Genomic DNA, 117562 nt, shown 5'->3' on the forward strand with positions numbered 1-117562 from the left:
AAAATCCTTTGCATATTCCAGATTTTTAGGAATAGTGTCAATGGTGTTGAACACTATCCACAGAACCAGTGTTCTTATTGTGTTCTGTCAAAAACAACAACAGCAGTTTATTCATCCATCTAACATTCTGAGCTCTTTTTAACAAGTCTTTAAAAACTGCCATGTCATCTATTTGCTGAAATGCTCCACCAAGTTTGTTATTATGCTTGAGATGTTTCATGGACATGAAACGACCATAATGTCTTGTGAAGCGTGACATTGTTTTCAAAACACATCAGCTCTAACAAACTTTTCTGGAGCGCCTGGATTAATACACGGTGGACTGGAGGTCATGCCAAGTGCAGGGCCTACATCCCTCAGCCAGATAGCCTTTCATACTGGCAGCAATTTCTCTGCCACTCCCGGAAATGCCAGCCTGAGCAAACCGCACCTGCATTAATTATTTAGCTGGCCAGAGTGCTCTGCTGAAGCTCTTGTGACCTCTCTTAGTCCTTGGGACAGGCTGGAGGGAGATGTTATTGGGGGGGGGGGGCGGAGTTGCAGGAACTGCCTTGTTAGCTTGGTAAACATTTTTGGTCTATTTTATGATAGGCCTGCCATTGGCATCTCTCCTTCGCCAGATTATGGAGCAATCTGAACTAAATGAGTGTTTTCATAGTGTAACCCAAAATTCTTGGCCTGTACAGTTCTCTCCCAGCTGATTCAGCTTTCCTCTTAAGGGGGGGAGGGGCAGAATTATTACTGTTGTAAATTCCTCTCAGCTTGGATGACAATGACCTTCAAGCCTCTGTTTCAGGGTTGCTCCATATCTGAGGTGGCCTTCTTCTGGTTACAACACTTATTTTATGCATGAATGGCTGCCTGGCAAGTCCTAGCTGCAGTATGTCAAAATAAAAGGGCTCAGATTCTGAATCACACATCCAGGAAGGGAACTCCGGAAGGAGTTGGGCGGCCTATACGTTTAATTACTAATAAATAAATAAACTCATATTTAACACTCCTTTTTCTGGCTCCACCCCTTTAATCAGGAGGCTCTTACTTGGAAAGGTATAATAAGTAGTGGTGGGGAGGGGAAAAAAGCTTTTCTTGGCTTTGTGGGCACAATATGCTTACTCATTGTTAACTACTGTTTATTAAATTAACACAGTTCTCTGGGTTTGCCCTGAACTGTACATTTGGCACAATCTCAACAGTCACACAAATGGACTAGCTTAAAAAAGTGGTTGACTAATTTATAGCTCATAAAATGCATTCCAAAAGGGAGGCTTTGAAAGAAATGAGTAGTTTTTAGTAAGTCAACAGTTACCACTTATGGTAACTGCTCCTAGTTGCTAGGATAGTTCAGTAAAGCTACTTCTTTATTCAAGGCCTAAAGTTGAGGACAAATAGTAAAGGAATGCTTTTCCCCCTGCCCTCTATTTATTCAATTCCCAGAAATGTTTGGTTTAACTACTGGTGAAAAGATGAGAGATGTGCTCAAAATTACAATATGAATAGGAGGTATAGATAGAAGTCTTCAGCATTCTTCTCAGCAGTAGGAACATCACAGCTGGAGAGACTGAGAGCTTCCCTGGAACCATTTTGATTATGCATCTGTGTCCTGGTTTTTTTAATTGTCTCCAAAAATAGTGGGTTTGGTGCCAGGTTTTATAGGAACTTTTCAGGTTTTTAATTGCATCTAATTTGGAAGAGTGAGTCATTCCTACCAACAATATATCTCAAGAAAGTGACGTGACTCCCTGAAAAGCTACATGACTTCCTTGCTACCGTAAATGTTTCATAAAATATTGAATGACTGACAAAGGCTTCCCTACTTTTGAGGGAAACAATACAAAATTGTTGAAGCACCTAGGAAGCAAGCATACCCCTTTCAAAACTTGATTGGCCATTGTTAAGAGTTATCTAAAGATGCCTTAGCTTGAAAGAAACAAAACCAAAAGTACTATAAGCCATGTGATGACTTCACAAACACAAGGGAAAACTAACCAAAGCTGCTGGGTTTTCATTATAGCAAATATGTCAGCCATCTTAAATATGCAATAGTTGTAATGAAAAGTCTGTTTATGGGAAGAACAGACCAAAGAATGTGGGGAGGACAATCTATTGTGGAGAGCAGGACTGGATGCGGAAAAATAATAACCAGCTTGGTATTGGTATGTGTCCTTCTAACAAGAGTAAAAAATACTTGCCCCTGGCAAATCTCTCTCTGCAGGATTCCTTGCTGTGGAATACTACCTTTAAGCCATTACTTCAATTGGTGCATAATCAACAGAACTTTGAAAACAATGGAGATTTCTGAAACTACTGGATGGATTTTAGTAGTACGTATTTAACTTCTTCTCTGCAGTAGGCCACACCAAGTTACCAAAGTGACAAACACTACCTTAGGGGGATCTGGGGCTTATCCTGGCTCTTTATAGCCAACACATTCTCAAGGCTTCATGGGATTTATTTCAGTGGTGAAATCCAATTTTTTTTTTACTACCAGTTCTGTGGGCGTGGCTTGGTGGGCGTGGCTTGATGGGCGTTGCAGGGGAAAGATACTACAAAATCTCAATTCCCATTCCAGGGGAAGGATACTGCAAAATCTCCACTCCTGCCCCACTCTGGGGCCAGCCATAGGTGGTATTTTCTGGTTCTCCAATCTACTCAAAATTTCGACAACCGGTTCTTCAGAACCTATTGGATTTCACCTCTGGTTTATTTGCTATTAAATTCAGCATTATATCCAGACTGTCTATGGGTCGAGGAGTGTTTTATCAGCCCAGCCTCCCTTCGACTGGTGTCTACTTCCAAGTCGGTAACTATACCATTTGAGGAATCATAGGGGTTAACCGAGGATCAGCACATTTGGATTGCAAAATCACAGAACTGGAAAGAAATGTGGAGGTCATTTAGTGCAACATCTTGCTTTGGTTTAATTTTTGTTATTACATTCTTTCCATTGTCCTTGTCCTTGTCTCTCCCTCCCCCATTTGGAGACCATACCCAGCAATTCTACTTTCATGAAGAAGTAAGAGTTTTTCTAAGTGTTGGATGAGAAAAACACTACCGTGGACCTTGGACATTTATACACTAGAACTCTAAAAATCTGGAACATTTCTGAACACACAGTTCCTTCAAATGTAGTAACAAGCTTCAAATGTGGAAACAGTAGTGGGTTGCTATCAGCACGGTAAAGGACGCCGCACCAGTAGCAAAAATTGATCTGTGTGTGCCGCTTTGCTTTGCCTGCGAGGGCGCGTTCTAGTGTGTTTTTGCTTCTGCGCATGCACAGGAAGCAAAATCTCACAAGGGGACATGCATGAAATTTTGGCAATATTTTTGCTTCTGCGCATGTGCAGAAGCAAAAAAATTGCTGAAATCTCTCTCTTGCACGCGTCCCCTAATGAGATTTTGCTTCCTGCGCATGTGTAAGAGCAAAACCACACTGGGACATGGGCGCACACCTGCAGGTGAAACAAAGCTGTGTGCTCAGCGCATCATTAGCATCAGGAATAGGAATCCGCTAAGTTAAGTAATCAATAACTAGCACATAAATATTTGAAGTTGCTAGATACTTTTGTGATAGAAGAGTTTTCAAACTGAGACATTTTTCACATTTTCTATCCACAACGATCCCTAAGGATTTAGGGAACTAAATAATCTATGTCATCCTTTGTCTTGTGTTTGGTGTTAAACATTATCCTGATTCCTGGACTCTCTGGAAATATTTAACTAGTTAGGCTATTGTCAAGCCAAACAGAATCCAAGCCAAGCCTTGTTTAATCATTATTTTTTAGAAGCTTGTTGGAGCCCTAAGCAAAATTAGGTGAACTGGGAATTGTTCATTTATCTTGGCAGTTTTTTTTCCTTTAGATTAGGAGCCTTATCTAGAAGAATGACAGAATGACTTATCTAGAAGAATTAGGAGCCTTATCTAGAAGAATGACTAATAGGGAAATTGTTTTAACTATACAGTGGTACCTCGAGATACGAGTTTAATTCGTTCCGGACCTGGGCTCTTAAGTCGAGCAGCTCTTATCTCGAACGACTTTTCCCCATAGGAATTAATGTAAATAATTTTAACTGGTTCCAGCCCTCAAAAAACTCACAAAGTTAGTCTAAATTATGCAGAAAGACATGTTTTTAATGAAGAAATGTACATGTACATATAAATGAATAATGAAGTTTCTTTCACTTAACTTGTAAACTTTCTTAAACTTTTAAATTTACATATGTTCAACTTCTCTGCCACCCAATCCTGTAGGACAGAGGTCCCCAACCCTTTTTGCACCAGGGACCGGCTTTAAGCGATCAAGAGAGGAATGGGTGAATGAATGGACGGAGGGTGGGAAGGAAGGAAGGAAAGAGGGAAGGGACAGGAACAGAGGAAGGAAGCAAGGAAACTTATGAAAGGGGAGAGTAAGAGAGGAATGAGTGAAGGGAGGGAGGGAGGGAAGAAGGTGGGAAGGAGAAAGAAAAGAAGAAATAGAGGAAGGGAAGGTAAAAGAGAGAAAGAAAAAGAGCAAGAAAGAAAGCTGCAAGCACTCCCCCGAGCCCCCCAGGCCGGCTGCAACCTTTTAAAACACGCGCGCCGCTTCGCAGCTGTCTCCTGAAGCCGAACGCGGAAGTTAGCGTTTGGCTTCAGGAGACAGCTCCTTGGCGCTTGTATCTCAAATTTGGGCTTGTAAGTAGAACAAAAATATCTCTCCCCTCCCAGCTCTTATCTCGAGTTGCTCTTAAGTAGAGCAGCTCTTATGTCGGGGTTCCACTGTACTGATTCTCTTTTTTGGGTTTTGCTTGTTGAAACCAAGTGTTGATTAAGAACAATAATCCTAGCGAACATCCAGTATCACTGTCCTCTTTCTCAAGATCTGTTTACAACTGTTCTGTGAAATTCAGGACATTCCCAGTGGTGGGCTGTAGTTGAATTCAGCTCTGACCTGTTGGATGCCATGAAATTAGTTATATTTCATAGATACTATGTTTTTTTTACTGGATCTGTTGCACTTTAGCCAACAAATCTAATTAATTAGATAGATAGATAGATAGATAGATAGATAGATAGATAGATAAATACCATCTCTCTCTCAGTCCAACCCACTTTACATGGTGATTGTTATGAGGAAAATAGGAGGAGGGAGGAGAACTGGATAGGTTTGGCACCTTAAGTGCCAAATAATTAAACAAAGAAACAAACAAATAAAAAATAAAATAACCACAATAAGGGTGGAATATAAATAATAATGAACATAAAATAAAAAATGCTATACCAAGAGCTACACATTCTAAGAAACATCTTTTTTTCCAGAGTGATATGAATATGTGTGCAAATATGATTTTATTGCTTATTTGTACCCGGATTATCATTAGGTGTTGTACCTTATGATTCTTGATGAACTTACCTTTTTCTTTTATGTACACTGAGAGCATATGCACCAAGATAAATTCATTGTGTGTCCAATCACACTTGGCCAATAAAAAAAATTATATTCTATTTTAAATAACTAAGGGGAAGTGTATTTGTTTCATTCTCAGACCTTTATTCTTATATTTAGTGCATACACAAAAAGACAGGTCAGCTGTAGGAATGGAAAGAATAATTGGCACAACAAAGCCCATTTTGACTCTTCACTGCTAGATGGTTTGCCCAATGGAAAACAACAAGGCTGCCATTTTCCTGTCACAGCTGAGGTGGCCCACTAACCATTTCTTGAAAAGTTCTCCTGGGCAGGCTGAAACGGGTTCCAAATGATCCATCCACACCAGCAAATGTTAACATGTCCTCCTGCAAATATTCTGATTCTGACCATTTAGGAGATTCTAAATCAGTGTTTTTCCCACCTTGGCCATTTTAAGATGTGTGAACTTCAACTCCCAGATTGGTTGGTTGATTGATTTATTGATTGATTTATTGATTTATTCGACTTCTATGCCGCCCATTCCCAAAGGACTCGTGGTGGCTTACAATAATAATATAAATAGAAATACAAATAGATACAGAGCAATAAAAAGAAGTTGAATATAATCTAAACTGTATAAAACCCCGTATTAAAAGAAACCCAGTTAATATAAAACAATCATGATCCCATACATATATACCATTCATACAGTGTGGCCCTGTCACTTGTTAGTTCATAGCTCCCCAGGTCTGCCGGCAAAGCCAGGCTTTCTTGGCCTTACAAAAGGCCAGTAGGGTGGGAGCAATATGGACATCGGGTGTGTGTGTGGGGGGGGGGGGGGGGGGTAGTTGGTTCCATACAGCCATAGAATTCCTTAGCAAGCATAGGGAATCCTGAGAGTAGGTCTACATTTCTTAAAGGCTCCAGAGACTGAGAAACATTGCCCTAGCAGGTTGACAAACTATACAATTTCAAGTTGGCCCTTTGTTCCTTTTTCCAGTCCTTTGCTGTCGCATGGATATTCTCTCCTTCGTAGTCAAAGTTCCTGAACTAATAGAAGTGCTCAGCACCATTTTTCCTACTTCCCTGTACTTGCCTAGCGCTTGGCTAATCATTTAGTTAAGAGTTATTATTATACATATCTTGAACAAATATTTTCCTGATCAAATAATAACTCAGGATTTCTAGACTGGGTAATCCATAAGCATTCTATTGCATAAATTACCTTGGTGAACTATAACACCCTGCTTACTAAGAATTCTGAAGTTTGCATAACTAAAGATAACAGCTGCTTGGTTCTTGGTCACTCTGTCTCCTTCCACCAGTCCCTTTCCTGGCAGGAAATCATTTCCCCCCCTCCAGCTAGCCACTTCTTTTTCTCTCTGAAGAGAGAGCCAGCAAATCAGTCTATGCCTACTTTAGAGTAAGGACCTGAACTCTGTTCCTAGACCCCAAAGAAAATGTTGGGGGGGGGAATCTAAGTATTACCCACAAGATCATATGTTGCAATGTCCTCCCTGTCAACGACTACTTCAGCTTCAACCACAACAACACAAGAGCAAACAACAGATTCAAACTTAATACTAACTGCTCCAAACTCGACTGTAAAAAATACGACTTTAGCAATCGTGTTGTTGAAGCGTGGAACTCATTACCGGACTCCATAATGTCATCCCCTAACCCCCAACATTTTACCCCTAGACTATCCACGGTTGACCTCTCCAGATTCCTAAGAGGTCAGCAAGGGTCGTGCATAAGTGCACTAGCGTGCCTCCTGTCCCCTGTCCTATTGTCTCTCCTATATCTCCTATATCATTTCTTCTATTCCTATAACTTCTGTTCTCTTCTTTCATTGATATATCCTACTACGAGTATATTCTCTGTAACCCTCATTGTGTTTTGGACAAAATAAATAAATAAATAAAAATTTAAAGGAAAGTCAGGCAGTGAGACATCACAATGCGCAACTGCTTTTTTCCCCTCCTAGCTCAGGGAAGCCAACTTCTACCCTGACAGTAATTGGGATGAATCTCTGTGAGAGCAGCAACCCCACCAGCAAGCTCATTTTAGATGCTACTGCTCCTTTGCGGCGGGGAAGGAACAGTAGAATCTAAAACGACAGACTTTCTTCCTGGGTCAAGGCTGGGAGAAAAGCATACAATTGTGAGGGTGCAGCTGAGCCTTAGACCAGAAAGATTTAAATATCCATCACTGTCTGTCTCTCATTCCAATCCTGGGTGATCCCGGTGTTATCATGGTGGAGGATGGAGCTCTTTTCTAAACCACATGCAGTCAAGGGTCAAAAATTCTAGGTATTTTAAAACTGCTATTCCTATCTTGCTGTTCTCCTTCACAAATCAGGAAGGAGAGCCACAGCCTGGACACATTTTCACAATCTGGCTCTGGGTTTATTTGTTGAAACCTGAATCACCCTGCTTGCTAAAACCCCTTCAAGATCTAAACCAGTGGTGCCTTATGCACTTTGTGAAGGTAGTTCCTAGGGTTTACATACTAATATGGTAATTGTATTGTGCAAACAGGGCAGTGTGTCAGGTATACAATGTCGTTTGGCGGTCCCCAGGGGAAGAGCCTTCTCTGTGGCGGCCCCGGGCCATCTGGAACCAACTCCCCCCGGAGATTTATTTATTTATTTATTTATTTATTTATTAATCAATCAGATTTGTATGCCGCTCCTCTCCGCAGACTCGGGGCAGTTCACAGCAATCGCCATACAATGTAAACAAATCCAATATTTAAATTAATTTTAAAACACCACAAGTTAAAACCAATCATACACACTAGCATACCATACATAAATTTTATAAGCCTAGGGGGAAGGAACATGTCAATTCCCCCATGCCTGACGACAGAGGTGGGTTTTAAGGAGCTTACGAAAGGCTAGGAGGGTGGGGGCAACTCTGATATCTGGGGGGAGTTGATTCCAAAGGGTCGGGGCCGCCACAGAGAAGGCTCTTCCCCTGGGTCCCGCCAAACGACATTGTTTAGTTGACGGGACCCGGAGAAGGCCAACTCTGTGGGACCTAACTGGTCGCTGGGATTCGTGCGGCAGAAGGCGGTCCCGGAGATATTCTGGTCCGGTGCCATGAAGGGCTTTATAGGTCATAACCAACACTTTGAATTGTGACCGGAAACTGATCGGCAACCAATGCAGACTGCGGAGTGTTGGTGTGACATGGGCAAATTTAGGAAAGCCCATGATAGCTCTCGCAGCTGCATTCTGCACGATCTGAAGTTTCTGAACACTTTTCAAAGGTAGCCCCATGTAGAGAGCATTACAGTAGTCGAGCCTCGAGGTGATGAGGGCATGAGTGACTGTGAGCAGTGACTCCCGGTCCAAATATGGCCGCAACTGGTGCACCAGGCGAACCTGGGCAAACGCCCCCCTCGCCACAGCTGAAAGATGTTTCTCTAATGTGAGCTGTGGATCGAGGAGGACGCCCAACTTGTGAACCCTCTCTTAGGGGGTTAGTGACTCCCCCCCCAGGGTGATGGACGGACAGATGGAATTGTCCTTGGGAGGCAAAACCCACAGCCACTCCGTCTTATCCGGGTTGAGTTTGAGTCTGTTGACACCCATCCAGACCCCAACAGCCTCCAGGCACCGGCACATCACTTCCACTGCTTCGCCGACTGGACACGGGGTGGAGATGTAAAGCTGGGTATCATCTGCATACTGATGATACCTCACCCCATGACCTTGGATGATCTCACCCAGCGGTTTCATGTAGATATTAAATAGTAGGGGGGAGAGGACCGACCCCTGAGGCACCCCACAAGGGAGTAACCTAGAGGTCGACCTCTGACCCCCCACTAACACCGACTGCGACCGACCAGAGAGGTAGGAAGAGAACCACTGAAGGACAGTGCCTCCCACTCCCAACCCCTCCAGCCGGTGCAGAAGGATACCATGGTCGATGGTATCGAAAGCCGCTGAGAGGTCAAGAAGCACCAGGACAGAGGATAAACCCCTGTCCCGGGCCTGCCAGAGATCATCCATCAGCGCGACCAAAGCAGTTTCCGTGCTGTAGCCGGGCCTGAATCCTGACTGCTGAGGACCTAGAACTGCCCCCACCCTCCCTGTCTTTCATAAACTACTCAAGACTCATTTATACCGCCAGGCATGGGGGAGTTGAGATAGCCCTTCCCCCTAGGCCACTACAAGTTATGCACGGTATGTTTGTGTGTATGTTTGGTTTTATAATAGGGGTTTTAGTTGTTTTTTTAATTATTGGATTGTACATGTTGTTTTCATTATTGTTGTTAGCCGCCCCGAGTCTACGGAGAGGGGCGGCATACAAATCCAATACATTATTATTATTATTATTATTATTATTATTATTATTATTATTATTCCTCAAGAGAAACAACAAGGAGACTGATCTAGTAAGGCCACCAATAAAGAAGAAGAAAAAATAATTCTCCTTCCCACAAGTTTCTTTTGGTGTATTTTCCAATTCCTGGGACCTGCAAAAGGCACTGAGAGGGTCTAGTGGGAAATAACTAATCCTAAAATTTTCAATGTCCCTCCAACTCAGCCTTGAGGTGATCGAGCTGTTTATTCATTCAATTAAACAAACAATGAACCACTATTTTTGCCCTTCAATGGAACTATTTCTCTTCGTAAGTGACAAGCCAGGACTGGCCAGGTATTTATTTGTTCTCCTTGATGCCGGGCTGTGGCAAAGCAGGTGGCGTGCAGGTGCATCAGAAGAAGAGTGCAAAATTACCATTCTCCTTTCTTCTTTGAAACAAGGGGAATGTGGATTATTCTTTCGGGTGAAATGGCCCCTTTCTCTGAGCTTCATGGGCCATGGAAGTAGCGGTAGTTAGTGGTTAGTGAAGAGTGACATCAACAGAAGGCTGTGCAAAAGAGACTCGAGAGGGTCATGCTTGAGCTCACGCGATAAATGATGGAGGAAGAAACGCAGTTCTACTTGCTTACCGCTTTGCTGCAGGCTGCCAAAGCAGCCGTAGATCTGTCAAAAGAAGCTAAAATAGGGTAATTCAAGCAAAGGATTTGTGCCTGCATTCTCTGGGCAGCTTAGCCCAAGCCAGATCAGCGTGCCTATTTATTCATGAACAATGAATTAAAGGATGGCCAAACGTTGGAGAGTCGACTGTGAGAAACTGTTATTGCCTTGAGGGAAAGAAGCACTATAACACTATAACCAGAGGGCCTTTCCAGCTTGCTCGGTGGAAACAGAGGGGGTTGCATGCCTCTACAACTTCAGAACATGGTGGGAGGAGACTTCCTTTTATACGCTTCCATAAAAAATAATTTTCCTCTTTGCGGTAAACTAAGCCATCTGCTAGAGAGCTATGCCAGCTTCTGTTTGTGCTTCCCTACCCAATGTAGGACGTTACAAAAATATTATTTAAGACCATGAAAATAATCTTCACCTGCAGTTTGCCCTGTCCTGCTTGGGAATATGTGTTAAATTTCTTGTTTATCCTATTTTAAAAAGGGTTATCCTGAGAGTAGCATTTTTCAGCAAGTGTCATCCATGCTGGCTTGAACTGCACTGGACACATGAGGACCTTAAATCTGAAAGTCCCCAGTTGGGAAGGCCTCCTTGTTTCATCCTAGCTGTGCAGGTCAGAAACTAGCTATAAATATAGCTTCTTCCTTGGCCATAAAGAAAGGCAAGGAGCTGTAGCAGTGATGGCGAACCTATGGCACAGGTGCCACAGGTGGCACGTGGAGCCATATCTGCTGGCACGCGAGCCGTTGCCGTAGCTCAGCTCCAGTGTGCCTGTGTGTGCTGGCCAGCTGATTTTTGACTCAGACAGAGGCTCTGGGAGGGGTTTTTTGGCTTTCAGAGAGCCTCCAGGGGGATGGGGAAAGGCATTTTTACCCTTCCCTGGCTCTAGGGAAGCCTTTGGAGCCTGGGGAGGGTGAAACACGAGCCTACTGGGCCCACCAGAAATTAAGAAACAGGCAGTTTCCGGCCTCCAGAAGGCCTCGCGGGGGTGGGGGGTCAGAAGAAGCTTTTTTCGTCCTATCCCAGGCACTGAATTATGGATGTGGGCACTCCCGCATGTGCAATAGCATGTGCCCACGCTCTTTCGGCACCTGGAGGAAAACAGATTCACCATCACTGAGCTATAGCATTGATGAAAGTAACTGTGACAGTCCAGAAGTCTTGGACTATAGAGAGGAGAAAACACCCAGTTTGTAGACATGTCCATGAAAACACCTGGAGTCAAGTTCTATTTGAATAGGTTATGAACACCCTTGCCCCATTTGCTCGAACTTATATTATATACAACAATCTCTGCCTTTTCTCAATATTTGATGTTGGTCAGAAACTCAGTGTAAAAATATTTTATTGATTTGCCCTTGTTCAATTGTCTTTGCTATTGAGATATTGTCTTTGCAAGTTTGGCAAGGCATTCATACAGGTACAATGGTACCTCGTCTTACAAACGCCTCTTCATATGTACTTTTCGAGATGCGAAGCCGGTGTTTAAGATTTTTTTGCCTCTTCTTCCGAACTATTTTCACCTTATGAACCCGAGCCACCACTGCTGGAATGCCCCACCCCCTGACTTCGGTTGCTACCAAAGCGCTGGGATGCCCCTGAGGCTCCCCTCGCTGGGATTCAAAGCAGCGCCTGCAAAAATGAAGGGATTCCCTTCATTTTTGCTGCCGCTGCTTTGAATCCCAGCGAGGGGAGCCTCCGGGGAATCCCAGTGCTTTGGCTGGCAACGGAAATCTGGAGGTCGGGTTTCCCAGCGAGGGGACCTCAGGGGAGTCCCAGTGCTTCGGCTGGCAACGGAAGTCCTGAGGTGGGGTTTCCCAGCAAGGGGACCTCAGGGGAGTCCCAGCGCTTCGGCTGGCAACGGAAGTCCAGAGGCGGGGATTCCCAGTGACGCAAGGCAAAAGGGGTGACTTTTGGGATGGGATTGCATGCATTATTTGCTTTTACATTGATTCCTATGGGGAAAATTGCTTTGTCTTACGAACTTTTCATCTTACGAACCTGGTCACGGAACGAATTAAATTCATAAGACGAGGTATCACTGTACTTGAATAAGGCCACAATAACCTTCATTAATTGTCATGGCTTATGGATTAAACATATCTTAACAACATTCAACTTTCTTCTATCACTGTTACTCTTTTTTTTTTTTTGCACATGTTCCAGCTTTTCTGAAACCTTATTAAAACCTAGGATGACACAATACATGATGGGATTTAATAATTATAGAATTCAGTGAAGATATAAATCCTTGTGCCTTGGGAATTATACTTCTATTGATATAGTCAGATCTCACTGCTGTTCCATATCCATTTGGGAACTATAAATCCTAGACGGTTTCACACATATACTTTCCAAACTAGTTATCTCCTGCCTATCCCCTACCTGTACACTTGATTTGTTTTCTACAATAATAACGTTGCATTTTTATTATTAGAAAGCATGACATTAAGCCTCTTTCTCTAGCTTAAGATCATTCTGGATCTTATATGTGCAAATTTCACTCATTTTTATCTTGTATAAAAATTTGGAAATTATTCTCTTTAACTTTTCATCCAAGCTGTTAATGCTGAAAAATATTGCACATCATACTTTATCAATATCAATGTCATACTATAAGGCAATGATGGTGAACCTTTTTTTCCTCAAGTGCCGAGAGAGTGTGTGTGTGCATGCTATCGCACATGTGTGAGTGCCCATGCCCAAATTCAATGCCTGGGGAGGACGAAAATAGCTTTCCCACCCTTCAGAGGCCCTCTGGAGGCCAGAAATGGCCTCTTTCCCAACTTCTGGTTGGCCCAGTAGGCTTGTGTTTTACCCTCCCCAGTCTCCAAAGGCTTCCCTGAAGCTGTGGGAAAGTAAAACCCCTCCAGCAGTCCCCCAGAGGCTTTCTGGAAACCAAAAATGCCCTCCCAGAGCCTCTGTGCAAGCCAAAAATCAGCTGGCCAGCACACACATGCACATTGGAGCTGAGCTATGGCAACGGCTTGCGTGCCAGCAGATGTGGCTCTGCGTACCACCTATGGCACCCATGCCATGGGTTCGCTATCACTGCTATAAGGTAAAGGTTCGCACATATATGCTAATTGTTTCTGCCTCTAGGGGGCGGTGCTCATCTCCGTTTCAAAGCTGAAGAGCCAGCGCTGTCTGATGACGATTCCATGGTCATGTGGCCGGCATGACTAAATGCCAAAGGCTCATGGAGCGCTGTTACCTTCCTACTAAAGGTGGTCCCTATTTTTCTACTTGCATTTTTTATGTGTTTTCGAACTGCTAGGTTGACAGAAGCTGGGGCAAGTAACGGGAGCTCACTCCATTACGCGCTGCTAGGGATTCAAACTACCGAACTGTCGACCTTTCTGATTGACTGAGCCACCGCATCCCCTACTATACTATGCAGATACTATACATATTTAAATGTTTTTATTCTGTCTCTATTATTTTCATAAATAACTGAACATACCTCCTTCAACAACCCTATGAGGTGGATTGGGCTGAGAGAGAAAGCCAACTTTCGTGCCTAAAGCGGGTCTATAACTCACCATCTCCTGGTTCTAGCCTGGTGCATTAATACTATTATGACCGTAACAACTGGCATCCCTAATATTGACTAAAAAATTGCCTGAACAGAAAGGAAATTGGCTGATCACAAAAAATTGAGAGAAATCGTTCTGCTTTTGAATCCCTCAAATTACGGTACTTTAAATATGTGCGAATTTTAATCAAAAAGCTTCAAACCCCCTTTGTTGATGGTGGGTGATTTCCCCCCCCCCCAAGTTAAGCACAATTAAATTGTATTGCTTTGTCTTTGAGCCTTTTGGTTGCCCTTTTATCCAACTTCTCCAACTATGTGAATAGGTCGGTTAATAGACAGAATTTCAAGTATTAACACAACCTCCGTTAATAGGAATTCAGTAACCACAAAAGTGAAGCAGACTTGCAGATTTTCTTATCTATACAGAAACAAAGATAAGCATTCTCCATTTACTTGTGGAATTCATAACACTGATCCTTGTCGACAGTTTGACATGGTACACAGCCTAAACATAGTTTTCCCACATGAATGATAAGAAGTTCATTCAGGACAAATGGTAAAGAGGACTCAGTAACTCAGGTTCGCCTGGTGCACCAGTTGAGGCCCTACTTGGACAGGGAGTCATTGCTCACAGTCGCTCATGCCCTCATCACCTTGAGGCTCGGCTACTGTAATGCTCTCTACATGGGGCTACCTTTGAAAAGTGTTCGGAAACTTCAGATCGTGCAGAATGCGGCCGCGAGAGCTATTGTGGGGCTTCCCAGATTCGCCCACGTTTCTACAACACTCTGTGGTCTGCACTTGCTGCCAATCAGTTTACGGTCACAATTCAAAGTGTTGATAATGACCTTTAAAGCCCTACATGGCATTGGACCAGAATACCTCTGGAACCGCCTTCTACCACACGAATCCCAGCGGCCGATAAGGTCCCACAGAGTTGACCTTCTCCGGGTCCCATCGACCAAATAATGTCGTTTGGCGGGCCCCAGGGGAAGAGCCTTCTCTGTGGCGGCCCCGGCCCTCTGGAACCAACTCCCCCCGGAGATTAGAACTGACCCCACCCTCCTTGTCTTTCGCAAATTACTCAAGACCCACCTGAATCGCCAGGTATGGGGGAACTAAGACATCTCCCCCAGGCTTTTTATATTTCATGTTTGGTATATATGTGCTTTATGGCTTTTAATTGTTGGGGTTTTATATATTTTTTATTATTAGATTTGTCCCATTGTTACACTGTTCCTTATTACTGTTGTGAGCCGCCCCGAGTCTTTGGAGAGGGGCGGCATACAAATCTAATAAATAATAATAATCATAATAATAACTCTTATTAATTTCACACAAATTTGGCTGAATCATACAGAAACTTGGTTTGTTAAATATATTTAAATTATCTGGGACTAAGCCACAAACCATGGCTTATAAATCTTTATAGGTACCTTCACACAACACGTTAGAGCCCACCAAACCCACCAATGATTACTTAATGTTGTACATGAATGTTGGGTTGGGTTGTCTTATCTATCAAAAAGCCTCAACTCACAGAAGAAGTCTGCTTCCCATTTCCCTGCACAGACATTCCAATTGACAAAATTGAACGGGTCCAAAGACGGGCTACAAGAATGGTGGAAGGTCTTAAGCATAAAACTTATCAGGAAAGACTGAATGAACTCCATCTGTATAGTCTGGAGGACAGAAGGAAAAGGGGGGACATGATCGAAACATTTAAATATGTTAAAGGGTTAAATAAGGTCCAAGAGGGAAGTGTTTTTAATAGGAAAGTGAACACAAAAACAAAGGGCACAATCTGAAGTTAGTTGGGGGAAAGATCAAAAGCAACATGAGAAAATATTATTTTACTGAAAGAGTAGTAGATCCTTGGAACAAACTTCCAGCAGACGTGGTAGATAAATCCACAGTAACTGAATTTAAACAAGCCTGGGATAAACATATATCCATCCTAAGATAAAATACAGAAAATAAGGGCAGACTAGATGGACCATGAAGTCTTTTTCTGCTGTCAGACTTCTATGTTTCTATGTTTCTACATGGCTATGAGAATGTCCCATGAGAATGTCCCAACAGGCCTATGTCCAGTGTTTGAAGCTGAACTATATGCCTCTGTCTGTGCCACTGGGAGAAAGCATGAGTTGATGCTTGGCGAGACATAGCTGGCTTTCCTCCCAGGCAGTGGTGCTTGGAGCTATTTGGGAAGAGGCCAGATGGGACAGGCCTCCAAAAGGGTGTGAAAGAAGCTTTTCAAAGGAGGAGGAGAGAGAGAGGGGGGGAAAAAAACTCAGAGAAACCCACCTAAAGGCAAATATTTATGGGAGTGGAAAGTTAAGGGTGAGGAGTGAAGAATGTTGGAATTTTGAAAGTGTGGAATGGATTATCTGGCTCACAGACTTTTACCACACAAAGGGCTGGCTTGCTCGAAACAATTCTGCCAGTTCCACTCTTCTAAACACACACATGCGTATTATTACGGTACTACTTCTCTCTCTCTCATTTCTAGGGCTTGGCTTCTTCAAGACCTCCTTGTATTTTGCCTTTGGTCATAGGGAAATCAATGCACACAAACATCCCTTCTTGCTTTCTTTAAATACTCTATATACCAGTGAACCTTTTTTTACTTGTGTGCCAAAAGAGTGCGTGTGTGCTATATCACACATGTATGAATGCCCACGCCCATAATTCAATGCCTGGGAGGGCAAAAACATTTCCCTCCCTTAGGCCCTCTGGAGGCCAGAAATGGACTGTGTCCTAACTTGTGGTGGGCCCAGTAGGCTCATGTTTCGCCCTCCCCAGGCTCCAAAGGCTTGCCTGGAGCCGGGAAAGGGTAAATATGCCCTCCCACATCCCCTCCGGAGGCTCTCTGGAAGCCAAAAACACCTTCCCAGAGCCTCTGTGTGAGCCAAAAATCAGCTAGTCATCACAGACATGCAAGTTGGAGCTGAGCTAGGGCAACAATTCACGTGCCAACAGATATGGCTCAGCGAGCCATAGGTTCACCATCACTGCTCTATACACTGCCCTGGCTATGGAAGAATCAGAATCGGAAGAAATATTGTGAATAAGAGCTGGGGAATAAACCAGGCATTTGTCTTTCTGCCATATACTAAAGACAATGCCACTGAGGTGGAACAGATCTCAAAATGGCAGTGAGGTCTGCCCTTGCTCTTGAGGGATGGCTCAGCTCACTGAACAAGGATGAGAGTTGTAAGGCCATAAAACAAAAGGAGAAGGAAGGCTTCCCTCCTGTCTCCCTCCCTTCTCCAAACAATGCATTCCTTAAAAATAGAATAAAGAATGAAAAGAAAGCATTTCTCAATGAAGTTACTTTACTACCTCCTCTCTTTTTCTCCTGAAGGAGCTCAGGGCCACAAAGGAGGTCCTTATTCTCCGTCATCTTAGTGCACCAAAAGGCCCGCGGAATCCACATTCAGCGAAAGATGATAACCCCCCTAAACTGAAGTCCCAGCCCAGACCCCTAGGGGTTTCAGAGTCAATTCCAAAGCAGTGTCCTTCCTTGATGGTTGGCTACACTGGAATCTGTAAGAGACTAGCACTTCGCGGACGGTACGCCGGAAAGTCTTGCTGACAAAGCAGTAAAGGAAGAAGTTGATGGAGGTATTGAGCATGGCCACCATGTTGGCAACATCCAAGGCCAGGTGTACTCGCCAGTCCTGATTGACTGATGCCACGTAAAGGTGGTAGATCATGACAAATGTCCGTGGAGCCCAGAGGACAATGAAGACAGTGGTGATGGCCAACAAGATGGCGGTGGTTCTGCTGAGGCGGCGGTTGGGATTTCCTGATCGCTTGAGCTTGCAGATGATAACAGAGTTTGTCATCAGAAAGACAGTGCAAGGAATGAAGTAGATGATGAAGCAATGAAGCCACTTCAGGACTTTGTCCATAGTGCTGGGCGGGTTGACATCATGCCAGACATCTAGCCACCAGTAGAAAGGAACTCCAGTAGCCAGTGAGACTACAAATGTGGCACCAATGATCTTCTGGGTGCGTTCTGGGTAGGAGACAGCCCTGTACTGCAGGGGATGGCAAAGGGCCACGTAACGGTCCATAGTCAAGAGTACCGTCACCCAGATGGAGGCGTGATTGGCCGTGAACTGTAAGATGTTGATTGCATGGGCAAAGGCGCCTGGCACTTTGCGGTCCAAGATGGCTGCCTGCACAATGAAACCAGCAAAGACCACAAAGACTTGAGTCAGGATGTCGGAAGCGGTGAGGGCCAAGAGGTAGCAGTACGAGGACTTCTGGGTACGAGCAGCAAGACGGGAAAGTGCAGCGGCAGTCAAAACATTAACTTGAACAAGGAAGAAAAGATAACAAATAGTAAAAAAAATTGGTAGATAAGGAATTTAAAATTACCGTAGGATGAATTAGTATTTGTATGTATAGCTGTGACTAAAATTTGATTTCTGCAAAATGGACCCAAATGGCTTCCCTTTAGCTTCTTTGTCCTTGACAAGGCTATTGTTGAGGTAAGATAAGGCTGGGAAAGATAACAAGCAGGTATGGATGTCAGCCATGGCTCTTCCCCCTCCTTCTGTATGTCTCTCTCCCCCTCTCTCCTTCTCTCTGTATCTCTGTCTCTCTCTCTCTTCCCTCTGACAGATAACATTGGTCTTTCTGGAGCCTGCAGTTCATATATGAAATGCGTCACAAAGCAGTTTTGAGGTGTGTTTTGTTTATTCAGTAATACAGTGATCCCCCGGTTATTGCGTCCCCAACCATTGCGAACAGGGTAATTTGCGAATTTTGAACCCGGAAGTCAAAATACCATCTACGCATGCGTGCCCTTTTTTCTATGGGCACGCATGCGTAGATGGCGCCCGGCAGATCAGCGGCTGGGCGGCTTCCCTGGGTCTTCCCCCTCTTGCTGGCATCAGCGAGGAGTTTCCCCACCGCCCACGCAAACTCCTCGCTGCCGCTCGCCCGCCCTTCGCCCGCCCACGCCGTTCGCTCCCCCTCTTGCTGGCGGGAGGGCGAGAAGCCCTCCCCAGCACCCGCTCGCCCGCCCTTCGCCGCTCGCCCGCCCTTCGCCCTGGCCGCTTCTTCCCAGCGGAGAAATTCCAGCCCCCACCTGGTCCCGCCCGATCCTCCTCCCTGAGGCAGCTCGCCCTCCCATGGCCGCTTCCTCCACCCTCCATCGCAAGCCCTCGCCACCGCAGCCAACACGCGCTGCGATCTTCAAGCCCGGCTCCTTTCGGCCCAGCATCCCGGGCCAAGCAGCTGCCTTCCGTGACTGAGCCTGGTTGGCCTGGAAGATCGTAGCGCGCGTTGGCTGCAGCGGCGAGGGAAGCCAAGCTGGCAGCAATGTCGCCGCCGCTGCAGCCAATGCGCGCTATGATCTTCCAGGCGAGCCAGGCTCAGTGACGGAAGGCAGCCGCTTGGCCCGGGATGCTGGGCCGAGAGGAGCCGGGCTTGATCCGCTGAGCCTGGCTGGCCCGGAAGATCGTAGCGCGCGTTGGCTGCAGCGGCGGCGACATTGCTGCCGGCTTGGCTTCCCTCGCCGCTCCAGCCAACGCGCGCTACGATCTTCCGGGCCAGCCAGGCTCAGCGGATCAAGCCCGGCTCCTCTCGGCCCAGCATCCCGGGCCAAGCAGCTGCCTTCCGTCACTGAGCCTGGCTCGCCCGGAAGATCGTAGCGCACGTTGGCTGCGCTGGCGAGGGAAGCCAAGCAGGCGTGCCGTTCTCCGCTGACTCCTAAAGCGGGGAAGTTCGCCAGGAGTCAGCGGAGAACGGCGCAACTGTTTTAAAACGATCGGAGCTTTCCAATGAGTCCCGAAGACAAACGGCAAACTTCCGCGTTTGTCTTCGGGACTCATTGGAAAGCCGCGCGGGTGTTTTAAAACATCCCCGCCGACATGGGGGGCTTGCTAGCACCCCCCCAAACCCGGGTTGGGGGTTCGGGGGGGTGCTAGCGAGCCCCCCATGTTGGCGGCCGCGCCGCCCCCCAATCTTCGGCTCCTCGCTAGCGCTGCGGAAAACACCATCTGCACATGCGCAGATGGTGTTTTTACTTCCGCAGCGCTACTTCGCGAAAACCCGCTCGTTGCGGGGGGTCCTGGAACGGAACCCTCGCAACGAGCGGGGGATCACTGTATTGTAATGTATTGAAACTGGTGTTTCAATTTGGAAAATCCACTGTAGTTAATGAAACAAATATCCAACCCCACCTCCACCTCCCCAAAAACAAATCATTTTCAGTATTGCCGGCATTGTAGATGCAAACACTAATAGAGTTATGGAGAAAGCAGATTTCATATTTTTCTCTCTGAGCCAACTATCTCAGTTTCCCTTGATAGGGACTCATGAAACTGCCTAGGTAGAGAGGCCCATCAATGTTCTCCACATCTATGTGAGATGATAGCTCCCTCTGGTGCTCGTCTTGAAATTAACACTATAATGGGCACATAAGAGTAAAGTGTACCTAATAAACGTTTCCTCTCTCCTTCCTGTAGACATGCTTTTTTAGAAGAATACACAAGATGTGGACAGAAGTTGTGATGATTGTCGCACAGTAATTAAAATGTTGGACCACGTTCCAGAGAGATCTAGAATCTAGACTATCTTTGAGCACAGCTCCCTAGTGAGTTTAGGCTGATGACTGTCTTGTTCTTTTATGGGGAGAAATGCTGTAAAGGTCCGAAGCAGCGGTGGGTCGTTCCTGATTTGGCCCAGTTTGGGAAACTGGTGGCGGTAGTGGCAGGAAACTCCGCCCACCCACCTGGGGTGTTTCTGTGTATGTGCAGAAGCTTCTGCACATATGTAGAAGCATTGAGCCGCCCCAAGTCTATGGAGAGGGGTGACATACAAATAAAATAAAATAAAATAAATAAATAAATAAATAAATAAATAAATAAATAAATAAATAAATAAAATTGTGTGTGCGTGCACAAGCAACAGGATTTAAAACCCACTACAGGTCCGAAGCTCTATGTACTTGGCAATCTCCAGGTTAAAAACAACTGACTAACAACTGAACAACTGATAAAAACAACGAACAATTCTTCCTTGAGCTAAAGAACTGCTGAAGCTGGAGAAGGCATGGTCATCCACCAAGAACTGCTGAAGCCGAGTAATGTTTTCATGAACCACTGAAACTGTGCAAATACTGTAATGTGTTTTCAATGGTTCATGGAAATATTGTGTGGCTTCGGGCGTTGGCTGGCTTGAGGAAGGAGCATGTTGTCTGCCAGTTTTAATAATAAACCATCCACAGGGGCAGGTTCTAACTTACCTTGCCACGGATTCACTTCCTCCCGCACCGCATGGCTGCATGCACATTATATACCGCGTGGCCATTTCATGCAGTGTGAGGCCCACTTCATGCAGGTGCTTTGCCCACTTCATGGAGGCGTGTGTGTGCTTCGCTTGGGCGTGTGCACATGCGCAGTGCAGAAAACCTGGCTTCTGCACATGCGCAGAAGCAAAAACCAGATGGTGGTGCAGGCACAGTGCCAAAAACTCTGCTTCTGAGCATGTGCAGAAACTAAAACCAGTTAAAAATATATATATATTTTTAAAAAGATAGTGGCATCCATGGACTGGCTCTGTGATGTCACCACCGGTTTACTACCGGTTCTATAGAACTGATGAGAACCGGGAGAAACTCTGGCAGTCCATTTGTAAGTACAAGTTCTGATTTAAATGCAAATTCGAATTAAACACAGGAACGGAACTTGCTCCTAACCTGGGGAGTACCTGCACTGCTTTGAGCTCTTGAGCAAAAAGCAGCATATAAATCTAACCACAAAATAAAACAAGTTTAGTAATATACACTTTATTAAGGGATTTTACGATGATTTATTATAATTTCTATATAATGCATTTTGAACATTCCTCAAAAAATACCCCCAATCCTTAATACTTTGTTCACAGTATTGCTTTATATATCAATTCTATGGGAATTCTGCAGTCCTTTTTTTGGGGGGGGGGCATAGTCTAATATCTTTCCTTCTCTAAGGACAAACATTTTCTACTTGTCACTTACAATATAACACGTGAATGCTGGTAAGAGACAAGTGCTGTGTAATAATCAGTGAATCCCACTGCTGCTACATGTGAAGAAAAACATTAAACACTTCTGATTTTTAAAATGAAGGGCTCAGTTAATTTCCTTCCAGTTATAATCCTTGCCTGAAAATATTTGGCTGCATATAATTTATTTTTCTTGCTTTTCAGCCGCTGTTCACCTGGGTTTGTCACCCCTTGTTTGTATTTCACCTCTGAGGGTTTATATATCAAGGCCAAGATTTCCAATTCCATCTCCTCTTCTCTCTGATGGCCTTTGGCTCCTATTTCCAACTGTTTTTCTCCACTAAAGATAGATCCTTCTCAATGGAATCCATTTTTTTCTTGCCAGTCTCTCCCACAAATGAGTCCCACCTTTTGGAGGTTTTTAAAATGTGATTTGGTGTCTGTACTGTATTCGTTTGAGTTCTCAGATACAGATTAACAGAGTTGGAGGCAACCTTGTAGGTAATCCAGTCCAACCTTTGCCCAAGTAGACGCTACACCATTTTTGACAGATGGCACTCCAGGTTTTTCTTAAAAGTTTCCAGTGATGAAATCAACTATGAATTGTTGCTGCTGCTGCTTCTCCTCCAACCTACTGGAAGTACACATGAACACGACACACTGACACACTTGTGGAGCTGTCGTATTTCTTGATTTTTGTCTTACCTGGCAAGCCCACACAAAGCAGGATGCAGTAGTAGAGGAGGGCCCCTATGCTGACCATGCAAGGCGATATCTCCTTCTCATCTGGGTCCTTGGCATTGTTTCCCCAGACCGGATCACTTTTGTTCATCTTCTCTTAGCACCTTCCAGCTATGAGAAGACCAAGGGCATTGGGGTTAAAAAAAGTACGATAGAATCTCTGCTTACAGTAACAGAAATCTCACTGACCCTGGACCATTGGCTTCAGGAAATTGTTCTATGTTTGTTTTGTTTTTATTTTAAAACATGGATAGCAAAACAGCGGTGCCACAGAATGAGTCAATATAGCTATAGGCAATGATTGATTTCATTTGACCCACATATTTCCCCACAGTTGTCATTATCCTGGCAATTCTATAGCTTTCCAATTGAGAAAAGTTTCCCTGTAAGTGTATATGCTGGTCTACAATCAAGCTTCTAAAGGGAAGATATCTTTGTCTACTTTCCACTGCTCCTCTTCTGTTGAGTCATTTAGTTGTGGGAAACAAGAACACCTAGAGATGTAAAGCTAAAGGACAGAATTATAATGCCCTCTACAAAATTCAGGTTAGAGAGTCATCATTAAGGGATTAGTAAATGTTCGGTTATCTGTCAGGCATTTAGCAAGCTGCCCAAGGATGTAAACAGAGGCTAATATGGTGGGCATGGTGGAAATAAATGACTACATTTTTAAATACAAGAAGCATTCAACCCTATTCCATTTTACTACTTCCTTCCTTCCTTCCTTCCCTCCCTCCCTCCTTCCTTCCTTCTCTCCCTCCCTCCTTCCTTCCTTCCTTCCTTCCTTCCTTCCTTCCTGTAATTATTTTATTAGCTATGAAGCTACAATGGGTTCTCTGCATTAACAGAAGAGTTGGACTAGATAGCCTCTGAGTTTCCTCCAGGTAGAATTATTCCATTTCTCTATCTGCATTGACACACAGTGAGACCTAGAAGGATTTCTAGAGGCTTTTGGGGTGCATAATTCCCCTCTATGGACTTTAATCCCCTGATTTACTCTTTCCTAGCAAGTAGCAACTTCTATCCCTATCCCTCTGGCTCCTGAGGGTGGTCGAACTAAACAATGTAACCACATGCAGTTCTCCTTCCTCTTGCTAAATCAGTCCAGTTCTCTGGGTGTCGTCCCCTTGCAGATGCAATCTGGTGTAAACTTACCTTGATGTTTGGATTGCAGAGATTGTTGTCCTGTATTCGCCAGCTCTGTAAGTGGTCCCTGCTGCTTCTCCCCAGTAGATGATGTCTGAAGGTCCCCCTCCTCCTCCTCCTCCTCCTCCTCCTCCTCCTCCTCCTCCTCCTCCTCCTCTCTGCAAGGCTGTTATAGGGACCCAGAGAGAAAAGAAAAGCCCAGAGGGAGAAATGGGAAGGAGACTGAGCAAGCTGCTTGATTCAAACTCTTGCAAAAGAAGGGGGAGGAGGAAGAGCAGTGGCAGGTGAGCACTTGGCTGAGACAGACCTTGGAGGGAGTGGAGAAGCCGGCTGGTCTGGCTCAGCAGAGATGGAGGCAGAAGGGAGGGGAGGAAACTATCTCAGAGCACTGCCAGCCAGTTACTTCTGTTTATGCTGCATGGGTGCAGAAATAGTTATTTTAATTTGTTTGTTTGTTTGTTTGCTTGCTTGCTTGCTTGCTTGCTTGCTTGCTTGCTTGCTTGCTTGCTTGCTTGCTTGCTTGCTTGCTTGCTTGCTTGCTTGCTTGCTTGCTTGCTTGCTTATTTATTTATTTATTTATTTATTTATTTATTTATTTATTTATTTATTTATTTATTTATTTATTTATTTATTTATTTATTTAAATGCAAACCAGCAAGTTAAAGCTACAACTCCCTCCTCCCCGCCCCCCAGGTATTACAAAGGACAAGGGAACAATATATCTAATGTTGCATATTCTAACAGAAGCAAGAATGGAAAAATGGAAAAATAAAGATACCCCCTCAGAAGAGGAGGTATTAAACAAGATATTGTCTTGTGCTGAAATGGACAGGTTGACTCTGGAACTCAACGATAAGAGTGAAACGGAAGATAATGAAATCTGGAATAAAATGGACCACTGGTTGGAGAGGAGGAGGAATGTTGGGATAAAGGATTATCGATAAGTTGAAACTTTAGAAATGTTTATGTTAGTACTCTGTGACAAGTAGGAATGGTATTGATGTAATCTTGATGTAATCTTCACCAGGCGAAAGAATTTATGTGTGTGAATAGTGATAGATTGTACATACTTATATAGCGAAAAGGAACTGTATTTGTTGTAAGGTCAACAGACTCAAGCTCAACCCGGATAAGACGGAGTGGCTGTGGGTTTTGCCTCCCAAGGACAACTCCATCTGTCCGTCCATCACCCTGGGGGGGGGAATTATTGACCCCCTCAGAGAGGGTCCGCAACTTGGGCGTCCTCCTCGATCCACAGCTCACATTAGAAAAATATCTCTCAGCTATGGCGAGGGGGGCGTTTGCTCAGGTTCGCCTGGTGCACCAGTTGCGGCCCTATCTGAACCGGGACTCATTGCTCACAGTCACTCATGCCCTCATCACCTCGAGGTTCGACTACTGTAATGCTCTCTACATGGGGCTACCTTTGAAAAGTGTTCGGAAACTTCAGATCGTGCAGAATGCAGCTGCGAGAGCAGTCATTGGCTTACCTAGGTATGCCCATGTTTCACCAACACTCCGCAGTCTGCATTGGCTGCCGATCAGTTTCCGGTCACAATTCAAAGTGTTGGTTATGACCTTTAAAGCCCTTCATGGCATTGGACCAGAATATCCCCGAGACCGCCTCCTGCCGCACGAATCCCAGCGACCGATTAGGTCCCACAGAGTGGGCCTTCTCCGGGTCCCGTCAACTAAACAATGTCGGTTGGCGGGCCCCAGGGGAAGAGCCTTCTCTGTGGCAGCACCGGCCCTCTGGAACCAACTCCCCCCGGAGATTAGAACTGCCCCTACTCTTCCTGCCTTCCGTAAACTCCTTAAAACCCACCTTTGTCGTCAGGCATGGGGGAACTGAAACATCTTCCCCTGGGCATGTTTAATTTATATATGGTATGTTTGTGTGTATGTCTGTTAGTATATGGGGTCTTTTTAAAATCTTTAATATTTTAAATTGTCAGATTATTTATGATTTGTTTCCACGTGTTGTGAGCCGCCCCGAGTCTTCGGAGAGGGGCGGCATACAAATCTAAGTAATAAATAAATAAAATAAATAAGGTAAAACTTGATGGAAATGTTCAAACCAGAAAAGTGACACCATGTTCAATGTTTTTAATTGTATTACTAATAAAACCCTTTTTAAAAAAGCTGCCATCATGACTTTTTGGGGGCTCCTCTGGCATCTCTGATGTCAATTCTTACTCTTCCTCCTAGCAGACAGCTTTGCATGCATGTCTGTAAATCATAATCTTCTTTAACATCGCCTCTTTTTTCCTCTCCCAAAGCTAAATGCACGTTTTCTGATGCATCTGCTTGGAGATGGAGAGGAGAATTTGAGAATCTTCAGGCAGGGGAATGTATGGCAGAGAGGATGTTCCATCAGGAACCCTCCCCAAACCAATCAGTGCTTCAAAAGTAAGCATCAATAGCTTGATTTGGATCTGGAAAGAGACAACAACTAATGCAGATGGTCAAGCTCAAGCCTAATGCGTTTGGATGGGCAGGCCACACACAGCGCTTAGCTAGTTCTGGTTCTCATTAACTGAAACTTTTGGACGATGTTCAAAAAGCAGCCCCAGATATACTACAGATCATTCACCCAAGCAGGTGGTTACTAGAATGTGAATAATTGTTGCAAAGCTTTTTTTGTCCAAGAACATCAGCCGACCCATTGATCAAACATGCTTTGAGCCACAGGTTTTTCTAGTAAACACGAGCGATCTGAGAGGAGGCCCATACTGCATGCTTCCCTGTTTAGATTAGATCAGGGGAAGGCAATCCTTCTAGGCCTACTGCATTTCTCCCTCTAATTTTTTTCAGTCGTGAGAAGTTTAATAATTCAAATATATTTCATTATGTATACTGTTTCCATCTTCCCTTAAAATATCAACAGAATCCACAGTGGTTTGAGAATCAATGTCTCCACTAGATAATTGACAGTCATGCTGAACTCAACAATAATTAGCAACTCCCTCAAACCCTTAAATAAGTTACCCAGACCTAATCCACATATCAAAGCATAAGGGCGGCAAACACGGAGTTAATTATATTAACTCTATATTAAGGGGTTTTAATTTGCTTTTAGTATTGGATTATTATTGTATATTGTCTATGATTGCTGTTAGCCGCCCCGAGTTTTCGGAGAGGGGTGGCATATAAATCCAATAAAACTTGAAACTGGAAACTTAATTAAGAGGAAGGGGAGGACCAGAGGAAGACCTCACAAGAATAAACATATTCCCCCCCCTCTCTCACACACACCTCAAATGTCACCCTAGATTCAGCACATAGACATTTCACCCAGGACAAGCTCCCCCTATAAAAATCTACCATTGTACCCCATTTCTCTGCAGCCTTCACCTAAAGAAAAACTGTTTCGCTTTAGGAATAAATATTTCTTCTTTCCCCACAGTTGTCCGAATCCCATTTTTATTTATTATTCTGCAATCTTGGCTCGAATTGGAACCCCAAACCATTCTTCTGACACAATGATTGAGGAATATGGCAATGATGCAATGACAGTAGAAGGGGAAAAGGAGAGATTTTAACCATTTACTTCTACAAGACTTTTTTTAAAAGGAGGTATGCATCGAACTTAGTGGAATCCAGCTGTTACTGGTGCACACCAGTGATGGGTTGCTCCCATTTTGATCTCTTTCTTCAAACCAGTACCAGCGGGTTTTAGAACCCACTACTGGTGCAAACCCAGGGATGGGCTGCTGCCCGGATGTGGGGGGGGGCATGCAGTGGGGTAGAGAAAATGGAGCTCCACCCCAGAGCACCCAAGTTGCACTGAAAGATGTTGAAAGAAAATGCAGGGCATCCTGCATAAGCCACGCTCACATTTTGGTTACCCTTCACTGTGCAAATATTTTCTCTCCACTTCCAAACAAATAAAAAAAATCTCTGTCACGCCTATGCACACAACCAAACATGACCCTTGTCAAAGGAGACAATGTTAGCAAGTGACCAGTTTGGTTCCTCCTTGAATCATTGGGGCATTGGTGTGTCACAGGTGTGGGATCCACTTACCTTTACCACCTGTTCGCATCACTATGTTTCACGTTTGCACGCTCATGTTCCCTTGTGCAATTTTGCTTCCACACATACTCAGTAGCAGGATTCAGCCCAAAACACAGCTAAGGAGCTGATCAGCTGTGCTTCGGGTGAAGAAATAAAGGTCAATATTAACCCGGCGCAGGTGGGAGGGCCCTTTTTTGAGCAGCAGAAGAGAAGAAGCCATCCAAACAGAGGAAAATTTGCTAAAAATTTCAAAAAGAAAATGACGGTGGCCACAGAACAGCTCCGACTTGATACACCCATGCAATTTTCTTCCGGGAGTTGGGAAAGCAATTTGCCAATTTTTTTCACACAGTTGAGATACGGGAAAAAGACTGGACCATATATTATTTGCATCCATATGTTCTGATGACAATTTTAAAGAAAACAACAAAAAGGTGTTTGCATAAATTGAAGAAGTATTTCCTAGGTTGTGATTGAGAGTTATGTTGGGGGAATGGGGCAATGACAACTTCCTCAAGATTAGTTCAAAAAGGTTAAGAACCACTGATCTAAAGGTTAGTTTCACTGTAGCAGGGCTTAACACAATATTTTAAATACATAACACTCTGCACCCCAAAAATAGCAAACCAAGATGTGGTAGCAATATTGTCCTCTCATCAGAACTAGTATTCCAAGAGAGACACCAATCTTAAAGAGAAAAAAAAAATCTGTTCTGTTAATAGTCAATCTAGTAAGACTGGGAAGACTTCATGTTAGCTAAGAATCCATAAATGGAGCCCTGGGAATTTAGAGAGCCAGTCAGAGCAACCTTAGTCCTAGGGATAGTACCAAGATTGGGTCTTGAGAGGTCCTCCACAAGCAACATTTTTAGCACAACCCAGCTTCTGGCCTCTCTTTTGAAGGCCATTTTACAAGTGCACTAGAGTGCCTTCCGTCCCCTGTCCTATTGCTCTCCTATATCTCCTATACCTTTCTTCTATTCCTATATCTCTTCTTCTATTCTGTCATTGATATGTTCTATTACTATATCTTCTTTTCTATTCTTTCATAGATATATTTTACTATGAGTATCTCCTCTATAACCTTCATCATGTATTTTACTATAGATATATACCCACTAAAACCCTCATTGTGTATTGGACAAAATAAATAAATAAGTAAATAAAATAAATCTGCCTTTTCTCTTTGCTTGATCAGAGAGCCACGTTGCAGGCTGGAATGAATCATCATGTGATATTATCAGTTAATGCTGTTGTTATTATCGGCTAATTCCTCTATTTTACAGATGGCTGCATTTAACAATGTACTCACCTAGACATCTGAAGCATCCTTTGGCTGCTGAACTTTTTCTTCTTATCAGCTGGGCAGAGAACAACAACATGAAAGGGACCTAGCGGCTTTATGTGTCCTACAACCAGAACATCCAACCACACCAAGGCAGGAGAAAACTCTTAGCTTCAGGCATTTCCCTTTGCTATTCACCTAATACAAATCTACTATATTTAATTTATTCACCAGGTTTCCATTATACCACTAATTAAAGAGGTGGGTGAGGCACATGGATGACATTGGGTGAAAAAAATATGTGCATAGCCACTGCTTGCCAAACCCAAGGTATGTCCCTGAATTCCTTTCCTCTTATTGATTTCAGCAAGAGGGGACTCTATGTTTCCCTTTTATCTACCTGTCCAAAGCTGATTTTTCTTCTCTTATTTTTCTCTCTACATCGCTGTTTTTTTCCTCTTATAGGCTGTGTGCCTTTTCTCATCAAGCTGTTGTTTTTCGCACCAGTGGCTAAATGAGCCCATCAAGCAGATGGACTGCCAGGCGATTAATCTACAAATGGCAGGCAGCACAGAGCACGGTTGCCACTAGTAATATAAGAATCCGTATTTGCCTGGTTATGGCACACTCACTTAGTGGCAGGTAGAGATAGGTGTAAGGTGACAAATGGAGCTGTGCTTGATATCTGAAAGGGCCAAGGAACTACTTTGTTTTTGATCTTTGATCTCTTTTTCCCCAGCTACACTTCATATTTTCAGCTTGAAATAGTTCTTTCTCAAGAGCCAAATCTTTCTTTCTCTCCTGTTCTTCACTAAACCTGTAAACTTCCTTCCCTCCTTCCTTCCTTCCTTCCTTCCTTCCTTCCTTCCTTCCTTCCTTCCTTCCTTCTTTCTTTCTTTCTTTCCTTCCTTTTTTCAGCTTGAAATATTTCTAATATTTTGTATCACAAAAGGTGAAAAGTAGCTTGGTCTACTTTCATGTAACTCAAGATGGCTAACTCCCTCTTGCAAATTTTCCATGAGTTTTAAACATGATAGGATACATGGAAATTACTTAGTTACTTAGTTACTTACTTACTTTTTTCAGCTTGAAATATTTCTTTCTCAAGAGCCAAATCTTTCTCCTGTTCTTCTTTAAACTTTCCTTCCTTCCTTCCTTCCTTCCTCCACCCACCTCTCTAAAGATAATATTTTAATATATATGTAGAATATATCTATTAGAAAGGGTCAGCAATTCAGCAGACCACAATCAATATTGGGTTGTGACAAGACCTGTAGGAATAACTTTGATCATGAGATGTACATTAAGCAGATGTTGGATAACCATCTGTTTGAAGTAGTGTAGGGTTTCCTGGCTAAGCAGGGAGTTGGACTAGAATACCTCCAAGGTCCCTTCCACTCTGTTGTTGTTGTTGTTGTTATTGTTGTTGTTGTTGTTATTATTATTATTATTATTATTATTATTATTATTATTATTATTATTATCATGTCTTTTTAACCTTATTCTTGATTTCCTAAGCAAGAATGTAAAAGAAGAACTAAGTTACTCTACAGGGGCTAAAAAAATCAGGAGAAACCAAGTAAACTAGTATCTTTTCCAACTATGATAACTTTATTAAAAAGGTATGTGCTTTGGGGAGCTGCAACTCATTTCATCAGATTCATCTGCATTGAATGAAAGATTACAGATATTCTTCAACTTACGACCACAATTGAGCCCAAAATTTCTATTGCTAAGTGAGACTTTTGTTAACTCAGTTTTGCCACATTTTACGGCCCTTCTTTCCACAATTGTGAAATGAATCACTGCAACTGTTGAGTTAGTAACATGGTTGCTACTATGTTGGCTTTCCCATTGATTTTGCTTGACAGAAGGTCGCAAAAGGGGATCACATGATTTTAGGACACTGCCACCATCGTTACATGTGAGTTGGTAGCCCAATGTAGCCAGTGAAGTTTCCTGCAAACATCATGAGTCCTAGAGCTGAAGAAACCTTCTTGGATGAGAAATGAAATGTCTTCAAAGAAAAAAAACACAGAAAATCCAGTTGCCTCTTGAAAAAGCACCTTTGGGATTATCAGTCCAGGCTGAGCCAGCATAAAAAAGGCCCCTTGATCACTCCTCTCCCAATATGAACCATGATAATTGCTATCTTAGGTATCTCTTCTTGGTTTATTTACTGAATCCTTAATGCTGAGAAGAGGAAAAGGAATCTAATCAAATGACATCAAAAGCAGCAATCACTCTGATAGAGATAAAGAACTGGTTTTAATGTACCTTTTCACTTATCCAGGCTTGGTAAGGATAACTCTCAAGCTTTGACTGAGCCCTCCATTGCCTTCTGTCTCCAAAAAAATTTGTTATTTGAAGTACCAGTGCCTAGAAAGCCTAGACATTCAATCCATTCATGTGACCACTAGGAGATGCTCTTTGCCCAGAGTCAAATGGTATGAAATCCATTGGCAGCTCAAAGATAAAATTATTGATAGAGATATCAATGCTGTCTACCATTCAATCTCCGATCTCTAGGCAGAGAAGACTACAGTGGAAGAATGTTAAAGGATCTAACATTAACGTTAAACTGAATAATCAAATTAACTCAAATGAATTTTATAAACTAGACACGCACTTCAGATATCAACTTTTGTTACCTATTTATCTTGTCCTGCAGAGTAGAAAACTTTGCTTTGGGAAATTGAAAATATTTAAATTGGCCTGAGATTATCAATGGGTAAGGTGGTAACTGGTTCAGTTTATGAGTTCTCTGATTTGAAAATACATAACTTGTGAAATTTAGATATTTAATTATAAGAATGTGAACCACTAAAAATGTGGTTTCTAGACACAGGTGTTTTATTGACTGAGTGACTTTTAATTTTATTTATTTTTTAATTTGTCAAGTACATATTGGTAGTATACAAAGAAATGACACTGATATTGGTACTAATAAGAGAGAAACTTAAGACAAGAATGGTAGGCACGCTGGTGCACTTATACACACCACTTACTGACCTCTTAGGAATCTGGTGAGGTTAACAGTGGATAGTCTAACAGTAAAGGTTTGGGGGTTAGGTGATGAAACAACAGAGTCCTGTAGTGAGTTTCATGCATTGATAACTCAGTTGCTGAAGTCATATTTTCTACAGTCTAGTTTGGAGTGGTTTACTTTGAGTTTGTATATGTTATGTGCCCTTGTATTGCTGAGGTTGAAGCTGAAGTAGTCACTGACAGAAAGGACGTTGTAGCAGATGATTTTATGGGCTATACTTAGGTGGTGTTTGAGGCGACGAAGCTCCAAGCTTTCTAAGCCTAGGATAAAATAAAATTTAAAAAGTTAAATGTATTATTAACGTACTAATCAAATATAGACATTGATTGTAACACAAATGAAATTAATTAACTGTAGAGCCCAATTAACTGCTGAGTTTAAAGATATTTACACATTATTATAAATACATGTATTTATGTAGCTCTCTTTCTGAATTTGATTAACAGATGATCCAAAGTCCATGTACAGTACTTTTTGTCATACTGTATTTGCTTAAAATCACCAAAGAGTAATTATCATTTTATGTTCTTTATCTATTCCAAGTGTCTAATATTAGAAACTAATAAGTAGATCAACCCATTCATTTAATTTCTGTTTTGTAATGTATATTAAAATAGTTATAAGGGTTGGATATTCTAACTTGATCAACATACCTATTGGTTGAACTCTCTCCTGCTTGGAAAAATGTTTGCACATAAAACAGTGTCTTTAGTAAGCTTTCAAGACATTGTTATCATGTCCTAAATAATAAAGTAGTGTTCCTGTAATTCTTGTGGCATTTGTTTCCTGATCTTGCCCCCTTCAAACATCAATATTGAAAACCTCCAGAGCATCTCTCTGTCCCTTCTTATACTGAAGATAATCAAGATGGAGTAATTTGGGCTTTTTTCCTTCACATTTTCCATTTTCCCAGGACACTTATTGTTTTCCTCCCTTAACTGGTCCTACATTCTTTCATCAAGAGTCTATCCATTGATCCTTTATACTTATGACAATTCTTTGGTCATTACCTCAGGGACCGCCTTCTGCTGCACGAATCCCAGCGACCAGTTAGATCCCACAGAGTGGATCTTCCCCGGGTCCCGTCAACTAAGCAATGTCGCCTGGCGGGACCCAGGGGAAGAGCCTTCTCTGTGGCGGCCCCGGCCCTCTGGAACCAACTCCCCCCAGAGATTAGAACTGCCCCCACCCTCCTTGCCTTTCGTAAACAACTTAAAACCCACCTCTGCCGCCAGGCATGGGGGAATTGAGATCCTCTTTCCCCCTAGGCCTTTACAATTCTATGCATGGTATGTATGTATGTATGTTTGGCTTTTATATTAATAGATTTTTAATCATCAATACCAAATTACTATTGTACACTGTTTTATTGTCGCTGTTAGCCGCCCCGAGTCTCTGGAGAGGGGGGGCATACAAATCCAATAAATAAATAAGTAAGTAAGTAAGTAAGTAAGTAAGTAAGTAAGTAAGTAAGTAAGTAAGTAAGTAAGTAAGTAAATAAATAAATAAATAAATTCAGAATGGAAAACTAGACACAGAGAGCCTGTATACATGTAGGGACATCTCTAGGGGTAGTAGTGCTGAATCTTTTACCAAGTGAAACAAGAAGAGGATATTACAAGAATACTGGGCTAATTCTGGAAACATATTAAAACCCTTTGAAAGAATGATTAGGAGCTGGGTAGGCTCCAGTTATACAGGCAATAGGAGTGATTCCATTTGCTGGGCCAAGAGAAGTCGCCCTGCTGTGGATGTGGATTTTTGCCAGCGAAAGTCACACGGAGGCACAGCCTCCTCTTCCTCTGTCTCAGCAAAGGCTCGTTTTCATCTATTCTGGGGTTCATGCTCCGGCAAACACAATGCCTTTCATCTGAGATCCATCCAATTTGGTCACAGCTGGGGAAATATTAGCTTGTTCCTATTTATTGAGTAGCTGTCTGGATTTATGCAGACATCTGGGTTGAATTAAGCAAGCAACTGAAGTGTAAACGCTTTCCCTCCCCCCTCCTGTGCAAGCTTTTCATGTCTGGCCTGATAGTTTGATTCCCATCTCGCTGCCCAGATTTGGGTCATCCTGCCATCTCCTTTCCCACCAACTCAGTCAAGCTATTTTCATAACTCAAGACAAGCAGAATCATTTCAGACATTTGAAGCTCACATTTACATCCTCCACAGACATTTCGCTCTTTGGCACTGAGACATTAGAAAATTCAGGTAATGAAATTTTTAAAAACCCTAAAGATAAAAACCCAGTGAATTCTGAAAACTGTAAGAAGATACAGTGAGCATATTACTTGGTATATTTAAGGGGTCCAACAACCCCCCCCCAATACATTATGTATGATTTTTAAAAAATCAATTTCCCCACTGCAACTGTTTAAATTACCCAACCGTTATACAGTAGGGTATCCTTTTAAGAATGTCTCTTCAGATAAAGCTTAATTTATGGATTAAATTGCACTTTATTGGAGGAAAAGCCATCTATAATACATTGCTCAAAAAAATAATAATAAAGGGAACACTTAGACAACACAATATAACTCCAAGTAAATAAAACTTCTGTGAAATCAAACTGTCCACTTAGGAAGCAACACTGATTGACAATCAATTTCACATGCTGTTGTGTACATTCAACTTTGTACAGAACAAAGTATTCCATGAGAATATTTCATTCATTCAGATCTAGGATGTGTTATTTAAGTGTTCCCTTTATTTTTTGGAGCAGCATATTTTACTATTGCATATGCATATAGAATATACATGATAAAAACAAGGATAGATTTATGCAATGATTTACTATGAAGATGAACTCCCTCTCTGAACAAAGTCCAAACAGCAATCTGTATGCATGTAAACATGGATGTATGACAAATAACAACTAGAAAAATTGACATAATTAAACACACACACACTTTCCTTATACAAATGGTGCTTTCGGTAAAAATGTCGTAGCGGAAATAGCTCTGATACAAAAGAGTTGAAATGGTTCAAGAGATTATATTTTTACAGAATGGGACAACTCCCCATGACCTACTCACTGTGGCTAACTCACTATGGGATAATTCAACAAATGCAAAATTTAAATTAATTTTGACTTAACAGTGGATAAGAATAATAAAATAAGATCAATCCAGAGATACAAGATTACAATAATTTTGATGAAAATGTGTTCATCAATAATTAAAGTACCAGAATGAAATCATTAATACAGTATTGAATTGGCTGTGATGAGTTGTCCTAGATCCAAATTTTTGTACAATTTGTACAATTTAACGTAGTCCTTATGGGGGTCTTCCCTTATATTGTGCTCATAACAAAAACCATGGCATGCATGTATGAATGTATTCATGAGTGCATGCATGCCTGCATCCATGTAATAGATTTTTATAGCTATTCAACTTGCAAATAGCAACTCTGACTAACTAGCGCTGGGTTAAAACCAAACTATAAAGCAACAAGATGCAAACAACAGAAGGATAAGAAGCTGAGGACAACCCACAATCAGTCCATTTCCTGCTGTATCTGAGAGGTTCATCTAGCACCCTTGTGCAATGCCTGCAGGAAAGACCGTCTGGAAAGCAAACAGAGCCAGGATTATTTGAATCTTGGGACAGAGGTATATAGCTCCAAAGGGTAGGAACCGTGACAGAGAAAACGCAACTGCTAGATTCCATAAACAATTCTGTTTTAAGTAGAAAGGACTTGAGATGGGCCAAATTAATAGATGGTCCAACAAGTAACCCTAGCCTGTGCCATTAATATCTCTCTCTCTCTCTCTCTCTCTCTCTCTCTCTCTCTCTCATACCTCATCTCTCTCTCTCTCTCTCTTTCCCTTTCTATTTCTCTCTCTCTTTCTCTCTCTCTCATCTATCTATTTTTCACCCATCCATCATCTGTCATTTATCTATCATCTATCTATCGAGTTCATAACTCAATAAATACCTTGGTCAACTGGCAATTTCAATATGGGTCCTTCTCTTCCCATTCAATGCTGATAGAAGATCTATCATGATAGGTCAGTTCATTTATTCAGATTCATATTCCTTTTGCATAACACTTCTGCATGAGCAGATATAATCAGCTGGACCTTCCCCACACTGTTGATCACCAAACTGGGAGATCTGCTTTCCTGAAAAGAGAATAAAAAAGAGAGTGAAAAGTTAGGATACTCTCCAGAATAAGCCTTAAGCATCATCCATGCATAGACTTAATTTTTTAATCTTCTGTTCTAATTTTGATAGATTCTGAACTGCCCATAATGTTAACAGATAAACCTGGTTCAAAGTTATTAGCCAACTATTCAGTCAATAGATTACAGTACACTGAAGTCTTTATTGGCTACACAAGCCAATAACCATATGAATATGAAATAGTGCAGGACGCTCTAAATCTCTGCTGGGATGCTAAATTGCAACTTTCAGAACGCAAGCCAGCTTTTTCTTATTTGTTGCTAGTAAGTATATTTAAGCATAAGGTAGCAAGCCTATATACTTATATATCTTGCAGGGGAGATACTATCATCATATGTAACACAGTTCACTCTCTTTTTCCCTACTGTGATACTTCCTGGCTGCAGTACTGTGGAAATACCCTCTTATCACTGTTTAGTCCATTAGTATGTCAGATGGTCTTTCGAGACTGAAGGATGCCAATGCAATATGCAACGTCACTGGAAAATGAGGCTGCTTGCTGAAGACCATTATATGGTGACACACACTTCTTTTGGAACAAACAAATGTCAAAGAGCAGAATATCCCATAGTTCAGCAAACAGAGAAAAACTGAAGAAAGGGGAAATTTTCTGATAGTGAAAGCAATTAATCAGTGGAATAGCTTGCCATCACTGGAGGTTTTCAAAAACAGACCAGACAACCTTTTGACTGGGACGGTATAAGGGATTGGATTAGATATAAGACCAAGATTACAAGCGGTGTGCCACAAGGGTCTGTTCTGGGTCCTATTCTTTTTAATATGTTTGTGAGTGACATAGGGGAAGGTTTGGTAGGGAAGGTTTGCCTATTTGCCGATGACTCTAAAGTGTGCAATAGGGTTGATATTCCTGGAGGCGTCTGCAATATGGTAAATGATTTAGCTTTACTAGATAAATGGTCAAAGCAATGGAAACTGCAGTTTAATGTTTCCAAATGTAAAATAATGCACTTGGGGAAAAGGAATCCTCAATCTGAGTATTGTATCGGCAGTTCTGTGTTAGCAAATACTTCAGAAGAAAAGGATTTAGGGGTAGTGATTTCTGACAGTCTCAAAATGGGTGAACAGTGCAGTCAGGCGGTAGGGAAAGCAAGTAGGATGCTTGGCTGCATAGCTAGAGGTATAACAAGCAGGAAGAGGGAGATTATGATCCCGCTATATAGAATGCTGGTGAGACCACATTTGGAATACTGTGTTCAGTTCTGGAGACCTCACCTACAAAAAGATATTGACAAAATTGAACGGTTCCAAAGACGGGCTACAAGAATGGTGGAAGGTCTTAAGCATAAAACGTATTAGGAAAGACTTAATGAACTCAATCTGTATAGTCTGGAGGACAGAAGGAAAAGGGGGGACATGATCGAAACATTTAAATATATTAAAGGGTTAAATAAGGTCCAGGAGGGAAGTGTTTTTTATAGGAAAGTGAACACAAGGACAAGGGGACACAATCTGAAGTTAGTTGGGGAAAGATCAAAAGCAACATGAGAAAATATTATTTTACTGAAAGAGTAGTAGATCCTTGGAACAAACTTCCAGCAGACGTGGTAGATAAATCCACAGTAACTGAATTTAAACATGCCTGGGATAAACATATATCCATCCTAAGATAAAATACAGAAAATAGTACAGTATAAGGGCAGACTAGATGGACCATGAGGTCTTTTTCTGCCGTCAGACTTCTATGTTTCTAAGATCTCTTACAGCCCTATGATTCTATATTCTATGAAGCTCTGCTGGTAACAACAGACCCATCAACCCCCTATAAAATATGCAAAGATCAAAGCTGTGGCGAGAATCCCTTCCTTTGTAACCTTCATTCTCTCGTCAGTATTTTTTGGACCCATTGTGTTTGGAAGAAAAGAACTTTTCTAACTTTTGAAACAGAGATAGCAGAAAAGCAAAAGCGAAACGATGGATGCCCTTTGTTCAACTGCTTAGCTTCCAGCAGGCTGAGGGATCAAGGTAACCTTACATCCTCAGGGAGGCTCTGCCAACTGCCTGGGAGTCCCACAATGCCCCAAAGGCATCCATTCACAATCTTAACCAGTTTCCTTGGTAACAGCTGTTACTAGTTTTCCACCAATCAATGGCAAGCGGCACCGGGTGAGGGGGGGGGAGAGTCAGTGTCCTACATAAAGAGTCAGACAGATTAGCCCGCTCAGTTGAAGGCTTATTCCTTCGCTGGACCTTCTCCAGGAAAAAAAAAAGCCATGGCTAAAGGACTAGGGACCCAGCAAGTTGCACCCCGGCGATGGGCCTGCTTCTTAGCTGCCCTGTCACTGCTGTGCCTGGCTGTCCAAGCAGGTAAGAGGAAAGGCTTCTGGGAAATTGAACACTCCAGGTAAACTTGCTGGGCTTGGTGGGTGATGGAAACATGGTATGGGGGAAGTCTACATTGGTGCATGGTGTGAATGTGGAAACCACGAAACAGCTAGAACGGGGAATGTTTCTGGCAGAACATCAAAACCAGCAAAGGCTTTTCTAAGGAGTGCTTCCAAAAGTGTATTATTTATTTTTTAATTTTATTTATTTATTTGTTTTTTCAAGTATATATTGGAGGTATGTAAAGATATAATAATATTTATATACATGATACTAGTAAGAGAGAAACATTAGGACAAGGGACAGAAGGCACTCTGGTGCACTTATGCACGCCCCTTACTGACCTCTTAGGAATTGGGAGAGGTCAACAGTGGATAATGTAAGGGTAAAGTTTTGGGGTTTACGTGATGATACTACAGAGTCTGGTAGTGAGTTCCTTGCATCAACTACTCGGTTACTAAAGTCGTATTTCCTGCAGTCGAGTTTGGAGTGGTTTACTTTAAGTTTGTATATGTTGTGTTTCCGTGTGTTTTTGTGGTTGAAGCTGAAGTAGGCTTCTGGGAAATTGAACACTCCAGGTAAACTTGCTGGCCTTGGTGGGTGATGGAAACATGGTATGGGGGAGGTCTACATTGGTGCACGGTGTGAATGTGGAAACCACGAAACAGCTAGAACGGGGAATGTTTCTGGCAGAACATCAAAACCAGCAAAGGCTTTTCTAAGGAGTGCTTCCAAAGTGTATTATTTATTTTTTTATTTTATTTATTTGTTTTTTCAAGTACATATTGGAGGTATGTAAAGATATAATAATATTTATATACATGATACTAGTAAGAGAGAAACATTAGAACAAGGGACAGAAGGCACTCTGGTGCACTTATGCACGCCCCTTACTGACCTCTTAGGAATTGGGAGAAGTCAACAAAGTCCGCGGAGAGGGGCAGCATACAAATCCAATAAGTAATAATAATAATAATCTAAGGGTAAAGTTTTGGGGTTTAGGTGATGATACTACAGAGTCTGGTAGTGAGTTCCATGCATCAACTACTCGGTTACTAAAGTCGTATTTCCTGCAGTCGAGTTTATTTTAAGTTTGTATATGTTGTGTTTCCATGTGTTGTTGTGGTTGAAGCTGAAGTAGTCGTTGACAGGAAGGACGTTGTACTCCAAGGTTAGAAAAGCACTTTAGCTCATATCCATAAGCCCAAGAAGTCATGATCTTTCTCTGTAACTACTAAAGCTCCTTGAGGGAGAGCAATAGTCTCAAGTCAAACTAATGTGTATGGCTTGAACAGATTGTCAAGAGTGTTTCTGAGACCTAACTCGGACAGAGTGAGGATTCTCAGAGCTTTGAAACTCTGGCTCTTTCATCTTTCGCCGAGAAACTCACTTCGTTTTTAAATTCTGATTTAACTGTACTGGACTGGAAAGGGCATACATGCCTTGGTATCCTATTTGTCTTCACAACAGCCACTTGGATTATGACTGAAGTAGAAAAGGGGTTTTAACAACAATAACAAACCACACGGATAACCTCTGGTACCTTTTTCGCTGCTGGATTTCATGTCATTTGGAAAGGCTGCATCCTTTACTTCCAATCTCCAATTCAGCTTGATCCGAGCAGGATTTGTTTCTAGAGGAAGTTAATCCTTTGGCTGAGATAATTTTTTTTTTAAAAAATATATAATCTAAACCAGTGTTTCCCAACCTTGGCAACTTGAAGAGATTTGGACTTCAACTCCCAGAACCCCCCAGCCAGCGAATATTGCCTGGGGAATTCTGGGAGTTGAAGTCCAAATATCTCCAAGTTGCCAAGGTTGGGAAACACTGATCTAAACCAGACCCACCTGGCACTGAACGGTGCAAGAAAATCGAAAGGAACAAATCTGGGTTGAATCAGTTTATAGTCCAGCTGGATGGGAGTTTGAATGGGATAAAAATTCAGGACTGGGAATTATGTTTTGACTGCATTTACTGTGCTACCACTTATGTGAAAAGAAACGATGGTATTGGGAATCAGATTGTGTTTTTGTGTTTTTTGACATTCTAAATGTTAGCTATTAGCACTTTGTGGCAAGCCAGAGGCATGAACTTTCTTCAATTGCTAACAAAGAGGTGGGGTGGGGTGAGGAGTTGAAAGCTGGGGTCAAAGTAAGGAAATTGTCTCATTAATAGGCTCTGCCTCACTGAGAAACAAGCATATCAATTTCCCACAGCCAAATGCAGGAGGCAGCTCACATAAATATCAAACGAATCTGGAATACGGATATGTAGAAGCCCACAAAAAGAACTGCAGAGAGAGGGGGACAATATGAGGCTGAAAGGGGACATTGTGTGGTTGTTTCTCTTCTCCTCTCTGGAGCAAAGAGTCACCAGTGCTTTTCTTTTTGAGGTGACTCCAACAAAAGTGATGTTTTCCTAGAAATAACCACATTGGGTGCCTTTCTCTTTAAGGAGCCTTTTCCCACCCGACTGTGCGTCTTTGTCCTTGAGAGGGAGAGAGAGAAAGAGAGAGAGAGAGAAAGCAGGTTTGTTTATTTGCCTTTGAATGTTATCCTTTTATCCCTTGCCCAAGTTGGACTGGATGCAAGAGCCAAGCCAAGAGACGGAGAATGTGAACAGGCTCAGCTTTCTTTCCTCCAGGGTGGCCCTGAAACACATCTTGGCCCCAGGCAAGCATTTAATTCATTGAAGGGCAGTGATTTCATTGAGTTAATGATGGCTAAGGAGCCAGAGGCACAGATCCAACTCCCAAGAGTCCTAACGTGCCTGCTCCAACACCCTCAAGGAATAGCAGGAGTAATTGCCATCCTCCTGGGCTTGAGACCATCTGGAGTTAGAGAGTGTAATTATAAAAGGCCATCCCAAACTGCAATAAGCTAGACATGGTAAGGCACAATAAAACCCTGAAGATGCCGGTTGTCTGGATTCTCTTATATAGATCTAGAAAGTCCAGGAATATAGGTTGTATAAATGAATGTAAATAAGAACTTAATGCTCATCTTCTAAAGCAGGGGTGTCAAGCTTGATTTCATTGAGGGCTGCATCATGGTTGTGTTTGGCCTCGGGGGTGTGGGGGTGTGGCCAGGGGGTGTGGCCAGCTCAACATCACTCATGTCAGGGGCGCTTGTAGTGGCCCAAGCACTCTGCCAGTGAAAAGAGGCTCCCAAGCTCTGTTTTTGGCTGCGACAGCCTCCTGCAACCCTCTGCCGGCAAAAATGGAGCCCTGGAGCCCATTTTTGCTGGCAGAGTGCTTGGACCACTACAGGCACCCTTGACATGAGAGATGTTGAGCGGCCCTCCTATCTCCCCTCCTGAGGTCAAACACAACCATGAGCCCCATTTTTACTGGCAGTGGCACCGCAGCTCAGTCATTTGCTGTTTCCAAGTTGGCCCTGTGGGCCAGATGTAAACACCCTGTGGGCTGGATCCCCTGGGCCTTGATTTTGACACCCCCTGTTCTAAAGTCAATGAATTAAACACATCTCTTGATTGGAGTCTGTTGTTTTGTGCACCAAATGAAGAGCATTTCAAAGAGTGAGCATCAGATATAGTTTCTGTCATATAATATAAGTGGACAATGAGATAGCCTTGTAAGCCCAGATATCAATTATTTCCTGCCTTTGTTATTTTTTATGAATAATTGAAGGAGGCAATCACATATAATTCCCCTTGCTTCTCCTATTTTGCTCACAACAACCCTGTTAGGTGGGTTGAGCTGAGTGACTGTAAATGGCCCAAGGTGGCCCTAGCTGTCTTTCATGGCTAAGGTGAGACTTGAACTCAAGGTCTCTTGCTTTTTAGCCTGGCTCACATCTATCCTTTACATCTATCTCACTCCCTGTATCAGTGATTGCTTATCACAAACACACACATATATTATGCATAAATACACATTTACACTTTAAGTCAAATCAAGGATAGTTTGCTATCTCCAAAGTCTAATGATTATTTCCTTAGAAAAAAACCCAGCCCTCAGGAAAAATGCATAACACAGGATTATCTCCTCTTAATTAACTCCTGTAAAAAGGTATTGGTCAAACACTTGGGGTCCTTGTGATTCAGAAATCATTGTCAATATCCAGTAGGACATCACTCCTTTCGTATAAGCAAAGTGGCTATAAAAAGCTTTATGACAAGACATTGCTCGGTGAGGAATTCAGAACTTTTTTGGACAGGCATTTAAACTAGGTAAAGGGGACAGAGATGTAACTGATGTGGGTGATTTCTGTCCCCGACCAATGAGGATAAAGCAGTTTTTGGAAGCTTATGAAAAGGGAGCTGCAAATAATATAGATGTAGTTGTTGATGATAAGGGGCAAACTAATAACGAAAATAATGTTCTTCAGGTAATGTGCACAAATGCTCGAAGCTTGAGCAACAAGCTCTGTGAATTAATGGCCATAATATCTAGAGATAATTTGGACCTGGTTGCCATAACTGAGACATGGTTTAAGGATTCTAATGAATGGGAAATATCCATACCAGGATATACACTGTATAGGAAGGATAGAATAGAGAGAAGGGGAGGTGGAGTAGCCATTTATATTAAAGAAAGTCTAAAAACAACACTAATTCAAAATACGTGTCAAGATCTAGAGACTCTCTGGATTTGCATGCAAAATAAAGAAGGTTCTGTCATTAGAATTGGGGTGATCTATAGGCCTCCAGGGCAATCCGAGGAATATGACAACAAGATGGTGGATGAAATTACCCAAATGGCAGTAAAGGGAGATATTGTGGTTATGGGTGATTTCAACATGCCTGATGTTGACTGGAATATCCCCAGTGCCCTTACATGCAAAAGTAAGAATATAGTAGAGGCCTTTACAGGAGCAGCTCTGGCACAGCTGGTTAAGACACCAACTAGAGGGGAGAATATTCTAGATTTAGTTTTTACGAATGGGAATTGGGTTTCAGATGTCAAGGTAGGAGAAAATTTAGGTTGCAGTGACCATCTATGTTTGTGGTTTGATGTAAAAACTCATTGTGAGCAATCCTATAATGCAACCAAAGTATTGGATTTCAGAAAAACAAATTTTAATGCAATGGGAGAATATTTAGATAATGAATTAAAGGGGAGGGATAAAATGGCAGGAGCGAGCATCCAGTGGACTGTATTAAAAAAGGCCATCTTAAAAGCCACTGGACTGTATGTAAGACAAATAACTAAAGGTAAAAGGAAGAAGAAACCGCTATGGTTTAGCAATGATGTAAGGGCTATAGTCAATGAAAAAAAGGCTGCCTATAGGAGGTATAAAGAGTCTGGAAGTATAGCTGATAGGGAGGTGTATAAAATGAGACAGAAGGAGGCGAAACAGATAATATATGATGCTAAAGCCTCAAAAGAGTAAGAAATTGCCAAATCTGTAAAGAAGGGGGATAAAACCTTCTTCAGATATATTAATGATAAGAAGAAGAAAAACTGCGGCATCACGAAGCTTAGTACCGGGAATAATACATTCATTGATGGGAATAAGGAGATCGCTGACCATTTCAATAGCTACTTCTGTTCAGTTTTCTCAAAAGACACCTTACAAAATAATACTATAGAGGGATATAACATTGCTTCCAACTGTACGGATTCAGCTCCAGTGATCTTAGAAGCCGATGTCTTAGAAGAACTTGAACGATTAAAGATAAATAAGGCAATGGGTCCAGATGGCATCCACCCCAGAGTTCTTAAAGAACTCAGATCTGTCATTACTACCCCCCTGACTGATTTGTTTAACCAATCGTTGTTAACAGGAGAAGTTCCTGAGGATTGGAGAATGGCCAGTGTTGTGCCTATTCACAAGAAGGGCAGTAGAGAAGAAGCTGGTAACTACAGGCCAGTTAGCTTGACATCAGTTGTAGTTAAAATGATGGAGACTCTACTCAAAAAGAGCATAAATCAGCACCTAAAAAACAATAACTTATTGGACCCAAATCAGCATGGCTTTACTGAAGGCAAATCATGTCAGACTAATCTCATTGATTTCTTTGACTATGTCACAAAGGTGTTGGATGAAGGTGGTGCCGTGGATATTGCCTACCTGGACTTCAGCAAAGCCTTTGATACGGTTCCACATAAAGAGCTGATAGATAAATTAGTGAAGATTGGACTTAATCCCTGGATAGTTCAATGGATTTGCAGCTGGCTGAAGCGTAGACATCAGAGAGTTATTGTTAATGGCGAGTATTCTGAGCAGAGACAGGTTACAAGCGGTGTGCCACAAGGGTCTGTTCTGGGTCCTATTCTTTTTAATATATTTGTGAGTGACATAGGGAAAGGTTTGGTAGGGAAGGTTTGCCTATTTGCCGATGACTCTAAAGTGTGCAATAGGGTTGATATTCCTGGAGGCGTCTGTAATATGGTAAATGATTTAGCTTTACTAGATAAATGGTCTAAGCAATGGAAACTGCAGTTTAATGTTTCCAAATGTAAAATAATGCACTTGGGGAAAAGGAATCCTCAATCTGAGTATTGTATTGGCAGTTCTGTGTTGGCAAATACTTCAAAAGAAAAGGATTTAGGGGTAGTGATTTCTGACAGTCTCAAAATGGGTGAACAGTGCAGTCAGGCGGTAGGGAAAGCAAGTAGGATGCTTGGCTGCATAGCTAGAGGTATAACAAGCAGGAAGAGGGAGATTATGATCCCACTATATAGAATGCTGGTGAGACCACATTTGGAATACTGTGTTCAGTTCTGGAGACCTCACCTACAAAAAGATATTGACAAAATTGAACGGGTCCAAAGACGGGCTACAAGAATGGTGGAAGGTCTTAAGCATAAAACGTATCAGGAAAGACTTAATGAACTCAATCTGTATAGTCTGGAGGACAGAAGGAAAAGGGGGGACATGATCGAAACATTTAAATATATTAAAGGGTTAAATAAGGTCCAGGAGGGAAGTGTTTTTAATAGGAAAGTGAACACAAGAACAAGGGGACACAATCTGAAGTTAGTTGGGGGAAAGACCAAAAGCAACATGAGAAAATATTATTTTACTGAAAGAGTAGTAGATCCTTGGAACAAACTTCCAGCAGACGTGGTAGATAAATCCACAGTAACTGAATTTAAACATGCCTGGGATAAACATATATCCATCCTAAGATAAAATACAGAAAATAGTATAAGGGCAGACTAGATGGACCATGAGGTCTTTTTCTGCCGTCAGACTTCTATGTTTCTATGTTTCTATGCTTTGAGCCTTATATTATTCTGCAAGTAAAATTTCCCATAGCTTTGAGCCAAGAGATTCTGATATTGTGGTGGATCTGAACAAGGAAAGTCTATCCCTGATTCTTTATACATGCAGAACAGATTGTAACTGCTTGATTTTTTGTGCCTTTGAATCAGGGGTTGCTGCTGGTAATTGCCTGGATTAATCCCTGCAGTTTTCTTGGCAACGGTTTTCAGAAATTGTTTACCCCGCCTGCTTCCTAGGTTGAGAGAGAGGGACTGGCCCAAGGTCGCCCATATGGCCTTGTGTGTAAAGTAGAACCAGAAGTTAGAAAGCCTAGAAAGTTTAGAACTAAGATGCCTTAAACAAGATCTAAGTATTGCCCACAAGATCATATGCTGCAATGTCCTGCCTGTCGGCGACTACTTCAGCTTCAACCACAACAACACAAGAGCACACAACAGATTTAAACTTAATATTAACCGCTCCAAATTTGACTGTAAAAAATATGACTTCAGTAACCGAGTTGTTGTTGTTGTTATTGTTGTTGTTGTTGTTGTTGTTGTTATTATTATTTATTAGATTTGTATGCCGCCCCTCTCCGCAGTTGTCGAAGCGTGGAACTCATTACCGGACTCCATAGTGTCATCCCCAAACCCCCAACAATTTACCCTTAGATTATCTACGGTTGACCTATCCAGATTCCTAAGAGGTCAGTAAGGGGCGAGTACAAGTGCACTAGAGTGCCTTCCGTCCCCTGTCCTATTGCTCTCCTATATCTCCTATACCTTCCTTCTATTCCTATATCTCTTCTTCTATTCTTTCATTGATATGTTCTATTACTATACCTTCTTTTCTATTCTTTCTTAGATATTTTACTATGAGTATCTCCTCTATAACCTTCATCATGTATTTTACTATGTGTATATAGATATATACCCACTAAACCCCTCATTGTGTATTGGACAAAATAAATAAATAAAATAAAATAAAGTTGTGGTGTCCCAGTTTCTAGCTGGTGCCCTAACCACTAGACAAAACTGACTTATCTGCTTGATAAATGACAATAATAAGGAGTAGCATATCCTATGAAGACATTGCAAGCAGAATCCATCTTTTGAGCCCAATTATTCACTTACACCAATTCAAGTAGAGTCATCATGGTAACCCATCACCAGGAACCACTACCATAGAATTTCATATCAGTGAGTGCACCCATAAACAGAGCAATATATTTAACAGAATCATTTCAAAGTTTAGGTAAGGATGCTATTCTGGTTGTCAGCTGTTTTAAAACTTTATTTATGTGAAGGGTAGCATGTAAACCTAATTTGGTGGGCAACGTGGCATTCTCTGATGCTTATTCAAGTCACACTTAGAAATCTAGGAAGCTTGATTATGCAGCTAAATTATGATTTCCATGCTGTTATCATTCCTTGCTTTGTCCCTTTCTGCTCTTTCCAAACACTGTGGTTAACATTCATAGTGATTTTAGGCAGAAGTAAACTGAGATTCCCAGAGGATCCTTTTCATAGCCAGGAGGTTCTCTCCAACCCCAATGGGTACAACTCAGCAACAGCGTTTCCCATCATTTTGAGTGATGAATATTCTAGTGGAAGCTATAAGATTGTCTCTAACCACCAGGTCCACAAATTCTGCCAAGTTCTGCACAAGAATTCTGGCCCTCTTTGGTTTCTTCTGCCTTCCTCCAATGTGAAAGGAAGGAAGGAGAAGGAAAATCCTAAGGAGCAATTTAGTTAGTTAGTTAGTTAGTTAGTTTATTTAACTTATATGCCGCCCCTCTCCGTGGACTCCGGGTGGCTCACAACATTTCGATAAAAAGATACAATATAAAACATTTCTAAGCCAATTAATAGAATAATTACTTTAAAAATTATCTTAAAACTAATCATTTAAAAAAACGAACAATCACATCCATACTGTCACATCCAATACATTCACTGGGCAGAGGATGGGGTCTAGTGACCCCAACCCTGCTGACATAGGTGCGTTTTCAAGTTGTTACAAAAGGCAAGGAGGGTGTGGGCAGTGCAAATCTCTGGGGGAAGTTGATTCCAGAGGGCCAGGCCCCCCACAGAGAAGGCTCTTCCCCTAGAACCCGCCAAATAACATTGTTTAGTTGATGGAACCTGGAGAAGGCCAACTCTGTGGGACCTGACCAGGTGCTGGGATTCGTGCAGCAGAAGGTGGTCCCGCAGGTAATCTGGTCCTATGCCATGTAGGGCTTTATAGGCCATAACCAACACTTTGAATTGGGTCCGGAAACCAATTGGCAGCCAATGCAGTCCGCGGAGTGCTGAAAACACATGGGCTTATCTTGGTAGGCCGATAATAGCTCGCGTCGTGGCTGCATTTTGCAAAATTAGTAGTTACCGAACACTTTTCAAAGGTAGCCCCATGTAGAGAGCATTGCAGTAGTCGAACCTCGACGTAATAAGGGCATGAGTGAGTGTGAGCAGTGACTCCCTGTCCAAAAAAGGGCCGCAACTGGTGCACCATGCGAACCTGGGCAAACGCCCCCCTTAATCCACAGATGGGTACATCTTGGATGGCCTAGGGCCCCCAATTAAAGCTTATCAGTCCTCTAGACAAAGTAAATAACCATGGTTAGCTGGAAATGTTATTGAGAGTAATTACATTACTGCAAAAAGCTTTCAGACTCTACTGAATGTTTACTTTCCGCTTAGCTTCATGGAGAGGAACCCTGGGTAGGTAAAAACCACACAGAGAAATATGCCATGCTGTGTTTGTTTGCATAAAGTTGGGTACAGACTGATTTGAATTTTCTAGGAGGATATGTAACCAAGTCTGGTTGTAAAGATACTCTAACACAGTGTTTCCCAACCTTGGCCACTTGAAGATATTTGGACTTCAAGTCCCAGAATTCCCCAGCCAGCAAATGCTCTAACACACACTCTTTTGGCAAACTCCTGAATTGTACCAAACTTTAATAACAATATGTCCCTGTTGCACTGCATTTTCTTCTGTAACTATTTTCCTGGCTGAGTAATCTCACTGCCCATTCGTGCTGCTTTTGATCCTGTCGCCTGCAGTCCAGAAGGCAGATACCATTGGGGATCCCACAGTGGCTACCATCAACCATTCGCACTTACTGCTGAGGCGTCTACAAGAGCTTCTACTCAATGGGAACACCAGCGACACCACCCTGAGGGTCCACACGGCGGGCTCTGACGAAATCAAAGTCTTCCACACCCACCAGCTGATGCTCAGCTTGCAAAGCGAGACCTTTGAGACTCTGTTGCAGAACCAGACGGTGCTTGATTTGCACGAGCCGCCCGACAACGTGGCCCTTTTTGAAAAGTTCATCAGGTAAACGGGGCGATGGCCTGCTCTCCGGACAGAGAGAGGGAGGGAAATTCCATGGATTAGAAAGTTAGCGTGTGAATTGTTTTCATGGACTCCGTGCAAGGAGGGGGTGCTGGATGTCTGAAGGCAGAGCTTGTCTTTCAGATTTCCCCCTCTTGGGCCTACTCTGACCTTGTTGACATGACCTTGAATAAAACATTGTCAGCGATAAACAGGTCTGAGAACATTGCTAAGATGTAAAACAGTGGTGAAATCCAATTTTTTAAATTACTGGTTCTGTGGGAGTGGCTTGGTGGGCATGGCAGGAGAAGGATATCACAAAATTTATTTGTTTGTTTGTTTGTTCATTTATTCATTTTTATTCATTTATTCATTTATTCATTCCTATTTCTATTATTTCTATTCTATTTCTATTTCTATTATTTCTATTATTTCTATTATTTCTATTATTTCTATTATTTCTATTATTTCTATTATTTCTATTATTTCTATTATTTCTATTATTTCTATTATTTCTATTATTTCTATTATTTCTATTATTTCTATTATTTCTATTATTTCTATTATTTCTATTATTTCTATTATTTCTATTATTTCTATTATTTCTATTATTTCTATTATTTCTATTATTTCTATTTCTATGCCTCCCAACTTCCTAGGGACTTAGGGTGTCTCACAGCAAAATAAATATGGATCAATATAAGGATCAGTACAATCAATATAAGGATCAGTACAATCAAGATATGAATCAGTACAATTTAAAATAATTGCGGCCATCTATGCATTCATGGGCCGATGTTGCTAGCAGCCAGCCCCCCCCCAAGATCAATGGCCCCAGCCCTGTTGGAAAAGCCAGGTCTTTACAGCTTTCCAGAAGGCCAATAAGGTGGGGACAGTTCGGATCTCAGGAAGTAGCTGATTCCAGAGAGTCTGAGCAATCATAAAGAAAGCTCTCCCTGTGGACCTGTCAGCCGATACTGTTTAGCTGACGGGACCCAAAGAAGACCAATCCTGTGGGATCTAACTGGTCGCTAGGAGGTATGTGGTAAGAGGTGGTCTTGAAGATACTCTTGTCCTGAGCCACACAAGGCTTTAAAGGTAATAACCAACACCTTGAATTGTGACTGGAGACTGATGGGGAGTCAGTGCAGCTCGCAGAGAATTGGTGAAGTTTGGGTGTATCTGGGCACACCTACCAGAGCTCACGCCAGTGTTCCCTCTAATTTTTTTTTTTGGGTGGGCGGAAAAGTATAGTGTCTGAGCAGCAGTCCCTTCGGGACTGGGCGGCACAGAAATAATAAATAAATAAATAAATAAACAAATAAACACACAAACAAATAAATAAACAAACAAATAAAAACCCACTCTGTTTTGCCTCAGATAATTTCAAAATAAAATACTGTACTGTGTGTCTATAACAGTGAGCTCATAATTGGGCAACTCTATCAATATTAAAATGCTACTTAAATAGTTGAGCTAGTTTCAAACTAGATTTTGATTTTCTTTCTCTCTTCCTTACTCCCATTCTTTTTCTTTTTCTTTTCCTTCCTCTCTTTTTTCTATCTGTTTCTCTCTCTTCCTCTCTTCCTCTCTCTCTCCTTCCCTCTCACTCTTTCCCTCTCGGCTTCTGGGCAGGTTTGGAAAACTCTGAGTTGATGATGATTTTTAAGTGAGCGATTGCTCACTGCTCAGCTTAGAGGGAACTATGGCTCACGCAGCTGCATTCTGGACTAGCTGTAGTCTCCGAACACTCTTCAAGGGTAGCCCCATGTTGAGCGCATTGCAATAATCCAGATGTGAGGTGATAAGAGCCCATTCCCTCCCTACTCCAGGGGAAGGATATTGCAAAATCTCCATTTCCAGGGGCCAGCCAGAGGTGGTATTTGCCGGTTCTCAGAACTACTCAAAATTTCCACTACCAGTTCCCCAGAATCTGTTCAAACCTGCTGGATTCCATCGTTGATGTGAAGGGCTTTTCTGCATGTCTCACTAACCATAGCATCACACCATCCTGCTCGTTCTAGGGGTTATAAGCGCCACACTGGGTTCAACTCCACCTTCTGGCCCATTGTGAAACAACTTACACTTCTCTTAGCTCTTCCAGGACTTCCCACCATCCGATTGTTGTTTAAATCCTTTGAATGGGAGTCATATTGACGTAAGCCTGGGATGTGGACTTGTTCTCCTGATTGAGATTACTACAAGTATCTTCTCTTGCTGGTTATTTGTCACTTTTTCAGTACTTTTCTCTTTTTGGGGGGATTCTTCTGCTGCACCAAAAAGATATAGCAGATACATCATCTTTCCCAATTCTAAGATCAATTGTATCAACCTAGCAGCTCAACTCTAGATTATTAGGACTTGGAGAAATAGCAAGAGAAGATTTGGGGAGGTGGGATAGAGAAGCAATTCTCTTCTTGCAGATTTGGGATTGCAAATCTATTGGGAGAAGGGAAATGAAGTGGCTCTCTAGCCATTACAGTAAAACTGCTCCTGCTCGCTTAAGCAGAATAAGCACAACAATATCGAACACATGTGGATGACTGGATGATTTGTTTAAAAATGCCCAACAGTGGACACACATCTAGATTTGATATTTATAAGAAATGCACATTACTTGTACTACTACTTGCAGTGCTGAATCGACTAGGGCAGTGGTGTCAAACCTTTTTTCCCTCAAGTGCCGAAACCGCATGCCTGTGCACTATCGTGCGCATGCCCATGCCCACAACCATAATTCAATGCATCCCATGCACCTCACCTCCCTGCACAAGCATGCACAACTGCTGCCCCATCCCCCACACATGCATGCACAAACCCCACTACTCCCTGATTTCCAGTGGGCCCAGTAGGCTCATTTTTTGCCCTCCCCAAGCTCGAGACTTACCTGGAGTCTGGGGAGGGCAAGAACATTCTCTCCTATCTCCCCAGAGGCCAAAAATACTCTGTCAAAGCTTTTGTGTGAGCCGGAAATCAGTTGGCCGGCATGAACATGCACACTGGAGCTGAGCTAGGGCAATGGCTTGCCTGCTGGCAGATATGGCTCTGCGTGCCACAAGTGGCACGCATACCTTAGGTTCACCATCATGGGACTAGGGGATTGTGTAGATGGCTAAAGAGATAAATCCCACCACCTCTTTTGTCCCCATTAAAAGGGAGTGTTTAATTAAGTGTGATGTTTAATTAACTTGGCATGAAAAACGGATTCTCATTGCCTCCTTTCTCTAGGTATCTATATTGTGGTGAGATCTCCATATTCCTCCATGAAGCTATCCCACTCCATCGTCTAGCCAGTAAATACCACGTGTCCAGTTTGCAGCGAGGGATCGCTGAGTATATGAGGGGCCACTTGGCTAGTGAATCAAGCCAAGGCCATGTGGTGGGGTGGTACCATTACGCAGTGGGGATTGGTGACGAGGCTCTGCAGGAGAGCTGCCTCCAGTTTCTGGCCTGGAACTTCTCCGCTGTCATGAGTAGCCCTGAGTGGGCCTCCGTAAGCCTAGACTTGCTGCTACTATTGCTTGAGAGGTCTGACTTAGTCCTCCAGAGCGAATTGGAGTTGTACGCTGGTATAGAGAAGTGGATTACCGCCTATCAGCCTGTGGACCCTGTGGTGGAGAAGATCCTGAGGTCCCTGCGTTATCCTATGATCTCCCCTAGCCATCTTTTCCACCTGCAGAAACAGTCCCCTGTGATGGTGAAGCATTACTCCGCTGTGCAGGATCTCCTCTTCCTAGCCTTCCAATTCCATTCAGCTTCCCCAATCTATTTTGCCAAGTACTTTGACGTCAACTGCAGCATGTTCCTGCCCCGTAACTACCTCTCCATGTCTTGGGGGTCCCAGTGGGTCATTAACAACCCTGCTCGAGATGACCGTAGCACCAGTTTCCAGACCCAGCTGGGACCCAGCAACCACGATTCTGCCAAGAGAGTGACATGGAATGTCCTCTTCTCTCCTCGCTGGCTCCCGGTGAGCCTGCGCCCTGTCTATTCCGACTCGGTCTCCGGGGCCATCCAACCTATCAGAATCGAGGATGGTCGTCCCCGCCTGGTGATCACTCCAGCCACAACCAGCTCAGAGTTTGCGGGCGTCAGTTTCCAGAAGACCATTCTGGTGGGCGTCAGGCAGCAGGGCAAACTCTTTGTCAAGCACACCTACAACTTCCACCAGAGCACAGACGAAGTTGCCGATTTCCTGATATATGCTGATTTGCAGAAACGCACCTCCGAATACCTGATTGACAACTCTTTGCACTTGCATATCATTGTCAAGCCTGTCTACCACTCACTCATCAAAATCAAAAAGTAGAAGGAAGATGGGGGGAGAGACAGCTGGATACCATCATGGGGGGATAACTGCTGGTTGCATTGGAGGATAGCAGGAACTCTACCATTCAGTATTAAAGTGTCTGATGCAGGCTGCCTCTCCATCTCTAAGTCATATTAGAGAATATTGGAGAAGCTCTGAGAATTCATTTATAAAAAACAAGCTTCCTTTGAATCTGAGGACTTTGTTTCCTTAAGGCAATTAATCAGGGAGTGGAGGATTCTCTCAATCAATTGCCTTTCCATTGTTTTAGGATTTTATCTCCCTTTGAAGAGACTCAGGTAGAACTCATAAGAGATTCTCATGGTGCTTGAGATAATTATCAAAGATGTCACACAGCAAAAAAAAATATTTTTTTTGGTCTTCCTCGCCTAATTAGAAACTGCCTTATGTTCCTCTTGTTTCTCCGTCAGGTTTTGTTCCCTTGAGATAAAATTGATGTCCTGACAGAGAAAAAAAATTAGATTGAAATTGGTGTGTGGTTATTCTTCCTTCCTTCCTTCCTCTAGTACTTTAGAAAGCAACTGCAGGGAATTTCCACGCGGATAATTTTTTACGTGTCAATTAGGATGTATTTCCCTGAATCAGTTGAACATGGTTCTGCAATATGGATTTCTGCTAATTTTGTATTGGAAGTGTTGTTGTTACTTGGCCTATTGTCTCCTTAGTCATGGAGATTCTGCAGATGTTTGAAACCATATAAAGTTCTGCCAAAAAAAAAATTCATTGTTTGTCCTCTGTCTACTGCTACTGTCCATAGCTGTTTAAACAAAACCTACTGAGTTATTTTGAGATTGGAACTGGAAGTCTTATGGGGATTAGGAAGGGTGACCAAAATATTACAAAAATGATTGAGAAACCGCCCATAAAAACATTATTTTTTTACACTGTGTGTGATTGAGTGTATGTCAACTAATGGCTGGACAATATCTTTTCAGCCCTGTGCAAATCAGAAATGTCTATCAGAGTTACTTCCATTAAAAAAAACCCTCTAATGCAGATTAAGATCCATATCTCATAATATCACATACTCCAAATAATCTTAAAAAGCACATTGTGGTGGGCACCACATTGCTTACTCCTGGTTTAAAACTCTTCAATCACCATGTGGCAAGCTAGCCTTCTAACCGTCATTGTCCCTTCTCTGTAGAGTACAAGACAACATGGCTAGATGGTACTTGTGGAGCCTTTTTAACATGATAAATGAAAAACAAACCAATCTTTATAAGTATATATACATCATGATATCGGAATATATCTTCCAAGACTTTTACTATTAGCCTTACCACGTGTGAATCGGTGGTGTATTTGTTGACTGCTGGTTTTACAGTTGACAGTCAGTTCTAAAAGGCAGAAGTTACCCACTCTTTCAATGTCTTCATTGTTGGTTCTAGGGATAGTTGTACGTGTTATCATGTTTGATGATTTTAAAAAAAATCATTCTTTCATTATGTTCCTTGGCTTTCATTACTAGAGGTCCTTTTCCCTTGTCTACCTTTAGAGTAATGCCATCAGCACTGCACTTGAATTTCAAAATCATGCTCACCTTCTTCAATTCAGCCTCTCCTGAGATATATTCAACATGTAAGTTGATTAAATAAGGAGAGAATATACAGCTTTGTCTGTTCCAGTCTTTAAGTCAGACTTCCCTTACGTACCATCTGGATTGTGGCTTCCTGCCCTATATATAAGTTTTACATTTGGGATTCTTATTTTTCTAAAGATCTCCCACAGCTTCATATGGTCAACACAGCTGAGGGTCTTTCTGAAACACATTGACCTTCTTGGAATTGTTCGGTTTCCCCAAAAATCCAGCAATAATACCTTTCCAGGGAAAAAAAGGCTGAATATCTGGCAATTCCCTTTCCACGTACAGGTTCAATATGTGTTGGATGATCCTAAGTATTATATTGCTAGCATGAGAAACTAAGAATATAGACACACTGTTAATTCTCCTTTCTTTTGTAGACTGTATATTTTCAATTTGTTAGCCACTGGGTCATTCCCTAGGATTTGCTGGCACACTTTGGTAGAACATTTACAGTACTAATTCTTCTTTGCCGGCATTATTTCTGCCAATACTGCACTAATTGCAGAAGCCTTCTGATTTGGTAATGACAACAATGCAAAAACCAACTTTATCTTTAGCGTTAGAGGTGGTTTTTTTTGTAAAATCAGAATATCTTCTAGCAATAATATTATTATTTAGTCAGTAAATGACCAGCAACGTAAAATAATAAATAGGAAACAGGAGACAACAAATATAACCAGGATCAACAAAAAGAAATAAGTACAATTATATATTGGCAACTATAAAGTAAATCAAATATGGTACACTTCCATTACAATAATATTTATTTATTTACCTAACATTAATAAATCTAATGTAGTAAAGTTATACCCTAAACTAAATGTCCTCTAAATTTTTTTAAAAAAATAACTGAATAAGATGTTGATGAAAAGAGAAGTCTTTATTTCTTTAATTGGCTTTGCCTTATTAGGAGCATAAAATGTAACTATTGCATGAATGGTGGATTAGAATTGAGTCTTCTAAGATGTGTTGGATGTTGACAACCTTAGTACAGTGGTACATCTACTTAAGAACTTTTCTAGATAAGAACCATGTGTTCAATATTTTTTTGCCTCTTCTTAAGAACCATTTTCTACTTAAGAACCCGAGCCCAGAAAAATTTCCCAGGAAATTTGAGAACGGCACGAAGGCCCAGTCAGTTTCCGGCCATTCCCCCTTTAATCCTGGCCATCTCAGGCTTTTCTGGGCTGCCAGAGGAGCCTTTCAGTGGCGCTTAAGGAGGCTTTGGCAGTCCAGAGCGAATGAAGCATTTTCCTTTCTCTGGGCGCTTGGAGAGAGAATAAACCTCTGCCAGCGCCCAGAGAAAAGAAACACTCCCTTCACTCTGGGCAGCCCAGAGCGAACGGAGCATTTTCCTTTCTCTGGGTGCTTGGAGAGGGAACAAACCACTTTGCTGTGGGGACTGCCTCGGGCTGCCTCCCATACACTTGGGACAGGTTGCCTCCCAGAGTATTTGGGCATGGAAAGGCAAAAGGGGGCGCTTTGCCCAAGCCAGATCAATTCAGCTCCAGCCAAACTGAGGAGTCACCACACTGGTGAAGAAAAGGCGCCGGCTACAAAGCGAGCGAGGAGAGCCCTTCAGCATGGGAAGGAAGAGGAAGCAGGTAGCAGCCCCCACCGCCGCCTTTTGGTCAAAGGAGTGGGAGGTTCTCCCCTCTCGCCCACCTGGTTTCTCACTTTGGCGCAGTGCTTGGGAGGCAGCCTCGCGCCAGGTTTTCAGAGAGTGGCGGCATACAAATCTAATAAATTATTATTATTATTATTATGGGAGGCGCATTCTCCTCCTTGCCACCTCAGAGTGCCTCTTTTTTTTAAAGCCTTAAAATTTTGGATTTTTTTGATTCCCCTCATCTCACTTTCTTCCTTCAGCAGTGACTCTCCTCCTCCTCCTCTTCTTCTTCCTCCTCCTCCCACCCAAATTCTGAGCTTTTATTTCTTTCCTAATGGGTTTGCACACATTATTTGCTTTTACATTGATTCCTATGGGAAAAATTGCTTCTACTTAAGAACTTTTCTACTTAAGAACCTGGTCACGGAATGAATTAAGTTCTTAAGTAGAGGTACCAGTGTATGCAGAATTTCAGAAGTTCCATCTTTGATCTTACTTGAACCAGTTACTGTTGTTTCTTAAACATGCACATGCAAATTTGAGAGCTGGAAGATTTCTTGGACAATTTTGTTTTCTGTGTCTGTTTTTAATGTCTTTATTTGCATAGTTGTAATACTGCTCCTTGTCTCTTCTTGCTGATCTTTAAATTTTATTTTATTTTATTCCCTCTTGACACCTTCATCTTTGGTGTCTTTATCCAATTCCAGACCATTTCAATTCACTGATGTGTAAGACATCAGTATGTAGTTGAGCCATTTAATCTTTTACTATGTTAAGTTCCCCTGTGTTCGTGGCTTCTCAAATTCCATGTTTCCACTGTAATCTTGCCTTTAGCACAGCCTATGTGACTGGTACCCAGTGAACTTGGTGACCGAATCTAAATACCATCCTAGCAAATGCAACGCAAGAAGGGATAGTGGTGGGTGGCTAATAGAGAAAGGTAAACAAGACTCAATTGGGGAAAAATGAAGTCAGGTTTAAAAAAATAAATAAATAAATAGAAAAGTTGGAATGACAAAAGCAGCCGGATCCTGTGGGGGAAATCTACATTCATTAGAATTAGGCAGAAAACAATCTAGACTGGGATTAAAAAAGATCTCAAAACCCGTGCAAGATTGCTGTAAGCAGATCTTTGTGATGGCATAATATGAAGCATCAAGCATATTGCAAGAAGGGAGCCCTTGCAACAAAAGCTATAAGAGACTGGGAGGATTCTGGAAATACTCTGATGCTGGTATTGGATGCTGTTTGCTGTCCCACTTTACTTACAGACAGAGATACAAAAGGCAACATTTGGGATTCCATCACATACTTTTTATAAAATCTACTTGCTAAAAAAAAGCATCCAGCCCAGTTAACAGGATCATGTAAAAGTCCGAGTAACCTCAAAGGTAAGTATATCCCAGTCATGAAACTAAGGATGATGTTTGATTGACAACAGCCCCCTTAGTAGAGGATCACAGCCATATGCAGACATACTGTGTTTTCAAATGCTGTCCACAAACCTTTCCCTCTGAAGGTCATTGTAGAAATGTGCTAATTAAATATATTGATATTATTTACCTTAGAATGATGCAAAAGTACACCAAATGCACACAGCATATCATCTTATTGCCAGGTTATACCAATGCTGTGGCACTGTGTCCTCTTCTAACACACAGTTTAAAAACTAAAGAGTTGTGCTTGCACAATAACCAACCTTCCACATCTATCTTGGTATTACCGCAGTGGATATATCTGGGGATAGCCTTCCGTGTACCCATCCAGACAACTACTCATTTCAACTGGAGGGGATCTAGTCTGGAGATTAAAAGTTGTTTTGTGGCTAGAAAATCCTCTTGGCAGCAACACTGCAACCGATCGGGCAAGCTTTTCGGCCTTCCATTCAAGTTAGCTATTTCCCTCTAATGCCTTTAGCCACAATGGCCAGACTGGCCATCAAATGCACCTCCCTGGAGCATCTCAACTTCCCTGTGTCCCTTCAGAGCTTAGCATCGCCGGTTCTTCCCATCTTTGCCAGGAGGGTTCGTCCCATTCACTGTGACATAGTTCAAGCGTGGCGGGTACTGACTGGGCTGGCTTATTTTCTTGGAGATGCCACTTTGATGGGAAGCAACAGAAAGAGAGGATGCCTCGCTGGGACCTGAAGGAATAAAACCAATGAGGGTTTGTACATGGCTACATCACAGGCTGGAAAATAACTGCACAGTCCCTTGTCATTCCTTAGGCTGAACTTCAGTACAGCTGTGCCATCCCCAAAACCAACCAACCAACCAACCAACCAACCAACCAACCAACCAACCAACCAACCAACCAACCCACAAGATCATATGCTGCAACGTCCTGCCTGTCGGCGACTACTTCAGCTTCAACCATAACAACACAAGAGCACACAACAGATTTAAACTTAATATTAACCGCTCCAAACTTGACTGTAAAAAATATGACTTCAGTAACCGAGTTGTCAAAGCGTGGAACTCATTACCGGACTCCATAGTGTCATCCCCAAACCCCCAACACTTTACCCTTAGATTATCTACAGTTGACCTATCCAGATTCCTAAGAGGTCAGTAAGGGGCGAGTACAAGTGCACTAGAGTGCCTTCCGTCCCCTGTCCTATTGCTCTCCTATATCTCCTATACCTTTCCTCTATTCCTATATCTCTTCTTCTATTCTTTCATTGATATGTTCTATTCCTATATCTTCTTTTCTATTATTTCTTAGGTATATTTTACTATGAGTATCTCCTCTATAACCTTCATCATGTATTTTACTATGTGTATATAGATATATACCCACTAAAACCCTCATTGTGTATTGGACAAAATAAATAAATAAATAAATAAATAAATAAATCATTCATTCATTTATCTATTTTTTTTTTATTTTTTTATTTTCTCTCTCCTTCCTTCCCTTCCTTTCTCTCTTTCTCTCATTCTTTTTTCTTTCTCTCTTTCTCTCATTCTCTCATTCTCTCTTTCTCTCATTCTCTTTTTCTTTCTTTCTTTCTCTCTCTCTCTTTTCCTTCCTTCCTTCCTTCCTTCCTCCCCTCCCTCCCTCCTCTCTTTCTTTTGCACGTCTCTCTCTTCAAGTCATTTCTGACAACTGGACTAGTCCCTGCAAAAAAAATTTGACCAATGTTTTCATGAGTGGTTTGCTATTATCTAATATTGAAAAAAAACAGCGACTGAACCCAAGTCACACATCTGGCTGGTACCTAAAGCAGAACTATAACTTAAGGTCTCTCAAATTCTACTATTGACCACTGCACTGCTACAGCTGGCTTTCTGTCTTCAAAGGCAAGCTAGTAATGATTCCAGACACATTGCTATAACGTAAAAGAGGTAGATCAAGTATGTGCAACTGCAGGACAGACATATTATGTAAGGTGGTGACGTTCAAATTCTCTGCTGCAGTCAACAGAGACTTTGCTCCATTGAGGCGCAATAACAGAGAATTGTGATTTCGGCTGATGCTGGCATACCTGAGGAAGGCTGGGCTTGTAGAAGCTTCACCCTGGACAACTGCACGGCAGCTCGTCCAATGCTACGGATATTGTGCATCCCTCCTGCTGCCATTATCTTGTGCTCAGAACTGCTTTCCAGGGGATGTCGTCGAGAGGCATTGTTTTTGGGACCCTGGAGCTGTCGGTGGGCAAGAGATGAAAACACGGGTACAGAGGATATTTGAGGGATAAGGAAACTCATTCATTTATTCATTCATTCATTCATTTATTTATTATTTATTAATTGGATTTGTATGCCGCCTCTCTCCGAGGATTCGGGGTGGCTCACAACATATCAAAGAAAACATAACAATACATCTGGATCCAATTAATGTAATTAAACAACCTAAAAGTTCTAATATAATTAAAACATCCATTACCATTCACTCCGTGGAACACACTAAAACACTCATTGGTCAGGGGAGAAGATCTAATGACCCCAGGCCTGGCAGCAAAGATGAGTCTTTAAACTTTTTTGGAAGGCAAGGAGGGTGGGGGCAGTGCGGACCTCTGGGGGGAGTTGATTCCAGAGGGCCAGGCCCCCCGCAGAGAAGGCTCTTCCCCTAGATCCCGCCATATGACATTGTCTGGTTGATGGGACCCTGAGGAGGCCAACTCTGTGGGACCTGACCGGACGCTGGGATTCGTGCGGCAGAAGGCGGTCTTGGAGGTTATTGGGTCCGATGCCATGTAGGGCTTTGTAGGTCATAACCAACACTTTGAATTGTGTCCGGAAACTAATCGGCAGCCAACGCACTCCGCGGAATGCTGGTGAAATATGGGTATGCCTTGAAAGGCCCATAACCGCTTGCGCGGCTGCATTTTGGATGATTTAATTTAATTTAATTTAATTTATTGGATTTGTATGCCCCCCCCCCCGCAGACCCCATCATGAATTATTAAAGCACAGCTTAGGATCCATACACCAAGGGACACCACTGAATTTCTTCTAAGCAGTTTGATTTATGGTTCCCCACCTATAAACAGAACGTTAGACAAACTGAAGCAGACTACTTGCACCATTCAATATAAACTCGGAGAACTCCTAGGAAGGACCTGTCTTAACACTCTTCCTTCCGACCAAGCTATCTAAACTTAACTGTCTCTTGTTCCTCTGGAATGCAACCCCTCCATCCCAGGAATTCAGACTATGTTCCACCACACATTTTGCAAGGAAGATTTGAGTGGGAGGATTTAGTACCAGCTGTGCCAGTCATGTACTCTGAAAGACCACTTTTTCTGATTTGGTATAGAAAGGAAAAGTGGTGGACTTTTCTTGTACAGAAGCAGAGGTGGTGTCCTGCCAGTTTGGACCAGTTTGGGTGAATCTGTAGTGGCGACTGTGGTCTCCCCACCCGCCCGGACATAATGCCGTCCTATTTAGCCACATTTTCATGGTTGTGCAGTTGCATGGAAGGCGCATGCGCAAGTAAAATGCATGTGGAGAGCCAGAGTGGCACAGCAGGTAGAGTGCTGTACTGCATGCCACTGAAGCTGACTGTAGGTCTGTAGGTCAGCGGTTCAAATGTCATCACTGGTTCAAGGGTGACTCAGCCTTCCATTCTTCCGAGGTGGGTAAAATGAGGACCCAGATTGTGGGGGCAATATGCTGGCTCTGTTAAAAAGTGCTATTGCTAACATGTTGTAAGCTGCCCTGCATCTAAGGAGAAGGGCGGCATAAAAATTGAATGAATGAATGAATGAATGAATGAATGAATGAATGAATGAATGAATGAATGAATAAATGTACAGCAGGCTGTGCACAGGTCTGGAGGTAGTGTGTGTGATTGTGCGCATACTAACATTTGTGAACTGTTAGGGAAAGTGGTAAGTGAATACCACTCCTGTGAAGGCATTCCTGATTTGCTTCTTCCATAGTGATGGGCTGCCAAAATTTTTACTGCCACTGTGGGCATGGCTTATTTTGTGGGTATGGTTTGATAGTCATGTGACCAGGTAGGAGTGACTTGACAATCATGTGACCGGGGGTGGCTTAAAGGTCATGTGACAGGTGGGGGTGGCTTACCAACCAAGATAAGTTTTCAAATAGGTGCTTGGACTCTTTTTTCAGTTGATTAAGTCACACTATTTGAATAGTCACAAAAAGACAAATGATAGACAGCATTATTTGTTGAGAAGCACAGTAACATTTTAAGGTTTTGTACTGAACCCACAAGGTTCAGTATGATAACAGATTAGGCAAGTAGCTCAATTTTCTTTAATTGCTATAAAAGTTCATTTCTAGATAATGATTTAAAGAATTTAAGCGTTTATGGGTAAAAACATACTATTTAATTATTTCCTATTTTAAAAGTAATCAAGGATCAAACTAAGACACTAGAGAAGGAAGGAAAATAAAAAAAAACTATTAAGTATTTAATAAATAGTGCATAAACTTACTACCATCACTGCTTCCCCCCTTGTAGGGGCAACAGATCATCACTGATTAGCCCCATCCAGTTGATTTTACTAAGGACTGTGAGGGATATACTGTACATTAAGAATTCTATTAGGGAACCAGTTTGGAAGAAGTTTTTCTATAGTTCCCATGCTTCTGATTTTGCGCCGCTGTGCTTTCAACAGCATTCATACTTGTCATTTATAGTTCCCAAAGTTCCCTATGCTGATCTCAGGAGAACTGTAGCTAGGGAAGGGGCAACATTCACTGCACTCACTGATTGCACTAATAATTCATTAATGCAGGTTCTGAGATCTCAGAATTGAGGGGGGCCTCACGTGAGCTTCTGCAGCCTGCCTTTAGGCGAAAACCGAAGAAGCCAATTATCTCTTTGGACATTTAATCAGGAGTTTATTAGGGGAAATAATTAGCTCAGGGAACTGGATAGCATCACCGTAGTGGGACAAGAGTTTGCTCAAAGGCTTCCTAACTGGACTTTGAAGACAGCAGCAGAAACCCAGCACTGGAATTCTGATGCAGCCTGCTGGTGAATTTCTACATAGAATAGAATAGAATAGAATAGAATTCTTTATTGTGTGATTGGACATACAAGGAATCACTTATGCCTGATTATAGCAGAAGCAACCTGATGGGAGTTATCTTTTGTTAGAATATTTGTGAACTGGGAGAGCCATGTTAAGAAGGTTAGCCAATAAATAGGCATAGCAACTAAGTCAGCCAATGGGAGCTAACCACATCTGAGTCTGTGCAGCGAATCGAAACGGAACTTAAGCTCAAGGCTGGGCGTGGCTCCAGGTCCACTCTCTGCACTCTCTCTCTGAACTCTGCTGAAATGAAACTAACTGTTCTCTGCTGTCTGTAACTGCCTGAAGAAGAACTCTGTTAATGGTATTGTAAATTCATCTGTTACTATGTTTATAAAGAAGTTTATGAATCCAGCTGAATCAGTCATCTGTGTGTGCTTCTGGTTTTGATTTTTTGCAACAAACTTTGATATCTTTGGCCCTTGGTGGGAAACCACCAAGATACTGTCATTGGCTGTTCTGCTGTGAATCTTAATCTTAGTTAGTGATAGTGTTAGGATAGGGGAGACGTACCCTCTGGCCCGTAACCTCGAACGAGCGCGACCGCCGTCTCCTCCTCTTGGCCTCTAGTGATTCCTCCCTTTTCTCAAGTTTCTTGCTTCCCTTTTTGTTAACCCGGAGCCAGGGACCAAGGGAGCGTCTGGGGACGTGTCTCCCAAGAGCAGTATCCCCGGTGCTGCTCGACAGATTGTCCTCGCTGATGGCATGTTGCAGGCTGGGACTGGCGGGTGGGCAGAGCGCGGGGGTTTCCCGGCAGAGGGTATCCTCGCTTTCACTCAGAGAGTGGAGGGAGAGGTTGCTGAGCTCCTTGGTTGGCTTTAGCAGGTTCAGCCTGTCGGATTCCAGCACTCGTGAACGGCGCCGGGCAGCCTTCACCGCAATGTTTTTGATGCCGCTCACCATCTCCTTGTGCTCTGCCAGGGGTGGAAGCATGTGGCAAAATTAGAAGCTTTTCCTGGATTCTCTTTGCTAGAATGTCCCAATCCTACGTAGCTTCTGCTCTGGCAATCTCACACTACTTACCAGAGCTTAAAAAACTTTTGCCACACCCATCCTCGAATACAGCTCATCTGTTTGGAACCCATATCGCATCTCAGACATTAATACCCTTGAAAATGTCCAAAGATACTTCACCAGAAGAGCCCTTCACTCCTCCACTCGAAACAGAATACCCTATGAGACTAGACTTTCAAGCCTGGGCCTAGAAAGTTTAGAACTAAGATGCCTTAAACAAGATCTAAGTATTGCCCACAAGATCATATGCTGCAATGTCTTGCCTGTCGGTGACTACTTCAGCTTCAACCACAACAACACAAGAGCACACAACAGATTTAAACTTAATATTAACCGCTCCAAACTTGACTGTAAAATATATGACTTCAGTAACCGAGTTGTCGAAGCATGGAACTCATTACCGGACTCCATAGTGTCATCCCCAAACCCCCAATACTTTACCCTTAGATTATCTACGGTTGACCTATCCAGATTCCTAAGAGGTCAGTAAGGGGCGAATACAAGTGCACTAGAGTGCCTTCCATCCCCTCTCCTATTGCTCTCCTATATCTCCTATACCTTTCCTCTATTCCTATATCTCTTATTCTATTCTTTCATTGATATGTTCTATTACGATACCTTCTTATTTATTATTTCTTAGATATATTTTACTATGAGTACCTCCTCTATAACCTTCATCATGTATTTTATTATGTGTATATAGATATATACCCACTAAAACCCTCATTGTGTATTGGACAAAATAAATAAATAAATAAAATAAATAAAGTGTCAGCAGCCCAGCAGGAGAAAGGAAAGGGAAGAAAATGCCAGAAAGCTGCTTCCTGTCTTTTCAAAGTGGGTGGGAGGCCCTTATTGCATTGTCTTTTACTGATCTGATGGGTAACTGGAAATAATGAGGAGGCAATTAGAGTTCCCAGTAAGTCAATAGAATAGGGCTCAGCTGCAGACTGTTAGCAGTCTAACTACTCTTGGAGCTCCAGGAGGAAACACAGAACTTTTAAATATTTAATTATAGGATTTACATCCTGCCTTTATTTTGTACAACTCAAGGCAGTGTATCTAATGCTCCCGCCTATTATTCCCACATGAGCTGAGAGAGAGTGAGTGGCCCAAAGTTATCCAATTGGCTTTCAGGTTCGAGGGAAGACTAAAACCCATGATCTTCTGGTTCAAAGAAGTTATCCCAGTGATCCCAGTTAACTGGCATTTATGACCTTTTGGTTCTCAGCCTGGTACTTTAGCCACAATGGCTCTCAATAAATATCTAGCTTACGCTGTATCTCACCTCCGTGCATCAAGATGCCATCAGAACAGTGATCACTGCTGTCGGGGGAAGAATTCTGGTGACTGCCCAGGATAAGCAAACTCTCCTGGGGTGTATACTGTGAAAAAGAACAGAGGCAGGACATGTTAAATTATACAGAGCTTTCCCTGAATGTTATAGCTCAGTGATGGCGAACCTATGGCACGGGTGCCACAGGTGGCACGCGGAGCCATATCTGCTGGCACTCAAGCTGTTGCCCTAGCTCAGTTCCAGCGTGCATGCATATGCCAGCCAGATGATTTCTGGCTCACACAGAGGCTCTGGGAGGGTGTTTTTGGCTTCCAGAGAGCCTCCGGGGGGATAGGGGAGGGTGTTTTACCCTCCTCCGGCTCCAGGAAAGCCCTTGGAGCCTGGGGAGGGCAAAACAGGAGCCTACTGGGCCCACCAGAAGTTGGGAAGCAGGCAGTTTCCGACCTCCAGAGGGTCTCCGGGAGGGCGGGGGAAGGTGTTTTCGCCCTCCCAAGGCATTGAATAATGGGTGTGGGCACTCACGCATGCACGATAGTGTACATGCACGCTCTTTCGGCACCCGAGGGAAAAAAGATTCGCCATCACTGTTATAGCTACTCCCCTACTGTAGTGGTGAGATCATATTTGAAGCAAACCACCATAAACATCTCAGTACCCCTTTTCTCCACTCTTCATACCTCTTGACTGATCATGCCGTTGACATGGATAGGGGGCGGAGTCATCACTGCTGAATGCTTCATTTGCCGAGCCCGAGAACTCGCCTTGAACACCTGAACTGCTTCACTGTTGAGAAAAGATAGAGAAGTACCTGCTGATTCCAGCAGAGTAGTAGGCCTCACTTAGCTCCCAGCTCCCTTTTTAATGGGGTGCTGAGCCTCCACTCCAACAAATTGAACTGGCAAGACTGCTAAAAATCAATGGCAGCAGTGGTGGGAAGCAACCAGTGCAGTCAGGTGCTCCATCCAGGTAGGAAATTCCGGGATGTGCACACAAAACTGTGTGTCCCCTATGCGCGCACCCCCATGCGAGATTTGGCTTTTGCATTAAATCTTGTGTGAAGATGCTCGCGTGAGCGAGATTTTGGTGATTTTCACTGATTTTTTGCTTCTGCACGCACGGAAGCCAAATCTCGCGTCAACAGGCCACGTACACCCGCGACAACCTCAGAGGGCACACCGGTAGCGCTGAAGAAGAGCGACCCTTCACTGAATGGCAGGCTGATTTTTAAAGAGAAAACGCACAATAGCTGTGCTTATAAATTCTAACAAGGCTTGAAAGAAATAACTCTGAAAATAAAACCCCTATTCTGTATGTGTGTATCCTGATTGTGACTAAATGGGCTTGGGTGGTGTGTGTGTTTTAACCCATTCTCCCAACCTTCAAACAAGAGGAGTGGTCTTCGTGACAACCCATTTCAAGAGAAGTCGGGATGTAGCGAGAATCGCATTCGCACAAAATTGGAAAAAAGACAAAAACTTCTCGAACGCTATAATTGTAAAAAAAAAAGGTGCTAGAATGTGTAGAAATGAGTAAACTAACTATGGAAGTGAGAGAATGAGAAGAAACAGGGTACTATAAAATTTGGGATAGAGGGTATGATTGGCTCAAAAAGAAAAGTAAATATAATGTGTGACTTAGGATAGAAACATAGAAACATAGAAGACTGATGGCAGAAAAAAACCTCATGGTCCATCTAGTCTGCCCTTATACTACTTTCTGTATTTTATCTTAGGATGGATATATGTTTATCCCAGGCATGTTTAAATTCAGTTACTTTGGATTTACCAACCACATCTCCTGGAAGTTTGTTCCAAGGATCTACTACTCTTTCAGTAAAATAATATTTTCTCATGTTGCTTTTGATCTTTCCCCCAACTAGGATAAGAATGAAATGTTATAAGACAGGAAAAATGTGATAGATGTTACCTTAAATCTTAAAGGTTGCAAAATAATGTATATAATAGTATATAATTATTAGTTAATAGTTAATAATAGTTTTATCTTTACCTATTCAGGTAATAGGTAAAGATAAAAATCTTTAATAGGTAAAGATAAAAAATGTTTTATCTTTACCTATTAAAGGTAAATAGATAAAGATAAAAAAATGTTTAAGTATAAAACAATAGCCATAATTAGGAAAACATAGAATTGAGAAGGAGAATTCCAATGACGGAAAACTGTATTAGTGGAACTTTATTTTATGTATATGTGATTTGTATGTTTGTTTTTTATGTTGTTGCATTTTGGAAAATCTCAATAAAAATTATTTAAAAATTGTTAAGGAGCGTGTAGATCCCTTGAATTATCAAGGACATGCACAGGGGAAAACATGGGATTCCAACAGATATCCAGGAGATATGAGTAATTATTCAGTCATACAAGACAGATACATTAAAGTGTATAAAATAGTGTTTACTTTAGAAATAGTAGTCAATATCTCTCAATACAATGCTAATATTATAAGCCTGTCTTTGTCTTACATATCAGACGTACACTACAGCTTACAAATACATTAAACTACCATCAAATACACAGACATTACTATATCAGTTACAGTGAATCAGCAGAAAGAACAGAGACAGAAAATGATGCTTTCTGGCTCCCTCTTATGGCAATTTACAATACTACATCTTAAAGCTACAGTACTTCAATACATACAGGCATTCATTGTTTGCTTGTTTATATATTGAAAACCCAACTGTTGTGTACGTAGCATTAACATGCATATTGTGGGGATGCATATGGGTCAGTGTATGAATTGAAAAATAAGGAAAATATATTCAAGACAAAGTAAGAGAAGGGAGGCCGAGAGCAGTGATGGAGAGAACCATGAAAGAGAAAGACATGACATTTAAAAAAATGAAAGACAAAAGAGAGCGGAAATGCTTGTGGAAATTGGCACTCATTCTCTTAATTTGACTTTGGTTCCAGGAAGCCTTTCACTCCAGAGTTTTCAAAGACCCACGTTTCATACAGGTAGTCCTCAACTTATCAACAGTTCATTTAGTGACTATTCAAATTTACAACACCACTGAAAAAAGTGACTTATGAGCATTTTTCTATACTTATGACCATTGCAGCATCCTTGTGGTCATGTGATCAAAATTCAGATGCTTGGCAACCGACTCAGTTTATTTATGAAGGCTGCAGTGTCCCTGGGACGAGGAGACTCCTTCTGCGACCTTCCTACAAACAAAGCCAATGGGGAAGCCTCATTCACTTAACAACCCTGTTACTAACTTCACAGCGAATCACTTAACAACTGGCAAGAAATGTTGTAAAATGGGACTGAACTCACTTAAGAGCCCTTCCACTTGGCAACATACATTTTGGACTCAATTGTGGTCGTAAGTGAAGGACTACCTGATCCGGTGGTGGGTGATTCATCCAAATTGGAATGCCACTCTTCTAGCTCTCTTCTGAAGATTACCAAACATTTCTTACCTGTCTGATGCTGGAACCAGGGGTGGGAGGGTATTCTTCCGAGAATCCCGCCAAGGCAGCTGCTGACCCTCAGATCCCAACGTCTTGACACTTTCTTGGTCCGAGTCCAGAATATTTTCTGCAGGGAGCGGGGGAAGCTTTGGCACAGAAGTCTCCTGCACATAAATGTTTTCTTCATTTTAACCCTTTTTATATTTATCTTTTGACCCACTGAGTAAGCCACCCAGAGTTGCCTTATTGGTAAGATGGGGAGCATATAAATTTACTAAATTAAAAAAAAACCTAAATAATAAAATTTTATCTTAAGAGTTTTAAATTGTTTTTGCACTGTTTTCTATTTGTTGTACGCCACCCAGAGTCTGCGAGGAGTTGGGCGGCTTATACATTTAATAAATTAAATTAAATTAAAACAAACATTCTTTTTAATATGTTTGTGAGTGACATAGGGGAAGGTTTGGTAGGGAAGGTTTGCCTATTTGCCGATGACTCTAAAGTGTGCAATAGGGTTGATATTCCTGGAGGGGTCTGTAATATGGTAAATGATTTAGCTTTACTAGATAAATGGTCAAAGCAATGGAAACTGCAGTTTAATGTTTCCAAATGTAAAATAATGCACTTGGGGAAAAGGAATCCTCAATCTGAGTATTGCATTGGCAGTTCTGTGTTAGCAAAAACTTCAGAAGAGAAGGATTTAGGGGTAGTGATTTCTGACAGTCTCAAAATGGGTGAGCAGTGTGGTCGGGCGGTAGGAAAAGCAAGTAGGATGCTTGGCTGCATAGCTAGAGGTATAACAAGCAGGAAGAGGGAGATTGTGATCCCCTTATATAGAGCGCTGGTGAGACCACATTTGGAGTACTGTGTTCAGTTCTGGAGACCTCACCTACAAAAAGATATTGACAAAATTGAACAGGTCCAAAGACGGGCTACAAGAATGGTGGAAGGTCTTAAGCATAAAACGTATCAGGAAAGACTTAATGAACTCAATCTGTATAGTCTGGAGGACAGAAGGAAAAGGGGGAACATGATCGAAACATTTAAATATGTTAAAGGGTTAAATAAGGTTCAGGAGGGAAGTGTTTTTAATAGGAAAGTGAACACAAGAACAAGGGGACACAATCTGAAATTAGTTGGGGGAAAGATCAAAGGCAACATGAGAAAATATTATTTTACTGAAAGAGTAGTAGATCCTTGGAACAAACTTCCAGCAGACGTGGTTGGTAAATCCACAGTAATTTAATTTAAACATGCCTGGGATAAACATATATCCATTGTAAGATAAAATACAGGAAATAGTATAAGGGCAGACTAGATGGACCATGAGGTTTTTTTCTGCCGTCAGTCTTCTATGTTTCTAATAATAATTTGGAATGAAACCGAAATGAGGCTAATGTAGTGCTTTAGAATTTTTTTTGGGAACAATAGTGATATATTGAAAGGGTGGAATTGGGTGGAATTGAAACAAATGCTACAATGGTTAGTGTTTAAGAAAAAGATGGATGAAAAAGATGTCACAAATACTGTGAGAATGTTGAAAAAGTCTATGGCTCCAGGTGTAGATAACGGAACTGGGAAAATGTCAAAATAAGGAAATGGTTTGTTTATATGCAATGAACACATAATGCAATTATTATTGTTCACTGTATGTGTAAGAAGATCCATCTTCTTGACCATTGGAAAATACTGTCACTGGGGGAAAGTTAGCAAGACCGAATGAAAAAAATACACATGTTATTTGTTAAATATGTCTGGGAAGATGTTTGATAGAATTCTAATCAAAATGGTACAAGAGGTAACAATGTGCAAAAATCCAGAAAGTCTAATATAGTTTCATGCAGGGCAGAGGGTACACAATTTTCTATTTTTCAACAGGTCACTGAGAAATGTATAAATGTGAGAAAGATGATTAATTAAAGATTAACTTAGAACATCCATATGATATTTTGCATAGGTTGTATTTATGGAATGTTTTGCACAAATATGGAATCAAATCAAACATTATAGATGGGTGTCAGAGATGAGTTTGTTGATATTTAAAAGTGTATATACAGTATGTGTGTGGTGTATGTGTGTGTCTATACACACACACACACACAACACACACACTAATATATTACAAGACAGTTGTGTCTAACAGTGAAAAATTAAGTGAGTGACTGCAAGTTTCACATAAATGACAACAAATGAGAACAAATAGATATAATGTTTACCAAAAATGGGAAAATTGATAATTTTTAAGATATAGAAATGGTGGGTTAAAAGGTAGTGGGTAGAATGTGTCAAAAAAAGAAAAAATGCTACATATAATGAGGATGCATGTGCCCACATTATTATGTGAAAATTGGAGATGGCAGGAGGATCATAAAGTTGGTTGAATGCAGTGAGAATTGGTTATTTAAGAAATGCACATGGTAAAAACAAGAATAGAACCAGGAATGAATGAATGTTGACTGAGTACAAGAGGAATAATCTTAGCATCTATCATTCCACTTTATTTAGACTCTGAGCACATCCATTGGAAATTATTATTATTATTTATTATATTTGTATGCCGCCCCTCTCCGTAGACTCGAGACACATCAAATCCCTCTTACCTGGGGTGAGTTTGATATGGTTGGTTCTGACGAAGCAGACAAAGTGATTGTGGCTGAGCTTGGCCACCTCTGTTCAGGACCCACCCTTTCCTGGTGAGTTCAGGCCTCCTGGAAGGAGGTATATAATTGGCTTGACCATATTGGCATCAGACCAGAATACTTACAGGACCGCATTCTGCCGCATAAATCCCAGCAGCTGATTAGGTCCCACAGAGTTGGCATTCTCCAGGTCCTGTCGTCCAGATAATGCCGTCTGGTGGGTCTAGGGAAAGAGCCTTCTCTGTGGTGGCCCTGGCCCTCTGGAATCAACTCCCTCCGGAGATTCAAACTGCCCCCACCCTCCTTGCCTTCCGCAAGAGCCTCAAGACCTATCTATGTCGCCAGGCATAGGATAACTAGTGTATCCCCGCTCTGACCAATGAAAGTTATGTGTGGTTATGATTGTGTAGTATTGATTGTTTTTTAAGATAATGGGTTTTAGTTACAGTTTTTAATTATTAGATTTGTATCTGTATTGTTCCATTGTTGTTGTGAGCCGCCCCGAGTCTTCAGAGAGGGGTGGCATCCAAGTCTAATAAATTATTATTAATTATTATTATTATATTGGTGCTCACTCCAGAAGACCCAGGTTTATTTGGACCCCTTTCAGTCTGGGTTTAGGCTGGGATACAGGACTAGAGGCAGCACTAACTGCTGATGATTGCTTCAAATTTATAGGCTGCCCCTCTTCTGACAGACTCAGGGTGGCGTACAACAACAAAATGAATTAAAAAAATTAAAAATACCCCAGAGTAGATACAATAAAAACAAATGCAAAAGTTAAAACCCAATATAAAGCACACATACAGCCCTCACTCATTCATAATACTGGTTGGAGCAGAATACTATCGCTCAATGCTCCCAGGCCTGCCAGCACAGGTGTGTTTTCAAAGCCTTTCGGAAGGCCAGGAGAGTGGGGGCAGTACAAATCTCTGGGGGGCAATTGGTTCCAGAAGACCGGAGCTGCAACAGAGAAGGCCCTTCCCCACGGTCCCATAAAATGACATTACTTGGCCGATGGGACCCAGAGAAGGCCAACTCTGTGTGATCTAATCAGTTGCTGGGACATGAGAGGCAGAAGATGGTCCCGTAAATAATCTGGTCCTAAGCCATGAAGGGCTTTATAGGTAATAACCAAGACCTTAAATTATGTTTGGAAACCAATTAGAAGCCAGTGCTGGCTTTACAGCTCCTGCTCAAGGAGCAGATGACTGTCAAGGCTGGGAAAGCGGAGATCTGGACAATCAAAAAGTCTACGGAGAGGGGCAGCATACAAATCCAATAAATTATTATTATTAATTATTATTATTAAAAAGCATATCTTTTAAAAAACTTCTTTCCATTTCCTCTTACAGAACAGTAAGAAATTGATCTTGATTCCTTTCTTATTATAACATGTTTTTCACCTCCTTGTCTTCTGTGTTCTACATCAATGTTTCCCAACCTTAGCAACTTGAAGATATCTGGACTTCAACTCCCAGAATTCCCCAGCCAGCATTCGCTGGTGTGGAATTCTGGGAACCGAAGTCCAAATATCTTCAAGTTGCCAAGGTTGGGAAACACTGCTCTACATAATATTGCTTATCTTGAAAGGGATAATTGAAAGTGATAGACATGCATCCAATAAGGAGGAAAAACAATTCAGTAATAGTTTTTATGTCCAACATTCATGTGAGATGATATGAACAGATTTTCAGGATGTTTTAACAGGATTTCATTATTGTTTTTTTTTAAATCTATACGCTCTTTGCTTTGCCTTTTATTGGAAAAACTGATTTGTTTCTTGATACTCTGGAGGATTTTTTTTATGGATGCATCATTAAATGCAATGATGGGTTCAAGAATAAAATGAGAAGTGAAATTAGCTTTTCACTCAATATTCACTCAAGAAAAAAAAAGCAAGGCAGATAGCAGAAGAAAGAATGAACTGCAGAATATTGATATTTACCACATAATCTAAATGACTTACTGGAAAGGGTGATGGGCAACTTGAATCTGAGGACCTTCTCTTTCCCTGATTTAAAAGTCTACCCTGACCCAATATTGCATTTGCTATATTCAACAAGATTGTAAGAGCCGTGGTAGTGCTATTTATTTATTTATTCAATTTTTATGCCGCCCTTCTCCTTAGACTCAAGGCAGCTTGCAATAGCACTTTTTAACAGAGCCAGCATATTGCCCCCACAATCCGGGTCTTCATTTCATCCACCTTGGAAGGATGGAAGGCTGAGTCAACCTTGAGCAGGTGATGAGATTCGAACCGCTGACCTACAGATCTACAGTCAGCTTCAGTGGCCTGCAGTACAGCACTCTACCTGCTGCGCCACCCCGGCTCTATATAATGGTTAAAGCAATGGTTAAAATGAGGAATTTGCAAGCTGACTCTGCCAACTGCCAACAGTTTGATCCTGATCGGTTCAAGATTGACTCAGTCTTTGATCCTTCTAAGGTAAAATGAGGACCCAGATTGTTGACTCTACAAACTGCTTAGAGAGGGCTACAAAGCACTATAAAGTGGTATGTAAGTGTTATTGCAAGTGTCACTCTCTGCATAATAGGATACTTAGGCTTCCTCTGCTGGTGCAGATGGTTTGGTCTAAATGTAGATACTGCTGAGGCCCAAAGGTATTACTTTTGGTTGAGGGGAAAGTATTTCAGCAATGAGAACATCAATGTACCTTAAGAGCTCTAACAGCTGCTTGATTCATGGCTGCCATTCGATCTAAGGCCCCTTCTTCCAGCTCATGCAAGTAAACCTGATAGAGTTCCTCCAGATGGGATGGCACCACTAGGTGAGACTCTGGCAACGAGAAGGTCAAGCAGAAAATGAGGTCACACGGGAGAAGCAAACAGACCACAGAAGCTTCAACACTGGCCTACAACTGAGATTATAGTCCCTTGCAAAGGTGGGTTCCTCCCAACTCGCACCAACAGAACTGGTAGCACACCACTGGTGATGTCATGATGACTTCACGGAACTGGTCCATGGATGCCGCCATCTTTTTTGGGGGAATTGGTTTTTTGGGGGGGAATTTTTTTCCCTGCGTTTTTTCTCCTCTGCATGCACAGAAATTAAGTTTTCAGCACTGCGCATGCATCACTATCTTGTTTTGGGTTTTTTTGGAGTGTGTGTATCCCTGTATCTATGACATACACATATGCGCATCTCTCTCTCCCATCCATCCATCCACCCATCTATCCATCCATCCATCTATCATCTGTCTGTCTGTCTGTCTGTCTGTCTGTCTGTCTGTCTGTCTGTCTGTCTGTCTGTCTGTCTATCTATCTATCTATCTATCTATCTATCTATCTGTCTCTCTCTCTCTCTCACACACACACTACCTCTCTGTTTCTCTCTCTCTCTCTCTCTATCTTTCTTTCTCTCTCTCCCTATCTATCCAACTCTCTCTCTCTCTCTCTCTCCCCCTACCTATCTCTCTCTCTATTACCTATCATCTCTATCTATCTATTATCTCTTCTCTCTCTCTTCTCTCTCTCTCCCTCTCCCCCTACCTACCTACCTACCCACCCACCCCTCTGCATGAGTTCTCCCAGTTGGGTATTAGAATCCAACAGACCAACACCTCTTGGGGAAAAAACTAATCTGCACTGGGCAACGTAGGTAGCCGTACCATGAATGATCTGTCGTTGTTCTTGGATGATGCGGTGACAGAGGCTGCGATAGCGCTCAAAGCGACGCACAGCTCTCTCCTGGTGACGGATGAAGTTGTCCTTGAGAAGCGTACTCGACTGTATGGCTGTGTTCTCTACTTCCAGTTCATGTACCTTACACAGCAAACTCAGAACCTCTCTCTGCTCTTCTGAGCTGATGCACCATGGCAAGGCCTCCTCTAGCCGCTGCCCACGCTGCCGTATTTCCCAGAAGCGCCTTTCCAGCTCTGCCTGGCACAGAGAAGAAGTACAGAGTCACAGAGCCAGTGAAAGCCATGGATAGCGGGTGGGAGGGATGTGGCTGACTGCAGACTGCTCCACTCTACAAAGTTGCAACATCCCTTCTCCCTTCCCCCCCTTCCTTTAGCTAACATTCTGTCCAACCCGCCGGCTTTTGACACCTTCTGCTTATGATGCTTATCCTGCTCCCCCAGGAGAATAGCAATGTGTTCCCGGGCTGCTGCCATTTCCTGTGGCTCTGGCACATCGGAGAGTTCGTCCCCAGTGTCAGAGTCCTTCTCGTTGTCATCTTTGTGGTAACTCTCTTTTCTTTGCTCCTCTCGCCACTTTTGCGCTCGCCGTTTCTTCTCCTGTTCCCAACTGCAAAGAAGGAGAAGAAGGGAAGGAAGAAAGGTTGAAGAAATGCATTATGGCAGTGATGGCAAACCTTTTTTTGGCTCGGGTACCAAAAGGATGAGCGCAATAGTGCATGTGTGCATGCCAACACCCACTGAAGTCTCTGTATTTTTGGTAGGCTGTTTGGGCTGCTTATCGCCGTCCCCAGGATTCAGGAAGCTTTCCTAAAGCCTGGGAAAAGCGAAAACAGCCAAAAAGAAGGCTGAAAAATCAGGTACTGGAACTGACATAGGGCAGCGCCTTGTGTGCCTTAAGATATGGCTCTGTGTGCCACCTGTGGCACACAGGCCATAAGTTTGCCATCACTTATGGCAGTGTTTCCAACCTTGACAACTTGAAGATATCTGGACTTCAACTCCCAGAATTCCCCAGCCAGCATTTGCTGGCTGGGGAATTCTGGAAGTTGAAGTCCAGATATCTTCAAGTTGCCACAGTTGGGAAACACTGGCTTATGGTCAAGAGCCAGCAAATGATAGGCAACTGGCACATCCAGTCTAAGCTCTCAAAATAAGGTGATGGGAAACAGTGTATTATCCAACCAAAGTGCTAGGAATGTGTCCTGTTTGTTCTCTACTGCCTGCTTACTCAGCAATGGTGAGGAGATGGCGAGAGCTCTCAATCTGCATCTCCGTGTAATTATTCTCCAGCTCCATGAGGTGGCGACGCACATCCATCTGTTCCCGAAAGTTGCTGATCAGCTGTTCCCGGAGCTGATCCATCTCCTGCCTCTCAAAGTGATTCCCACGGAGCTGTACTTCAGCTATACAAAAAGTGGAGGAAGGAAGTGTAACTGATACGGGAAATCCAACCAAAGTGCTAAGAGAAAAGAAGATAGAGAATAGCCATGTTTTTACTCCCTTTGTTCCATGCTTTTCTACTTCGACCCTGCTTTCTGTCTAATTGCCTGCATCTGACTTTTACAAAACTTTCAGTGCCTCATCAAACCTATCAATCGGTAGGTCTTTTTACAATTGGTAAGGCAATCAATGCTACTCAATCCATGACCCACACTTACATAGACACATTTCCCTTTCTTCTTTTTCTACAGGTGTCAAGATACCATGGCAGGCATATTTCTGGAATGCTTGAGGAGTGTGTAATGTAAGACTTTAAAATAAATTGTTCTGGATCAGGCATAAAGACACTATCTATTAGTGTCCCATTTCTCATAATGGCCAAGCAAGTATCAACAAGGAAAATCACAAGCAGGGTGTGACCAAGGGCACTTCTTGCTAATGTTCCTTAGCAATCAGACCTTATACAGAGGCATATCACTTGGATGCATGGCTGTGCATTATCTTTAATGCTAGAAGTGATTTTTGCATTGGCATCCTTCATTCTCGAAAGACCATGGTATCATGCAAGTGATATGCCTCTGTATAATGCCTATTTCCTTAGGAACATTAGCAAAGAAGTGTCCTTGGTTACATCCTGCTTGTGACCTTCCCAGTTGATACTTGTTTGGCTGTAGAAGATTCCTGGAAGGTGAGGTTAACCAAACTTTATAGTCTGCTCAAAAACATAAAAGGAACACTCAAATAACACATCCTAGATCTGAATGAATGAAATATTCTCATTGAATACTATTGAATACTCATTGAATGTGCACAACAGCATGTGAAATTGATTGTCAATCAGTGTTGCTTCCTAAGTGGACAGTTGGATTTCACAGAAATTTGATTCACTTGGAGTTATATTGTGTTGTTTAAATTTCCCCTTTGTTTTTTTGAGCAGTATATATAGATAACCTCATCTTACAGGAATCTTCCTTAGTTATCCTCACGTTACAGCAGCAACTCAGCCTACCTTGAATACTCCGGATGTCCGACCGCATTGGACGGGGCTCTTGTTGTTCAATTTTGCATTGCAGCCGGTGAATTTCACGATGGAGTTCAGCAATGATACTTGTGTACTGAGCAATGTGGTAGGAGACGTTGAGATGGTTGCGCTTCACCTATCAGGAGAGGGAGACAGAAAGAGAGAGGGAGGGAGAAAGAGAGAAGGGGGGAGAGTGAGAATCAATGAATGACTGTTGTGTGTGCAAGGAGACTCTGGCAGCATCCAAGACTAATTTATTATTTAAAACTCACTTTTTAAAAGAAAGCATGTGGTCTAGCCGGGTTTCACTGAAGTGGCTGCCTGCCTCTGTGACAGTAATTTTTTTTGGGCAATATTATCTTACCCGCGGGACGCCTGAATGGCAGTAGACAATTGGGAGAGGGTCCTTTCCAGTCCCTATGCGGTTTATTAACTCTTGGGAATCAAGCCACTGAACTGCCGGGCTCAGCGTAACACAGTCCCAGCATCTTACCATGTGAGCCATCGCAGCCCCACTTAACACTCACTAATCTAGAGTCTTACAACGATTAAACATCTTGTTGTACTGAGTAAAGAGAATGGCCTTGAAGAATAGAGAAAAGAGCCATGACCAAGGCAATAATCAGATAAATGAGACTTAAAACTCAGGCTACGAAAGCAAGTTTGAAAGCGTCTGAGAACCACCATAACCATAACCCCCTCTTCATTCTCATGAAAATGCACACAAGGAAGCACATTCAGACTGACAAGATTCTATTGCTATCGTTGTTCTAACACAACTTTAGGTCTGCACAGTGTTTATTAGTGTGGTCTACTTTATAGGCCTGATGCTTTTCAAATACTAGATCAATCCATAAAATATCAATGATGCAGGAGTCAGAACCAGTATATAACATAAAAACATTAGTTAGAAAATCAACCGTTTAATTCAGTAGAGCAAGACTTTCTGCCATCTAGTAAAAAGGCAAGAAGGAACCAACTCAGAATTAAGAGGCAACTACTGTAGTTCTGTAATTTGATTGTAATTATGAGGAGGCCTTTTCTTTCTTTTTCTTTTCTTTTTGGAATTGAATCTGAGTATAAAGAAGGGTTTGTTTGTCACATTTTTGTTGCAATTATCTATGGCATCCTCCTCAATCAGCTCCACATACCAGGCAGTGTTACAATGAGTTCCTGCATAAGTCATGGGAAGGATTTTAAAAAAAGAGAGATTGTAGGTTGATGTCTAGAAGTTTCTTGTACAATATATTAAGCTATTTCCAGTAGGTTCATTTTTCATCCTGCCCTGGCTCCAGAGGCTTCCCTGGAGCCTGGGGAAGGCAAAAATGCCTTCCCCCATTCCCCGGAGGCCCTCTGGAAGCCGAAAATGCCCTCCCAGAGCTTTCAGGTGAGACGAAAATCAACTTGGGTGCCAGCTGTTTGGGTGCCGGCAGGTATGACTCTGTGTGCCACCTGTACACTGCCCTATACAATTAAGTGATATAACACAGCTAGATAAGTTGCTTTAATATTACTATTAAGACAGAAGTCACACACGCACACACATATATATATATACATAAGATCTGCTAATAGGAAAACATAAGAATCAAGTTCAATGTACTGTATTTTTGCACTGTAGGACGCACCTAGATTTACAGGAGGAAGAAAAGAAATAGTTTTTACCCTCTCCTTCCCCCCAGAAGCACTCTGCGGTGCTCGACATGGCCTGTTTCACAAAAAACAGGCTCCTTTTGCCAAAAATGGGCTGATTCTTGGGTTCCTGAACTCCTGCACAATGTGCTTTTGCCCTCCCGAGCCCCCCGAAGCATTCTGCATTGCAGTGCATGGCCTGTTTTCACAAAAAACAGGCTCATTTTTGGCTTTCAGAGTGCTTCTGGTGGCCAGGGAGGGTGAAAATGTGACTCACAGGGGGTTTGGAAGCCCCAAAATGCTCATATTTGGTCTATAAGACACACCTAAATTTTTACCCATTTTAGATGGGGGAGTGTGTCTTACACTCTGAACACTACGGTATATATCTGTTGCGAGATTTCAATTTTAGGCCTTTTCCTCCAGCCTAAAATTGAATATCTTCATGTTTGGCCATTAATTACTTATATTTGTGATTGGAAGGCATTTTTCAATGCTTACATGCTGCTCTGCCCAATTTTGATTCATGCCTTACCAGATCCAGATCCTGCATTGATTAGAAAATATATTGATGATAAGGCTAAACCAATTACTGTTTCGATGACAAGATCTGGAAGACTGGAGAACCGTCTGGATTCAAGTGAAACAAGTTGTGCTATTTGGACAATTTCCAAGAGTTGGAATTCCAGATAAAGGCAGGAGAAGTAATAAAATGCCAAGAAAGCAGCATCCTACCGTGGTGCGGATGTTCTTAGCACGTTCAGCATAGGTCAAGGTGCTGCGTGACTCCTCAAAAGCACTACTGGCGGGGCTGATGTGAGCAATCATGACAGTACGGCTGTTCCCACCTAGAGAATCCTGGAAAGAGAAACCACAGGACTGAATATAGATGCCAGGAAGCATACCAGACTATCAGCAGCAGTCAGAATTCAGTCTGCAGAAAAGGAGGAACCACATATACCCAGACAGGCCATGATGATTCTAAATCCAAGTTCCAGTACAAAAACTGATCTGAACTTCCTTCAAGTCCAATCCCATGACATCAGGATCCTCACACACATTTTGTAAGCCAGATTTGTTTAGCGAACCACACACTTCATACTAGGCATGTGAATATTCAGCTTTCATCTATGGACTTTTTGGGTGTCTAGATCAAGAAATATAAAAGCTTTAATTTGAACTCTTATGTTTTAGCCATAGTTACATGCCTGGAACTCTCCGAGGTCCTGAAACTGTAGCTTGACCCATCTTATCTATGTTGTACAATAGGTGGGTGTGAACATTGCCTTGTCTTACATAGGTCCACTATATAAACTCTCATCTCTTTCCCATCACTTAAATGATTCTTGTCTTACATAGGTCCACTATATAAACTCTCATCTCTTTCCCATCACTTAAATGATTCTTGTCTTACATAGGTCCACTATATCAACTCTCATCTCTTCCCCATCACTTAAATTATTCTTGTCTTACATAGGTCCACTATATCAACTCTCATCTCTTCCCCATCACTTAAATTATTCTTGTCTTACATAGGTCCACTATATCAACTCTCATCTCTTCCCCATCACTTAAATTATTCTTGTCTTACATAGGTCCACTATATAAACTCTCATCTCTTCCCCATCACTTAAATTATTCTTGCCTCACATGTTTCCTTTTCTCTGTTCTACCTCAGAAGAAAGCAAGCTGTGTTAAACTTATGACCAAACAAAACAAACCAGATTGCTATTTTATTCATTGGAACATTTCATTCCATTTTTAGGGAATTTACAATTAAACACATACTGACACAAACACAGCCCCCTCAAATCTCTCTACTCTGTTTTGCCTACCTATTGAAAAATACATAGCTTCTTTTAGGCTAGGGACAGGCAAAGTCAGCTCTTCTATGACATGTGGACTTCAACTCCCAGAATTCCTGAATTAGCATGATTGGCTCAGGAATTCTGGGAGTTGAACTCCACAAGTCATAGAAGAGCCGACTTTGCTTACCCCTGTTTTAGGCTATTCAGACTCTCTGCATTTTTTATTTTTTTTGCCAATCCTGCAAAAGGAACAGTCTACCTTTAGAAGACGAGTAAGCTTGCTGTCTCGGTAATTAACATATTTGACACCTGTCCTGTCACTGAGAGCATTGATGCAATTGCCAAGAGCCAGCAGAGACCGGTTGATGTGAGCGCCCTCCTTCATCCGCTGTCCACGATTCTGGGTCTATGGTGGTGGAAAAGGTAGAATGGACATGAGAATTAAATTCCTATTGCAACACAGACTACTCCTGAGGCAAGCCCTTTTTTCTGAGATATAACTCTGGGATCAGATTGAAATAAACATTCCCTGTCATCATTCTGCTGTCACTAAGATTTAAGCTGATTTTACCAAAGGGGGGGGGGGGGAAATTTGATGGAAAGTAGATCTTATCAGGAATCAGGTTAAGTTCCTGATTTAAGATGAAATATGGTGACCCAAAGGAAGAGGAGATTGAAGCAAAAAACGTCGATCTAAATATTGAATGGAAACTATATCCTTAATGACATTTCTATAAAGCTCTAAAGAATGATGCTGTTAAATGACTGATAGTTGTGGCACAGTGGTCAGAATACAGTATTGCAGGCTAACTCTGCCAACTGCCAGCAGTTTGATCCTGACTAGCGCAAGTTTGGCTCAGCCTTCCATTCTTCCAAGGACGGTAAAATGAGATTGCTGGGGGCAATATGCAGACTCTGTAAACAGCTTAGAGAGGGCTGTAAAACACTTGTGGAAGTGATATAGAAGTCTAAATGCTATTGTTATTACAATTACTCTTCTTGTCTATAGGAAACTTGTGTTAAGTGAAGAGAGGCATGAATATTTTAACAATTTCTCAGTCCCAATTATTATAATTTATTACATTTGTATGCCACCCCTCTCCATAGATCAATACAGTTTCATTAGTACTTCTCATTTCAAACTGGTCATTTAGAAGTGGCATCAGTGCCAAATAAATAGGACCTTATCCATAACAGCAATATTGTTAAGATTTGAATGTATGATTGAGTGCTCAAGATGTCCCCAGATGACTGGACCATTGGAGACTCTACTAATAGGAAATTTCAGTCCAAAAGTTATAATAAGCCTGGCTAATTCCCTCTTTTTTCAAGGAAATGTGGCCTTTTTTTACATTAGCAGCTTCCAATCTTTCCAACTTGACAGCTTGGTGTGTGCGTGGGGATAGTTCTGTGTGAATGGCAGGCATACATGTAGTGTACACAGTTCCATTTGCATAAATAGTGGGTGTGCGTGCCTACCATTCACATAAAAGGAACATCACGCATGAGTGCAAGTGCCCACCCTTTGCACATATGCAGCTTTATGTGTGAATGCAAGTATTCACCACTCACACAAATGGAGCTTTGCATGCTTGTGCAAGGGCCTGTCTCTTGCACAAGCCCAGTTCTGAATAGGCTGAGGTCCAGTAGTGGGCCACAGCCTGGGGTTGGAAACACCAGTTCTACATCACTGTAACCCAACCTTCTTGTTCAGATAAGAGAATATATGAAGCTCAGGGTTGAATTACTGGGATCTATGTACTCTCTGACTTTGCTTGTATTCTTACAGATGTTTCACTACAAGCTAGGTCAGTGACGGCAAAGCTTTTTTTCCTCAGGTGCTGAAAGAGTGTGTGCGTGCACTCCCACGCATGCGCGAGTGCCCACACCCATATTTCAATGCCTGGGGAGGGCGAAAACAGCTTCCTCCACCCCCCAGAGGCCCTCTGAAGGCTGGAAATGGCTTATTTCCCAACTTCTGGTGGGCCCAGTAGGTTCATGTTTCGCCTTCCCAAGTCTCCAAAGGCTTCCCTGGAGTTGGAGGAGGGTAAAAACACCATACCCCATCTCCCCAGGCTCTCTGGAAGCCAAAAACGCCCTCCCAGAGCCTCTGGGCAAGCCAAAAATCAGGCCAGCACACACATGGACATTGAAACTGAGCTAGGGCAACGGCTCGCGTGCCAGCAGATATGGCTCCGCATGCCACCTGTGGCACCCATGCCATAGGTTCGCCATCACTGGGCTATGTAATATTATCAGGGTGAGGGAGAATAGGGTTTATATAGAACAGTTTGCTCCACCCATCTTGATATCTTCTACTGTAGATACTCTTAATTTACAGCATATTTGCACAACTGCCCAACAGTTTTACACAGTACTGTATGGCTTTGGAAATATGGGAAATGATAATACCCATGCAAATAAAACTGAGAAAAATTGCTGTTTTATATTTGCATCCTGTCCTCATTCAAAGCTCTCGGGATAGTGTACGTAAGATTTGCTTCTTTGTTTTTGGTTGCAAGATAAGCTAACTGTCTGAGCCAAAACCATCCTCATGAGCTTTATGGTTAATCATTGTTCAACAGCTCTATCATTCTTCAAAGAGCTGTTGTTACATTTATTCTTATTTCATACTTTCCGACAATTGATTCCAGGATGAATATCTTTTGAAGCAACACCAAAATAGCTTTCTGTAACTGAGCGCATTTGGCTGCAATTTTCACTGATTTCCTAGTTAAATATGTTTTTTTTTTCATTTGCTTTCTATCCTCCATTCTTTGTGTCTATTTTAGAAGATATATCCCTTGGAACAGAGTTATCCAGTCTTGTAAAAGAGACACAGAATATATTACTGTCAATAAAACATTCATCAATAACAATATGGCACTTATAGGACTTTTTAAGTAAAGGAATCATGCAAACCCAGCCCAAAAATTGGAAGTTAGCCAGTTTCAAGTCCACCAGTGCAAAGGCTGTTTCAATAGTGATGTTTCATCACCAAGCATTTCCTACCTTACTGCTTCCCTTATCTTTCTCTTTTTCTCCATGTGTGTGAGCTCACTTTTGAGGCAATTGGCCTTTTCTCCTCCACATCCATACCTGAGAAGCCCGCTCTGAGCCTGCTAAGTCAATCATGAAGAGTCGGCCTATGCGCACCTCCTGCATAATGTTTTTGATGCGGCTCTTTTGGCGCACGGTGACCTGCAGCACTGCATGGGAGCGTGAAGATGTTCGGTTGGCTGCTGTAGGCTCCTGTGTCCGTTGCTTATTGCCCTTCATCAACAACTGCATTATCTACAGGAACAAGAAGAATGTAAATCTGACCAAAACTATTTGGAGTAGGTTAGCAGGGTGCCGCCAGTAAGGACCAGGGGAGGAATAAGCCAAAGGGCAGGTTTAGTATAGTCTTCAAACTTTCTGAGCCCTATGCACCTGAATAAAAGCCAAAGGGTCAGACATATTGTTGGGTGTTCTTTAGGAATATGCATTTTACTTCTGAAATTTTATCATACCTTTGTGTCTCGCAGTATATAAAATAATAAAATGGGATAATGAAAGCAGGATAATAAAAACAAGGACAAATAGGCTAAAAAAACAGCTTCTATCCCAGAGCAGCAACTATATTCAATTCTACTGTATAATGCAATATTAATGCAGTTTCAGGGGTTTTCAATTCAATTGCATAGAATGTGAAGAATGTGTGTTTTTCTTTCATTTTTTAAATAATTTTCCTATGTATAATGTATACTGAAGATGGCATTTAATTTTGTTGTCTGAGCTGCAATGACAATAAAGTAAAGTATAGTATATTATTTTCAGTGAAATTACAAACCTACATAGTCTCTTGTCTTCTCTACTTTCCAGAAAGATATGTCTGGATTTACTGCAACAGATTGTGCCCTGGTAGCAATAGTTATGTAAAGGGAGACTTCTGAAGCATAAACTTCTTTTTCCCTTCCTCAAAGAGGGCAGGAGATGGGTTAGCACATTGAAGACCTGGTAGTGGAAAGCAATTGTGGGCACTGATCAGGAGTTAGTCAGCCAAAGGTCTTCTATCTCTAACAACTTTTCAAGTCAAAGTGACTTCCATCTATAAGATAACAGGGAGCTGTGGATGGAGAAAGGCAAACAGGAGACCATCACCAGGAAAAGGCAAAAGAGAACTTTGAGTCCCAGTATGGGGAATTTCCAAACTTCCAGCTTGTCCATTGGCACTCCAGGGCTTCAGGAAGTTTCTCTGGGGGGAGCTGATTCCAGAGGGCCGGGGCCACCACAGAGAAGGCTCTTCCCCTGGGGCCCGCCAAACAACATTGTTTGGTTGACGGGACCCGGAGAAGGCAAACTCTGTGGGACCTTATCGGCCGCTGGGATTCGTGCGGTAGAAGGAAGTTCCGGATATATTCTGGCCCAATGCCATGTAGGGCTTTAAATGTCATTACCAACACGTTGAATTGTGACCGGAAACCATCCTTCTGAGGGGGGTAAAATGAGAACCCAAATTGTTGGGGGCAATATGCTGACTCTGTAAACCACTTAGAGAGGGCTGTAAAATGTGGTGAATCAGTATAAAAGTCTAAGTGCTATTGTTGCTATTATTCCAATTCACCTCCTTAGCATTGATAGTTGAGACTTCTGTGATTCCGGCCACTTGGATGAAACCTTTAGCATCCTCACGCAGATCAAGGTAGCCCAAGGAAGGGTTCAGGAGGTCTCGGATCATCTCATTGTAAATCTAATTAAAAGAACAAGATAAAATGTTCATGGTAAGGCCGGGGGAATTATAAGCAGCTTGGAAAGAAATTATATACTGGTAGGCTTCAGAATAGACAGAAATTGGTTTCTTGGTCAATGCCTTCTTAGATGCATCCTTCTCTTCTCAGAGATGGGGTAGGGGTGGGAGGGAAGAGCTCAAAATGTCAGTGCTTAAACACTCTGTGAATCAAAATAACAGAACAGAAGCACCGCCACAATCGGGTTTCACATCCTAGTACCAATTTGCAACACCTGGAATCCCATCAACAAGAGTTTGCTGCATTGGAGAGATTAGCTGGCAATCAGGCAGCACCACCATTGCTTCTTACAGAGCCTCAGTGGTGCAGTGCTTAGAGTGCAGTACTGCAAGCTACTCCTTCTGCTCACTGACTGCCAGCAGTTTGGCAGGTCAAATCTCAGTAAGCTCAAGGTTGACTCAGCTTTCCATCCTTTCAAGGTCAGTAAAATGAGGACCCAGATTTATTTATTTATTTATTACATTTGTATGCCGCCCCTCTCTGTAGACTCGGGGCGGCTAACAACAGTGGTAAAAACAACATGCGACAATCCAATACTAAAACAGCTAAAAACCCTTAATATAAAACCAATCATACATACAAACATAGCATGCATAAATTGTAGCAGCCTAGGGGGAAAGAATATCTCAGTTCCCCCATGCCTGACGGCAGAGGTGGGTTTTAAGGAGCTTACGAAAGGCAAGGAGGGTGGGGGCTATTCTAATCTCTGGGGGGAGTTGGTTCCAGAGGGCCAGGGCCGCCACAGAGAAGGCTCTTCCCCTGGGTCCCGCCAAACGACATTGTTGGGGACAATATGCTTACCTTTTGTAAATTGCTTAGAGAGGGCTGTAAAGCACTGGGAAGTGACATATAAATCTAAATGCTAATGCTATTGCTATTCTTTTGTGCATTGAATGCAGCCTGGATTTGGTATCTGAAATGCTGCTTAAAATGCTGAACAAAGATCACAGTCTGAATCATTTTCTCAACTAGACTTAATATGGTGCAGACATATGGAAACACAAGAACATTGATTTGAGAGAGAAGAAGATAGAAAAAGCTGAATTTCCAAAGTACAGTATAGTGGAAGCAAAATGGAAATAAGATCACTCCACTTTCAAACATTTGGACAGACTTGAGGAGAAGGAGAAAGAATCCTTCATTTATTCAGGAAAGTCTTTTGCTCACGGTTTTTTTCCCCCAGCCACTACTTCTTGCCTTTCCTGTTTTGTTGCTGAGCGCTGCTTGTTCCAGGCTGCTAATGTGAGTCAATATTACACTAGCAGGAGTCCTAATGGGTTGCTATGGAAATTATCTCCACATACCATATGAAGTATACATCAGCCATAAAGGTGGAAAGGAGGATAGGATATATTGGACAAGGAGACAAAAATGGCAGGTTCCCATGTAACATTTCATCATTCAGACAAAATAGAAGGAGATAGGCACCACTTAATGTGTAAATAAATATGAATTCAATACATGTCTGGCACGCTAGCTACTGGGAAGTATGTCCCTTGGTATACTTTCCCTTTATATTTTTACAGGTAGTCTTCAACTTAAAGCCACAATTGGGACCAGAATTTCTGTTGCTATGGAAGGCAGGTATTAAGTGAGTCACACCAGATTGCACAAAAATTAATGGTGAAGTTCTCAAACTTAGGAGCATGTTAAAAACATGCATCCATTAACAGAAAATGGGAAATCAAACACGGTATAAGTGAAGGATTCTCTCGCTGTTCCTGAGAAGATAACTGGCAATTTCAGGCTTACTTATCATTCATTCATTCATTCATTCATTCATTCATTCATTCATTCATTCATTCATTTTTCTTTTCTGACTCCTTCAAAATGACCTACCTCTAGATAGGACATGGATACTTCATATTCCATGTCATTGCTGGTCTCTTCAATAGCATGGAAGAGGTCATTGAGTGTCTGGACATAAATGCCAGGCTCATGATCAGTGCCAAGCATGGTATAGGTCTTTCCACACCCTGAAATATAAGGAAAGGGATGAGAAAAATGGTTGATAAAACGAGGGAACATTTCTATTCTGGGATGATCCAAAACTGTTACTACATTTTCTTTGAAAGGAGCCTTGCATTCTTTTTTAGATTTTTAAAATTCTGTCTTCATTATTTTTATAAATAATTCAAGATGGCGAATTCTTTAATATTCCTTCCTCCTCCTATCTTTCCTTCAACAACAACACTAGAACAGTGGTGTCCAATCTTTCTGGATCAGCAATAGCAGCAGCAGCGGCAGTGGGGGGAAGAGAATATTTTAGCACACGTGTCTGCCACTTGTGCAAGTGACACGTTGCATACTTGCCCGCCGTTTGTGTGGCCTGATTCCCAACAGGCCGTAGACCGGTACTGGTCCATAGAGCGAGGATTGGGGACCCCCGATCTCTAATATACAGGACTGTAACAGCCATTACATCAGACAAACAGGCAGAAGCCTAGAAGAACACATCCATGGACACCAACATGATGAAAACTCCTTAATTTCACAACATACGGACAAACTTAACCATAGTTTCAACCGGGAAACCATGAACATCCTAGACCAAGCCAAATCAAAAAACACTAGAGAATTCCTGAAAGTCTGACATTCAGACAAACTGACTGTCAACAGTCACATAGAGATCAAAACCATCTACATGCCATTCAAAAAAATACAATCAAAAAACCCAAAGGAAACAAAAAGACCAAAACATATCACCAGCAACCGACATTTAGATGAACAGAGATTAACATCAAGAGTAACAATAGACCAACAGTTAAGAAACAAATAATACTCCAATCAAGGAACTATCAACTCAGACAAATAAGTTAATCATAAGCAATAAGATCTCGGAGTCTTGGTGGATAATCAATTAAACATGAGCCAGTACTGTGCAGCAGCGGCTGAAAAGGCCAATGCAATTTTAAGCTGCATCAACAGGGGGATACACTCCAAGACCAGGGAGGTATTAATACCACTCTATTAGGCCCTGGTCAGACCTCACCTGGAATACTGCATTCAGTTCTGGTCACCACACTTCAAAAGGGACATTGAAACCCTGGAGAAGGTGCAAAAAAGAGCAACCAAAATGATTAGGGGACTCGAAACCAAGACTTATGAAGAGAGACTGCTTGAACTGGGTATGGATAGCCTTGAGAAAAGAAGGGCCGGGAGGGACATGATAACAGTGTACAGGTACTTCAGGGGTTGCCACAGAGAGGAGAGGGCCACACTACTCTCCAGGGTACCAGTGGGCCAGACGAGAAACAACGGTTGGAAGCTGACCAAGGAGATATTCAACCTGGAAATAAGGAAGAACTTCCTGACAGTCAGAGCGATCAACCAGTGGAATGGCCTGCCAGCATAGGTTGTGAATGCCCCAACCCTGGACACTTTCAAGAGGAGATTGGACTGTCATTTGGTCTGTAGGATTTCCTGCCTAGGCAGGGGGTTGGACTTGATGACCTGCAAGGTCCCTTTCAATCCTAACAATCAATCAATCAATCAATCAATCAATCAATCAATCAATCAATCAATCAATCAATCAACAAACAAACAAACAAACAAACAGCTAGCCCATTTAAGGATCCACCAATACCACTCTCACTGATAGTGACAAAGCAAGCTATTATGGTAATATATAAAATGAGAACAAACTTCACTCTCTACTATTACTGATAATGTTACCTAGTTTGGCAATGAAACATCTGCAAGAAAACAAACAAGCTGATAGAGCATCAAGGACTCCACAGTCCAACCCTGCACTACAAAAATATCTTCTATCAATACTGAGGTATGACTGAAAAAAGCCACAAGTTAAAACACTTGGTCCAAATATGTTTTCTTTTTGGCCCTCTTCCATTTCCCATGCAAAGAATATTTCTCTACATTCATCACCACAAAGGGAGCAGCATTTTTCAACTGAGTGCAATTGCTCCCAGGACTATACAGCTTCAAATGCTACAACAGCCCACAGATATAGCAACCAGAGCTTGGTTGTTACCAACTCATTGGAAAATGAAATAGACATCTCCAATCAGAACTGAGCCTATGTTTTTACCTGTTGGTCCATAGGCAAAAATGGTTGCATTGTATCCAGAGATGATCCCTTCTATCAGTCCTTTAGTGGTAGCACGATAGACCATTTCCTGCAGGGAGAGATGAAGAGACATGAATAGATGAAAAACATGAAAGAACTTACTTTTAGGGAAGAAGTAATTGCCCTAAAGATAAAGGGATGGTTAGCAATGAAACTTATCAGAGGCCTTTACAAAAGGGGGTAGAAAAAGTCAAGATGGCAATTACAAGTGCACAGGTGAATACCAGTGTGTGAAACTGACACAGGTATAACAGAGGTGAAGCTTCAATTGCACAGCCATGATTGCCAACTTGACTTTTTAAACTCTTTACTATGGATATCCTTGAACTTTATCTATTCCACTAATGCCAGCAGCTCTCCAGTTTGGCTTTGCTATTGCCTTGCTATCTGGCATGCAATCCAACCTGTCTGCCCTTGGATCATTGACTGAAGAAGCTGGAATGTATCTTGAGATACAAATAAGTAAATAGCACACAGAGCAACTACTTTTGGACAGTCCCACATGCCAGATTTATTGTTCCGGGCTTGACAGTGGTTAAGCAGGCCAAAATGAACTAGATTTATAGATCTGAAACAGCTGAGTTAAAACAAGGCAACCTACTACCCATACTTCCCTTTGGCTAGAAAGGCAGTAAGCAGAAACTCTGCTTCTGAGCTAAAACGATAAAATAAAAAGGACTTGATTCTCTCTCTCTTGGCACTTGTTGGCTTTTCTCCTCCTGAAATGCTCGTATCTCTTCTTTAAAAAAATTATTGGCTTAAGAAACATGACATGCTGATATTGGCTATATATACAGTACATCCGATGTGTGGATGTACCTGACTCATAAAATGAGAACCACATCTTCTCTTCAAAAACATTCTGAGAAACAACAATCGATGGTTGCAAAAATATGCTCAGCCAAAAGGCAAGAGATTCTGTATTTCCAGTAATCTATATCTCACAGAACTCTTCTTACTCTACTCCTTCTCTGCTCCCCTTTCTGATTCTCAGCCCATGAATAACAGAGGAATAGATGTCACTCAGGAGCTTCAGTTTCAATCTAATGTGCAAATTACCTCAAAATTTCAATCTAATGTGCAAATTACCTCAAAATTTCAGTCTAATGTGCAAATTACCTCAAAATGGAGTTCACAGTTTGGCTAGCCATCCCACAAGGTACTTGTATCACCTCTGACACAAGCAGTAGTAGTTATTAAAACAATAGATCTGAGCAAACAGAGTACAGGATAGAGTTAGGGTTAGGGCATCCTTTGCCTTGATTTGTATATTTAAAAAAAATCAGAAATATGAGATTAGAAAAGGAGGAGCTGTATGAGAAACTGTTTATGTGTTTTTCTTCCAGCAATGTCTGGATGTGCTTCTTCGCACCTCCACAAGTGGGTCAAAGTAGATGGGACTCCCTAAATAAATGTTTCTCAAAAAGAGAAGGGTGATTTGTCTCAAAATTAATAACCCCCCCTCCACAAAATAATAAGCATAAACATCCACATGGTGGAGGGGAACTATGGCCCCTTTATGACTTGTGGACTTTTAACTCCCAGAATTCCTAAAGATAGCTGGCTTAGGAATTCTGGGAGTTGAAGTCCACAGGTCTTGAAAGGGCCATAGTTGCCCACCCCTGCTATAAGGTAAACTTTAGTTATTTACTGAATCCATCTCTCTGTCAATCTGCTGCCACAAATTCTTGGTCTCTTGACACTGCTTTTCATTTACATTTTTTTTTTAAAGTCAGGGTTCAAAAAAGTTTATTTTCTGCTCTGAATGCCTGGGGGCAGGCCTCACCTGAGTCGCAGCAAAATCAAAGGCTACATCGAACAGATAGGATTTCTCTCGCGACCGGTTGGCACGGAGCACATCATCAGGGTCCTCCATGGGGTCCATTAGCACAATCATCTACAGGAATGGATTGGGATTTTGATAAAACACGTTAGGCGTTTTATTGAACAGGCAGGAAAAATCTTAACGAGGGAGATTAATAATAATAATAATAATAATAATGATGATGATGATGATGTATGGATCATCGACATCGCAATCCTAGGAGACAGCAGAATTGAGGAGAAGCAGCTAGAGAACTTAGTGAAATATGAAGATCTAAAAATCGAGCTGCAACGACTCTGGTATAAGCCAGTGAAAGTGGTCCCAGTGGTACTTGGCACGCTGGGCGCAGTGCCAATGGATTTCAGCGGACATTTGAAAACCATCGGAATTGACAAAATCTCCATCTGTCAATTGCAAAAGGCCGCTTTACTGGGATCAGCAAACATAATTCACCGCTACATCACGCAGTCCTAGGTGGTTGGGAAGCGCCCGACTGGGGATGAAATGCGAAATCCAGCATAGTGATCTCGTTTATTTATTTATTTATTATTTTATTTATTATTTATATTTGTATGCCGCCCCTCTCCGCGAACTCGGGGCGGCTCACAACAAAAATATAAACAATCGTACAAATCCAAATAGATTCAATAAATTTAAGTATTTAAAATAGTTTTAAAAAGAACCCCACTATATTAACAAGCACACACACAAACATACCATACATAAATTGTACGTGGCCGGGGGAGGTGTTTCAGTTCCCCCATGCCTGACGACAAAGGTGGGTTTTAAGAACTTTACGGAAGGCAGGGAGAGTAGGGGCAATTCTAATCTCCGGGGGGAGTTGGTTCCAGAGGGCCGGGGCCGCCACAGAGAAGGCTCTTCCCCTGGGGCCCGCCAACCGACATTGTTTAGTTGACGGGACCCGGAGAAGGCCCACTCTGTGGGACCTAATCGGTCGCTGGGATTCGTGCTGTGTTGTACTGACATAATAATAAAAATAAAAATAAAAATAATTTTTTATTAGATTTTTATGCCGCCCCTCTCCGAGGACTAAAGAAATGAAGAGTATACCAAGTATTTTTTTTTTAATCCAAGGGGAACATTTTGCTGTCACATCCCATTTTCAATTCCTTTTTCTTGCCCTTCTGTTGCAAGGGAGCAACAGATAAAGATACATGCCAGAACTTGCAAACAGCAGACAGGAATCAGGCAATAACCTGAACACCAAAGAGTAAAACTGAAGGAGGATGTAATCACAGCATTATTGTACAAGGTAGGATGCTTGTTAATAAATTCTCTTCCACCTTTGTCCCTGGCCAAAGAGAACTGGCAATATTTCAAAACGCTGCAAATTGGTTTGCCGCTAGAAAAGAGAAACAAAGAAAGAGGGACATTATACTGGCAACAATGCTTCGATCACCGATCTGTGTTTTATATTATATTCATCTATGACCTTATTTTAGAAAGATCCTGGGCAAAACGTTACTCGTTATGCGTAACCATGAAATGTAATACCCTCAATTGCAAGATTTTCCCTCAAGCTCAACGCTAGTTGCCTAGTAACTGGTTTACTAGCTCAAAGGGAGGCAATTTAATGTACTTCAGTGATTAACCATCACCTATCACGTTGCTTAGGGATTTATGAAAGGCATAATCCAAAACATATGGGGGGCACAACCTGCCTACCTTTATGTTAATTCCTTTTAATCCAATACTAAATATCCCCTACTTTAGGAGTCTATATTTGTTCTTTAGCTGGAGGACCTTTTGACCTCAAGGTGAAACATGTCAGTAACTTAAGAAATAGAAATCTGAAAGGATGCCGGGCAGAAAGGCCAGCAGGATTGTTTGGCGGGCCCCAGGGGAATAGCCTTCTCTATGGTGGCCCCGGCCCTCTGGAACCAACTCCCCCCGGAGATTAGAACTGCCCCCACCCTCCCTGTCTTTCGTAAACTACTCAAGACTCATTTATGCCACCAGGCATGGGGGAGTTAAGATATTCCTTCCCCCTAGGCCATTGCAAGTTATGCATGGTATGTTTGTGTGTATGTTTGGTTTTATAATAAGGGTTTTTAGTTGTTTTATTAATTGGATTGTTACATGCTGTTTTTATCATTGTTGTTAGCCGCCCCGAGTATGCGGAGAGGGGCGGCATACAAATCCAATAAATAAATAAAACAAATAAATAAATATATGTGTTATATATGTTGCCACCCAGTTATTTTTTCTCTCATCATCTCAAAGGCATGTACAGGTGGTTCTCGACTTACAACGACCATTGAGCCTGGAAATTTCTCTTGTTAATCAAGACAAGTGAGTTGTGCCTCATTTTATTACCTTTTTGCCACAGCTTTTAACTGTATCATGGTGAGGGCCATGGTGAGATGGCTGGGGCGAGTTGGCTGCGATGAGTTATCCTAGACCTATGCTCTACAGCAGAGATCTTCAAACTTGGCAACTTTAAGATGTGGACTTCAATTCCCAGAATTCTCCAGCCAGCATAGCATAGCTGGCTGAGGAATTCTGTGAGTTTAAGTCCACAAGTTTTAAAATTGCCAAGTTTGGGGATCCCTGCTCTACAGGGTGACAATATGGGCAGAAATGGGTGGGGGGGGAGAGTTAGGCAGATGGGGGAGTTTATTTATTTATTTATTGGACTTTTATGCCACCCCTCTCCGAGGACTCGGGGCAGTTTGCAACATATAATAAAATCATGTATAGCATTTCAGATCAAATTAATTAAATATAAAATCTTAGAACCCAAAAGCCATTAAAAACAGTCATTCCCATTCAGAGTTGAAGGGTAGGCAGTCCTTCGTCATGGAAAAACTGAGGCTTGAGGCTGGGACGACCCAAGTCAGAAATGGGTTGGGTTGGGAAGGGTCCTTGCCTACCGACCATGTGTGTTTTGCTCAATGATGGCAACAGGTGCTGCCAAAACTGCTGTCCCTAAGCAAGGAAGGTAATGTGATGTTTTGCTTAATGGCCACTTCCCTTAGTAACAGATTTGCTAGTCCCAGTTAGGGTCATTAAGTGACGATTACCCATATGTGTAAGAGAAACCTCCTGAGTTCATATAAAAAAGATAAAGATTTTCCCCTCTCTAGTCATTTGTGACTCTAGGAGGCCATGACCATCTTCGTTTCCTAGTTGATCTAGCGTTGTCTGAAGACATTTCCGGGGTCATGTCACCAGCATGGCTAGACACCAAAGGTGCACAGAACGCTGTGCTGTTCCCACCAAAGTGGTACCTATTTATCTACTTGTATCTGCATGCTTTCAAACTGCTAGATGGGCAGGAACTGTGGCAATAGTAGGAGTTCACTCCATTATGCAATACTCAGGTCTCGAACCTGCCGTTGTCAGCTTTCCAGCTGACAAGCTCAGTGTCTTTAACGGTTGAGCCATTGAATCTCCTTGAGTTTATATAAATAATCTTCATTTAGTAACTGACTTGTTTAGCAACCATTTGTAGTTACCATGGCGATGAAAAAGTAACTTTGCAGCCAGTTCTCATATATATGACCTTAGCAGGTCCGTAAAGCAATGGAAAGCTGGAGTATAAGATCATAAGCACACTCATGGTTTCTCTGAGCAACTACTTCACTTAACAACCAAATTGCTGGTCTCGATTATGGTTGCTAAATGAGGATTCTATTTACATTAAATAAAAACCAAACAAATCATAAAGACAAGAGCCAGTTTGGTCTGGTGGCTTAGGCACTAGGCTAGAAAGAGGGAGATTGTGAGTTCAAGTCCCACCTTAGACATGAAAGCTAGCTAGGTGACTTTGAGCCAGCCACCCCCTCAACCCAATCCACCTCACAGGGTTGCTGATGTGGGAAAACGTAGGAGGGAGGTGTGTTGGAAATGTTCACTGCCTTGAGTTATTTATAAAAATAATAAAGGTGGGATACAAACGAAAGAATAAATAAAATAATCTAATGCAGAGGTGTCAAACTCAATTTCATTGAGGGACACATAAGGGTTGTGTTTTACCTCAGGGGGATGGGGTGGCTATGGCTGTGGTGGGCATAGCCAGCTTGATGTCACTCCTGTCAGGGGCACCTGTGGTATCCCAAGAACTCCGCCAGCAAAAATGGGCTCCTGCTGCAACAGCCTCCTGCAGGCCTCCCGAGTTCTGTTTTCACTGGCAGAGGCACTGTGGGCCAGTCCTTCCCTGTTTCCAGGGCCAAATCTAAGCACCGCATGGGCTGGATCTGGCCCCCGGGCCTTGACTATGACACCCCTGATCTAGTGCAAAGTGAAAACTTAGTCTCAATGCAAGCTCTGATATTAAATTAAAGTGAAGCTGATGACATCCTATTCACTGCATCCTATCCTGATGCAGCTATATAACTTACATCTTCTTCTCTAGTATTTTCTTTGTCTTTCTTCCTGACATCATCCCCATAAGGTATAACGGCTATTAATAGCCAGGCAAAGGGCCCGTGGGTCTCTTGAGTACTGAAGACTGTGGCTGTGAATTGGCTTACTGTATATCTAATTAGACAGCCTAGCTATAATAGGGGAAGATGTGCTGGGAAATACTCAGAGGGAGGAAGATCAAGTAACTGGAAGCTGGGATGATATTCAATTGCACCTCAGAACCAGGGATGGGCTGCTGCTGGAACGGCTAATTGTGTGCAGCTCCGCGGCTCTGGAGCACGAGTGCGGGATCGAGCACAATTTATTTATTTATTTATTTATTTATTTATTTATTTATTTATTTATTTATTTATTTATTTATTTATTTATTTATTTATTTATTTATTTATTTATTTGATTTGATTTGATTTGATTTGATTTGATTTGTATGCCACCTCTCTCCGTAGACTCGGGGCGGCTAACAACAACAATAATACAATGTAAACAAATCTAATATTTAAGTTAATTAAAAAACCCCAATTTAAGAAACCAATCATACATACAGACATATCATGCATAAATTTTATAAGCCATGGGGAAGGGAAATTTCAATTCCCCCATGCCTGACGACAGAGGTGGGTTTTAAGGAGCTTACGGATTTGAGTTGATTGATCTTGAAGAAGTAGCATAGAGTCCTTGTTCTTGTGAGCATAGCCACCTGTTTTCAGGGGTGGGCGACTGCCCGGACGGGGAGGGGGAACACAGTGAGGTAGTGAAAATGGAGCTCCACCCCAGATTACCTGTTGTGGTTGTCTCTGGCCCAGCTCCTGCCCCAGGGAATGGGGAGGTGGATGCAGGGGAAAATTCAACATGTCACAGGCCTGTGTTATTGCCGACAGAATCAGTTCAGAGTTTAGTTTCCTCGGACGAAGAAGAAGGTGGGAGTGACTCGGCAGAGGAGGGCTTGGCACACAGCCTAGGCAGTCACTCTCCCTTATCTTCTGTTGATTCAGATGATGACATTTTGGACCCATGCAAGCGCAGAATTATGTGTAGAAGAGACCAAATAAGAACATATTACAGGAAATAAGGGAGGCCACCTCTGTTTGGGTGGGGCTCCAGTAATTGGGGCTGCTGCTAGAAATAGCAGCATGTGGGTTTGGCCATTGTGGAAGAATATCTGATTGGAGTTCATCAGGAATCTTGTATTGCTGGACTTTGTTGCTTTTTCACGTCTTTGAAACCAAAGCAGAGCAATGTGTGTGTGTGTCTCACTTCATTGGAAGAAGAAGGGGTGTGAAGTTTCTTCACAGCTGCTAGCTTAAGGGAAATTGTACAGACTACCGGGTTGTTTTGGGAAGAGTGCTCTTTGTAATACAAAGAGTGCTTTGTTTATTTTGAATTTTGTGATAAAGAACATTGTTTTGAATTTTCAAACGTGTGTGTGTCTAAAACTTGTACCCTTGAATTTTCAAGAGGCTCCTATCAGAGAGCCCGGCAGAACAGCACCCGATTTGCACTGAAAGATGTTGAAAGAAAATGCATAAGCCACGTCCACAAAAAATTGCCTGTGTTCCAGAGCCATGCCCCTCATGATTGTGGCAAAGCCTCCCAGAAGGTCCTTTGAGGTTGGGTCGAAATAGTGGTCAATGCCCCTTTGTGGGAGAGTGTAGTTCTACTTTCTTGGAAGAAAGTTGTGGTAAAAGAAGCTATTCTTGGACCTGACAGTATTGAACAACTTTTGTCCACTTCCAACTGGAGATGGTGGCAAGTGCTCTGTTTCAGATGGTCCTGAATGACACAGGCATCGAGACCCTTTTCAATTAGGGTTCAGATTCGGTTATAGCATTGAGACAGCATTGAAGAGATTAGGATGAAGATGGTATGTCTATCCTGGCCTTCCTGAATTTAACTTTTGTAATATTGACCATGGTATCTTTCTAGATTGGTTTCAATGGTTGGAGATTGGTTTCAATGGTTGGAAGTGGAGAGCATTATTCTGCTGTGTGAAATCAATCAAAAGCATGGAGTGTTATTATTAGTATGCAAGATATGCTTTATGAAATATCTCCACCCAGGCCATGCTGCTGAGGCGCTTGCTTAATACCTAGCACCTGTAACTGTGGGGGGGGGGGCATTGATTTCAATTCAACTCCAGCAAAATTGAGTTGTTTTGAGTTTGGGGCACGCCTAAGCTCTAGTGATGTGTTAGCTTTGTCCAATGATGAAATCCAATTTTTTTACTACTGATTCTTTGGGTGTGGCTTGGTGGGCGTGGCTTGGTTAGTGGGTGTGGCTTGGTGACCGTAGCGGGGGGAAATACTTCTCAACTGCAAAATTTCCATTCCCACCATACTCTGGGGCTAGCCAGAGGTATTTGCCGTTTCTCGAACTACTCAAAATTTCCACTACAGGTTCTCCAAACTACTCAAAATTTCTTCTACCAGTTCTCCAGAACATGTTAGAACCTGCTGGATTTCACCCCTGTCTTTGTCTTTTAAAAGGGTAGATTTCTCCCAGAAAAAGTTGGGCTGCAACTAATGGGTCCTCCTAGATAAACTCATAGCTCCTGCTCAATGAGTAGGTGGCAGCTTTGGCCAGGAGGTTTTTGGCATACGTTCACCTTGTGTCCTGCACCAGGAGGTCTTGCTCACAGTCACTCCTACCTTAGTTACAGGGGATGGACATAAAAATGGAAACTTGACTTTTTGGCATCATAATGTTTGAACATGTTCAAATCAATAAAAACTTGACATATTTTAATGTTTTTTTAAATTCTGTTATTTGATATGTTTTTAAAAATTACCCTTTTTTTGACAGAAATTTAAGGAAATTGGTTATAACCTTCTAGAAATGGCAGATCTCTCAGACATTCAAAGAGGCCAAATTGTTGGTGCTCGAATGGCAAGCGCTAGTGTAACAGAAAGTGTCCAAATGTTTGGTGTTTCAAGAAGTGATGTCTCAAAAGTAATGACTGCTTTTGAAAGAGAAGGGAAAGCGTCCTCAGCCAAGCACAGGTCTGGTCGAAAGTCGAAGTTGTCTGAGTGAGACCATCGGACTCTAAAACAAATTGTTAGAGCGGATCGCAAGACCACAGCTCCTAAAATCACTGCAGAGCTCAATAGACATGTACAGAACCCAATTTCCACAAAAACTGTTTGAAGGGAGCTTCACAAATCTGCATTCCATGGAAGAGCTGCAATTAGAAAACCTCTGCTCTCAAAGACAAATGTTTCAAAGTGTTTAGAGTGGTGTAGAAACCACCAGAAATGGTCCCTTGAGCAGTGGCAAAATGTGATTTTCTCTGACGAATCACTGTTTACCCTTTTTCCGACCTCCGGACGTGTTTACGTTTGTAGGCAGCCAAAATAATCATTTCATCCAGACTGCCTTCTCCCAACCGTCAAACATGGTGGGGGTTCAGTGATGATCTGGGGTGTTATTTCTTGGAAATCCACCAGACCAATGATTTCCAAGTCTTCGGAGAGGGGCGGCATACAAATCTAATAAATTATTATTATTATTATTCCCTTCCTCGAAGAATTAACAACCATCACTATTTAAGACTTTTGGCCGACTAAATTCATCCTATGGTTCAAGAACTGTTTCCAGAGGGGGATGCCATCTTTCAAGATGATAATGCACCAATCCATAGAGAAAGAATTGTTAAAGAATGGCACGAGGAACATTCTAATGAAGTTCAGCATCTCATCTGGCCACCACAATCACCAGACCTCAACATTATTGAGCATTTATGGTTGATTTTAGAGATTCAAGTAAGAAGACAATTTCCACCACCATCATCTCTAAAAGAACTGGAGGGTGCTTTAACTGAAGAATGGGCTAAAATTCCTTTGGACACAATTCACAATTTGTATGAATCAATACCTCGGAGAACTGAGGCTGTATTTGTCGCAAAAGGTGGACCAACACCATATTAAAAGATATTTTGATGATTTTTCAAGGTGTTTCCATTTTTTGGTCCATTCCCCTGTACGTCTCAACTGGATTATATAACATTATCTTCATGAAACTACCCTTCAAGCCCATGTAGAAGCTACCACTAGTCCAGAATGTAGCAGACAGCACAGTCACTCCCTTTAATCCAATATATCATACAGCAAGTATGAATCGAGGGAGAACTGCCTCAAGTTCCTGGAGTAAAAGTAGAATATAAAACAATATATAAGAATGTTAGTTTCTACTAGTGTCTTGAGAATGAGGCAGTTCCATTATGAGACCATCTCAAAACATCTGTAAAAACCACTTAAAGTCCTCTCAAGAGTCTTTCAATCATAGCATACTGGATCAGATTTGTTCATCACTGACAGTGGCTTTTTGAATAGACGCCAGTGAAGGGCTACCAAAATTTTTACTACCACACTGTGGGCGTGGCTTATGCAGGATGCCCTGCATTTTCTTTCAACTTCCAGTGCAAATTGGATGCTCTGGGGTGGAGCTCCATTTTTTCTACCCCACTGCGTCCTTCCCCCCTTTCCGGGCAGCAGCCCACCCCTGGACGGACCTTACCTAGACATTAACATAATGCAGTAAGCATCAAACACAGAATACATAATGAGCTATTAGAGCCAGCATTAACAAATGGATTACTGTAATGAGGTGTCCATCCATCTAATCCTTTTAGGGATAATTAATTTTCCTTTGTGTTGCTCCGATTCCTGTCAACTTTAATCTGGAATGACAGAAAGGACAGGTCCATACTAGCCAAGGGACGCTACTGATCAAGTGTCTGTTTATTAGGCTTAACTCCCACAAGATCAGCAATGAGAGAGGGGGGGGTGGAGGCGAAATGCAGGGTAAGCATTAGGTTGGAGGGTCAACAGTGTTGCCATGAAACACAATTGACTTCCAGCTGCACAGTTAGGGCTTCTATCAGTGCTGCATATTTATCGTATGTTTTGTAGTGAAACTTCAAAACATACAATACAATGTACATTTTAATATACGTATTTGAATCTTGGGAATATTTGCTGTAGGGTTGTGCCTGATCTTTTGGATAGAATTCTCAGGTTATTATCATAAGATTTGTTCCACAAAGTAATATCCTCGATAGCTGTTGAAATCGATTCTATACCTACCATGTTTCCCCGAAAATAAGACACTGTCTTATATTAATTTTTGCTCCAAAAGTTGTGCTACGTCTTATTTTTGGGGGTGCCTTATATTTCTCAAATAAGACAAATTCACAGGCAGAAAAGCTGACACCCCCAAAGAAAGTGTACCGTACAGTACACTGATTATGGTACGTTACCTGTCAGTATGGCATCTACACACACAAACGACGGGACTTATATGGTACAACAGTATACTCCCGCTATTGCAGCTTCCGGCCACCAGAGGAACTACAGTCTACACACTGTAGTGGAGACTGTAATGGCAGTGAGACAGCAGCAGACTGTGTCTGCTGTACTGGACAGTACAGAGTGATGGAAGGGGCCAGCAGGGGACACCACATTATTACGGTACTGCTATGAACAGCTTTGAATGGTACAGTATGTTTTTCCACCGTACCGTATGTAAACTTGACTACGCCTTATTTTTTGGGGGGTGCCTTATATTAGCAAATTCTGCAAAACCTCTGACACGTACTGTAACGCTCTCTACATGGGGCTACCTTTGAAAAGTGTTCAGAAACTTCAGATCGTGCAGAATGCAGCTGCGAGAGCAATCATGGGCTTTCCCAAATATGCCCATGTCACACCAACACTCCGCAGTCTGCATTGGTTGCCGATCAGTTTCCGGTCACAATTCAAAGTGTTGGTTATGACCTATAAAGCCCTTCATGGCACCGGACCAGAATATATCCGGGACCGCCTTCTGCCGCACGAATCCCAGCGGCCAGTTAGGTCCCACAGAGTGGGTCTTCTCCGGGTCCCGTCAACGAAACAATGCCACTTGGCGGGGCCCAGGAGAAGAGCCTTCTCTGTGGCGGCCCCGGCCCTCTGGAACCAACTCCCCCCAGAGATTAGAACTGCCCCTACCCTCCTTGCCTTTCGTAAGTTACTCAAAACCCACCTCTGCCGCCAGCCATGGGGGAATTAAGACTTCTTCCCCCCCCCTAGGCTGATACAACTGTATGTATGGTATGTTTGTACGTATGTTGGTTTTATATATTTAGGGGTTTTAAGTTAGTTTTTAGTATTGGATTTTTTACTGTATATTGTTCATGTATATTGTTCATGACTGTTGTTCGCCGCCCCGAGTTTTCGGAGAGGGGCGGCATATAAATCCAATAAATTGAATTGAATTGAATTGACATGCCTTACTTTTGGGGTACGTCTTATTTTCGGGGAAACAGACAGTCAGTGCTTTCACTGAAGATTGAACAGTGGAGAGGTAGAACTGGATACCTGCGATAGAAGCAGCTTCTAAAGACATAGTAGCTGTCAGCATGTCTCCCTCTCCCCTTTATACCCTGTGAGCACAGCCTGTTGTCTTTGTGTATATAAAGATCAGATTGCCTTTGATAGCAACATTGGGTTGGGTTTCACCATTTCCAAGAGGCCTTTAAAGGGACTCTGTGTAAGGTAGTCATTAATATCAGGGAGCAGATAGGCTAAAAAAGCACAAGAACAAATTAACCAGGGGGACATGGTTGTTAGATCTCGGAATAGTATTGTAGAAATCTGAATTCATATTATTTCCTCTTAGATACCTCACAAGGATTCTCAGGTCTTGTGAAGATTCAAAGCCAGATACAGATGAAACTTGGGAATTTAGAATATTGTGTAAAAGTTAATTTATTTGGTAATGAAACGTAAAAAGTGAAATGTAATATATGAGAGAGACTCATTACGTGCAAGGCAAGATAGTTCAAGCTGCAATTTGTCATAATTGTGATGATTATGGGGTATAGCTCATGAAACCCCCAAATCCACCACCTTATTTTTATTATTAAATTTATATAATGAACAAACAAACAAATAAATAAATCCTCTATCTCAGAAAATTAGAATATTACATACAATCAATAAAACAAGGATTGTACATAGAACAATATCGGACCTCTGAAAAGTATAAGCATGCATATGTACTCAGTACTCGGTTTGGGCCCCTTTTGCAGGAAGGCATGGCATGGAAGCTATCAGCCTGTGGCACTGTTGAGGTGTTATGGAAGACCAGGATGCTTCAGTAGCGGTCTTCAGCTCTTCTGCATTGTTCGGTTTCATGTCTCTCATCTTTCTCTTGGCAATGCCCCATAGATTCAGATCAGGTGAGTTTGCTGGCCAATCAAGCACAGTAATCCCACGGTCATTGAACTACGTTTTGGTGCTTTTGGCATGTGGTAGATACCATGTCCAGCTGGAAAATGAAGCCAGCATCCCCATAAAGCTCATCTACTGAAGGAAGCATGAGGTGCTCCAAAATCTCCTAGTAGATGGATGCATTGACCCTGGACTTAATGAAGCACAGTGGACCAACACCAGCAGATGACATGGCTCCCAAATCAACACAGACTGTGGAAGCATATTGTTCTCTTTTATTGTTACTTTTTACTTATGCTGTGTTTATACAAACTACCGCTATCCTATACATGTTTGACAAATAAATAAATATAAATAAATAAACTTTTGCATCTCATTTGGAAACCAAGGACCCAGAGTATGGAGGAGGAACGGAGAGGCATACATTGCAAGATGCTTGAAGTCCAGTGTGAAGTTTCCACAGTTTGTGTTGATTTGAGAAACTGCTGTCATCTACTGGTGTTGGTCCATTGTGCTTCATTAAGTCCAGGGTCAATGCAGCCATCTACCAGGAGATTTTAGAGCACTCCATGCTTCCTTCCACAGGTGAGCTTTATGCAGATGATGAATTCATTTTCCAGCAGGCCTTAGCACCTGTCCATACTGTCAAAAGCAGCAAAACCTGGTTCAATGACTGTGAGATTACTGTGCTTGGTTGGCCAGCAAATTCATCTGACCTGAACCCCACAGAGAATAGCTTCAATGCCACACCACATTGAGGCAGTAAATGCTGAAAAAGGGACCCAAACCAAGTACTGAGTACATATGCATGCTTACACTTTTTAGAGGTCCAATGTTGGTCTAAGTAGAATCCTTGTTTTATTGATTGCAGGTAATATTCTAATTTTCTGAGATAGTGGATTTGGGATTTTCATGAGCTGTTCCCCATAATCATCACAATTATGACAAATCACGGCTTGAACTATATTGCCTTGCATTTAATGAGTTTCTCTCATATATTACGTTTCACTTTTTAAGTTGCATTACTGAAATAAATGAACTTTTGCACAATATTCTAATTTTTCTGAGTTTCATCTGTATGTGACGCAAATTATACATAATGACTTATACCCCTCACCCCCAAGGACAGGTGTATCTGGTAATTATGTAACTGGTAGACTATGGAGGATATTCTGGGACTTCCCCAATATATTATAGCTTAATAGCTGCTATAGTCAATAATCACTTTAAATAGTCAAAAACTCCACCTTATTTACACTAAGAGCTACTGAATAGTATTTCAATAACTGTCAACTGATTTAAAGTATGAGAATGAATTAATGTATGTTAAAGGAGGGAGGTAAAACTTTTTCCTGGGCTGAATACCTCTTGTTATAGGCTTTGTGCTACAAAGGCAGTAATAGATAACTTACAGCTACCAAATTTATTTTTGAGTCCCCAAGCCCCACAAAAACATGCTGTTAAAATTTTTAGAGAATGGCTGAAAATCCCAAACAAATATTATTATATAATTGGTCCCTTGGCCATTGGAACAGGGGAGATGGAATTGCACAAACTGACTATAAAAGGGAAAGGAGAGAATTGTTCTTGATAAAGGGGTCCAAGGCTGCTTTAGTTTTCATCTGAAGCTAAACATTGTTCTGTGAGGTTCATTTCATTCTGTCATCACAGGTGTGCCAAGGACAGGATCTCAAGAGCAACACTGCTGCATGAAAAGGCATAATGCACTTCTTTGTAATGAATAAAAGGCCTCTGTTAAAGAGAAGTAAGAGCCAGTTTAAGGCATCAGGCTGGAAACTGGGAGACTATGAGTCCTATCTTAGGCACAAAGCCAGCTGGATGACCTTGGCCAGTCATTTTCTCCCAGCCCTAGGAAGCATGCAATGGCAAACCACTTCTGAAAAACCTTGCCAAGGTAACTGCAGGGACTTGTTCAGGCAATCTCTGAGAATTTGACATGATTTAATGGAAAGGGGGGGGAAAGAGAAAGCATCTTTGGTAGGGAATATATTGCTAAACACTCAAACAATTATGGCACCTGCATTTCAAGAACAAACAGTAGGAAGGAAGCAAAGAAAGAAAGAAAGGGTTGAGCGGTTGAGAAACTGATCTTTTCATGTGAAGGCTTAATAATGATTGCATCTAGGCAGAGAAAGTAGAACGACTTAATTTCTATTCACTGATGTAATTCTATTCTCATGACAATTGTCTGAAACGGTAATAGGGACGCTGTAGCAGGCAATAAATAAAACGAAGTCAAGGATTCATGCAACTACTTCTGTTCCTCCTCCTCACTTCAGCTCATTTACACTGCAATGTCTCTTGCCCAGTAAGTCATAGCTGACTCAGAGGTGGGTTCCTCCCAGTTCAGACTGGTTCTATGAAACCGGTAATAACTTCGCGGCCTGTGTCGCTAGAATGGGCAGTGACCCAGGCCTATCATGCCCCCAAACTGGCTCTCTCAATGGCACTGGAGGTGGTGCCATCTTGGTTTTTTTAAGCACGGTGTTTTAAGCATTGTGCATGCACGAGGGCACACAACCTCACTGAGCGAACCTGCAGCGAAGAAAAACGGAACCCACCCCTGAGCTGACTAGGAGAAACCAAAGGTTCCATATGCAATTGGCAAACTTCAAAAATCCGGTGCAGCTTTTAACCCACATAAACAACTTTTCAAAACCAAGCAGACTATATATTTATATATTGTATAACTATAATTGATTATGGTATGGTAATCTTAATATGCTAAAATTTACACACCCACACACTTACACATTTAGGGTACATAACTTATAGCTCACATTGATATTTATGATATATTTTTTATTGCATTCTAGCAATCCAGCCTTGTTTTCAAGCTAGCCGAGTTTTGAATGAAGTGTCATTCTTGGATAATTAGGCAAGGATTCATCAGTTAAATATGCTGACCAGAAGCATCCACAAGCTCTGCCCTTTTGTACTTAAGTTCATGTGATGTCACAATGCATATACAGAAGAGGAGGAGTTTGCAATGGTGTAACATTGCTTCCCTTTTAAAAAATTTTTTTGTCCCCCTCTGCAGATGCTTATAAAATCTTTTGCAATTCTGAAAATGTTCCAGAATTATGCCACTGCAATCTGATAGCAAATTGTTGCACTAATTTGGTCACTTACTTATTATTTATGCAATTTTATAGTGCCCAATATATATTAAAACATAAAATAATGATCTACCGTAAAAAATCTAATCCTCAGACCCATATAACTAGCTGGAAATGGCTGCCCATTCATAATCAATTCAGGGAAAAAGTGATCACTCAAAGTGGAGAGTTTTCAATCTGGGCTTTCTTAAAAACAATGATGATGTGACAACCATGGAGAAAACCTGACTTGTGATTTGTGTTCTCTTTATCTGTCATAATCACAAGAAGTTGACTATTTTTGCATTGAAATTAACTAGCTCTTATAGTGAAGCTTATGAAGGCATGTTGCAAGGCTGAGTTTTTTCAGCCTGCTAATTTGGGCTGAGAGGGAGTAAATAGCCCAACTCATTTTTTTGTGCTTAAGGGAAGATTATAACTAGGTCAGCACATTAACCAGTAGACCCTCCTGGCTCTATCTTTTTGGAAGACATAATGTGCCTAATTTAGGTAAATAAAATCCTTTGAATTACCCATATTCTCAAATACGTATTGTGCAATATTTTGCAAAGTCCAAATTTTCGGGTTTCTGAAATAGCAGATGCATTCACTTTTACACTCAGCCTTTTACAGTGGTTCTCAACCTTTCTAATGCTGCGACCCCTTAATACAGCTCCTCATGTTGTGGTGACCCCCAACCATAAGTCTAATGCCAATTCTCCCAACAGAGCTTTAAGCTGATTGGCAGGAAGTTCAGAGGGGCACCCCCACTGTAAACACCTGATTGGTCGGATTGTAAAAATATGTTCCAAGGCACCAGAATAGAAACTTTAGTTCCTAACACCATGGGACATTTGTCTTTTTTCCATGGTCTTAGGCGACCCCTGTGGAATGGTCGTTCGACCCCGAAAGGGGTCCCGAACCCCAGGTTGAGAACTACTGCTTTACAGGATGCTGATAAAGATAATTCTTTAATAGCATCCGAATATCTCTGTATTTTAGTCTCAAAAGGGGATTTGTACAGATTGATGTATTTTATTAGATCTCAAAGAGAAAATAACAAGTCTTAAGCACGATGAGGGAAATTATCTAACATTACCAATTTTGGATTCTAAAGTGAACTAGATATGATATAAATTTTAGCTGAAGGCAAATATCCTGGGGGCAGACAATCTACTGCCATGTGGATCCAATTTATACCCCCCCCCCAGAAACAGCACCACCCAAATATGGTGGCAAAATAACCAATTTCTGACTGTATAATGCCTCCCCATAAAAGTAGAAAAGTCCCCAACCCATTCCCAAATTGCCTGAAATTATATTGCCGTAATTCAGCAGCAAAATCAACATGCTGAGCCTTTGTAAATGTTTCTGAACTTTGTAAACTTCAGAGTTGTTGCTCTGTTCACTAGTACTTTTAGTACATAATAGTACCAACAATCTTTTTAGATCCTGTTCTTGGAACCATTCCCAAGAAATTCTTACAATTTTCACACCATTAAATTAACAAAGAATCAAAATATGGAATTCCACATCCATAGACAGCCTCTTACTTACATGAACAATTCTTACTCTTATGCCTAAAAATAAATTTATTTGCACTCTAGGGTGAATTTGGGCATCTTTTCTGTTACTGGAAATTGGAAAAAGAATTAGTTAGGGTTGTATTTTGATATTAACTGATATTAATAAGCCGGGGTGGCGCAGCAGGTAGAGTGCTGTACTGCAGGCCACTGAAGCTGACTCTAGATCTGTAGGTCAGCAGTTCAAATCTCATCACCAGCTCAAGGTTGACTCAGCCTTCCATCCTTCAGAGGTGGGTAAAATGAGGACCCTGATTGTGGGAACAATACGCTGGCTGTTAAAAAAGTGCTATTGCTAACATGTTGTAAGCCACCCTGAGTCTAAGGAGAAGGCGGCATAAAAATCAAATAAAAAAAATTAAAAAATAAAAAATTAACTGGTATAGTTTGTGCTTCTAAAACTAATAAACAATTAACTTTGATATTTATACTTCTTCAATTGATGAGATGTCATTCTTTGATTAAAAATATTTTAGTCAAAAGGCTCAGATTATGGATAATTTTCTACCAGATTAAACAATGCATGGAATACATAAAAATGAATACAAAATGACTTAGGCAGGTTCATGGACATTAATATGTGTAAAGAGTTGAGCAATTGAGAATTTTACCTGAGGCAATGTGCATATTAAAAAAAATGCATATTTTAAAATAATCATAAACTGAACAGGGCTAATTATTCATTTTATGTTGATATAGTGATAAAAAAGCAACGGAAAGATCAAGCCGAGGAACGCCCAACATATTTTCTTAATTTGGAAAAGAGAATCTGATACTACTTGACTGGAAATAATTTCTATTGTGGATATAGTGTTAAGTGCGTTCTGACACCTTGGAATGAAGCTATCAAGCACCAACAAAGACTGCTTGTAACTTTTACATTGTGGCCCTGAAAATTACTTCTGATTAAAATCTCACGGCCAGACCAAAAGGCATTAGTCTTGAGGAAATACACTTCAGCTCCAGACAGGGGTGTGATTGTATATCAGCTGCCTGATATCAGGCCCGGAAGCAATTCTGGTGTTGTTCCTTCTGACTGCTTAATTCCAACCCTGTTTTGAATCCAATACCTTATTGTCATGACGACAAATCACTCCTGTAAACAATTTGCTGCCATGGTCCATAAAGCATTGTCCTCAGCTGGATGGGGCAGTGAGAAAGCTGTCTCCATGGCAACCTTAGTTCTAAGAAGTAAGAAGCGACCCCTTCACACTGTATTAATAGGGATACACAAATAACTATAGTAATCAATTCAAATTTGCCTCTCTCTCTTTTTTTACTACACGTTCCTGTTCTTAACACAACAACAAAGATCTACATGGTTTCTTTTCATAATGTTGTCACAGAAACTGCCTCCCCTCCTCCACATACACTGGTCAAAGAGCCAAGGAAATAGTACTGTAAGGCATGATAATTGAATACCTTGGAAGGATTGTTAGATATTTGCCATTTATCTTTGATGGCTTATTTTCAGACTTGCCCCAAACTTTGGGCTACCTCAACAACCATCAGCTTTGCAAATTATTTCCTAAATGAATATTATTCCCATGATAGTTCATACTTGTTTGTTTCACCTGCAGCAAACAGTATGGACATACAATAGGAAGCTATAACTAATCAGAATACTCTGCAATGTTCCATTTTTTAAAAAAAAATCCTCTTGAATACATCAATGTGCTTGAAAGTATGTTATATACATGCCAATTAATTTTAAAACTGTGTTCTTGTTCTGATTGTCTAGAACTGAAACTTAATGGCAATTCTCCATTTTTAATTTCTTCTGTGGTAGTTCCATTATGAATAAATAAACTATCTGGATGTCATTTAGAACAGCTGCCTTTTTGATGATTGAATTTGCATAAATCTTAACTTTGGAAAATGATAAAATAATAAAATATTACATTATTCTGCCTCTTGCTAACTGCAATTAGCTATCTTTTGAAAGCCTTAAATCCTAGACACCTAATGCAACTGTGTAAATTTTATCTTTTTCAATTGTTAGCATTTTTATTTAATCAACTGTTTATTTGTTGTTGTTGTTTTATTCATCTACTTTCCTAATTAACAGATTGCCTAACTAAGAGTATAGAAAGGACTGGTCAGTTTTGAGAAACTGGAACTTTTATTGGTATCTTTTAGATTTTTAAAATGCTCCCTTTGCTTAATTTGATTCCATTTTTGGTTATTTTCTGTACCAGTATATATTTGTAGTACGATTATGTAATATGACATGCTGCCTCTATGAGACAGACATTTAATCACATAGTTTTGACCTGTAAATCTTAACAGTAGCAGATTATTAAAATGCTATGTCCCTCTGGGGTGGACAATGTATCAGAAAACTACCCTCACTCTTATATAACAAGATTTAGTTCAGCTGCCTAACTCACTTTCTCTTCTACAAGGAACTCAATCAGCATACACAATATTCTTTGTTTTGATTTATCACTGCACCTACAAACCCAGCCAAAAATGTATAACTCAAACAAAACCTATAATTTAATCTCAATTATTAAAATTATAGTTTAGTCTAATTGTCCCTCTTTATGCTAAATGTGTTTCAGCTTGTCCCCCTCCCTAAATACTGGGTGAGAATTGTCCCATTTAACTTGCTAGATATGGGGGAGGGGAAAGGCAACAGGTTCCCTCAAAAGATTAAATATGATTGATCCATAGTTTGATAAGATCCAACAGTAGCAGTTGACACTTCTTTTTAACAGATTTAGAATTAGCATGCCATGGCACACACACAATGGGTTTGTCTGTACAATAAATACAAAATAGACTTACAAAACTCATTTTCCCAAACCGCAAAAACTATCTGTAACAAATGTTCAGCCATGATGTAATTTCTCAACCCTAACAAATATAGAATGTAGATACAACATTGTGACTCCCGCAGGGGACTGTCTGGGTCTCAGGAGGCAGACTTGTTGGGTCAATCATAGTCAACTCTTCTCATTAGTTCTCCAGAGAAAATAAAATATATCCTTTTAATCAACATACTAATTTCCCTCCTGATTTCAGCAAATGGGAACGAGCAAGGCTACTTAGCAGTTGCTAATAAGATATATTTCCTAGCGCTTTGATGGCCAAGAAGTGCCTCATCTAGCTAAGTTTAAGTTTTGAAGCAAGTGAGAATCAGCCTTTAACATCCATGCTCTGAATAATTTCAAACAAGCTTAACCAGCACCCAGAGCTAAAAAGGAAAGCTACATAGAACACATCACTTGGGAAAAAGTAAACTTTCTCAAAGTTACAGATGGTAAGTTATTTCCTTGAATCTCCAGTTCAAAGGATCAAACTTTGATCCGTTATGTGCTGTTTTTTATTTGCCTGAGACATGGTTACTGCCAGTCAGAGTATATACAGCAGCAGGTTAGATGGCTGCATAGCCTGAGATCTATAATAAAGGCGTTTTCATTTTATTTTTTATTTGTTTGTTTGTTTGATAATTAATTAATTAATTAGATTTGTATGCCGCTCCTCTCCGTAGACTCGGGGTGGCTTACAGCGTGTATATGCCGAGATCGGCAATCTCGTACCAGCCTCCGGGCTTTAGTTTTATTAAACCTTGCCAGCATAGACAGTGGCAAAAAAATTATAGACCGTAACTCTGAGTGCTGAATAGAATAACTTTTTCTGTGAATAAAATGCCCTTTCTTTCCTCATCTGTGGAATTCAGAATAACTTTCAGATGAGGGTGTACTGACCCAACAAACTTTCTTTACATTAAATAGTAATGCCACACCTCACTGCTGGCTCCTGTATAAAATCTGAACTTGAATTTCAGACTTGCATTATACTGCATTGATGTGATTTTTTAAACAAATGAAATGTGTTTCCGCCTCATGTGAGAGGGGCGACATTTCCTGAAAATCATGTTAATTCCAGCTTCAAAGATCAGTTCATCAAATGAACTGATTCTACCCATTTATCCCCTTTATCAGAAAAGGTTTTCACAAATACCTGGTCATCTACTTTGTGAGCAATGAGTGTGGCTCCTTCTTCCAGCTCTGCCATGCTGATTGGCCGTATGCGAAGTGCCACCTGAAATGCAAGAAGGTAGATGAGTGACTGAGGTATCTCATAATTCGTGAAATAGCTGAAGAACAACAGAGAGAAAAATGAGCACCTGCATGGAAGTCCTCAGTCTCCGTGCCCTGGCCATCCAAGGCCCAAAGTGTAAGCAGAGTTCCTTCAACTCCCAAGTTCTTCCCTGCCTCACCTAAGTCCGTCTATCACCACAGAGAGAAAATCATCTGGGTCTCTCTGAGGCCTTGGCAGGTAGCCGCAAACAGACAATGAGAGGCTTTTTCCTTGGGACGAAAGAAAATACCACCTGGACAGCAGCATTTCTGGAACAACATATCCAGCTACAGCTACGTCAGCCTATAAGATTCATTCCATTCAATCTCTAAAGCCTCCAGAGATTTAGTGACTTCAGTTCACTGTTTCCCATACAGACAACAAAAGGGTGAACTCCAAACCACAACTCCCTCGTCCTATCAGCAGGGCTTTATCTGTTATCCTAAGATGAATTTTAATACAGGATCTGAACCCAAGGAAAGCATCTTGCTTTCTATTTTACACGCTGTTTGAGGAAGTTGGCCATCATCCAAAATTTGTTGAACCACAACTATTAATTTCGCTCACTATTGGCAATTCTATAGTATCTGTTCAAAGTTGTTCAAAAATTGCAATGAAGGGGCCAGTTTCCCTGCTCCAAACCTAGAAAGTACATCCCATGGCATTGTTGATTTCAGAGACAATTAAACGATTTCCTGTGAAGCTAGGGAAAATTTCTATGATGGGCTCATTTTCCAAGAAAGATCACTTCCTTGTACAAATACCTTGGCAGCTCTGAAATGATTTTTAAGGAGTCTTCTTTCACTTCTGGAATCTATTTCATACACTTTTCTCCACACACACCATCCTAGCAATCCCAAAAGTGCTTTTTTCAACAAGCAACTAGACTTTCTGGTTTTTCTTTGAAGACTTTTGCTTCTCTTCTGAAGCTTCATGAATGAGAAATGAAATGTCTTCAAAGAAAACCAGAAACTCTAGTTGCCTCTTGGAAAAGCAGCTTTGGGACAACCATGACCAGGATGACTGAGAATCTCCATAGACATCCCCCATCATAGCACTGATGACAAAAGTACGGTAATCACTTCCGATGCTCCAGTGCAATAGCTATAGCATTTAGACTTATACAGTATACAACTTCACAGTGCTTTACAGCCCTCTCTAAGCTGTTTACAGAATCAACATATTGCCCCCAACAATCTAGCCTCTCATTTTACCAATCTTGGAAGGATGGAAGGAAGGAAGGATACAATATATTTGTATTCCAATGCAATATATTTTTAAAGTAGCTTTTCAAATATTGTCCTTGAACTGAATGTTTAATTGCACATTAATGTATAATAGTTACATAGAACTTTCATTAAAAGGCAACTGGTTTAAATTATGCAACACAGCTTATAAACTATGTTTGAAAAAGCTATACACATCCTCAGCAGGAGAGAGCTATTTCCAATTTATACTTTTTTTTTACTCTAGTGAGCAATCAAGGCTAACTACACATCCTTTCCATTTTTATTTCTACTGATTCTGCTTCCTCCCATAACTGCTTTATTTTACATTGGAAGCTCCAGGGAGTGGAAATCTCTTTTACTTTTTTCATATTGCTCAACTATATGTACTAAAAATGCTAAACATAATAAACTACAGTATATAAGACAGCAACACTGAAACTGACCAGGAAAGCCCTTTCTTATCTTAACATCAATTTATAAAGGTAAAATTGTACAATTAACATTGTGCTTACAATATACGTTCCATGGACACAGATTTATGATCAGAAAACACCCACTATTTTTGAAAGGCCTAGCTAGGGAAAACTTTAAAACAAAGAAGCTGAGCGTCACTGATTCCCATTTTCTTTGGTACTAATGACAGATAGCATTGAATAGCTATAGAAAACCAAACAACTGTGTCTAGGTAACAAAATATCATAATATGGAGAAAATGTATTATTCTCTTGAGCTGGGCATTATTTGTAGTGCAGTTTGACCACGTCAATCTACGGCATAAGATTTGATTGAATTTTATGTATACTGTATTGCTATTTCAATTTACGGGGCAGACTGCGCTGATGGAAACCAATAAGGCCAGAATCCCTCTTGAGATGGGACAGGTCCTTTAAATCCAGAAGCCTTATAACCATGTACTCTCATAGTTCCTGTAATTATCAATGAACAAATAAAGTAATTTCATTCTGCATCATATGATGTTTTTTTTCTTGGAACTGGAACTGGAAAACAGTTTTAACAAAAACCCTATTAAGTGTTCCTCTCCAATTTTTAATAGATAAATTGTGCAAGGGCTCTTTGCACCCTCTCTTTCTCAAGCTACACCAACTTCTTGCTTTTATTGCTAATACTGGCTGGGAATCCTGGGAATTAAGACCCTGATCCTTTTGGGTCTCACTCTCTAGGCCCCCTAGCTTTTTTGCCCTGGTTCTTTTTTGCTTCCCGAAAGAGGCGGAGAAGTCACTTCCACTCACCGTGAGCTGTTGATCCTTGGACCCTCTGGTCTCCTTCATGACGGTAACAAAGTCGCCCAGACAAGGCAGGCTCGGGCAAGCGAAACACGTGTGGATCCCCCCACGCACTGCCAGATTCCCTGGATCTGGTTCTGCTCCGAGCTAGATTAAATCTTCCCGCGAAACCAATGACAGATGTTTGGGCGCCGCCATTCAACAGGTCCTGGAGTGCCCCCAACCCAATTATACTACCCTCCCTTTGGAGAGACAGTTGGCAAGCGGGCGCCCGGGCGGGCTCTCCCCCTCAGAGAGTTCTGCCGCCGCCGCCCTCCATCTGGGACCGGTGTGCCGATGGCCGGCCGCCGCCTCTCCTCGCCTGCCTCCTGGTGTTTCCAGTCCCCTGGAGATCTTTCCAAACTGTACACAACAACCGGGTGCGCGGCAGACTTCCTCCGGCTGATTCGGTGGCGCACCATTGGCCGAGTTGGGGGTTTGAGCGGCTCTCCGTCGCTCTCTGCCGGCCGGCGTGGAAGATAAAGGCCGAGATCGCCTGGAGGCTGGCCGAGCCGGTCTCCGAGGCGCGATTTTTGCAGCGCGGAAACCGGAGGCCGGAAAGTTTGACGGCGCCGTTGATGGCATGCTTAGCCTGCCGCAGGGCGCCCTTATTTCCCCCATAAATCCGGAGGAAGATTCCAGTGAAGGGATCCTGGGATTACGGGTGGAAGCGCTTTAATTCGTAATTGGCGCGAAAAAGATAAATGGTTTACAATAGCCCGTCCTTTGTTCGTTAAAAATAATTTCATTACGTTTTTCTTTTGATAAATGTTTCTCAAACTTTCTCCGGTTGAATAAACTTTTGGGAATGCAGTGAACATCCAGTAAAGGCAAGAGTCCCCTTTCTATCTTTTAATTTATTTTTTGGTCTTAAGAGCATGGAGTTTACACTTTTTGGCAAATAAGATTATTATGGTTGCATATATGTACACTTCCTCTAATGGCTTTCAAAAATAGATTTGTACCCAAAATGTAATCTAAAATTAAGTTGATATTGTTACATTGAATTTGAATATGCAGTGGTTTCCCTTCCCTTCGGACTTAATTCATTCCGTGACCAGGTTCTTAAGTAGAAAAGTTTGTAAGAAGCAGCAATTTTTCCCACAGGAATCAATGTAAAAGCAAATAATGTGTGCGATTGGGGAAACCCCAGGGAGGGTGGAGGCCCTGTTTCCTCCAGGGAGATTCCGAGAGAGGCCCCATGGAGGCTTCTCCCCACCTTTTCCGGCCCTGTTTCCTCCCAAGAGATTCCTAGAGACGCCCCATGGAGGCTTCTCCCTGCCTTTTCCAGCCCTGTTTCCTCCCAGGAGATTCCTGGAGGCTTCTCCCCGCCTTTTCTGCCCCTGTTTCCTCCCAGGAGATTCCTAGAGAGGCCCCACAGAGGCTTTTACCCGCCTTTTCCGGTTACAGTTTTGGAGGCTTGGGTTTGTAAGTGAAAAATGGTTCTTGAGAAGAAGCAAAAAAATCTTGAACACGCGGTTCTTATCTAGAAAAGTTTGTAAGTAGAGGCGTTTGTAGGTAGAGGTATCACTTGGCATAACAACAATATCTGTTTAGGGCAAACGTGCTGGTCAAGAAAATATATTGACTGAAAAGAAGCCGGGGCAAGTGAAATCCTCATTCATTGTATTTCATATTGGTGCTTTTTGTAGTGGTTGTGGAATAAGGATACTCTGGGGAAATATTTAAAATAATCACCTGGACCCTATATGGTGGATAATAGCTTCGCTTGAGAATTTCTGCTCTATGAATATCAGATATATATACTATACACATAATTCTGATTTTTCCCTCAGGTTGAGATGGTTGGACAGAGAGGTTTGTATTTACTCTAAAGTCCCCATAGTTTCCATGGCTGAACCTAGGTCTCCCTATGCTAGTGCAAGTGGTCCAGTGGGAATCCCCTCAAGTTATGCTAATTCAGGGAAAAGAAATTTAAAACAAGAAATGGATACCCGACAAGGCAACATGGCAGACTGACTTAACATCTGATAGATAAGGGTGGTGTAATATAATCTAAGGAGATTCCTGTTCCACCACACAGATGAACACACCTGCCATGCTAATAATGAAATTGTGCTCAGACACAAAAGGTATTCTGTAGTGTGGTGAGACGTTCCCATTGTATAACACAGCAGACATACAATAGGCACACTCATCCATTAATTGGGCCGATCCTCTTTCAAAGCCAAGTCTGGGCACCAGAAACCAGCTGAAAAGATCCAGATAGACACTTCCACTGGCCAGAATAGTCATGGAAGGTTGTGCACAAGATCCAGAGAAAAAGAAAGGTGGCCATTAGGAATTAGGATGGTGCCATCCTTTGGAACAGTGTTTCCCAACCTTGGCACCTTGAAGATATTTGGACTTCAACTCCCAGAATTCCCCAGCCAGCATCTGCTGGCTGGGGAATTCTGGGAGTTGAAGTCCAGATATCTTTAAGTTGTCAAGGTTGGGAAATACTGCTTTGGAGGATCATCTGACCTCTTGAATGATAGAATGCTCATGAATTATGGCAGATTGCATCCATGACTAAGGAGGGAAAATGTTAATTTAGCACTGAAACAGTTGAGGACATAACATTGCTTCAGATATGGGCAGAGGAACAACCTCTCTCCGCAGCGCCATAGATGCTGCCATCTTGTTTTTGGCTTCTGCACACATGCAGAAGCTATTTTTTGCTTCTGTGTATGCGCAGAAGCTTGGTTTTTAACATTGTGCATGTGTATGTACACGCTCGTGTAGCGTGGCCGCACAATACATGCAC

General features: G+C 41.8%; 3 protein-coding genes across 4 annotated transcripts; 1 reads left to right on the forward strand and 2 right to left on the reverse strand.

Moving 5' to 3' along the window:
• Positions 1–17242: 17242 nt before the first annotated feature.
• On the reverse strand, positions 17243–23979 carry GPR142 (G protein-coupled receptor 142). The gene is made up of 3 exons (XM_070735972.1): positions 23823–23979; positions 22632–22778; positions 17243–18246 (listed from the first exon to the last, which is right to left on the reverse strand). Exons 2-3 carry the CDS (start codon positions 22756–22758, stop codon positions 17384–17386), a joined length of 990 nt encoding a protein of 329 aa, XP_070592073.1. The 5' UTR covers positions 22759–22778; positions 23823–23979; the 3' UTR covers positions 17243–17383.
• A 17211-nt stretch (positions 23980–41190) lies between these two features.
• Positions 41191–54259, forward strand: BTBD17 (BTB domain containing 17). 2 transcript variants are annotated; one of them, XM_070735973.1, is made up of 4 exons: positions 41191–41368; positions 46470–46574; positions 48937–49213; positions 52439–54259. In XM_070735973.1, exons 1-4 carry the CDS (start codon positions 41245–41247, stop codon positions 53517–53519), a joined length of 1587 nt encoding a protein of 528 aa, XP_070592074.1. In that variant the 5' UTR covers positions 41191–41244; the 3' UTR covers positions 53520–54259. The 2 variants fall into 2 exon arrangements, with proteins under 2 accessions (XP_070592074.1, XP_070592075.1); XM_070735974.1 differs by lacking the exon at positions 46470–46574 and having other exon boundaries at positions 41199–41368.
• Positions 54260–55824: 1565 nt separating this feature from the next.
• KIF19 (kinesin family member 19) lies at positions 55825–115126 on the reverse strand. The gene is made up of 20 exons (XM_070740231.1): positions 114763–115126; positions 112164–112244; positions 91860–91970; positions 90035–90122; positions 87826–87962; positions 85803–85928; positions 84296–84490; positions 81456–81602; positions 80124–80246; positions 77745–77892; positions 76524–76698; positions 75704–75902; positions 75263–75533; positions 74309–74430; positions 69001–69155; positions 66234–66339; positions 65548–65644; positions 63759–64159; positions 60222–60381; positions 55825–58880 (listed from the first exon to the last, which is right to left on the reverse strand). Exons 1-20 carry the CDS (start codon positions 114799–114801, stop codon positions 58726–58728), a joined length of 3036 nt encoding a protein of 1011 aa, XP_070596332.1. The 5' UTR covers positions 114802–115126; the 3' UTR covers positions 55825–58725.
• Positions 115127–117562: the final 2436 nt, after the last annotated feature.

Source organism: Erythrolamprus reginae, chromosome 2 (assembly GCF_031021105.1).
Source record: "Erythrolamprus reginae isolate rEryReg1 chromosome 2, rEryReg1.hap1, whole genome shotgun sequence".
In the NCBI taxonomy this organism is placed as follows: Eukaryota; Metazoa; Chordata; class Lepidosauria; order Squamata; family Dipsadidae; genus Erythrolamprus; species Erythrolamprus reginae.

Coding starts and splice junctions, on each gene's coding strand:
- GPR142 (XM_070735972.1), bottom strand. CDS start 22,758: ATGAACAAAAGTGATCCGGTCTGGGGAAACAATGCCAAGGACCCAGAT. Junction 18,247..22,631: donor GCTTTGTGTGGGCTTGCCAG/GTAAGACAAAAA, acceptor TCCTTGTTCAAG/TTAATGTTTTGACTGCCGCT.
- BTBD17 (XM_070735973.1), top strand. CDS start 41,245: ATGTTATCCTTTTATCCCTTGCCCAAGTTGGACTGGATGCAAGAGCCA. Junction 46,575..48,936: donor CCTATCCAGATTCCTAAGAG/GTCAGTAAGGGG, acceptor TGTCGCCTGCAG/TCCAGAAGGCAGATACCATT. Junction 49,214..52,438: donor CTTTTTGAAAAGTTCATCAG/GTAAACGGGGCG, acceptor TCCTTTCTCTAG/GTATCTATATTGTGGTGAGA.
- KIF19 (XM_070740231.1), bottom strand. CDS start 114,801: ATGAAGGAGACCAGAGGGTCCAAGGATCAACAGCTCACG. Junction 85,929..87,825: donor TATCCATGTCCTATCTAGAG/GTAGGTCATTTT, acceptor TCTTTTAATTAG/ATTTACAATGAGATGATCCG. Junction 69,156..74,308: donor CAGCTGTTAGAGCTCTTAAG/GTACATTGATGT, acceptor ATTTATGTGCAG/GAGACTTCTGTGCCAAAGCT.